Source organism: Takifugu rubripes, chromosome 4 (assembly GCF_901000725.2).
Source record: "Takifugu rubripes chromosome 4, fTakRub1.2, whole genome shotgun sequence".
Taxonomy (NCBI): Eukaryota; Metazoa; Chordata; class Actinopteri; order Tetraodontiformes; family Tetraodontidae; genus Takifugu; species Takifugu rubripes.
In genome coordinates, this window is record NC_042288.1 from 8,714,157 (window position 1) to 8,851,123 (window position 136,967).

At 44.0% G+C, this 136,967-nt stretch overlaps 14 protein-coding genes, 2 long non-coding RNA genes and 2 other non-coding genes across 32 annotated transcripts in view; 12 read left to right on the forward strand and 6 right to left on the reverse strand.

The window, feature by feature from the left end:
- Positions 1-3,449: 3,449 nt before the first annotated feature.
- cbr1 (carbonyl reductase 1) lies at positions 3,450-6,073 on the reverse strand. Its single transcript, XM_003963920.3, has 7 exons — positions 5,927-6,073; positions 4,929-5,043; positions 4,659-4,828; positions 4,329-4,436; positions 4,013-4,221; positions 3,883-3,936; positions 3,450-3,789 (listed from the first exon to the last, which is right to left on the reverse strand). Exons 2-7 carry the CDS (start codon positions 5,039-5,041, stop codon positions 3,616-3,618), a joined length of 828 nt encoding a protein of 275 aa, XP_003963969.2. The 5' UTR covers positions 5,042-5,043; positions 5,927-6,073; the 3' UTR covers positions 3,450-3,615.
- A 448-nt stretch (positions 6,074-6,521) lies between these two features.
- On the forward strand, positions 6,522-10,907 carry setd4 (SET domain containing 4). Of its 3 annotated transcripts, XM_029835579.1 has the most exons (14): positions 6,522-6,697; positions 7,294-7,376; positions 7,466-7,561; positions 7,761-7,798; positions 7,997-8,085; positions 8,312-8,376; positions 8,449-8,548; positions 8,755-8,814; positions 8,985-9,114; positions 9,198-9,372; positions 9,599-9,677; positions 9,785-9,865; positions 9,946-10,069; positions 10,144-10,907. In XM_029835579.1, exons 1-14 carry the CDS (start codon positions 6,537-6,539, stop codon positions 10,330-10,332), a joined length of 1,470 nt encoding a protein of 489 aa, XP_029691439.1. In that variant the 5' UTR covers positions 6,522-6,536; the 3' UTR covers positions 10,333-10,907. The 3 variants fall into 3 exon arrangements, with proteins under 3 accessions (XP_029691439.1, XP_011601476.2, XP_011601477.2); XM_011603174.2 differs by having other exon boundaries at positions 8,312-8,548; XM_011603175.2 differs by lacking the exon at positions 6,522-6,697 and adding an exon at positions 6,721-6,928 and having other exon boundaries at positions 8,312-8,548.
- On the reverse strand, positions 10,644-14,030 carry cryzl1 (crystallin, zeta (quinone reductase)-like 1). Its single transcript, XM_003963895.3, has 12 exons — positions 13,788-14,030; positions 13,483-13,560; positions 13,085-13,157; positions 12,962-13,006; positions 12,792-12,860; positions 12,545-12,678; positions 12,336-12,447; positions 11,697-11,795; positions 11,505-11,617; positions 11,276-11,381; positions 11,151-11,196; positions 10,644-11,036 (listed from the first exon to the last, which is right to left on the reverse strand). The coding sequence occupies exons 1-12, from the start codon at positions 13,851-13,853 to the stop codon at positions 10,940-10,942; spliced, it is 1,038 nt and encodes a 345-aa protein (XP_003963944.2). The 5' UTR covers positions 13,854-14,030; the 3' UTR covers positions 10,644-10,939.
- Positions 11,895-11,966, forward strand: trnae-uuc (transfer RNA glutamic acid (anticodon UUC)). The gene has a single exon. It is a non-coding gene; the product is annotated as a tRNA-Glu (tRNA).
- Positions 14,031-14,619: 589 nt separating the features above from the next.
- itsn1 (intersectin 1 (SH3 domain protein)) lies at positions 14,620-40,928 on the forward strand. 6 transcript variants are annotated; one of them, XM_011603172.2, is made up of 47 exons: positions 14,620-14,793; positions 16,367-16,553; positions 19,182-19,240; positions 19,727-19,819; positions 19,952-20,015; positions 20,092-20,252; positions 20,476-20,661; positions 20,964-21,039; positions 21,126-21,226; positions 21,337-21,400; positions 21,472-21,609; positions 21,766-21,860; positions 22,051-22,190; positions 22,358-22,480; positions 22,726-22,875; positions 23,050-23,190; positions 23,393-23,480; positions 23,591-23,730; positions 26,739-26,863; positions 27,021-27,298; positions 27,522-27,814; positions 28,164-28,178; positions 29,063-29,307; positions 29,393-29,570; positions 29,649-29,735; positions 29,846-29,994; positions 30,167-30,246; positions 30,325-30,497; positions 30,570-30,615; positions 30,702-30,823; positions 31,057-31,180; positions 31,382-31,576; positions 35,329-35,450; positions 35,578-35,684; positions 35,770-35,871; positions 35,949-36,030; positions 36,307-36,405; positions 36,488-36,571; positions 36,708-36,791; positions 36,886-37,017; positions 37,093-37,173; positions 37,248-37,369; positions 37,442-37,524; positions 37,641-37,724; positions 37,871-37,935; positions 38,466-38,574; positions 38,649-38,797. In XM_011603172.2, the coding sequence occupies exons 3-47, from the start codon at positions 19,213-19,215 to the stop codon at positions 38,795-38,797; spliced, it is 5,403 nt and encodes a 1,800-aa protein (XP_011601474.1). In that variant the 5' UTR covers positions 14,620-14,793; positions 16,367-16,553; positions 19,182-19,212. The 6 variants fall into 6 exon arrangements, with proteins under 6 accessions (XP_011601474.1, XP_029690528.1, XP_029690530.1 ...); XM_029834668.1 differs by lacking the exon at positions 16,367-16,553 and having other exon boundaries at positions 27,525-27,814; XM_029834670.1 differs by lacking the exon at positions 16,367-16,553 and having other exon boundaries at positions 20,503-20,661.
- Positions 40,929-42,443: 1,515 nt separating this feature from the next.
- Positions 42,444-52,470, forward strand: LOC101069818 (pyridoxal kinase-like). Its single transcript, XM_003963917.3, has 11 exons — positions 42,444-42,929; positions 46,135-46,189; positions 48,321-48,425; positions 48,534-48,617; positions 48,982-49,016; positions 49,273-49,358; positions 49,604-49,649; positions 49,725-49,836; positions 49,915-50,051; positions 50,136-50,202; positions 50,321-52,470. Exons 1-11 carry the CDS (start codon positions 42,849-42,851, stop codon positions 50,434-50,436), a joined length of 924 nt encoding a protein of 307 aa, XP_003963966.1. The 5' UTR covers positions 42,444-42,848; the 3' UTR covers positions 50,437-52,470.
- A 434-nt stretch (positions 52,471-52,904) lies between these two features.
- Positions 52,905-56,677, forward strand: plekha3 (pleckstrin homology domain containing, family A (phosphoinositide binding specific) member 3). The gene is made up of 8 exons (XM_003963916.3): positions 52,905-53,219; positions 53,737-53,853; positions 53,929-54,078; positions 54,338-54,459; positions 54,547-54,651; positions 54,803-54,846; positions 55,299-55,393; positions 55,480-56,677. The coding sequence occupies exons 1-8, from the start codon at positions 53,180-53,182 to the stop codon at positions 55,587-55,589; spliced, it is 783 nt and encodes a 260-aa protein (XP_003963965.1). The 5' UTR covers positions 52,905-53,179; the 3' UTR covers positions 55,590-56,677.
- A 172-nt stretch (positions 56,678-56,849) lies between these two features.
- Positions 56,850-59,236, forward strand: LOC105416349 (uncharacterized). The gene is made up of 4 exons (XM_011603185.2): positions 56,850-56,853; positions 57,242-57,300; positions 57,389-57,445; positions 57,544-59,236. Exons 1-4 carry the CDS (start codon positions 56,850-56,852, stop codon positions 58,333-58,335), a joined length of 912 nt encoding a protein of 303 aa, XP_011601487.1. The 3' UTR covers positions 58,336-59,236.
- Positions 59,100-59,172, reverse strand: trnak-cuu (transfer RNA lysine (anticodon CUU)). The gene has a single exon. It is a non-coding gene; the product is annotated as a tRNA-Lys (tRNA).
- A 2,788-nt stretch (positions 59,237-62,024) lies between the features above and the next one.
- LOC115249674 (protein phosphatase 1 regulatory subunit 1C-like) lies at positions 62,025-70,540 on the forward strand. 2 transcript variants are annotated; one of them, XM_029835731.1, is made up of 6 exons: positions 62,025-62,205; positions 63,390-63,447; positions 65,103-65,137; positions 65,365-65,419; positions 67,647-67,850; positions 68,599-68,981. In XM_029835731.1, exons 1-6 carry the CDS (start codon positions 62,125-62,127, stop codon positions 68,652-68,654), a joined length of 489 nt encoding a protein of 162 aa, XP_029691591.1. In that variant the 5' UTR covers positions 62,025-62,124; the 3' UTR covers positions 68,655-68,981. The 2 variants fall into 2 exon arrangements, with proteins under 2 accessions (XP_029691591.1, XP_029691592.1); XM_029835732.1 differs by lacking the exons at positions 67,647-67,850; positions 68,599-68,981 and adding an exon at positions 69,789-70,540 and having other exon boundaries at positions 62,040-62,205.
- LOC115249675 (uncharacterized) lies at positions 62,485-68,662 on the reverse strand. Its single transcript, XR_003888358.1, has 2 exons — positions 68,506-68,662; positions 62,485-62,804 (listed from the first exon to the last, which is right to left on the reverse strand). It is a non-coding gene; the product is annotated as an uncharacterized lncRNA (long non-coding RNA).
- A 1-nt stretch (position 70,541) lies between the features above and the next one.
- Positions 70,542-71,719, reverse strand: LOC115249676 (uncharacterized). The gene is made up of 2 exons (XR_003888359.1): positions 71,202-71,719; positions 70,542-70,988 (listed from the first exon to the last, which is right to left on the reverse strand). It is a non-coding gene; the product is annotated as an uncharacterized lncRNA (long non-coding RNA).
- Positions 71,720-71,906: 187 nt separating this feature from the next.
- LOC101069129 (RING finger protein 122-like) lies at positions 71,907-76,285 on the forward strand. Its single transcript, XM_029835645.1, has 7 exons — positions 71,907-71,916; positions 72,023-72,057; positions 73,650-73,780; positions 74,280-74,322; positions 74,401-74,442; positions 74,837-74,919; positions 75,423-76,285. The coding sequence occupies exons 1-7, from the start codon at positions 71,907-71,909 to the stop codon at positions 75,541-75,543; spliced, it is 465 nt and encodes a 154-aa protein (XP_029691505.1). The 3' UTR covers positions 75,544-76,285.
- A 519-nt stretch (positions 76,286-76,804) lies between these two features.
- pcgf6 (polycomb group ring finger 6) lies at positions 76,805-80,279 on the forward strand. Its single transcript, XM_003963913.3, has 10 exons — positions 76,805-77,039; positions 77,512-77,611; positions 77,718-77,814; positions 78,090-78,145; positions 78,230-78,289; positions 78,626-78,740; positions 78,895-78,922; positions 78,996-79,094; positions 79,669-79,755; positions 79,844-80,279. The coding sequence occupies exons 1-10, from the start codon at positions 76,965-76,967 to the stop codon at positions 79,892-79,894; spliced, it is 768 nt and encodes a 255-aa protein (XP_003963962.1). The 5' UTR covers positions 76,805-76,964; the 3' UTR covers positions 79,895-80,279.
- Positions 80,280-80,437: 158 nt separating this feature from the next.
- LOC101064170 (alpha-internexin-like) lies at positions 80,438-93,865 on the reverse strand. 2 transcript variants are annotated; one of them, XM_003963894.3, is made up of 5 exons: positions 82,834-83,195; positions 82,191-82,421; positions 81,591-82,118; positions 81,013-81,137; positions 80,438-80,935 (listed from the first exon to the last, which is right to left on the reverse strand). In XM_003963894.3, exons 1-5 carry the CDS (start codon positions 83,107-83,109, stop codon positions 80,743-80,745), a joined length of 1,353 nt encoding a protein of 450 aa, XP_003963943.1. In that variant the 5' UTR covers positions 83,110-83,195; the 3' UTR covers positions 80,438-80,742. The 2 variants fall into 2 exon arrangements, with proteins under 2 accessions (XP_003963943.1, XP_029691588.1); XM_029835728.1 differs by lacking the exon at positions 82,834-83,195 and adding an exon at positions 93,572-93,865 and having other exon boundaries at positions 80,729-80,935.
- sertad2b (SERTA domain containing 2b) lies at positions 83,082-106,175 on the forward strand. 4 transcript variants are annotated; one of them, XM_011603170.2, is made up of 3 exons: positions 83,082-83,203; positions 84,775-85,020; positions 102,532-106,174. In XM_011603170.2, exon 3 carries the CDS (start codon positions 102,536-102,538, stop codon positions 103,808-103,810), a length of 1,275 nt encoding a protein of 424 aa, XP_011601472.2. In that variant the 5' UTR covers positions 83,082-83,203; positions 84,775-85,020; positions 102,532-102,535; the 3' UTR covers positions 103,811-106,174. The 4 variants fall into 4 exon arrangements, with proteins under 4 accessions (XP_011601472.2, XP_003963961.2, XP_029691590.1 ...); XM_029835730.1 differs by lacking the exons at positions 83,082-83,203; positions 84,775-85,020 and adding exons at positions 101,655-102,004; positions 102,036-102,131 and having other exon boundaries at positions 102,532-106,175; XM_003963912.3 differs by lacking the exons at positions 83,082-83,203; positions 84,775-85,020 and adding an exon at positions 96,064-96,231.
- Positions 106,176-112,232: 6,057 nt separating this feature from the next.
- Positions 112,233-121,498, forward strand: slc1a4 (solute carrier family 1 member 4). Its single transcript, XM_003963911.3, has 8 exons — positions 112,233-112,845; positions 115,338-115,380; positions 116,334-116,399; positions 117,274-117,440; positions 117,517-117,750; positions 117,860-118,054; positions 118,131-118,265; positions 118,911-121,498. Exons 1-8 carry the CDS (start codon positions 112,331-112,333, stop codon positions 119,143-119,145), a joined length of 1,590 nt encoding a protein of 529 aa, XP_003963960.1. The 5' UTR covers positions 112,233-112,330; the 3' UTR covers positions 119,146-121,498.
- Positions 121,499-122,183: 685 nt separating this feature from the next.
- LOC101068224 (stromal membrane-associated protein 1-like) overlaps positions 122,184-136,967 on the forward strand; it is a 34,570-nt gene continuing 19,786 nt past the window's right edge. Inside the window, exons 1-6 of one of the 3 annotated variants that reach the window (XM_011603166.2) lie at positions 122,184-122,492; positions 127,317-127,450; positions 128,233-128,318; positions 130,193-130,268; positions 133,958-134,029; positions 135,352-135,423. In XM_011603166.2, coding sequence (XP_011601468.2) covers positions 122,375-122,492; positions 127,317-127,450; positions 128,233-128,318; positions 130,193-130,268; positions 133,958-134,029; positions 135,352-135,423 — 558 coding nt within the window. In that variant the 5' untranslated portion in view covers positions 122,184-122,374. Of the gene's footprint in view, positions 122,493-127,316; positions 127,451-128,232; positions 128,319-130,192; positions 130,269-133,957; positions 134,030-135,348; positions 135,424-136,967 lie in introns of all 3 variants that reach the window. The other 2 variants (XM_011603165.2, XM_011603167.2) reach the window with 2 other exon arrangements.

Consider the following 136,967-nt stretch of genomic DNA (forward strand, 5'->3'; position numbering starts at 1 on the left):
ATGTAGAGAGGAAAGGACTGGCCTCATTGAATTCAAATGTCAAAATAATTAGCACAGGGGGATGTTGAAATGTTACATTTTAAAAGCAAATCTTAAAAAAGGAAGTAATACATTCAAATATCTCGAAAGTCCAGGGTCCAGGGGTCAACATTTAAAGGTGGTACTCATCTCATTAGTGTTACCCAGCATCACAATATTAAGCATCCAGGGACCGAATCTTTTCCATTTTCAGCTGTAAAAACGCAACAACCCTCAACCCAGTCAGCAGCTCCGTGGATGTTTTTTGGCATGTAGCTGACGTGCTCTTCCACAGCCAGTAACTCAGCATAATGTTGCTCAAACTGCCGGATTTTCCCCGGCACAGCTGTCAGAGCTTTGCCACAATGATTTACAACAAGGAAGGGGGGGGCTGGTTCACTGAGGAATTAAAAAAGACAGTGTCGGTCCACTTTTTATACGTTGATCTCATCAGTGTTCATTTATCCAGCCCAGGGGCACACAAGCTATTTCAGGGTGCAAACAATTGTGTAATCAACACTTGTGAGCATCAAATAATCAGTCCCTGGAGAATCAAAGCTTGTTATCGCATGAATATTTGCCGTGCAATTATTGACATGACGACCGCGCAACACTTCAGTATCTACAAACAGACTTCCTTCTAATTACAATAGCGTCCGCAAGTCCACAACACGTTTGATCAAAACAATCCATCTTTCTTCTGCCGTGGAGATATTTTTGCATCCATCCTTTAACAGACTTTGATGGTTCGATCATTCAACAGCTCACTTTCGTGCTTGTTGTTCATCCAGCTTACATTTGTACAAATTTTTCTTCCCATGCATCTGGCAGGGTCAGAAATCTTTATTAACATTTTGTCCAGAGGCGACGCTGTTTCCTTGTGACTCCAGCAATTTCCAGACATCCCCCTCCTTCTTTGAGCACCTTAATGTATTCCCCACTGATTTACCCCTGTTTCTCTACATTTCAATCTCTTAAATCCTGTTCAGCTCTATGCGATGTCAGCATAGTGTTCTAAGCCCAAGAAGAAGGAAGATATCTTGTCAGGCCCTGTACCCTTTCCGTAGAGATGACTGATCCTTTCTCTTCATCATTCCCTCTGTGGAACACTTGCACAGGCTGATGTTTATTTCCTCGTTTGAAACTCGAAACTGGCTGTGTGCGCACATTCGCTAGAAAGAAGCAGAACAAAATGGCACACAGGCAGGAGGAGAACTCTATCATCTTGCATTCCAGTTGAATTTCTTTGCTGACATATAAGCATGGCATTTAATATGACATTTAATCACTAACCCTTAACCTCAAACACAACATGAGCTACATTCAACACAAGAGCCAACAACCATAATAACTCTAAATTCTGGCTGAGTTAAAATGGCTCTTAATTCTGACATTTTCCTCCATGGCGGGACACATTCTTGTTATTTAATTTCATACAGCGACTGCACATTGTACATAAAGTCACATAGTCATTAAATCAAACCTCTGCAAAGCCACAGTAGGTGAAGTTCTAAAGATTGGATGCTGAACAGCCAAAGCAGCGCCACGCATCTTTAAAATATGTGAAGCACAACTTTACTGACCTCTAGTGGCAGAATATTTGAACTACAGCCTCTAAAATCTGCGTAAAACAAGGATCACCCTTAGTATTGACCCAATAGAGGTTTAATGATAATAATAATTTAATTTATTTATTTTATTTATGCACCTTTCAGAAAGCTACATTTAGTGAAAAGGACAGTTCATAAAGGAAGCAAGTGAACAGATAAAAGTCAGATAAAGAACAATACACAAGAAAACCCTTAAGAAAGCTTTAAAAAAAGAATGTTGTTACATGTGCAACAGGCCATGACAGTGCATCTAAAAATAAATAGTGTGCTAACAAGAACAGATGTGTTTCAACAGCCCTCTCACAGAACTGCTTAAGATCCACAATCTGCTTGCTAATGTAGGCCAGAGGGCTCGCAGTGTTCACCTGAGGTGAGAGGGGGCATTGGCAGATGAGAAGCTGCTCCAGTCCCTTTCACAGTGGTGGATCTTTATAAATGAACTGACAGTAATCTGGATCAATGCAGCATACGGGGTGAAAGACAATGTACCGTAAAGAAATGAATATGCACTGTTCACTGTTGAGGTGTTTTTGTTGCATTTTGGCAAGTTTATAAAAGTTAAATCGAAAGAAGTTTCTTGATGTGTTTTGTTCAGTTGGTTCTTCCCTTTGGGTCCAGCCTCACATGTCTAATCAGGCCCCACCCCCAGCGTGGGTGCCTTTGTGCTGCTGTCGGCTGTGGTAATTGTTTTGCTGATTTATTCTTCTGTACTGACATTAAATGGTGAGTGAGACTTTTCCGCTGTTCAGCGAGGCTGTTCCATTTGAAAATGGATCTCATGTCATTTTAGCTGGACTTTCTAAGGTAGGTATTAAAAATGATTTGTACTTGTACTTATATAGTTCTACTTTGGTTTGGTTCCAAGAAGACCATTCTAAAGTATCAGGTGGGACATTTTAAGAGATTGCCCAAGAAAGCAGAAACTAAAGATGAACAACCAAGAAGAGTCTCTTTAGAACTGAATTTAAAGTAGCTGTTTAAAATTCTGCATGTGCACACTGTTAGAATTGATCTACTGTATCAGGGTTTCAGCTTTATAGGGAAATCCCGGCTGAAGGAACAATAATGTAATTATCATAGTGACAAATAGCATCAAAAAAACAGCACACGGCATGTGTGGGTTTAAACAGATGTGATTCTGTTCCTTCACTGTACACAGTAAAGACGCCATCTTCAAAAATTCCCCAAACTGGTGGTGGATCTCTTTTAATGTGGCCTCATCCTTGTGTTCTAAATGATATGGATCCCCTCCTCTTTACCCTCCTGAACCTTATCAAAAGTAACCCAGTGAATAAAAGTGTGCAGTTACCACGGGTGAGTGGCAACATCTCTTCCACACCCAATTTGGGCATTAAATTTTTTAATGTTTTTGAATGAAACCCTCTCTAAACTCTGAGAGTATTATTGGAAAATCCATCAGGAGACCAAGCTCCATGTCTGGTTCTCTCAATGCTGCAGTTGAGCAGAATATAACTTCAGAACAATCACAACTGTAATTCTAATTTATCTTGTGATGTCACAAAGTTCAAGCTCTGACAAAAGAAAAATCCACCAATGAATTTCAATTATGTCCAGAGAGAATGTTTCCATCGCCATGGATACATTCAATCTGTTCTATCATTCTTACTTACTATCTTTGTGTTAGTTTGCCTTGTGTTGACCTGACTACAGGAGCACTCCTAATTTTATAACACACACCCACACACACACTCTTACACACACACTTACACACTTAAGGCTATTGCAGTCGTTCACTCTTATAAAAACTCGACATCCAGTCAGGTCAGACACGTTTTACTCATTTTAAAACAGGAACAATACTTTGGATTTTAAGGCTGTTTATTTTTATATGGTATGAAATCATGATAAACAATTTAGTTTCATTTGTTAGTAAAGGCAAATTATCAATTTTCAAAGGCAATTATACAAAAATAATGGTGTATTTTTGGCCAGTTTATGGCCATTTTTTTCACATTTCTTTAGCCTTTCACCATGTCTGAACTTCTTTGTCAGAGACAAATTTCCCATGAGGCTCTGTGGCTCCAGGAGGAAGCAGTGCCAGGTACACAGGAGTCACAGCGCCCTCCTCTGGTGACTTAGGAGCTTTGGGACCAGCCATGTCGGTGCGCACCCATCCAGGACAACAGGCGTTCAGCAAGATCTGCAAAAATAACACACACACACACACACACACACATCAGCAGACACGAAAATCTAAATGTGAATATATTATATTTAATTGATCAGTGATTACCGCATCACTCGGTCTCTCCTTGGACAAACGGCGAGCCAGAATCATTGACAGCGTCTGAAAACACAAACACATAATTGTTGCTCTGCTTTATTTCATTTTCAATGCTCAGGACGTCCACAGACGACGTTACCGTCAGTCCCATCTTTGATACTCCGTAGGCCGTCTCGGGCCATCCGCCCTGCTTGTGTTCGCCCCTCTTGGCTTCGTCGACGAAGCGCTGCATCAGTCCCACCAGCTCCTCCTCGGTGATGTCCTCGCTGCGGAAGCGTTCCTGGAGGGCCGGGCTGCACTGGTTCAAAGTGCGGACTCCAACGAAGCTGGAGACGTTCACCACACGGCCTGGAACACACAGAAACACTTTGTAAATGCTGGAATTCCACTGTGGGACAAACTGATCGAATGGGACTGTGACCATGCTGAACCCTTGTCGTGCTCTGATCATCTACCTCCAGCTTTAATGAGCGGCAGGAACTGTCTCAGCATGTCTCTGGTGGCAAAGAAGTTAGTCTTCAGGGTTTCTTCTGCCTGGACAGGAAAGGGGGTTGTGTCTGCAACTGGAAACACAGAAAGGATTTGTCCCGGCAGATTTTACACATTAGATTCAGATTCAGATTCAGATTCAGATCCTTTAATGTCCCACACGGGGAAATTTACAGTGCAACAACAGCAAGAGCACGCAGAGAAAAATAAGATAAAATCAAATCAAATAGAACAGGATTTGGGATATACAAAGAGGATGTAAGAGGATTACCAAAAATGTAACCACGAAAGCATACCTTTGAATGCTATGGCGGCATTATTGACAAGAACATCCACTCCTCCGTACTTCTCTTTAAAGTACGCAGCAGCGGTGGTGATGCTCTTCCCGTCATTGATGTCCAGCTGTTGAAACATGGCGGTCAGTCCCTCTGAAGCCAGAGACTCCACAGCGTTCCGACCGCGGCCACTGCACAATAAAAGGATGCCCATTTAATCCCAACGGCAAAACACAGCGACTAACAAATACCCCCATCAGCCTGCTCCTGTGTCACAGGAGAAATACCTACACATCTCTGGCAGTGATGTAAACAACACCTTGGAACTGCCGACAGAGCTCTTTGACGATGGCAAGACCAATGCCCTTGTTGCTCCCCGTTACCACGGCAACCCTGGATGTCATGTCTGTGCACACAAAGACAGGTACTTGCTTGCTTATATATTAGCCACATTCCCACAGAAATATAAGAAATAAAATGCCCAAAGGTAGCAATGACACATTCCACCCAGTGATCGAGCTTGACCGTCCAAGTCAGAGGAATGTTACACTTCGCCCAACAACTTAATATGCAATAGTTCACAACCTGAAAGGTGTAGAAATTATAGACGTGAAAAAATAAGGAGAAACGTATGTGCATTTGCATTTCACAAGAATTTAATTTTTGGTTTGTTTGCCTCAGTTTGACGGAGCCACAGGCTGAACAAGACAATTCCAAAGAAAGCGTGACTTTGGCTCAGGCTCTGATCCATCCCTTCTGTCCCATGATCATCATCCCCCAGTCCATAATCACCCTAATCACGACCCCCACCCCAACAATGCCATTTAACACACACACACACACACACACACACACACACACCTATATGTGTGTATATATGTGTGTGCGTGTGTGTGTGTCCCTGCGCAGCCAATACAAAATAAAAGGACATATCCCACCTGTAAGTAAAACGATTATTTAAACAATTTACAAATGACTAGTCTTATTGTATGCGAGATTGTTAAAACCGGGAGACTTTAAACTATAGGAGTTTTGATTTTCTTGAGATTACGTTAAACGGTTTGGAAGAAAAACGAGTTTAAAATGTAGAAGCACGCAGACATAAATGAAGCAGCACTTGTCACACATCCAAGCACTATTTTAGCTGAGTCATGCATTGTGTAACAAAAGCAATCAACACGCATAATTGTCACTGACGCAAACATTGTGTAGGTCGACATAAAAGATGGAGTTTGCCTATGAAAAGTCTGCCTTCTTTTCAATTAAAGTGTGACATGGCGATTTCTTACTTGACGCTTGCTGGAGGATCGTGCAGTTGTTGTGAAGTGGGAAGAGGCGAGAACAACCGAGCCAATCAACGCACTGACAGGAAAAACTGGTTCACTGTGCACCTCTGGGATTGTTCTTCTGTCTTTGTACAGTGGATAGCAAACAACTCACACGGACATTAGCGCCACCATCTGGGCCGGAGCAGACCTTCTATTCCTAAATCCAACTGTTCGATAAACCTTCAAATCGCCCCAGTCGACATCCCCTGAATGTCTCTTCAGCAAAACTGTTAAAACTCTTATTTCTCTTAAATGTTTCTGCTAATGTGATGTAATGTGCCTGTGCCTGATACTTGGACACTAGAAGAGGATATGTTCTACCCATAATGTTTACAGTGCCCTAATTCATATTTCTATATAATGAAAACTGCTAATGAAATCGTATTTGTCTTCTTCCTCCTATGACTTTTTCCTCATTTCTCCAACATTCTTTTGTATACTATAAAACTGTCAGACTTTACTCTCTCTGCTTCTGCCATTTCTTCTTCATCTCTGACTTGACTTTACTTTTAATCTTAGCTTTATATGTTACAGCCATTGACATTTGTTCCTTTGTTGTTGCACTCTTAAAATGCCTATCCGCCAGTTCATTGCCTTCAAATCCTATAGGTCCCAATTAATCCTTTTCACAGACCAAAGCTGTAAATTCACTGCGCAGCCGTACTGCGCATACCCGGAAAATAGCGTTAACACGTGGGTGTGGAAAATAATTCAAAACATCGATGTTACCTGGTGAGTTCGTGGGTATTTTACATCTTTACCACTGCTCTCAATAAACACACTTTGGTGAAATTTCTTCTTTTACTATGTTGTTGACAGCAATAATACACACCGCCCTTTGGTAACTGTGACGTTTATATACGTTAATGTCTAATCAAAAGCTATCCACTATTGGTAAAAACATTGTATTTTATTCTTGCTAGTGATAGTAGCATTACTGGTCCCCATTGTAGCAGTAACTGTGTGAGTACAAGGATTCATCGGACTTGATTTACTTTATAATGTATTTGGAGAAAGTGTCATTTATCGGTGAGCGTTTTTGAGCCAGGGATTCCTGATGATGTTCAGTTTGTTATCCACAAGCACCTGCTTGTTCCAGATTTAAATGCAAATCATATTAACCTGAATAAAATGAAATGCTTTTTTAAAAACACTGTAGATTAGGTAAATTCCCCAATGTCATTTTACCTATAGTTTGTATTTTATTAACTCGTATTTGGGAGCTAAGCATCGAATATATCAAACTGTTTGCTGTAGCATTGTGGTTTGAGTTTTCCTAGTTCAGTAATTAACAATAAAGGGTTGTGAATGCATGTCTGTGTTACAAGTCTATATGTGCCTACAATGGGCCGTTGCCGGGCTGGAAGAGCTGCAAGGAAAAGGAGGCACAAACAAGAAACTATCCAATCAGGTATAAATGATGTTTTCTGAGGTGCTTGCTGCTGACACGGTCCTCTTTTCTCTGACATTTTCCTCTGACATTTTCCTCTTTTTCTTCAGTCTCTCTTTCTCACCAGCAACAGTATGTGAGGCTGATGAGGTTTCTTCACCAGCGGGGATTCAGTACAACACTGTTGCATCCAGCCGCCTTTGCTGGTACAATCACTGTCACAGTATGCTTTAAGACTGAGTAAAAACATCATTTGAAAGATAATTTGCTTGGAGACAGATTATGTGTGGTATGAAATCAGAAATCAACATGAGTTTAAAAATCTTTTTATAGACAAATGTTGCAGTTTCTCAAAATCTGACTCAAGTGCCAACTTTATAATGTATTTGTCTTTTTGTAAACCAGACACAGGCAGAGGGCTGCAGGTTCTCAAAAATGTGAAGGTAATTTCATTTTTGATCACAATTATCTTGAAAACTCTGACACAGATGTTCGAAATGATGTACCAATTGTCAAGTGGACTGATTAATTGGAAATTTTAAATGCTCATGTGAATTTAAATGTATAAAGTTTTCTGAACCACAACTAAGCTTAGATTTGACTCAGAATGATGGAGATGGTATTTGTCCATGTTCTCTCAGCCTGGTGACATGCTCATTTCTCTGCCGGAGTCTTGTCTCCTCACAACCTCAACAGTCCTAAACAGCTACCTGGGGTCATTTATCAAAAGGTATTCACCCAAAAATAATTTTAAATATCAGGACATGCTTTTTTTAAAAATATTTAACTCATATAACACTTATTTTCAGGATTTTAAGTTAACCATTTAACGCTAGTTGGTGCTCATATAGAATTGCATCTTAACTTGTAAAAGAATGTAAATAATAATTTTTTGATATTACATAAGCAGCCAACAGTGGCACTCAAGTCTAAGGCCCCTTTTCCCCCTCTCCTAGCTGGAAACCCCACCTCTCCCCTCTACTGGCACTCTGTGTGTTCCTGGTGTGTGAACGCCACAGAGGTGAAGCCTCTGATTGGTTCCCTTACATTGACGTGCTGCCAAAATCTTACACCTGCCCCGCATACTTCACAGACGAAGTCATGGCTTTACTGCCCCCCAGTGTGCAGAGGAAGGCTCGGGAGCAAAGGGAGGCAGTGCGGGAAATCCACTCATCTAATAAAGCCTTTTTTAGGTGTGTGTGTGTGTGTGTGTGTGTGTGTGTGTGAGTGTGTGTATCACATATAACTGAAGAAATTATAGGTGTGAGTGAGAATCGCACTTAAGACAAGATCATAGACTATTTTACAGCAGGTTTTTTTAAGTTTAAAAAAAAATTACAATCAGCCTTACTTATGATAAATATGATAATTCATGAATTTTAACTATTTCTTAATCCAGATCTCTGCAGCCTGTCCTGACTCAGCCTGCGGAAGACGTGCTGACTTATGAAGCACTGAGGTACAAGAATGGTGTCAAATCTCAAATAACTCTTATTGGTTTTTACAGCCACGTCACAGTATTTCAGTAGCATCATTTCCATGATAAGTTCAAATTTGTATGTGCACTGTACATATTTTATGTCCCACAACCTGCACTTGAACCCAAGTATGATCCTCCTTACCCCCCAGGTGGGCGTGGTGTAGTGTAAACACTCGCTCTGTCTTCATGCTTCACTCCTCCAATGACTTCCTGCGTGGACAGGATGTTTATGCTTTGGCACCCTTTCTGGACCTGCTCAATCACTGCCCTGATGTGCAGGTAAACTGTTGTAAATATGGTTAATTATGCTTTTGTGGGTCTATGACAATTTATAGAAATAGGTCGGTTTTTCTTTCCTCTAGGTAAAAGCAAGTTTCAATGAAGAGACAAAATGTTACGAAATCCGGAGTGTTTCTAGGATGTTACAGTACCAGCAGGCCTTTATAAACTATGGTTCCCATGACAACCAGCGCCTGATGTTAGAGTATGGCTTTGTTGCTCCCTGCAACCCCCACAGCGTGGTGTACGTGGATAAAGGTACAAATTTATATTCCAACATTCTCTATAACATCCTGGTGAATTGTACAGTCAAGTATTCATAGTTTTCTGATTATACTGAAATTCTGAATTTAAATTTGAAAATGTGTTCAAATTCAGCTCTTTTTGTAAACCATCCTAAAACTGCTGTGTCGGACTTGGTGCACACACAACAATATATCCACTGTAATATAGCAGTCTAAAAGAGTTCTGAATGTCTCTCCAGACCTCATCGCTGATGTTTTGAGAGGCGACCAAAGTTTGGAGCAGAAGCTCAAGTTTCTAAGAGAGAATAATTTCCTTCAGTAAGATCTTTCTTTCTTTTTTTTTAACAAAGTATATTATTAACGCCTTGACTTGTAAAATCAGCCCAGCTGTTTTCCTCTTAACCTTTTGTCCTTTTGTGTATCAGTAACCTGACCGTGTCTGGTGACGGTCCCAGCTGGAGGTTGATGACAGCTCTGAGACTGCTGTCACTACCACAAACACTGTAGTAAGGCCAGACACACACTCATACACACGCTACTCCAACTGTATGAGGGTTTTGAAGAATTTATATGTATTAAATTTTAGTCGCCACTGGAAGGCAGTGTTGCTAGGCCAGGCGGTGAGTGAGGACAGAGAATGGTGGAGCATAAAGACAGCGAAGACTCTCTGTCAGAGACTGTTGGGAGACACACACATGGCTCTGGAACAGGTGTGTGTGTTTCTGTGCATGTGTGTCTGAACTCATGATGTAATGCGCAAGTAAAACATTCTCCTGTGTTTCAGATCTCAAACCTTCTCCGGCAGTGTGAGCAGTCCGTCAGGGAGCAGCTCACTGTTGCAACAGCACTGCGGCAGGAAGAAAGGTGCATCCTGGGAAGCTGTCTCAAAGGGCTGGAAGAATCACGGATGAGTGGCCATACTGAACTGACACCTGATTGGTGCTCTGACCTGCCAGTCACTACAGCAAGCTGAGCTATTAGTTTAATAATATCAGAGTTTGTGTTGTTGGTGTTTCTTTTTGCCGAATGTAACCAAGAAAGGATTCAAAAATGAGCTGAATGTGCTCAGAGGTGGGTCCAAACCTTCGGAGGGGTCGTGAGTGAAAATGAAACATGCAGTAAATATTCTGATAATCCAGAATGTCCAGGAACGAAGCTTGAATATACAGAGGAGCTGATGAGTATGAGGAAAGCTTAAAAGTCCTTCTGTTCCCATGGAATCAAGCAGGAAATAGAATATATCTGAGTAAACAGGGTGTGCATGAAAGGACAGACTCAGCAGTCATTTTGATGTTAATTTTATAATGTGAGAATGACACAAACTGTATTACTGCCAAAAATTAACATGCACTTTCCAGCCTGTGTTTGCAGTTGTAGTAGATTTTGTTTACAGACGTGAGTGCTTTGAACAAAAGTGTCTTTTATAGGCACCAGAATCATATCTAGCCATTTGATGTATAAACATGTTGGAAATAAAATGAGATTTATTTTCTCAAAAAACAAATCATCACTTTCTCTACAGCCATGGTTATCTAAGTTAGCTGTGAAGCTAGCCAAGAGTGTTAGTTTAATGAAATGTCTCATATTTGAACCACAGCTTTTGTTTTCTGGTGACTTTGTACAGTTTCCATGGCAACCGTGGCTTCATAGACAGGGACAGGCTCCTCAGGCTGTGGTCTATTAAGAGATTAAAATATCACTTCAGCTGATTAACTCAATGAATTGACAATAAATTCTCTTCTGAAAAAAAATTATTACAGAGATGGGGAAAATCTTACTATTTTGAGTTACCTGAGTACTCCAGCTGACAGTTTCTCCATGATGTCCCTCAGAATGTCTGACAAGTCTGTTAAGTTCAATGTTTGTTTGTTATTGTAAGCATGTGGTTGGAATTGTGCGCTACAAGTTCAGGATACGGAGATATCTTCCTTGCTGTGCCGATGATGCCGTCCACACTTCATGATTGAGGAAGCTAACTGAGGCAGATCTTAAGAACAATAATCTAGAATCTGGGGGATCCAACTGTGAAAATAGAAAAAAAATGTACACAAAAGACTAATAAAACCATCTAAGTCAACAGCCCAACTGAATATATTTTCTACCCTCACAAATGATTTATGCTGTTTTTGTGTTTGACTAACTCACCTGCAGGTCTTTGTGAGATGTGACCCAGTGCCCCCCTACGGCTAGCGCACTGATGATGTCATGTTTGTGTGGGAGTAGCTTCCTCTCTTCCGACTCCTCCCCTTGCAGGCGAACTTTATGCAAACAGTGCAATATGGTGCTGATACACACAGTACTCTGTTGTCATCATAATCATTCTCAATCAATGTCTACCTCCACAGTCTACGACAACATCCACTCCCAATCCTCCGGTCTCCTCCAGAACCACTGACAGCAGATCTGATGCACCATTATACACTGGAATAACTCTGGCTGTACAGACATTGAATAATAATAGATAATATTAATATTGAAACATACAATTCAACACTATATTTTGTAACACACCCAGACTACAGCTTGATTGACAGGTCCCATATGGTCTAGCGGTTAGGATTCCTGGTTTTCACCCAGGCGGCCCGGGTTCGACTCCCGGTATGGGAACGATATTTTTAGTTTAAGTTATCCACCACTGAGGGATGGTAAATGGTTACCAATGGTTAGAAAGAAAGACCAGTCGTAAGAATAATTTTGGTAAACCTGATTTGTGTTCTTTATATTTAAACTAAACTATTTGCTCAGTGTCCATCATACTGACCTATAATAATATAATGTTTCACTACTACTTCCTTTTTATCATCCAAAACTTCCTCAAAAGAAAAGAATATTGATGCTTATGATAATATTTATTCAAATTATAGTCCAAATAATTTTGGACTATATTGTGTTGAATATCCTCAGAAGGCTAACCTGGATATTTCTCAAAGGAGCATTTAAAGTAGAGCTAAGAACAACTGCTGTAAGAATCCATACCAACAGTGGGTCGAAGTTGTTCCAGGAATGTTTGCTTTTGTGCTGAGTGTGATGTGGTCAAAACTTTTGCTCCATGGTAACAAGCCAACTGGATACACATAAGGCCAAAAGGCTGTAAGGAGAGGAAGATATGGGAGCATGATCAATGATACCTTTGTGAAACTTTCCAAAAGAACATATTGCAACAAAGACATGGTCGTTTTACACACACTGGCTCCATCAAAAACCAGGATTGTGTTCCCTGCTGCCACGCGAGCATGTGTGTGTAGAGCAGTGTAAGCGCAGACACCGTCACGTAGTGCTCCAGCAACACACACAGAGCTGAGCTTCTCTGGTTTCTGAACTAGAGACACAACATAATATACAGAAAGTCAGACATTATATATGTAAAGATCTTTACAACTCATGCTATAAAAGAAATATTTGGTTTTGTGTGGTGTTCATGTGTTGCGCTACCTAAATATTGTTCATCTATATCAATGACGTCACAAAGTCCAGAGAAGGGAAATTCCAAAGGCAAAATACCTGAAATGGAAGTACATTTACTTATAAATCTAGTTTGTGTGAAACCCTTTTAAACCCACATTGATTTTTTTTTTTTTTTTAAAGTGTTTCAAAAAACCTACCAACAACTTCATCATCAGGCTGAAAGAAAGAGACTTTGTCACCCACTGTAGAAAAAAAAATACAAATTATAAAAAGGATAAGCTAACAATCCCCCATTATCTTCCTGTTAGTTTGTTTCTGACCTTGCAGGATGACACCAGCTATCTCTCTACCAACAGGAATTAAATCTGTCTGGATTCCCACATCACTGAGCAGCTGGAATAATGCAGAGTCACCAATGAAAAATGCAATTATTTCTCTGGTTTGCACAACAACAAGCTTTGGTGGCAGTTTTCATGCTTTTAACAGTAAGCTTGTGTGCTTACTAGGCAACCAATCTTCCAGTCAGCAGAGGACTGCTAAACAACTTCAACAATAGTGACCAGGTGCATTTAAGTAGAGCTTTATCTGTGTAAAGATTGCACAATTAAATATATTTTTTAATATTTTCTTAAGTTTAATAATAAGAAAACATTAAATGTGGCATCACTTTCTGCAAAATGCATAATTAGATACATTTTCATAAGTAAACTAAAATTACCTCCAAGTCCAATGGGTGAAGTCCACAGGCTTTTACCTGAACCCTGACCAGATGGCTGTTTAAAACCTCTGGAAGACTCTGGAAAAACAGAAAGAAATTCCATTAAACAATGGAATGCATGTGATTGTAGGAAACAATCACACCTACGCTTTTAAAGCAACAATTAATAGTTTGTTTCACATGATGCTGGCATAAAATACACAACAGAAGCAGCAAAATATTAACATTTTTCTTTATAATTTACAAAGTAAGACATGCCAAAGACGAAAAATTGCACACAGCATGTACAGAGCTCAGAATCTCACCGTTTCCTGAATAACGAACTTGGGTTTAGCATCGCTCACGCCAGCTCGGCAGTATAAACCCTTCATACTGTTAAATGTGCACAAAAATGCAAATACTCGATACTAGACGACAACGTTGATAAAGTCCCTTTTGCATGAACACTGTTTGTTTTGAGCCTCTATCGTTACAAAGGAATCATAACCCGCCTGTCAACTGTGGTCATGAATAAGATCAGCTGATTTGCTTCTTCTTCTTCGTTTTTATTTTTCTTTCCATTTTGCGCGAGGTTTTGACCACTTTGCCTCCTATTGGGTGTTCGTGGTAGCTACATCACACAGAAAAACGATACCTAACTGCATGGAGAAGTTACTATAACAACTACAACAAATAAAAAGCACAATTACCAAAAACTACTAAGCCCTGTTTTCACAGAGCCATTTCCCTCACAAGTAATTCGCAGCATGTTGCAAATGACTATTTAACATGCAAAGTATCCGGGCATGTAAGAGTGTTACTATCAAAGATATAGATTACCATGCAAGGTCTTTCAGTTTTAACAATCACCCCTTTTACAGGATACATGATGTTACTTCATAGAGTTATTGTGCCTATTCATTAATGTGTATGTGTGTTTTGGGAAGGGGCGCCGTGGCTATGAAATTGCAAGTCTCAAATAGCTGCCATCCTGATAAGCTCACCTGCCGTATTTACATGGTTTTTATTTATTATTATTAAATCTGTATTTTTACTGTATTTGGATCTTATACCTGCGTTCCACCTAAAGTCTCCTAAGATCTCGCGGGATTGCAGCCATGGCTTTTGGACATCTCGCGATAGGTTGGGAGCGTTACCCCATTTTCCAGCGCTCCCTCAGTCGTCGACTGGGATTTCGGAACCACCGGAGAGTCGCCGGAAAGGGCTTTTGTGCTCAAGCTGCACGTTTGGGAAACGGCCCACATTGCATGGTCACATAAACACAAAGAAGCAACTCTGTTCAACCTATAACAATGGAAAATAAAGTATGAGGTAAGAGCTGAGTGTAGTATGTGTGGTGTGAAAGAATGTCCCCGAGCGGGCTGATGTTAGCTTCCTACTGGATGTTAGCTTGCTTGCTAGCTGCCTTAATATCAACGCAAGTGCCGTTACTTGAGTATTTTTTCTTGTGAACTTTATACGTGTGCCTCAAGTTGTAATTTAGCGTACCATAGAGCTTTATATGGATTTTTTTTTTTATTGTACTAGCAGTCGCTGGACGTGGAGTGTTAAGGCGATGCAAAGCTACTGACAGTTAGCCAGCCTGCTACTATCAAATCACGGCATCTTCCTGCCTGACCTGACGTTCATTCCACATTGTCTGGGACACTTGCGGTCACCTTTAGCGTCAGCAATTATCTGATTGGTTGATGGCGTGGTGGTCGATTTAAGTAGTGTGAAGATAATGAGTCCCAGCGCACGCTCTTAAGCATCTATTTGGTTTGGGGTTATGGAGCAAAACATTTTGCTCTTTTAACCCCAAACCAAATGAGCCAGAGAGCTCGGACAAACATAAGTTTCTAGTTCTTGCACGGGACTGTCAACAGTCATCCTGTGTACGGAGATGTACAACAATCCAAGTGTCATTGACCGAACTATGCACACTGTACCTATCATTCACGACCGTTCCCATGGTAACATTGATGCTTGAGGTCCTCTATGCTTACCCCTCACATGCACTGGGAAATAGAAAATGTTGCTGTTGGTCCATTTCTTACTGGTTCACACAGATGAGATTTGAATTAATTACTATTTGCTTTATTCTAATTGTTAATGAATCAGGAATGAGCAGCCTAAATTGTTCCTAATTGGGTACGAGGTTTGCTTTATTGTTATTGACATTTATCCTTCCTGCAAAAACCCAAGTCTACCATAAAAAAAGTTGCCAGTGATTGTAATTATATCTTGTTGATGACTGGAATTAGAAAATATATATGTAAACATCAAACCTTCATACTTGTATGGTTACGCATTGTTCCTTAGATAATTCACTTGTAAATCTAAATCCCTGTTCAGTCAATGAATGGAGTCAGTCTATTCATGTCACCCACATATTACTTCCTTCATCTGGAATTACATTTATGTCTCAGAAAAAAAACAAAAATGATCATTTAACCAGATGGTGAAAATGTTAGTAATGTTCTGGCTGATTAATCGTGCAGACATAGTTGTGACTTCACATGTACAATTTTAGATTTTTCACCTTGTCTGCACACACCAATACAGATAAAATGATTGTGTATGTCACAAAGAATTGCCTCAAGAATATTGGGCCAGAACATTTTCACACAAGAATAATCAGTAACCTTCATCTAGCACCAATAATTTCCAGTGGTCTGGGTGGATTAAGGGACACTATGTACAGCCCTTTCTCACACTGCAGCTACTGCTGCCACGGCTAATCCCTTTCAGCTTAAGACATGAAGCCACACGGTGTATTAATTTTATGTGACATTCTTTTTGCAATAAGCAAAATAAGAGGCAGGCCCCTTCGGACAGCATTCAGTCGTGTGTTTGATCGGGCACAGTTTTCACGCTTTATCGTTTCTTGTTACGGCGCTAACAGGAGCTGGCTGTGGGAGGAGGGTGGAGTCCTACAAGTGCAGCTCACGGACGGAGCGCAGCCGTAGTTCTGGGTGTGTTCTGACTGGTGTGCTGTCACCTCAAGCCTGACTGTCATCCGTGTGTGATAAGACAGAGACGCAAAGCTTCAGCTCAGAGCGAGTCGTTGTGTAGTGTCAGCTAGAAAGCTGGTGAGTGTATAGAATAAAAATGCTGATGTTAGGATGGTGCAATTATTACTAACTGCAATTGTGTAACTGCATGGAAGTTGCCATGTCTGCTGTTATTACAGGTTTGAGCCGAGACTACAAACCCATTATGTCTTCAACACCAGGAAGCATTTATACTGGGAAATCCTTTATTTGGCAGATAGAAACTCGTGTGTTTCACCCTCACTGCGAGTGAGTGCAGTACAGAAAGATAAAGCACAATTTAATTTTGGTTTTTAGCAGATGGAAATACAGTTTGAATACGAGTGCTAATAATTTCCTGACCGATTCCTGTCAATTATGTACAAAAATTCAGACGTATCTTTAGAAAGCAACGAGTGAGATGGTAAAACGAAAGTAAACAAGTCAACTTTAAGGAGATTATGCACATAAACCAATTTGGATTAAGGAAACACTTGCAAATGTTTAGTCTTTTCTTTTCAAGTATTCTGCACTGTGTCATCAAGAACAGAGGGTCGGTTCAGAAAATAATTCTCTCAAATGAGGGAGGAATGATGTAAAATGTTGGGAAAAATGAGAGAATGGGGGAGAAGAGGCGTCTGAGGCCTCCTCTGAATGATGATATGCAACTGCCCTTCCAGAGCGAGAATGTGTGTATTGGTGCGAGTAAGGGGCTTAAACAGGCATCTGCTCCAAGCCTTAAAAACAGACCACCATTGGAGTGCTCTAATTACAGTCTAATCCTGAAAATACAATACTCGTACAAAAATAATAACATGAGACAAACAGCACAAAGGCCCCACTTACACATTGAGTAAATGCATTAGAAAAATGTAACGATTGGAACAATGACACAATATCCTTCTTGACTCCAACCGACAGTCAAACAGAAGTGACTGAATTAGTGTCAGAGATGTCCGTTAATACTGTAACAATGAAGAGTGTCATCTTAAAGCAGCAACACACACAACAATCAACCATCTGGTATTGTTGTGGGTGCCTTTATGTACCCAGCACTGCACCAAGTACGGTAGCTCTGGTTTCTGAAATAAAATAAAGACCCAATGAAGCTCTGGTAGAGCACAGGTTTGGGTTCATTTATTTATTTACATGTACATTCATTTTCTAACTAATATACACAGTAACTAATATGCACTACTTAATTGCATGGAGCATTTGTGCATGTACAGAACTCACATGTAGATATATTCTGGAGTCCTTATATTCTAATGCACATCGAATAGTCTCATGTAATAAGTTCTCACTAGTGTTGAAAGTAAAGGAGCTGCACACTGCCAGTATTTTGTAGACGCCATGGAAGCATGTGGTTCTAAAGAGTGGGCTTTGTTCCTCTGACCTAGTTAAGATAGTTCCTGTCCTTCTGCTCTGATGGTGAGGCACATGTGCCCTTCATCAGACCCAGGAAGATTTTAATGAGCAAATAGTTGCATAATGTAGTGTGCTTATTGTGTGCACTTTAAGTTTGCTGGTTAAATAAGGACTTGAGCCCCATTTTTCTGTTATTACATTAGTAGGAAATGTATTAAAAGTTTTTTAAGAAAAAAGCACATTGTGATTTTTGTGTGTTTGGCCATTAACAAGGTTGTGTCACACCAAGGAAAAGTCAGAAACCCACTCGAGTTCTTATATTCAGATGTTTGTTATTATCGTTTATCTGCTGGCCAAAGACAAGCAGCAGGGAAGGAGAACTGGATCTGATTAACATACCTCTGTGCACAGACGTATACTCAGATTTGGTGATTGCATTTTTGTCAAAATTTGTCAAAACTTTATCATTTTTAATTACCGTAGCAAAAAGTGTTGCTTTTTTTATTATTACTCTGAAGTGCTGTCAGTCGAGAAAAGGAAAGTTTTACTGGCCTCTTTTGTTGACTCCCATGAGTCTGACGCATCATCTCCTCCTCTTTTGGAATGGCACCGAATGAACAACAAAAAACAGTTGATTATGGCTGTATTTTTTCCATTGTTTTTGATGTATTGAAATAGGTACATTAAATATGAAGGCTCATTTGTCTGGATTAAAAGAAACACCATTAAATAACAGCAATTTAAAACTGTCAAATGTAGAGCTCCAAAATAAAATTACCATGCATTTTATACATCTTGCACAAGCCAATCCATTTAAAAACACCATGCTCCTTTAAGGTGGAGTTATACTAGTGACTCATATACCACCATATATGAGGCTGAAGCTGAAAACATGACACAGACAGAAGGGAGGAGAAGAACCAGTAAAAAGGGGGTGAAAAAACAGGAATATCTGAGGGTAAGTTTTGCTGGAAGGGTTGGGTATTGGTGTAGCTGATTATGGACTGTTATTTCTGTTAGAGAATCATGGTGGCAGGAAAGAGGTCTGAGTTTGTCTGATTACCAGGATGTGGGTGCATTCACGACTGGTTGGGATGAAACCTTTAGTTAAGGTGACAGTATAGTAGTTGCTTCATGAGCAAAGCCCCTCGGGCTTAATCATTGGAAGATCAAGGGCCGAGAGCTCAAAGATCCTTTGGTCGAAATGCACTTCTCTTTCCACCAGTAGGGCTCGCTGGTGGAACTTAACCTGTCAGCCCCGCCATGTATTTGGTTATTAGCCGTTGTTGAGAAATAATGCGTCAAAATGTGTTTTTTCAGGTGCTGCATAGTGCGGAAGACTGAGTGAACCATGGCACAGTTCCCGACCACATTTGCAGGTCAGTATGTGTATTTAACCTGCAGTTCACTTCTTGTCATTAGAGTTGATATTTATGTTTTCCTCTTGACATCAAGAAGTCACATCACTATCAGCGCTATAGTTTTCCAGCTGTACAATATATATATGTACAATAGCTATATATATATATATATATATAAACAAGAATATAACATATGTAAGACCTGGTCAATTTAATTGCAGGTTAATGAAGAGAGTCAGCCTTTATGAAATCCAGTCATGAAATCCAAAACCAGACAGTTGTAGCAGGATTCTTTTGCCATGTAATTGTTCTGCACCTAATAGTAACTCAAATTTACTCAATTCACTGTCATTTCCTTATCCATCCATGTATGTATCCATTGATATCTGAGATGAAACATTTTGCGGGAATCATCTTAAAGGAACTGAATCTCATTACTAATGCGTTTTTGTCATACTTCCCCTTCCGTACACTGTGTGCATGTGCGTGCATGTGCGTTATTAGGTCCAGATGTGTTTCTCATCTCGGTGGATGAAAGAGCCAAACATGATCAGCAATTTCACAGCCTCTCTCCAAATGCAGGGGGATATATCACAGGTAATGGTTCCTGTTTGCTCTCACAATGTGTCTCATAGCTTATTTTTTTCCCTAAACCCACCCAACACATCTTTAGTAACCTTTTATTTGGGATATGATCTGCGGGCTCATACATCTGTTTTTGCCATCAAGGTGATCAAGCCAGGAACTTCTTCCTTCAGTCGGGACTGCCCCCTCCTATCCTGGCACAGATCTGGTGAGTCCACTGCTCAGAAAGGTCACAGGCACAAGTAATCAGTTTCTTTAACCACTTGTCTCTAATCCACTTTTAGGGCTCTGGCCGATATGAATGGTGATGGACGAATGGATATCCACGAGTTCTCAATCGCCATGAAACTGATCAAACTGAAACTCCAAGGTCACCCTCTACCCCCCTCACTTCCTCCTACTATGAAGCAACCTCCACTGGCCATGCCCCCACAGACTGGTTTTGGTATGAGTCTGCATGTTTTAAATTCAGATGGCAATCTGTTCCTTTTACTTTTAAACAAAACCAGCTTTAACGGGTTTAATACCAAGACTGTGTTAATCTCCAAGGTTGTTATACAAACATATGTAGTCCTTCAGCATTTCCTCAATAGCATTGTATATGAGGTCTGAAGTTTTATTGCTCTTCCAGGTTTCTCTGCTTCTTAAAAAATGTATTAATTCACCAGGTTTGCCCCCCATGGCTTCCATTGCAGCTCCTCTACCAGGCGTGCCTCCTCTCCCTTTACCACCACTCCCTGTGGGTGTCTCTCCACCGCTCATCACATCTGGGCCACCTCCTCTCCCCCAGCCTATCGCCAATGGCACCCCACCCACAGGAATAATGCAGACCCTCCCGGGTTTCTCTCACCCAGGTGTTGTTAAAGCATTTGGAACATTCTTGAGAAAATCTGTCTGTTGACATTGAGCGTTGTGAAAAGCTTCTGCTTACATACAATATACTCACTCATATTCAGCTTTCTGGCCATGAGGTTGTGTTTTTTTTGTGCTGCGTTGTTCTCGGGATCATTAGCTCCCACAACAAAGTCTAAATTAAAGCCAACAGAACTGCAGTTGATTACAATACAAATGAACCAGTCAAATTATTAAATGATCTAGATATTGCAGTTGGTTGAACCAGGTATCTGAAAAACTCATAATTTTCTGTGTGTCTCAGTTCCAGCCATCAACAAGCCTTCATTTAATCGATCCAGTACTAAACTACAAAAGGGACCATCCTTGGATGCTGGAATGTACGGAATGCTTTAAATATTGGTCGTTTTGTTGGAACAGGAGAGCTACAAATACAAAACTCTTTTATTTCTGATTCTTGTGACAGTGTGCAGGCGACAATAGATTGGGCTGTTCCTCAATCCTCCAGGCTTAAGTACCGGCAGCTTTTTAACTCCCATGACAAGATGATGAGTGGCCATCTCACAGGTACTCAAACATGAAATTATTTTATTACAATATTTTATATCATCATTTTCAAGATTTAAAGCCATTTCTCTTCTATTCCCCTCGCCTACTTCGCCTGACTTGTATTTCAGGTCCCCAAGCTCGCACAATCCTGATGCAGTCCAGTCTGCCTCAAAGCCAGCTGGCCACAATATGGTCAGTACATTGAAGCCATTCATGCTTTGTTTTAAAATAATGTCACGAACAATGTTTGTTTCTGTCTTAAGGAGCCTCTCAGATATTGACCAGGATGGAAAGCTGACTGCTGAGGAGTTTATCTTAGCTATGCACCTCATCGACATGGCGATGTCAGGACTGCCTCTACCGTCCGTGTTACCACCAGATTACATTCCGCCCACCTTCAGGTGAACGAAATGCACAAATCCCCCACAATAGGAATATCTGTCTTTCATATTTTTACAGAGAAATATTGTAAATACTCTAAGCCAAGCATTTATTGCCAGAAATGTAATGTATTACCTGTAATTCACTTTTTATTGTGTTATAATATGTTTTTAAAGGCGCGTGCGAAGTGACAGTGTTCAGTCAGATCATAAGAGTGTCCAAGAAGAAACTGAGGAGGAGACGGAGAGCAGTACAGAGAAAAAACTCCCAGGTGATTGGATCTGCACATGCAATATGACTGGTCGAACTGGAGCAAAAAGACTGCTGCCCACCGCCTTGTGCTTTCAATGCAAAATCTTCATAGTACTTAAGTAGAAACATGGTGCTAATACATTTATGAAATGTAAAATCATAGCCAGTGGACATTACGTTGTCTATATTGTGTGACTTTGTCTCCACAGTAACATTTGAGGATAAGAAGCGCGAGAATTTTGAAAGAGGAAACCTGGAATTGGAAAAGAGACGCCAGGCTCTTCAGGAGCAGCAGAGGAAGGAGCAAGAGAGGCTAGCGGCAATCGAAAGAGAAGAACAGGAAAGGAAGGTAAGCTTGCTTGTAGTATTTTCTATATTTCATGTCCAAAGGTCAGAAACCTTATCTATTTTCATGTATGAATGTAACTTTTTATCATGCATTTATACTAGGAAGGGAACTAATCGGTGTGACACAACAATCCAAATATGCGTGTGGGTTTTGTTTGCTTGTTTTAGGAGCGTGAACGCTTGGAGCAAGAGAGGAGACGACAGCAGGAACAAGAAAAACAGCTGGAGAAACAAAGAGAACTAGAGAGACAGAGAGAAGAGGAACGTCGCAAAGAGATAGAAAGGAGAGAGGCAAGGATATGACAAAGTAGAAATGATCATTGGTTATCTGCAGTTTAATTGAATTTGCATTTTTGGAGAAAACTTAGGGGCCTTTCTTATCCCATTCCTATTGAATCCCAGTTATTCAGTAATGTTAATTTAGATTTCTCCAAAGCCCTAAACAAAAGGCCACACTGTTGTGGCCACTGCCCCAAAGGACTAGTAGAATATACAATGTCTGTGACTACATCTATCTGTTATATGTATATGGCTAGGCTGCTAAGCGTGAATTGGAGCGTCAGCGTCAGTTGGAATGGGAGCGTCAGCGTCGCCAGGAACTTCTGACTCAAAGAAACCGAGAGCAGGAGAGTATAGTGATGCTCAAAGCAAGAAAGAAGACCTTGGAATTTGAACTGGAGGCCCTGGTAATCAAACATGGAGAACACATACTCACCTGGGAGAGAGAATTATGCTATTGTAACCTGTCAGCAAGGGATTAAATATACTGTATTTTGACTCAAAACAGATCGGCTTAAGACAAAGAAGATATTCTGAAAAATACAAACAGATACTTTACAAGTCTTTGTCCCCATTTCTAGAATGATAAGAAAGCCCAGTTGGAGGGTAAACTGAAGGACGTTAGGTTTCGCCTGGCTGCTCAAAGGAGAGAGGTGGAACAGACCAATCAGACCAGGGAAACGCGCATTGCTGAAATCACACTGCTCCAACAGCAGCTGCAGGTACACACAAACAACATACATATAACTCACTTTAAACTAAACAGGTTTTAAAACAAGGGATGATGGTATGTACAGACAGTTCTGATTTTCAGTCATATTGTAATACTGTTTTGTTTTAGGGTCTAAGCTTGAACTTGTCAAAAAATCTATTAAAACAAATGTAATTATGAATACCGCTTCCCTTCATGTTGACCCTGTGCAGGACTCACAGCAGTGGTTGGGGAGGCTAATTCCCGATAAACAGAACCTCAGCGACCAGCTCAAAAACGTTCAGCAGAACAGTGTTCATCGTGAGTCTAACCTAAGAATAAGTATAATTGCTTAACATTTTTATTCCTAACTAACAAATCAGTACAGATTTCTGTACCTAATCTGCTGTGTTTGCATTTGGCTCATTTAGGTGACAGTCTGTTGTCCCTGCAGAAGGTTGTGGAGCAGAAAGAAACAAGCAGAGAGCAGCTCAGAGAGCAGCTCGATGCTGTGGAGAGAGAAACACGAGCCAAACTCCTGGAAATAGATGCTTTTAATACACAGCTGAAGGTAAACGGTTTACAACAATGTTCACTAGTGCAGAAATACATGATAAAGGTTACTTGTAGTAGTATTATTAGTATTGTTATTACTATTATTACACAATTAGGGACCAGCCACAGAAGTCATTTGAACGGCTACAATATTGGCTGGACGGTATTTGTTCATCTAACATGTTTAAGTAATCACATTTACTAATCTGTTTGACAGCACTAGATTAGTTATGTTGCTTTAATTAATTGAAATAAATAGTTCCATGACTAACTACTGCTGGCTCTTTGTAACAATACACTGCTACTGCTAACTAAAACGGTGGCTTGATTACAAGACTATAGCTTAAAATCCCATCTTGTCATTTTACTCATTACCTCATCCTCACATTAGTTTAATATATCTATAATCTCATCCTGTACTCCTTTATCTGTTCTCTTGCTTATTATGTTTTGTTAATGGTGATTGTTTTCTTGATGAGAGAGTGCGCTTAGCGCACAACACGCGCAACTACGGTTTCTGTTGGCTTTCCCAGCAAGATGAAGGGATTGTAGTCAGGATTGAAGCACCGCTGCTTTTTTCATGTCCAAAGACAAATGTTTGCATCAGTTCAAATTGAGAATAATTAATCCTATTTTCTGTTGCCAGAAGAAAATTCAGATAAAACTAAAAAGGGAGGAAGAGAGAGACGACACAGAACACAATAACTTGATTTTTCTGTTGGCTAACCTAATAAAGTTTCTTTCCTGGGTTTATTCAGTTTACTCTACACGACACATGGATTTGAAAAAGTGACACAAAGACCGCAAATGAAACCAGCAGAACCGGCATTCTGTTTCCTCAGTGAGGTGCAGTTGTGTCTGAGGGAGACAAAGAAGCGCAGGCACTGAAATCTCATTGACTACATGACTTTTCTTCCCAAAATCCACTGTTGGTCCTGTGTCTTACACCTGCTGGGACGTTTAATCCCCATATTACCTCTGTACATTTCCCCCATTGTACTTCTTGTCTTCCTCTTTTGTTTAACCTTGCGGCTTCATCACCACCTGCCTTTGTTTTCTTCCTATTCTGTTGTTTTATCCACGCAATAAACCCTTCCTTCATTATTTTCTACTTTATCTCCTATACTGGCCTTTTACTCCTTTGCCATGCCAGTCTCTGTGTGAGTTCTATGCCAAGCACTGTGCCAGGATAGAAGCCCTGCGACTCCAGCTTCAGGAAGAACAGAGAGGGAGACAGGTAGAGCACACTGCCACTGCTGGACTGGGGTTATATTGTAGCTGGTTTATACTATATTAACAGATTGTAGAGAGAACACACCAGGACCTAATTAACAATGCACCTTTTGCATTTGGATTGGACCTCCATTTGGTTTAGCAGGCTATTTAAAAGCCCAAATGAAGAGAGATCTACTTATCAAATAGAAAAAAAAGCCTTCTCACATTACTAATGTGCCACCACTTCATAGTTATTGAATTAACATGTTAGAGCACTGTCATACCCCCTCAAGGCAGGTAGATGTGTTGATGCCTGTAGATTTTTGGCTAATATTGAGCTGTTTGTGGCTTGATAATGGTAATGCACTGACATTCACCTTTTTGGACTTGGTTCTGGTGTTTCAACCCAATGCTAATTCTAAAAACTAGGAAAATTTTTAAATTATTGATACTATATGATTTCTTTGTGCTTTTCATGTTGAGCTGAAGCTGAAAGAGTACTTTATCTTTGTTATCTGGACCCAGGGATTAAGTTTAATTACAAATTAGTTTAAGAGGGCATGTGTGATTTATTTTTTTGCATGTTATACTGACATGCAGCTGGTTACATGGCATGCATGTTTCATCTAAATAGAGATTAATAAATCTAGCAAAAAGTGCAGTTAGTACAGGATATTGAAGATTCTTAACAAGATGAGCATGAACGTGAGCCTGTGATAGAATGTTTGTATGTTTATTTGTATATGTAACAGGGACCGCTACATGACTGTATGTCAGCAGTCGAGGTGTGTCTGACTTGGCCAAGTTATGTTGTACGGTTTCACATATTATCCTCCTGCCTCCCTTTTCTGTCCTGACGATGCCTCCTGAGAGGGAGTATAACAGGCTTCTTGCTGAGTGTGTGTCTGTGTATGTAGGTGTGTGCTTGGCATGCTGTGTCCCTACACTACTTGTTTCAGGTGATTTGAAGTTGTATTTTTACGATGCTGCTTGTTTCTGGTGGCGTTGGTTGTTTGGCTGGAATGTGGAAACAGATTTGTGGGTTTTATTTTATTTTTTTGTTAGAGAATGTTCTGATGGCACAGGTGGTTGTCATGACTGCACAGAACTCCCTCTCACCTTTCTGCACACCCTTGAACTCCCGTCATCTCATTATCCCCTTTTTTAAAACTATAACCCCTCGTACGAACACACTACCATGTGCAAGCTCCGCCCTCCCAGTGAACAGAGACAAGGAGTGGATTTTTTTGATTGCTGCAACAATAAGTTTTCCAGTTGGCATTAAAATCAACTTCTGTTAAACAGGAGAACATATATGGATGAGGTGTGTTACCAACACGTGAATCAGAGTCACTTTAGTCTACTATTTGGTGGATGGATGCGGCATAATTTAGACTAAAGTGCTTTTAGTTGGTATTGTCCGTCAAGTTGTCTTTTGCTAACTGCTGATTGTCGGTCAAACACTACGAACTGTCACATTTTCTTTTAGATTACACTTGTATACAGCCCTTCCTCTATCTCAGAGATTAAAAGGTTTCAACAACTGAAGATATATTACTAATGTTAATCAAGTTTAAGAGTCTATTGGAGCACAGGTAGAATTGAAAACACTTTTGTCACTTGTATCCCATAACTGCAACTCCTGAGGGCTTTAAGGGGCGGAGCTTGCCTTGCTCACCTGACTAACTCTCACATCGCTGCTGCTGTTCTTAGTTGTTGTTATTGTCAGTGGTAAACCTTAGCAGCCGGCCCTCTGATCCCAATTCCTCCTCATCTCTGTTCCTTCCGATATTTCGTGCTGCTTTGCAGGAGCTGAGGGAAATCCACACTCGGCAGCAGAGGCAGAAACAGAAGGAGCTGGAAGCAGAGCCACATATGCATGTTCACATGCAGACGCCAATTGAGAGGAAGTCTGCTGAACTGCAGGAAAGTCGGTATGAATAACATCTGCTTTTGAATAGCAGTGAACTTCAAGTGATACGATTAATCATACAATAATATTCATATATTTCTATAAGGAACATTTCTAACATTGAAAATGAATGTTTTGTTGAGTCACCTCCGATGTCCTTAACTATTTTATTGCAATAGGTTGTCATCAGAGGAGGGAATCAACTGGAAGGATGAAACAGGAAGCTGTGCGCTCAAGGGACCTAGCCCAGCTTCCATTTCAGCGCCCCATGCCTGGTTAAATAGGGTGACTCAGGAAGAAGAGGGAAGGAAGAGGAGAGGCATGGAAGAGGAAGAAGAAGGCAGGAAGGGATTGGGTTTCACTGAAGAGAAGGAAGATGAGGGGAGAGGAAAGAAGGAAATGCAGCAGAAGCTGAGCAAGCTGTTTTCTCAGTCAGCAGATCCCTGGGCCTCTGCAGGTGAGATTCATATTAAACAAAAACAAAATGCATGAAATATTTTTTTTTTAAACAAAACAGGGTGATTATATTAGTTTATTTTGCAATAAGCCCTTGGTGACTCCCATTACTCACAGTAACATCTGGTATCAGTTGGTATCCGTTTAGGCCTGTTTACTTTATAAATACTATACTTTTAAATGATATTTTAGGCTATGTTTACAACAGTTTTGTTTGTCTACAGTAGAGAAGGCTCCAGGACCAAGTCTGTTTGATCAGAAGGTAACAGTCAGTGGCTTTGGGCAGCTGCCACCACCACAGCAACAGCAGCAGCAGCTGCCACCACCACAGCAGCAGCTGCCACCACCGCAGCAGCAGCTGCCACCACCGCAGCAGCAGCTGCCACCACCGCAGCAGCAGCTGCCAGCACCACAGCAGCAGCAGCAACCAGTCAAGGTGGTTTACTACAGAGCGCTTTATCCATTTGACGCTCGTAGCCATGATGAGATCAGCATCACTCCTGGGGATGTAATAATGGTATGTATTACTATGCGTATAAAGGTATGACAGAACCTATCCTCCGTCCATCTGAATAAGAATGCTGGAGGACTGGCCACCGACCTCCACCCTGTGGAACTTAAAATAAAAGCAGTTTTTCCTAAACCAAACCGTAACCCAAACAATCAACACCAGCATCTTTAGTATAATGGGAGTATAATGTACTCTATAATATACAATCAACATATACCTATGGATGTAAACCTTCGTGCCCATTCATGTTTAAGCATGTACTAGTTTAGAATTCAGTCTCACTGGGGTCTGTGACAGAGAGGTGCATTGTGTGTATATTAACTGTCTTCTCTCTCCTCTGCTCTGCGAACTAAAGGTGAAGGGGGAATGGGTAAGTTCCTGTCCCCCTTTCAGTGTGTCTCCACCAATCATGTGGCTGCATTCATCTAAACCCTCTCTACTGTTGCACGCCATCAAAGTTCTGTAATCATTCATTTGTCATGAATGACTTGAATGCCCACGTTATGTGGCGTAAAGGTTTAATTTAATTTACTGACCATGTCTCGCTGTCATCATACTGCCATGACGACACAGACTGCAAAGAAAGGACATTAATGTTGTTATCACAAGTCCTATTTGTTTCCAGCTGTCAGTTTCCCCAGCATACATCCCTGGTGCATTGTCTTTCTATTCGATTATTTTACTAACGTAATTTTAATTATACCTAATTTACCATGAGTGGATCATTGTGGCCTGTCACATTTGAAACTCGGGTGGTGGTAGCTAAGTCTGTAGGGGGCTGGGCTGATAAGCGGAGGGATATCGGTTTAAGCCCCAGTGCGAACAAAACAAGAAAGGTGTTCTGGTAGCGAGGGAAGGTGCCAGGATACCTTCCGAGCACCATCAGTGGTGTACCCTGCCTTGGGATATGCTCCAGCAAGCTTCCTGTGACCCCGAAAGGGTTATTGCAGTAAAGGAAAAAAAAAACATACACTGGTGAACATACGCCTCTAATTTGAACTCTTATATTGGCAAAAAATGATTTACCGTTTTCGCACGTATGTTTGTGTCTAAATAAGCACTTGTGCGTGCACATAACCACTTGCCTGCAAACAGCCTTTACTTGTGCTCATATAGCTTTATAACTTTTCACAATAGTAAGTCTGAAAATTGAAAGAAACATACAAAAACCCAGTCAAAAAACAGTTCTGCCATGAGTTTAAGCATATGTTTATCGCGTATTCTTATTTTATTTCTACTTATCTGCTCTTACAGGTGGATGAATCTCAAACAGGCGAGCCCGGTTGGTTGGGAGGAGAACTCAGGGGACGCACTGGATGGTTTCCAGCTAATTATGCCGAGAAGATACCTGAGAGTGAAGCCCCAATCAGCTTGCGTGCAGCAGCCTCAGGCACACCCACCTCAGCCCAGCAACCAATTACCACAACACCACCAGCTCCTGGACACACTTCCTCCTCAACCTCTTCCTCCAACAGTAACTGGGCTGATTTTAGTACCACGTAAGTATCTCGTTAATGCCCGTTCTGGTATCCATTTGCGTTTCCTGTTGTTTTGATTGACCTGTCTCTGTTTTTACATTTCTAGTTGGCCCTCTAATGCAACTAATCAGTCAGACAGTGAAGGATGGGATGCGTGGCCCACGTCTTCATCAGCCAGTCAAAATCCTTCACTCGGTGTTCCATCTGCACAGCTACGACAGCGCTCTGCCTTTACACCGGCTGCCATGACAACAGGCTCTTCTCCTTCTCCTGTGTTAGGACAAGTAGGATCCAAGACTGCCTTGCTCTTTGTCATGTTCTCTTCTAAAAAAAATACAGAACTGTAATTTTCTCTCTGCCAGGGTGAGAAAGTTGAGGGTTTACAGGCTCAGGCCTTGTATCCATGGAGGGCAAAGAAGGATAACCACCTCAACTTCAACAAAAACGAAGTACGGTTTTGCTCACTTATTTTTCAACGCATGCAATGAAAGTGTTTTGTGTTGGTCGGATTCCTTTTTGTTTCATTGTGTAAAATGTATTGTTCTTGTTTTAAATGCAGATAATAACGGTTTTGGAGCAGCAGGATATGTGGTGGTTAGGTGAGCTGCAGACTGGACAGAGAGGATGGTTCCCCAAAAGTTACGTCAAGCTCATCTCTACCGCGGTGGCACCTCCTGTTGCTACAGCGACCCGCAGTAAAAACATAAGGTGAGTTAAAATGTCTTTCATAATGCAAATAGACATCCGTGAGCCAAATAAATATTTATAAGACTGTAAAATGTGTCGAAAAATATAGGGGGGGTTGTTAAAGCAGGATTTTCCCTATAAATAATAGTTAATAATCATGAAATACACTAAATCCCAAATGTTTTTCTTTCAGTGATTCTATAGTGTCAGAAAGTCCGCCAAATGGAAAAAGACCTTCCCCTTCCCCAACAAAACCCTCAGAGTCTGGAGAAGGTAACTGACATCAACAAATGTGCATTATTTTGTGAAAAGGAGTCATTTTAACTTGATGCAATCCTCATATCTGCTCAGAATATGTGGCCATGTACACTTACGAGAGCACGGAACAGGGTGACCTCAGTTTTCAGCAAGGAGAAGTTGTTGTGGTAACAAGGAAAGAAGGGGATTGGTGGACGGGCACAACAGGTGGAAGAATAGGAGTCTTCCCTTCTAATTATGTCAAACCACGAGATTCTGCCTCAGAGGTGATGCTTTGTCCTGTTACAGCTCTGATCTATTGGTGGATTTGAAGTAAACATTGTCTTCATTGTTTTTAGGCTTTGGGATCAGCAGGGAAGACGGGCAGTCTGGGAAAGAAACCAGGTGAGCTTTCATTTACTGTAGAACATTGATCCATACAAACTCCATCAAACAGAAATGAACAGTAGAAATTTGTATCTGGCCACCAGAGATCGCTCAGGTCATTGCCCCCTACACTGCTACGGGAGCGGAGCAGTTGACGTTAGCTCCCGGACAGCTCATCCTCATCAGGAAAAAGAATCCGGGTGGCTGGTGGGAGGGTGAGCTCCAGGTGAGCACGTTTCCAGTTATCAGAGAGATAATACTACTTGTTCATGAAAAGAAGTTATAGGATATAATCATTTGTCTATCTAGAGGATTTTTTAAAAAATGTATCGAATATTTAAAATCCAGCCTTTTCATTAAAATACCTCTCTATAAGTATCCAATTATATGTACTTTAAGGCTTTTTGAGTAGCATGCAATCAAATATTGACAATTTTTCTTTTGCTGTGTTTTATTAAGGCCCGGGGGAAGAAGCGTCAGATCGGTTGGTTTCCTGCGAACTATGTGAAGCTGCTCAGTCCCAGCACCAACAAGACAACACCCACAGAACCTACCCCTCCTAAACTGGCACCTGCCTGCCCAGGTACACACAAACATTCCATACACGCCTCACTTTTGCCTCGCTATTTTAGACATATGTAAATTTGTCACCTTTGTGTTAACTTTTCTATAGTCAATTTAGTGTTCATAAACTTGTGTTTCTCTTTAGAAATTCATTCACAAAAGATCCTTAATGTTGGAAAGCCTGCGAAATCTGTGTGACATGCTTTCTGTGTTCTGGAAGCTTTGTGTCAGGTCATCGGCATGTATGATTATGTGGCCCAGAACGATGACGAGCTCGCCTTCCAGAAGGGTCAGGTGATCAACGTGCTCAATAAGGACGACTGTGATTGGTGGAAAGGAGAGCTTAACGGGAGGGAGGGGCTGTTTCCCAGCAACTACGTCAAACTCACTACAGACACGGATCCAAGTGCACAGTGTGAGTATTCCTACACATGCGCTTGCTAATTTCTCACACACAATAATAACACATCACTTCTCAACATTAACATGTAATGTTACACATACACACGGTCACATTTATACAGTTAATCAGTTGCTCTCTCCTATACACACACACCCACCCCAGAGCCAGGTGTGGAGATGCTGTCCCTGTTTTTGACCCTAGATTGGTTTGAACTTGACACTCCTTTGGGCCTCTTTGAAAACCACTCAGCCATTTAACACCTCTGGGTGGTGTTTGTGTGTTTGTATGGCGTGTATGTCCATAAACATGTGTGCGTTTGCCCTCTTCCTGCATGCCTCCCTTCAGCATGATCCGCTCATAGACTTGGAGTTTCTAGAGTGAGTGAACGCATGCCAACCTAAGAGCTGGACTGAGCTCCTTGGAGCTGAAGAGCAGCTTGTTTGGATTTTATTACTGCAGCAAATAACTATAACAATAGTAATATCATGCGATTTCTATTTTATTGACTGTATATGATGATTATTTGTAGTTAATTATATTGGTAGACAACCAGAACTGGCCTGATGTTGGTGATATTCACTCTAGATCCTCTGTTTCTATGCTGCAAAAGACCACACCTCCACACTGTCCTGTTGCATGCTCCACCCACGTAGCACCTGACTGGTTGTTGTTTTGTTTTGTTTTGTTGATGTTGTTGTTGTCGTCCTCTCTCTAGGATCATATCATTACCCAGAACCCCCCTCTCCTCAAAGCCCTCAAAGAGACCCACTAGGCCACTGAACCAATGGGACAGCAGCAAGAGGTCACATGACCCGGATATGGCGACTCTTCAGCAATAGAAGCCAGAGAAACAGACAGACAGGCAAACTGTACATTTTTAAAAGGCGCGGTAGTGGCCAGAACCTTGTCTATGCACAGCTCTGACTGGACTTGACCAAACTCTGTTTATCTAAGGCTCTGGCTCCAAACTGTTCAACGTGGAGGAGATCAATAGTCCCATCATCTCTAGATTTCTTCTTCTCTTCTCCTCCATCTGTTCTTCTTTTCTTTTTGTTTGCTCAGTCAGATAGTGTTTAGATAAGGAGCGAGAGGAGAGGAGGAGATTGCTGGAGAAACTATTGAGTTCCCTCCTCTCAGATTGGACTGATGAACATGCTTTCACTGTACACACACACACACACACGTCATTGTATGAACAATAAATGCATATACACAGCCCTATCCGAGAGTGGTGAAGTGGATAGTGGGTCATTTTGTGGCTTTATGGGAGATTGAACCAGTAGTTTAGCTCCACCCTTCCTTTTTTCCCATTTTATTTTTATAACCTGGTTCCCATCAGCAGCTTCATTCACCTGTCAGCCCAACTTGCTGGCTCCACCCCATCCCCACTAACCCCTCCCCTCCCACAGCTTCACAGAACGACCCACTATCTACAGGAGGACGATCTCAAATCAAAGTCTCCTCCTTCCTTCTCCTTAATGCCAAAGATTTCTTCCCCCTTCTCTTCTCTTTTCTGGTTTGTCCCACCACTTCAGATGGAGATCGGATGGGATGAAAAGAGAGGAGACAGTCTTGAATTAAGTCCTAGCAGCTAAAGTTTTGAAACCCTGGTGCTGCTCCTTTCTGTTGGGCTCCTGTTCGTTAGTCTGCCTTTACATTTGTGTTGCGTTGCTTGTGATTTTTTTTTTCTTTAGCAAAAAAAGGCGCAGCACATTTCAGGTGCCCCAGAAAATTGGCTCGGCCATCTACACGTGGAGAATGTTTTGCGAATCTACTCACATTTGAGGAGAGCAGACGGGAAGTCTTAACGCAAATGGCATCGCAAATACAATCAGTTTGGCGATATAGAGCTCTGTGCAAAATCTGTGGCTATAATAGCATTAAATTATAATATAAGTGTTACTGTAAATATATGATCTCACTAATACAGCGGGAACGGCAAGTAAACTTGGGCTCTTTCTTACTCTCTGCTCCTGAAATGCCATGACGGGATTGGAAGCGTTGTGAAGAGAACAGAGGTCTAGATGGGAGCGAGCAGCTTGAATGGTACTGGGTTGGCTCAGGGCAGACATGGAAAATAATAGCTCGTCAAATGACACACGTACCCCTAAAATGCAAGATGGTACAGTTGAGTTTGGAGCATGCACTGAACATTGAACATTGTGAAAAGACAGTGATGATTTTATCATTAGGTTAACATCATGTAAATGTTTTAGCTTTAAAGAGACTGATTTTTTTTTTTGTGTTTTTTTTTTTTTAATTAGTATTTTTGTTTAATTTTCATCTGTTGCTATGATGATGAGATGCCATAACACTCATCACAGATTTGGTACTCTTATGTTTAGTGGAAGGTGGTCAGATCTTGAAATCATTCTTGTTAATATTTGGGGCAAAACAACATCTTTCTATCCTAACTGGAGGTTCAGTGATGTATCAGAGTGAAGAAATGGGGCCTAGATTTGTTTCATATAGCAGGGTTAGTCTAAAAACATGCATTAGACTGTTCCTCCTTCTTTGGTCTAATTTTGGAAATCGTTTTAATGCCGAATCAGTATTGACACAAAAGAATCATCCTTTTGGTTCCCATAGCAACAGACTTGTATTATTACGGATGCCATATCAAATTTGTATTTTTTTAATGTTATGCAAATGACAGTATTGTGATTTTAATGTTCACCCCCCCCCCCCCCCCCCCCCCCCCCCATTCTAATGAAATTATTATTTCATTACAGTTTTTATGATACGCATTATAGTTATTATAATTATTAACTTTCACCTTCATTGCGCCTGTAGTCGGTGTGAACGTCTGATTGTTTGATGAGCATCAGACTGTTGGCTGTCAAACAAAGCACCCAAATTTGGGACATTTGGGTTGTTAAACAAGTCTTGTTTGACTGACAGTGTCAGAGTATTTTAGGTTAGAATACTGTAAAGATTCCCGTAGACAAGACCTGAGCTTCACATCAGTAAAAAATTGTATTTGTTGCAACCTGCACTTATATGCCGGTATACTTTATATTAAATAACCCTTTTTATGATTTTTTTTAACTCTTGTTTATGTCCATCCTGAAGCATTGCTCTGGTCTGCTCAGGGTTTTTTCTTTAAAAAAAAAAAAGAAATGAAATCTTGGTGACATCCATCCTCAGCCCAATCCATGATGTTCGGTGCTTCATATGAATTAATAAATGCTGGTGAATGGACCAGCATCAGACCAAATGTGGGTGTATTTGGCACTGGTGGGTGCACAGATGAGTGGGAACCATGAACAAGTAAATTTATGGACACAAATGGTGAGATGGATACATAAATGGGATGAAAGAGGAGTGAAAGAATAATCTGTACAGGTTTGCGCGGCATGACTGGCAACGGTGTTGTGAGGTTTTAATGGTGGGGATTGTGTTGAATCTGAGTGGTCTGGATTATTAAAGGCTAAGTGGGACGAGCGCAGGACTGGCCTCATTACTGATCATCACAAACACTGTCACGTGACCTCACGAGGACGTTTGCTGTTCAACTGGCTGATAGAAATAAAACATTGATTTCTTTAGAACTTACTCATCTGTCAGAACCATTTTTAAACCTCTTGATTAGTTGGGAAATGAGTCACACAGACAGTTGAGACTCATGCCCAAGCACCAACACCCCCCACTTCCTCTTTGTCGATATCAGGTACGTATCATGTCAGTAATGGTTTAAAACGGGTTATTTTAAGATGGTGGGTTGACAGCTGTGTTCTTCTCCATGTCTGGTTGTTGTGTTTCAGGGTGCGCTGACCTCCATCTGCTGGACATGCTGAGTCCCATGGAGAGGAAGAGGCAGGGCTACATCCATGAGCTCATCGTCACGGAGGAGAACTACGTCAACGACCTTCAGCTCGTCACAGAGGTGAACACTCCCCCTGATCGTGATACTTATTCCAATAAACGTCTGCAGTAAAGTATAAGTATGCCCAGTTTCTTTATGTGGCTGGTTTCAGCCAGAAGTGATGAGTTACATGTGGGGAAATTTACAGATTTTTCACAAACCCCTGCTGGAGTGCGAACTACTGACAGAGAAGGAAGTGGCCATGATATTTGTCAACTGGAAGGAGCTCATCATGTGCAACATCAAGCTGCTCAAGTAATTGTAGTACTGAATTGCTGTCAGATCATATGAACAGAAGTCATGAATTCTACTCCTAATGGACCCTTGTGTCCCCTCACAGAGCTCTGAGAGTCAGAAAGAAGATGTCAGGTGATCGGATGCCAGTGAAGATGATCGGTGACATCCTGACCAATCAACTGCCTCACATGCAGCCCTACATCAGGTTTCACCTACCGTCTCCTCACACACTGGTGACCTCTCATCATCATCTCTTTGTAAACGTGTTTCTCGTGTGGGCAGATTCTGTTCGTGTCAGCTGAACGGCGCCACACTGATTCAGCAGAAAACTGACGACAATCCCGACATCAAAGACTTCCTGAAGGTAGCAGTCGTACACTAACAGGCACAACAGCGTTTATTTTAAACACGTGATGATTAAATGATTTCCAGATTCTAAAATGACAGATTTAAGTTACTCTGAACAAGAACTGCAGATTTGATTCTGCTCCTTCCCTCATAACTGTTGAGTGACATTTACCTCAGTCTGCCACGAGGTGTCGCTGTTCACACAGAACAGGAATAAAACGTCTGCTGGTGTGCAGCCCATGAATTGCTGCTAATTGGATTTAAGATACATTCTCATCTGTGTGTCCATCAGAGGTTAGCCATGGATCCCAGGTGTAAGGGAATGCCTCTGTCCAGCTTTCTGCTCAAGCCCATGCAGCGAGTCACCCGCTACCCGCTCATCATAAAGAACGTACGCAGGGCGCCAAAAACGCATGGAGCTCAGTACTGAAGGGAGCACACGTATTTCTCACTTTGCTGTCTGTCGACCTCAGATCTTAGAGAACACTCCAGAGTCCCATCCAGACCACAGCCACCTGAAAGCTGCGCTGGAGAAGGCTGAGGAGCTTTGTTCACAGGTGAGAATACAAACCATAATGTTCAATCACTTAAAACACCTTGAACCTCTGTGGCATCCTCCCTCAGCATGTGCTGTCCACAAGTGAATCTCACCCCTGCGCAGGCGACCGGAATCTGATAGATTTGTGTGTTTAGGTGAATGAAGGCGTGAGGGAAAAGGAGAACTCTGATCGTCTAGAGTGGATTCAGGCTCATGTCCAGTGTGAAGGTCTTTCGGAGGTACAGCAGAAAGCTGATCACCTGCCTGTTATTCTCGTTTCTCTCCTGATCTTTCCATCATTTCTCTAATTATCTTTTCTTCTGTGTCCTCCAGCAACTAGTTTTTAACTCTGTCACCAACTGCCTGGGTCCCAGGAAGTTCCTTCACAGCGGGAAGTTGTTCAAAGCCAAAAGCAGCAAAGAGCTCTATGGTTTCCTCTTCAACGACTTCCTGCTGCTGACACAGGTGAGGTGCAACGTGTTCTCAGTTTTAATCTCCATGTCTTGCCAGGCCATCTCCAATATTTGTGACTATTCACAGGTGACCAAACCACTTGGGTCGTCCGGCTTAGACAAAGTCTTCTCCTCGAAAACACACCTGCAGTACCGTATGTACAAGACGGTAAGTACCCGACCTTTGCTGCACTGGCGGCCATGAACCTGCCTCTACAGTTCAGTCCGTCTTGCCTCTCGCAGCCGATCTTCCTCAATGAGGTGTTGGTGAAGCTGCCGACCGACCCGTCGGGAGACGAACCTCTTTTTCACATCTCTCACATTGACAGAGTTTACACTCTGAGGGCGGAGAGCATCAACGAGAGGTAACGGTGACAGGTTAAGGCTGAACTAATGTTCAGAACCAAGAGCATTTCTCCTGATTTTCACGTGTGCAGGACGGCGTGGGTTCAGAAAATAAAGGCAGCTTCGGAACTTTTCATTGAGACGGAGAAGAAGAAGAGAGAGAAGGCATATCTAGGTGTCTATTCCTTCTTCATTCCCAACCTTTGCACTTTAAAGGTTTCCTCATGGCGATTAAATTACGCCGATTCTTATTTATCTGACTTGAATAACTGAAGTTTGTTTTTCCATCAGTGCGTTCTCAGAGGGCCACGGGCATCGGCAGGCTGATGGTCAACATCGTGGAGGGAATTGAACTCAAACCCTGTCGCTCTCATGGTATGATGTCATCACTGAAGCGGTTTATACCATTCAAATAAACAACTTATTGACATTCTAGGACTCATAATTCTATCAACGTATACTATTGTTCTCCCATATTTGTTATCATTATTCAGTGGCTGAATTCTGATGTTTTTTTCCAGGGAAAAGCAACCCATACTGTGAAGTAACCATGGGTTCACAGTGCCATATCACAAAAACATTGCAGGTATGATGTGTCTACTTTTAAAAGCATTGGAACAACGCATGTAGAGCAGGGCTGTGCTAACCCAGTCCTGGAGGACCCTAATCCAGCTGGGATTTCTGTTCTACCAAGTCGACATGTTGAATCCCCTCTTTCTTGGCGAAAGCATTTTCTGCCTAGTCGGACAGAAAACCTAGCAGGCCGTCAAAAAAATGGGACTTTTGCATTTCATTTGTCTGTAGTTCGGGTCTCCGACAGGCAGGTCATTTCCCCACATATTGTGACTTACACGTACCACAGTATGTGCTGTATATAGGCAGTAGTAATGCTAGGTTACATAACATAGTGGTTGCTTTAAGACCAATGCCAAGGTGCTTTGATCTATGGAGGATAAAATGTCCCTTTGGAATCCAGAACATCACCAGATTTATACAGCTCCTCCTTGGCCCACTACCAACATTTCCTGTCACGGAGACTAGTTAACGGAGGTAAAAACACAAATGTCGAGTGTCCGATCATTAACTGTGCAGTTCTTCTTTCTCTTCTTTGTTCAGGACACGCTGAATCCCAAGTGGAATTCCAATTGTCAGTTTTTCATAAAGGACCTGGAACAGGACGTCCTGTGTGTCACTGTGTTTGAGCGGGACCAGTTCTCTCCAGACGGTCGGTAACAGTCTTTCATAAAATGTTGCTGAAGGTAAAAGATGCTCTTTGACTTTCTTCTTTCTGTGTCTCAGATTTCTTGGGCAGGACAGAGATTCGTTTGGCTGAAATAAAGAAGGACCAGGGTTCCAAAGGGCCGATCACAAAACGGTTGCTGCTCCACGAGGTTCCCACGGGAGAGATCGTGGTCAGGCTGGACCTTCAGCTGTTTGAGGAACCCTGAAATTCTGAACTGGTAGACTGGATTGGGCGCAAACAGATGTGATGTGAGAGGTGGGCTGGATTAGACCGGGCTGGACCGCACCACTACTCTGGTCAAATTCAGGTTCTTTTATGTGTAGGTACTGCTTTTTATTCTTTATTTATATGTTAGGAGGCGGGAAGAAGGTTGTAATATTAAAGTAATATTCCACTCCTGTCATTAAGTCAAATAGGCTCAATAATACTCTTAAATACTTCTAGAGGTTTGAAGGAGAAATTAAGGCAGAGAGCTGTTGTGACTTTGTCCAGTTCCGTCTACTTCTGTCCACCTCTGCTGAGTCCTCAGAGATCAGCCGGGTTGGTACTGTTTTCCTTTCCTGTGCTAGATCGGTCTTCTAGACACACCAGTGACAATCCCAGTCCTTCTTCTTAGTCCCAGCAAACCCAAACCTGTGAGTGTGTGTGTGTGTGTGTGTGTGTGTGCGCGTGTGAGAGAGTGTGTTTGTAAGATAATGATTGACTGTACAAGTGTTAAGATGGGCAGGGTAATTGAAGGTCTGATTAGTTGTCAGTTTTATTGTTTACGTTATGTTTTATTACACTCCCTCTGAGTCTTATGGTCATCTGTTCATCTTTTTTCCCCGTTCCTTGTTCTGACTTCCTGAACACCTGCCCTTTTATCTCAGTGCTAAATCTGTACAGGTCTAATCAGACTTATTAATGCTAAATAAACTGGAGAAAGGCAGGGTGCGTGATAAGTGTCCAGTGGGGTTACAGACATGCATCTTTACTAAAGGTAATATAATGTGGACAGATGGGGAGAGGTGGGAAACTAATGGAGCTGCTGTGAAGAGAAAAAAGAATGTCTAGAATAATGTTCAAAACACATCACTGAAATATCCAATCACTCATTTAATTTTTTTGACTAATATGCATTCCAGGGACCGAGGTGTGGAAATTATATTACTGATACTAGCACTTTTAAAGGGACGGATAGTTCCTTCCCCCTAATCCAGACAAAAAGATGGATGTGTTATTATTATTGCAAGAGATAACAACTGGGCTAACACCTCTAAATAACCATCAGCATTTGGGCAAAGCTCATTAGCAGGTGATGCTTTAGCATCTCTTGAGGCCCCCTTGTACACTGTGGCCAGTTGTTGTTTTTGATATGATCTTGTAAATGTTGGTGTGAAACATGAGCGGTGGAATTTTCATTTTAAAATACTTATTAACAGATAGAACAACTTGGAAACACATTTCCAGCTCATCAGAAAAGTCTTATTACAATAACACGAGCTAGTTAGCTTTAGACTAAACTGCAGCGCCATACTCTAAATCCAGATATTTCATCAAAATGATTATATCTTAAAGTAAATAACTTCCATTAGTTTGTCATTGCTGTGGGAGTAATTCAGAAAGCAAATGTGTTTTTTTAGCTTCCATTTTCTCCCAGTTGCTCTTTTATTAGATTGTGTTAGCTTGTGCATGAGAAGGTGCCAAACAAAAGCGGGCAAGGTTCACATTTCATTTGGTTTGTCATCCCAAGTTTAATAACATGCTTTGTGCGTACAAAAATGTACTCAGGAGTCACTTTTAGAGGCAACAGGAAAACTTTCGTACAATATGCGAGTATTCAAAATGGCTGCCACATTAGTGAGTTGGACCAGATAACAATACTTGGGCCCCCAGTTTAGCCCACAGGACAAAAGAGGTGTTATTTTAAAAGTTACTTCACTGTTCAGTAAATGTAGTAAATCCATTTGTTTTAATGCCATCGTTGCAGAATTATCCGTGATATAACCAACAGTTACCTTAGTGACCAGCCACTGTCCAATCAGAAGTCTGAGCAGCTTGAGGAGAAAAGTGTGTGTGGTTGTTTTCATCTCTTGCCTGAAGCTGATGGTGATGAGTTTGTCCAATGTCCCCATACATGCCCATTTGCCCTCTTTACCACATTGTACTGAATCTAACCTAATCCAGTTTGAACCTGAGCTGTCCACCTTTCAGGATGTGTATAATACTACTGCTGTCTGAGAGTTAATATATGAGCGTTACGGGATAATAGAGACAGCCGCTGTTAATTATTAATGTAGAGGATGATGTCTGTTGTTGTCTTTCAATGTTCTGAATAAACTTCAGTTGGACCAAGACCAGAGCTGTCTTTCTTTTCTGACTGAGTGTGCTAAATATCACCAGAGACCAACACATGCACACACAAAGCTGGTGTGTGCATGTGTTGGTTGCCCCTGGTGGCGGGCTGTGGTAAGAGAATAAACCCCTCCGCTAGCTTGCATTTTAGGTGGCAACTAAACTTTAATCCTTGGGTTTGGGGGCTTTTTTTCCCACAAAGCTTTTTTTCTGTTCTCTCTGCTTTGACGACTTGGAAATGTTTCTCGGAGAGCTCTTTCATCCAGATTTGTAGGTTTGGGGGGGATGCAGGTTGAATGAAGGACTTCTGGAGGCAGCGCCAGATGACTAACAATACCTGGCCGATAAGCTCCAGAGACTTTATGGAGGAGCAGCATCCTTGAGCTCACCTTCGTCAGGGAAAGACAGGACAAGGACAGCAAAAATAACCTGCTTTTATCAGAGCTTCCGTCTGATTTTCTGCAGCTGGGTGATATTGTCACTTTTAATAGCCACGACTGACCTAAGGTGCAGATGCAACAACCCAGCTGTAGTTTGAAAACAACATTTTCAAGCCTATAAATAGAGCAGGATCCCCAGTGATCCATGGCAGTCTGCTCCTTCTTTAAATGTCTTTCGTTAATCTTTCCTCCTTAGGCCTGTTCGTTCCCCTCCATTACCGCCTCCTTCTGCTACTCGAGATTCCACGAGGGAAGAGCAGAAGCTGCAGAAGACAGCATTGATTTTATGAAAACAGACTTTTCAAAACCTCATATTACAACGTTCAGGCTGTCACAGCAGGTGGCTCGGTGCATCTCTCCCCACCTCACCATGTCTACTGACTCCTCACAATCCCCTTTTTTCTCTCCATATTTTCATATATATATCTGTTTGAGATGGAAAGCTCTTCGTGTCGTTCCATCACTGCTGAGGGGCGACGCTGGAGGTCGTTGCCAAGTCGCATCTCTCCTCAGTCACGACGCAGTGTCATGCGTGTGAGTCACAGACACTGGGGGGGTGCTCTAAAACATTGCAATATCTTGTAAAAATACATCATCTGCGAACTTTCATGCCCTGGCAATACATAATCTCATATATTTATGAAATGTAGTTAAGATAACGGGATGACAGCAGAGGGGGAAAAAGGAGTCAAGAAACAGCGTTCGATTGGCTGCTTGGTGACGTCACTGGATTTAGGCGGTCACGTAATTGCCTGCGCATAATGTACGTGAGCTCGTGCGTGGAAGTGCGTGTACCGTGAGATGAGGATATACATGTGATGTCAGTTTTTGTAGGCATGTTCCAAACTATGGGTTCATGCATTTTCGGTCGAGGGGAAAGCGGACATCAATGAATGTCAACACAAAGTTAAACCTAAAAGTGCTTGTCTGCCTTTGCCGCGCGACCTACTGCGTGTCACGCACGCTGTGGAAGCAGAGCATCTTTATATTTCAGTGCCAACAGTTGCGTTTAAGTGGCGTCGCAACTGGTAAATGAATAAATCACAAGTACCCACAACCATAGCTGCTGAAGCGTGTGCGTGTGTGTGTGTCACGTCGTCCTTCATCAAAGTGGCACGCGACGCTCGGGGTGCTCAACTCGTGACTGTCCCCCCACGTCGTAATTTAGCTAAACCCCCGCACTGCTACCAGTCGGGTTCCCACGCTCTTTTCCCTGTTGCCGGTTCGTGTTCGTGGATTTCACGCGTGTCTGCCCTTCCACGCCACACTCGCTGCACATCCCCATTACAACCACAACACGCGCTCGCGCACATCGCCATCCTCCTTGTGACACACGGTTGATAGCTAGCAGGCTAACGTCGCTTACCACTAGCCGTGACTTTGTTTTATCATTAGTTGCTTTATCAGATTGTTATGCGTTTACGTGAATATTGCTGAAGTACTGGATTATCTGCATCCCTGCTCGGCTGACCGGGAGCCGCCATGGAATGCCGTGTTCTCTCCATACAGAGCCATGTAGTCCGGGGATACGTGGGCAACAAGAGCGCCTCTTTCCCACTACAGGTAAATACAAACACCTTGCATCCATTATCGGTCATCGACGGACGAGCCGTAGGATGCCGTCTGACACACGTTCTTCTCTTTTACCTGCAACATGACTAAGGTTTAGCGCAAACATTAAACATGCAATCATCAATCTTCTGACTGTGCACGCTCATGGCATTAAAGTTCTTGCCGTTTTTGCCCGCAGAATCCAGGGTCCGTCATATACCCCCCTGTATAATTAAATTTTGATTGTTTGTTTTGTGGCTGTTGACTCTTTCGTTGTTAGTGCCGCTTTTTCGTGCTACACTTTTACCAAACCACCTGGAGATTGTTAATCATTGACATTCATCAGGGTACCACAGCAGCTCTTTAATATGGAACTATGTATTTATCGATGTCCAACGCCCAGATGTGTATTCAGAGGAAGTGATCAGTCCGATAATTGGCCCTTCGCCAATTTTCGGATAGAAACAGCCTCACTGTTAAGGTCCTACGTGATCCTTGTTTGCAGGAGCTTGTTAATGATCTTCACAGGAATGTATGGCACAGAAACTTTTTACCAGGGCGAAGTTTAGGGTTTGAGGCATCATCTGCATGCAGTACCATCGATGAATAATCAGTCTGATTTTTAAGGTGCATGACATATGTAGTACATTAATTGTGGGGTCTGTTCTCGGTTTCAGTACAGAGGATCATTTGTGTTGAATAAAATTCAAAACATACACTGGCAACAGTTGATAAGTAGAAATTGCACTTGTTTAAATGAAGACACAGGAAAAAAAATAAGATTTTTAAATGACACTTTTAAAGATGTGCTTTATATTGCAATTTAAAGGTCCACTGAACATGCGGTCATTAACTAGTTCTGGTGAAGAAGCGTGACCATTTAGACATGAACTCGTCTGTAGAGTTCCTGCCTGTATCCGTACAGCTGACCGTCCGCACGGGTGATGACGCTCGAACCACGTGCATCTCACCATCCTGCAATACAGTCTCTTGCCGTGAGACGTAGTCGGTCCATTTTTAGTGTCTGACACCCCAGGGTGTATTTTTGCCATTGTCCTGATAGCTGCTGGTCTTTGATGCATGTCTCCAGCATTCAGTGCAGCCATTTGTTTGACTGCTCCAGCTGATTAGGTCTGTTTGTACCAGCTACTCTTAAAGTGTTTATGCGTAAACGCAGTGCAACCAATCACAATTGGCAACAAGAACTCCAACCTACACTTCAAGATTGAGATCTGGACGGAGTCTGGTCAGAGCAGAAAAGCGGAGGCTGACGGATGAAATGTGACAGTATAGTAAGTGTTTCAGGCTGGTCCCCCTCCTCGTCAGGTTGTGAATGAATCCCTGCTGACGCTGGTGGACATGACCAACGGCAACAAGCAAAAAAAAAAAAAAAAAGAGAGATCGTGAGTCAGGGAGTCAGTGAATGAGCTGCTCTTTCTTTTTGTGGCCAAGATTCACTTGGTGATTAAGGAAATTATAACGGAGATGATGTCAGCACATGTGCAGGGCATCCCTCTTGCTCCATCATTTCAGGCTCATCGGGGGGCAGCAGAGGAAACAGGGCTCTGATTGGCTGCTGCAGGATCCCTCCTGATGATGTCACTCAGCATGGAGACGAGCTGCTGAGTGTGAAACTGGCAAAACATCCGAGCTTAATGTCCTTTACATGTCACTGCTGAGCAGCATTCATGCATCTGAGGGAAAGCTCTTTTAGCACCAGATATCTGTCAGGTAAAACATGTTTTAAGGAAGCAAACCTTAATGATAACCTCAGTCTTTGGAGTTGTCTCACCTCGGTGACCTTGAGCATGGGCTTTCCATGCGTATGGAATATGTGGCTGCATTTTGCATTAACTGAATTTTGCTTGAGGTGTGCATGCTAAATAATAAAACCTATAATTGACCACAGATATAATCTGTTTGATTCTCATACCAACCCATAGGTGTGCAACATTTAGCCCCTAGGTTTAGATGAGAAAGAGAGTTGGCCCAAGGGTAGAGCCATGGGGGACTCCACGGGCCAGAGAAAGGCAGAAGAAAACAGTGAAACGTGTGACAGTGACGACCTCACCTTGTCTATGAATTATAAATGTACACCAGTAACATCCCCAGAATGGGAATAATTCCTAAACATACACGTGACATGTCCATATGAACTCTTCCGAATGGATGCAGGTATATTTTTAGACTTGCAAAATCAAATCCGGAGAACTCGAGCTCATTCACTTTGGGTCCTGTGAGGCCGGGTGGTCATCAGATGTGTCCGTAGCTATTTCTGAGATGAAAAAGCTTTCTTTCATCCTTTTCTATCCTTGCCTTTATTTATACTGAGCTTTGTAAATAGTCTGTGTCACTGACTTGAGGCTTATGAATAGAATGTGGAGGGATTTGACCTAAATAACAGGGTAGTCTTCCTCCCGTCTCCTCCAGGAAGCTGGAAATACAGTTTAACATGGTTAACAGATGATGGGCTATGCTGACATTTACAGACCGTTGACTTCAAACATGATCACATTCGTATTCAGGGATTTGAAACTGAAATGCAAATATTGGCGTTAAAAATGCCACATGCAGGCTCTGCAAAGGTTAGAAAGTGTGTTGTTGTCGAGAAAAAGGTCGCGGTCATGGCTGCAGCTGATGCCATCGGGTGATGGAGTTCTAGTCTCACAGCAGAAAAGTGATGCTTCACAGTCGAGACTTGAATCCTGTCCAGCTTAAGTGCTTTTGGACTAACAACTTTGGGTCGTTAGCTTGGTTACAGTAAAAAAGGAACTGAGGAGAAGGCACTTTTACAGGCCGGGGACACATTTGTAGTTCACTAACTTTTCAAGGTCAGGTCAAATGTTTAGTCTCCTCGTGTGTTGCATATAAAGAAATAAGGGCTCCTTCTCTCACAATGAGGAGGATTATTCCAGTTAAATCAGATCAGGTAAGGAAAGGATGGATCACGTGGTTCTGTCATAACTGGGTCCGGACCATCACAGGCCACAGCCAAGGATTTGCTTTCATACTGTTGCAGATACCAGCTGGATTTAGGCTGGTTTCACTAGTAGGAGATTTGATCAATATTTGTGTGTGTGTGTGTGTGTGTGTGTGTGTGTGTGTGTGTGTGTGTGTGTGTGTGTGTGTGTGTGTGTGTGTGCGTGTGTCTGCGCGTGTGTGTCTGCGCGCGCGTGTGTGTGTGTGTGTGTGTGTGTGTGTGCGTGTTGTTTTTCAGGTCCTGGGGTTTGAAGTCGACTCCATCAACTCTGTCCAGTTCTCCAACCACACAGGTAGGACGTTCCAGACGTTTTTGTGACCTTTCCTTTTATTTGATGAGCATTTTGAGCGGCCCGAGCGTTATTAATGGTGATTACCAGGATAAGGATCCAGCACATTAGTGGAAAACAGGACACAGGAGACAGGACAGATGGATGTTTTTGAACTTTCTTTTCATAGATTATTGAAAATAAGCATCACTTATAAAATTGCTTCTATGCAAGATCCTAGTGTGTGCGAGGGGTGGGTTGTTTTGCTGCTGTTTGTGGGGGTGTGTGTGAGTCAGATTCTTTGGTGTCACGATGAGGGGACGGTTGAGAGACGATTATGGCTGAGTGAGTCAGTTTGGTTCTCGCCGGTGACATTAAAACTACAGCAGCTCGGCTGGGACAAACTTCATCCACATTTGAATCTGTACATTTATACTCTGGTGTGTTTGGAGCTCAATGCTTTTCGTATTAATCTGCACCGTCTTCCTGCTCTTTTGGTCTAATTTATTCCACTCTAAACCTTGAAAATGTGGCTGGGCTGGGAAGCTTTACATGTGTGACCAGCTGTTGCTTCGTTGCTATAATAATACACTTTTGGCCATTTTATGCCTTCGGGAGGCCACACACTCGTGGCTGGGAAGTGGCTCCACATTATCCACTCCGGGTTAGCAGCACCGATCAGGGCAGGACTCGAGTATCGGTTCCGACATCTCCTCCTATCTGTTTGTGTTGCAGCGCTGCAGTCGCGGTGTCAGTGGCCATTAGCATGTTAGCACATTCACGATGCTGTGAGCTACTTGCTTTTGCCCAATAACGTTCAGCCTTTCCATAAGCAGACCTTAAACACAGTGTATGTGTGCCTGCATATGCACCAGAGTATTTTGAATTCTTATTTTACGCAGGTGTCACTTTTGGCAATTCCACCCACCAAACACTTGAATACAGCTCTCAGTTCCGTCTGCTCCGTGTGGAAAAAACAGTTTTTCCTCATCCTTTGGATTTGTATTAAATCTGCATCACATTGAGGCAAAAGCATTTCCAGAGTTTAATTAGGTTCCTGTTATGAGTTCAAAAAACCATTCATAACCTGCTGCGGATAATTCCAGCTGACCTTCAGTCCAGGAAAGGTCAGGCCTCTTTGCAGTAACCAGTGAAGACATGATGTTCAAGCTCATTAATGACGCATAATAATGAATGATGTGTAATTTGTGTGAACACATAACTTTGCAGCATTGTCTTGTTGCTTCCTGTTAGAATAGAAGTGAAGACCGCTGGAGATGATGTCAAAACAGGCAGTTTAATCTCGGCAAGTTTCTTTTATTCAGATTTCTAATAAGGGAATAAGAGATTATATATTTCAGAGGTGGAGGATGTGATTTACCTTGATTTGTTGAAGACTGCGGGCTGATAATGGGGACAGTGAAGGTGAATGGAGGGGGGCAGGAAGTTTTTTTTGTGAACGGAGGATGAAGCAGCAAATGATGACGTCAGAGCTCTGATCTGTAGGCTTCACACACACACACACACACAGATGCACAAAAATTGCTCTCACTGCACATCTAGCTTTGTAAGCCCCTTTGGCTTTCTCTCTGCTTGTTGCTTAGCAACCAGAACCCCCACCACGTGACTTGGCTGTGACTCACCTGGAGCTGCGACATCATGGGCCTGCAGCACACATGTCATACGTTTGCAGACACATGCGTGCTCATGTAGCATACAACTGCATCTGTGCGCTGCTTCTGCACACGGAACACACAAATAGGTGTTTCTGCTTGTGCCTGATGGGAAACCTGCAGCCCGTGCTCATTTTAGCTGTTATTGTATGACAAGAACGCTCCCAAAGGTTCTGTCGATGATGATGGGCATGTTAGTGGGCAAGAGTATTTGTAATCAAGTGGAAAATGGGTCCCTGTCGTCCATGTTGCAGTTTAAAATGTCTCCTCTGAACTAAATTGATATGCACAGAAGGAAAATCTAGTATTTCACCACGAGCACGCAGAACCAGTTATCACATTAGATGTCGCATCAGGACCGCAGGCATTTGATGCTCGTTACACGTGTGATGGGCTCATTTGCACCTCAGTTAGAGCAAGCATTGACGGTTCTATTAGAACATAAACACCATTTCTCATCTTCCCTTTCCCCACACCTGCAGGTTACTCTCATTGGAAAGGTCAGGTGTTGACTGCAGATGAGCTCCACGTGCTTTATGAAGGAATCCGGCTCAATAACGTGCACCAGTACGACTATGTTTTAACAGGTGAATTTACAGTGTTGAGTGTTTTAGCTTAATCAGGGCAATGATCACAGTTTAGTCTGTGTGTGTGCTGACACGTGTTTGAATGTGTGCTTGCTTGTGTGTGTCCAGGATATACGAGAGACACATCCTTCCTGGAGATGGTCGTCGACATTGTGCAGGAGCTGAAGCGAGACAACCCCAACCTAGTGTATGGTAGGTACAGCCGTCCTATTAAATGATGCCTAGTCAAAGTAATCCATGATTCAAAAACCCTGTTTCAAAGTAGAGGTGACGGGATGTTCACAAGTGCTACTTGAGGTTTTAATTATAGCGCCCCCGCTTGGCAGAGGTGCGTCATTCTTTATTTCTGAGGGGACGATGAAGATAGATTTTTTTATCTGGAGGACAGATGATCAGTAACGTAAACGGGCGCCTTTTCCAGATGCTACTGAGTGTAAACTCGTCACTTATGTCGACATAAGTCGTCCAGCTCTGGCCAGTAAATTCTCTTTGACAGGTTTGATGCCTCCCTTCCCTTTACAGCTGTTTGACACGAGATGTGTGTTTGTCATTTCAGTGTGTGACCCCGTTCTGGGAGATCATGGATCTATGGTGAGATTCATTCAGTGTGGTGCTTTTGTGTATTAGGGGGATTTGTATTGTTTATTGCTGCATTATCACTGCTGCTGTATTCTGGGGTGTGTTTTCAGTGCTGGGTGGATTATTTGTGATCTGTCTAAAGAGTGACTCACGCTGCGTCTGCATATCACACACTGACATGGCTTTTTTTAAGGGATTTGCATCGCCTTCTGCTATGGAGATGTTCGGCTTATGTTTTGTGATTCCAAGCCGTCTTGTCGTTCCACAGTACGTTCCTCAGAATCTTTATCCGGTCTATAAGAACAAGGTGGTTCCTGTTGCTGACATTATCACTCCGAACCAGTTTGAGGCTGAGTGAGTACAATGTTTTTTCATTTTATTGATTTTGTTCTTGGAGTAATGTGCAACACGTTACCATAAATGATCTCTATTCCATTAAAACGGTTTTTATGTCGGGACGGTTGGCTCCTTGGCTTTTGTGTCACGCTGCGCCCCCTAGTGGTTCTATCTTCCGAATGCAGCAGACTTAACTGGCTTGTCGGTGCATGTTATTTTAATTTCTTTTTTACATAAATCTTGTTGTTGTGCATCTGTTTTAGATTGCTGACAGGAAAAACCATCAGCACAGAGAAGGATGCCGTAGAGGTAACGGATGACTTTGAACAGAACAAATCGCTGGTGACACACATGCTAAATATCTCACTTCACGACTGATCGCAGGTTATGGATCTTCTCCACGCTATGGGCCCAGACACAGTGGTCATCACCTCCTCTGACCTTCCCGCCAGACTGGGAGACCGCTTCCTTGTGTCGCTGGGGAGCCAGCGTCATGGTAACGCTCTGTTAAACGATGGAATGTGTATATCTGCGGCATGGCCACACTTAAACCTTTGCTCCATCTCGCAACCAGTTCGTCCCGACGGCAGCAGGACAACAGAGCGAGTTCGATTAGAAGTCCCTAAAGTGGACGCCGTCTTTGTAGGAACGGGAGATTTGTTTGCTGCGATGCTGCTAGCGTGGACGCACCACTACCCCAATGACCTAAAGGTACCAACACCCTGGAAACAACACACAATAGAACTCATACATGAAATACAAACCTCTGATTTGTCTTCAAAAATCCCCTCTCAGATGGCCTGTGAGAAGACATTTTCAGTGATGCACCATGTTATTCAGAGGACCATTTCCTATGCCCATGGTAAGAAAAAGTAGCTGCAAATTACCTGGACAAGCAGCCTGACACGTGTAAAGCAACATTAGCCTTCAGGACTGAGCGCGTCTCTCTGTCTTTCTGTCTGCTTCGACCTCCCTCTCAGAATTAGCCGGTCCTGGTCGGAGGCCCAGTCCACCCCAGCTGGAGCTGAGGATGGTTCAAAGTAAAGCTGACATAGAAGACCCTGCCATAGTTACGGAGGCCACGCTCATATCCTAACATTACTCACCCACCAGATTCGTACTAACACATAATGACTCTCATCCTTAAATCGCTCCGGTCCTGTATCTCAGTGAATATGTCATCACTGTAAACCATGACTGTCATCCAAAATCCTGAAAAAAAGAAAATCCTTGAGTGTTGTAACCCCCTTTAGTCCCCCCCCACCCTGAGCCCTTTAACCTGTTGTGCCCTTAAACTGAACCTTTAGCCTGTATCGGTGTCTTTTATTCCCCAAAGTCTGTTTGGAAACCAGAGCCACAGATCAACAGTTTGGTCCGCTCATCTCACCTGTAATGAATGGTGAATGTTACCATTTTTAATTATTTACTGTCATTTAATAAGGAAGAAAAATCATAAATACTGTTATACTATATATAGTAAATGAGAACGCACTCAAAGATTACAATGTGTAGCACAAAGCCAACAAAGCTCTGCGAGTTAAATGTCATGAGACGTTTAAGGTGTCAGATGAAGAAAATCACGTCTTCCTCCATTAAGTCGGAACCTGAAATTTCGAAAAGCATAAAACCAAAGGTGGCGCTGCTTTTGGTCCACTCCTTCATGCTCGTCCAGTACGGCCACCAAACGCCGCTCATCTCTGGCTCTGCCCACCACTGTTTCCTCCCCCTCCGTGTCTTACAGCAGTGACGTAATGGTGACCAAGTCTAACCCCCGAGACCCGTTAAAATATATAACAAAGAAAAAAAATCGCACAATGTATAGTTGATGTATAGATGTTGTACTATAACTGTAATGGACCATCTGTATGATATCTCTGATCAGTGTTGGGTCATTGTGTTGATGCTACTGTACTAAAGACCACACACATCACTTTATCAACAAATAGCGAGATGTTTGGGCTGGTTCTGGTACTGCTGGACCGGTTACATGTATATTTAATGATTTCATAAATTCTAAACGGAGAGCCGGGGCTGGCGGCGGCATCACCTGCGCATGCTGGAAAGTTCAAATCCCAGTGCCAGAACCAGCAAACATCAGGCCGGGTCGTACCCGGCTGAACTCTGGCCCAGAACCTTGCATCTTAGAGATGAGACACGGAAGTTCTGGAGCCCTCCAGATGTTAACAGCAGCTTTTTATTTTTTTAACTGGACCTAAAGATGACAAACACATCAAAAGGATCATTTTAAACAATTTTAATCAACAGTTGATTATGAAATTGGATGTGGATTTGATCTATATGTTAGAGGTCAGTGTCCCAGCTGATGGATGTGAGGTTCTGGTCAGACTGGTGTTCTACTGTACTGCTGTTGTTTCTCCATGGACTGTACTGTGATACTGCCTTAGCAACACCATTTACATCACAAATACTGAGGAGGAGGAAGGAGGGAAGCATGAGACGACTAAAACAGCAACTTATTTCTGTTCCCGCAGGGAAAAGTTTTCTTAGGTTTCCTTTTGAAATCTAGAATCACAGTAAAAATGTTCCAAAATGTGGGGGAAAAAAGTACAAAGGCAATAGTTTTTTGTACCGGTGTTGTCGGGTTTCCATATCACAAACCGGCCGCGGCTGCATCTGCTCCGGCTGGTGTCAGTCAGGCCGATTGCTCGGGTCTGCGTCTGTCATGTCCCTGTGCCAGAGTGTGTGTAAGTGTGTGTTTAAACGTCCTTTATGGTGACAGGGTTGTGTGTGTGAGTCCCCGAAGAGAGGAGGAAGGTAGAGGTGGTGTGTTCAAGTGGACAATCATTCTGTAGTTTTTTCCAGTGTTAAAAATAAAAGCTCTCTTTCTCATCGTCCCTTGAACCTGTCGCTCTTTTTAAAGCATCGGTGTGTGTTGAAATTCCATCGTGCCTCTGCTCGACTGTCCTCCATCTCCCACAGTTAAGACTGGAACCGGTTGGTCTTGTTGTCACGGATACCGTACCCAAACAAGCTACACAGTTCATCTGTATCTCTTCATCGGCTTTTTTGTACATTGTTGAAGTGCTTACTTGCTGCATTTTTAGGCTGGTTTGTAAACAGTGTCTTAATTTATCAGATTTTATAAAACTGATATCTTTGGTCAGTGTGACAGGAATTGTCAAGCACAGTTGGAAATTGACCTGAGCATCTTTCTCAAAGAAGATTTTGATGATTTTAGAGTAAAGCTACTAAGATAGCAGGATCCCCCCCACCCCCCAAAAATATCAATGATGGTCCCCTCCTCTCCTGATCCACAGGTTCATTGTCACCATCTTGGTTTATTTTTCTGTTCAAAACAAAGAAATGTAATAATCGTTGTTTGGTAACTGTTTTTAGTGCTATGTTTTTGAAGCTTTACAAGTATTTTCTAACATGTTACAATAAAAGATTGTAGTGTAAAAAAAAATCACATTTATAAAATATATATATATATATAGATATATGAGAAATGTATGTTCTAATGCAATAAAGAGATTAATAATTATGAATTTGGCTAAATGTAATATTTCTTTGCCTGTCGAGTATTCATCATACGGATATACTAATTGTCCCTCGCGGTCCTCCGTAGTGTTGACATTTTTAACGTCACTTAAGTGTCTGAGAATTTTATTTTTGTAAACAACTGGCACAAAATAACCGTCAATATGACATCGTGGCGTGCAGACGTCTTGTCGGTCCCGATTAAGCACAAAGAGTTGGTACATTTTTAGAGAGTCCGGAGGAGCTTCGTCATTGTTCCGTCCCACCGTGACAAACAGCTGAGCTAACGTTAGCCAGCAACGACAAAAGGGCCAAAATAGACTATGTGAAGAGAAACCATGGAAGGAATTCTGTACAAGTGGACGAATTACATGACGGGTGAGTTTTTATGGCATGTTTGATCTTACAATCTCTCAAATGAGAAAGGTTGTTGGTAAGCAGTGATGGTAGCCAAACACTGGTAATTAGCTGGACTGTGGAAGCTAACGGGCTACGTTCATAACGATACATGACATCTGCCTAATCTGGCATATAACTGCTGATTTAATTAATCAGCGACAACAATGTCACCATGTCAAACCTGATTACCTAGCATGTACATAAACCTACTCTTTGAGCGCGTTCAAATGCACCATTCATCTTGTTTGCATTACATTCTGTAGATTTTGTCTTGGTCTGCAGACGCCTTAAATTTATTGTGAAATATTTGTCTTCCAGTTCTGCCTTTTTTCTGCCTTATCGCCAATAAGGTTCACCTTTTTCATCGTGTAGATGAACCTTATTGGCGATAACATGCTGTCACTGATCACAACAAAGCAAGATCATTTTAAGTTTCTCTTAAATTCGCTGCAGCTTCTTTTGGGGAAATTAACTTGTCTTGTGCTTCATTCCTCAGGGTGGCAGCCACGCTGGTTTGTGTTAGAGAATGGGGTTATTTCCTACTATGACAGCGAGGACGATGTCGGTAAAGGAAGCAAAGGCTCCATCAAGATGTCAGTGTGCGACATTAAAGGTGGGCTTTCGTTCAGCCGATGACCTCACGATTCCTCCTTTACTTTTTAGCATTAACGTGGTATTTATGTTTCAGTTCACCCAACAGATCCAACCCGTCTGGAGTTGATCATCCCCGGCGAGCAGCATTTTTACGTCCGAGCTGTGAACGCTGCAGAGAGACAGCGGTGGCTGGTGGCATTAGGTTCTTCCAAAGCTGGAACGCTGGACGGCCACAAACATAAAGGTACACCGTAGGTGCATTATTGACTTGAAATGAAACACTTAGTTGCACACTAGGTTGAGGGTTTTTCCAGTTTGTGTCCATTTTCTGGGCCACTGTTGTAATCCTACGACTGGCCCACGGGCCCGAGATGTTGGTGGAATAGCACAGAAAGACTAGGTGGTGTTTTCAAGTCAATCTATCCCGACTGACATTGAAGAAAAAACAGAAACGACAGCTTTGACCTTTGAAACACCCAAAGTGATTCTGCATCTCTCTGCAGGTCCTGACGGTCTGAAGACAAAGATGTCTGAACTCCGTCTGTACTGCGACCTCCTAGTCCAGCAGGTCCAAACCATCCAAACACAGTACACTGCTGACACGGAAGCCCCTCCCACCGTCGAGGTAGCGCATCTCCTCTTTAGCCCAAACAAGGTTACATCTGCATCCTTAAAAGATTTTCGGCAACATCTGTGCTCATCTGCTCTGCAGGCGTCCCTCCTCAGTGCCACCTGTTCAACTTTCATCAGGACTTTGGAGGAGTGCATGACCCTCGCCAACCAGAGTTTGACCTCTGACCTCAGACCTACTGAAAGGGTAACTACGCCTCTTTTATCAGGAAGTTCAATTCTGCAGCCATGATCTTTGAGTTTATTAAAATAAAATCATCTGCGATCAAAAGCAGTAAAAATAACAGATGGGAGGCGAGTTTAATAAAAATGTCTTTGGCCTGTTATTGTTTGCTCAGATGAAGAGGTCAATCAGTCACCCTGGAACTTACAGTTTCGACAGGTATGTTTTTAAAAGGAACACAAGGATTTCTTTTTTTATCTTCATGTAAAAAAAACTTTTATAATCCACATAAAAAATAATCCAAGCATTTCTTTTAGAGAAAAAACCTATTAAAGTCAAAATTAGTCATGTACTCTTGTTTCAAATTAGAGTAGATATCAATGTTTAAAGGGTATTTTATTTGAATACCGGTTTTTCATACATTAACAAGTTTGACCACAAGGGGGCATCATTGAAACACTTCTAACACGACACTGAATTTATTTATTTTCATCTGGATTAAAGGAAATAAAAATGGAATTTCTTTCTGTTGGCAGAAATTAATAAGCAGCTTCAGATCACAACTGAACTTAAAAAGACCAATTTAATTTAATTTAACATGACCTGTTGAATGATAGCCACATTTTTCCACTTATCTAACGTATTGAATTCAGGACTATCATTTTTTTCAGGTCTGGTGTGCTGAAGGAGTATTTGAGTGCAGGTCAAAGGTCAGCTCAGCGGCGGAACCGGACCTGTTCCGACAGCTTTGTTTATGACGCTGAATGTAGGCGAACCTTTACATTTCATGTATACGTCGCCTGCGTTCCTTCTTCCTTGTTCACGCTTGTTTCATGCGTGTGTGTTTTCCAGGTGCCAGTCCAGGTTTCAGCGGCGACCCTGCCATCATCCCTGAAGAGAGGGGGCTCAGCGTGAGCCCGAAGACCACTCCTACTGACACAGACACCGACCTGTCCATCTGAGGATCTGCCCAGGGTGAAACCGGTCAGAACCACCGGCAGGAACCCGAGGAGCAACGCTTTCCCTCCTCGCTGGATGTTGTGTCAGCTGATCGAATGAACTGTTCTCCCAGGAGGGACGGACACAGAGCATCCGTGGAGCTCTGGGGAGCATGAAGCGGAAACTGCTGCACACGTGTTGAGCAAAAGAGCCGCGTTATTTAACCTCCTCTGCCTTATGAAGAACCTGCCTGATGTTTTCCTTCCTTACCTGTCGAGCAGCTTCTACCGTCCTCTTGAGGGCCAGAATAGTTACGCTGTCCTGCTAAAAAAGCAAAAGTTTAGACGGCGTCCTGTCCCTCCTGCCACATTTCTGTTTCCAAGGTTTTTGGTGGGTTGACAACAGCCTGCACTCAGTTTGCAGGTTCCTCAAGCTTCTCCTCACTACACCTTCATGTATCAAAAGCCAAAGTTGCACACTCCTGCACATCCTCACTCCCCCATTTCAGCCTGTTGTGCTTCAGAGCAGAGTAATGTAGGACCAAAGACTCCATCCGCAGACCTGAATGTGCTTCTGCGTCGCAGTGTTTGTATTTCTCTTGTCTTGGGGGGGATTCGTTGTGGCTCCCAGGTGTAGCTACCACAGATCCTGCTCAGTCAGACGGGTTCAGGCAGAGATTTCAGCTTAAAACTAAAAGCTGGCCGCTACTGTTGGCCGATACGTTGCTCAGAACAGTTCTGTCAGTTCAAGAGTTTGTTTCAGCCGAGCTCATGACAATCCTGACGCGATGCCTGACGTCCAACCTGTGAAGTATTTTCCACGGATTTCGTCACTCCCGACCCGTTTGTGGAAGCAGCTGCCTTCCCATCAACTTTCGAATGCTGATGGATTATTTTTACCCGCTGACCTTTCGTGTCTTTTTGTTTGTGGCCATATTTATCTGTATGTGCGTGTGCACGTCGACACGCGCACATCTGTGTTAACGTACAGTATGTTTTCACGTGCATCACTGCTGCTGCATGTGATTTCTCCTCTGTATTTTTAGATCTTTGTACTGTACAGCTTATAAGAATACCTGAAGAAATAAATATGCAACAGCTTGCTGCTGGAATACCTGCACGCGTCATTTCAATCATTTAATAGGTAATGAGGACACATTACTGGAGTCATCGCTGTATTTGCTCGGGGCGTGTGTGAGCGGTGAGATCCGGCAAATGTTGACGTAAGGAATATTTGAGGACAATCAGCTCATAGCCTGGTGACCAGACTATCCCGGACACAGTATGGGTACGTACGTTTGCACTATTCTTATGAATATCAGGTGTTTAGTGGGTTTTTTAGTGTTCAGGTGTTTTGGTAATTCCATCATACGCCTTTCTTGAGAAAACTATTGAGCTAAGCCAGATGTGATTTGGAAATCAGCAACAATGCCCTGTATAAAATGCTGTATGATTAAACGTCACTTTTGACAACGTGGGATCTTTACCTGTAAAAGTTGAGGTGTTTTCCTAAAGTGTGCAAAGTACAGATGGAAATCCATCATTGAGAGAGGGATTACTGTGAATACTGTCTTCAAGGGAGGGGGTTTCAACAACCAGAGTAACTTCCTGGGAAACTGTGATGTAGTGACAGATTTCCAGAGTAAAAGCACCTCCGCTGTTTTCTGCCCCACCAGACCTGCAACCAGCTGAGAGGATCAGTGAGGATGAAGGCCAACATCCAGAAATACTCGGGGTACTGCATCTATATGCTTCCTCGTCCAATCTCATCGCAGCTCAATTTGTTTTAAAATCCATTATGACTTAATTATTCTGGCCAACAGGACGGCGTGGACCCGAACGCAGACGGCGGGAATGTCGACAGTCCAAGCCACACGCAGGTAGCATTTCCATACTGAGTCAAATAAAAGTAAAGAGATGATGTGCTCTGATTTAATTGGGTTATGAAAGAACCGACTGTTTCTTCCTCTCCCTCCAGTCCAGCCCACCCCCCGGATTACCTAATCTGTCCCGCTGTGCTGCCTGCTACAATCACAAAAAGAACTTCTTGTACGGAGGCGACGGTGAGTCCAGCTCTTCCGCCGGAGATTCTGGACCAGAGGTGGACTGGGATTCAGAGCCGGAGTCCCTCTCCAGCAGCAGCAGCAGCAGCAGCAGCAGCAGCTCTGTTGAGGAGGACGAGCAGCAGAAGCGCTCTTCTCCTGCTGCGTCTGAAGGTGGAGGGAAAGACGAGGAACGAGAGGACGGGGGACAGGTCGCTGAAGGAACGCTGCAGACCGAATCTCAGGATGCCCCCGCCTCCTCCATTCTGCAGTCGAGGCCCACACCACGTCCGCATACTGTGGTCTCCACCCTCCACCTGCGGGTGTTACCTCAGGAACACGCCGGGGACGCCGTCTGTATCATCCAACTGCACGAGGAGAAAACAGAGGAACGCGATGGAGAACAAGGAATCTACCATCTGCCTCCACAGACGGGCTGGTCACACGCTCCGTCACAGCAGCACCAGCTGTCATACCCCCAACAACAGCATCTCCAAGCATACCAGATGTTTCCCCAGCACCTCCCCCCCTTCCTAGCTCAGGGTCAAAGGTCACCACTGACTCTCCACAGCCCTCCCGTGCGGCACCGGCCAGCGCAGCACGTTTGGCCTCAGCCTCCATATGCAGCTCAGACACATCTGGGCCCGCAGGTTCCACAGCAGTGCTGGTGCTGCTACAACAGGGTCTTGCCTCCTTTTGGGTACCAGAACCAAAACAGTAACGGTTAGTAACAGTTCAGCAGCGTTGCGGTGGCGAACACAGCTTTTAAACAGGGGGAACACGCCAGGATGTCCGTGTTGTGTTGAGTTTACTCCTTTAAGCCCCCAGCGAGCAGCGCTCAGAACACATCTTCTAGAAAGAGAACGTAAATAATCATCCATCATCATTAAAACTGGAGGAAAAACACTTTCTCTCAACCTCAACCGTTCCCCACAAATGGGAGGTAAAAAGGGCTTCTTGAAGAACCCAGAGTGGTGGAGCACACTTGCACCGTCAGCCTGATTTGAGCTGCGATGGAAACACGAACTCAGATCACTTGATTTTTCTTTTTTTTTTAAACCCAGATAAATAAATTTCTGGAAAGTTTGGTAGGAAATGGTCTATTCCTGTTCTTGGATTTAACTTTTGATTACAAACAAAAACATTTGGGGTTTTAAAGAGGTACATCTACACTCTGTGCCAGTGTTGTAGCACCATCTCCATAGCAACAAGGAATAAAGGCTCAAGTGTCAGTAAAGAGGGGATGGACATTTAGGTTACTGCATCATTTCTTAGCCACTAATTTCCATTTTTTTCCTGTAACCCTTTACAGCTCCATGGAAGAATGTTTTTCCGTGATAAAAGATGTAAGCGGTAATTCTTTGGCCTTGAACAAGACGCGGCAGCTCAAGCCTTCCCTTCAAATTTCAGGGCTTACAAGGTTCCCTGTCCTCCACCAGGTCAACCTGTTGAGATGATGGTTGTGGTATTCTGCCCTGTTACAAAAGGCTCCGCCCAACGTGGGGCTCGAACCCACGACCCTGAGATTAAGAGTCTCATGCTCTACCGACTGCGCCAAAGCTGGGGAACAATAGTCTGTATAAGATGGGGAAGAAGGGGAAAAAAGGGGGAAGAAGAGAAGGAAAGACAGAAGTTCGAATCCCACCCGACCCAAAAATGATAGAATTATTTTTGTAGGAATGGTTTGTAAAACTTTTAATTTATAACAAAGAGAATATGTATGTACAATTGTGATCAAAATGACATTCACATTTAAGCATTTATAAAGCTGAAATTGTCAAAGAAACAAATGAAACCTTGATACAACTATGAAATAAGATGTAAAACTTGCAGTGGAACTCAAAGGGCAGAACAGCCCACAGGGATAAGCATATTAAAAGTAACAATATTGCATTACTGTCTCATCTGCTTCAGCCACTGTTCCTTGGTGAGAACCTCAGTCTTTGGACAGTATATTTTTCCTTTGTACTGAAGAGGGTGGCTGATGGTCCACTGGAGGCAACTGCAGGATCAGTTCGGCGCACCCTTGGTTTTGCCTGTCCAGCTGTATTTGCTGGCATATTGTATGTGTGCAGCTGGTAACTGGGGGCTGCTGTTGGTACTGTGGCAGAGAGATGGGTTTTGTTTTTGCAAAGGGCAATGGGTCAGCTGGCCGTTGCACACCTTGCAAAAGAACAGACGCCTCCCGACCCTTCAGCCGTTGGTTATACCACTGCATGAGGGTGGTCTGGTTCACTACAACACGTTGAAGGGTTGTCTGCTGCATTAGTGTCCCATTGCACAGAACCAGCTGCCGGATCTTTTTGTAGTCCTGTAAAATTAGAGACCATCGAGATCGCTGTGTTGTCCTCTTTCTTTGGGGCTCGTGTGAATGTTGCAGCCTCACGAAGATGGTCTCAATCAGGCGACAGCAGTTTGGCCACTGAGCTGGTGAACACACCGTTTTGTGCTTTCTACCCCAGGAGTGAGCACAGCCTTCTTTTTAGGAGACCTGAAGCGTCCAGTTAGCAACCGGTCCTGATGTCTTGCAGCATACACAATCCTGTCTTTGTCAAATTTGCCAAGACTCTGCCACAAACCCAGAATGGTGCTAACTTGTTGATTGTTCAGGGTCAATCCTGTCTGCTCTCGTAGCTCCACCAAGTATTCAGCCAGTTCATCTACACGGTCCGTTCCAGGAATGCTGCGGTTGTCTCCAGCCTGGAAAATAAAAACTGATATTTAGCTTCTGTGGCATCACAATTTCCTTGTCACTACTTAAATTCTTGCAGACAGACAGATGTCAGGGACCCGACGAGAACCCAAATGTGACACCAGAGTTCGATGGAACACAGCTTTATTATCAGGAATAGACAGCAGACAGGATTCACCGGGGAGCAGGCAGGATAGAATAGTTGGGGAAGGTGGAAGGTGATCTATAGATCGACTGAGAATTTATTTATTTATCACTTACATCCTGTTGTGAAGAGGACATGGAAGAAGGAAGCTGGGGCTGAAGCAAAACTGTAGATGACTGAAGAGGAGGCACTGCTGGAGGTGGAGGAGGCACGGCTGGAGGTTTTTTTGGTAGACATTTTCTGTCATGTTATAACATAACATAACTCAGCTGCAGAGGGCACTTTTCTATCTGTAACAACAAAAAAAATCTTACTCTTGTTTCACATAACATAATAGCTGACTAATAAATGTGTAAACACCCTGCTGAATGTAACAGTTCACCGTGTTAAGTTCTTCAGAGGTATTTTTATCCTGCTAATAGTTATAAATCTAGATAGATTATATCCTTTCTGTCTATACCTGAGGGAAAAATGTAGTCTGCTATCTGAAATGATTAATGTAAGTCGTTTTAGGTTGGTCGTTTCACCTGAGTGTAAAGGTCATGCCATTTCTTTGGTCTGTCATAACATAAGATAATGTTATAACATAACAAGTAATCAGAAACGACGCAGTCCAGCGTACAACTGCCAAAGAAAACAAGCAATTTCATCGGCAGAAAAAAAAATACAACCAGCTAAAGCTCCGGCAGCAACTGCACAAACTTTATTGCAAAACTCCCGATGATCAAGTTACATTAGCGTTACAAATGCCTGACATGACTTGGACATATTGCATTAAGCATTTACGGTGATATTTTATGTGAAATGAAAAAAAAAACGTAACGAATAACAGACCGCAATTTGCGCACGTACCTTGTCAAAATCCACGGAGACGTCCGGAATAAACAGCGGGCAGATTTTTAAATAATAAATCAACTCGAGGATCGATTGACTTTTCCAAAGATTGAGACCGCAGTTCGCAGTTTAATTTAAGGCGGGACGTCGAAAGATTGAATCGCGCATATGATTGGCTGTTGAAAGATTGAATGGCGCATATGATTGGCTGTTGAAAGATTGAAAAGCGCATATGATTGGCTGTTGAAAGATTGAATGGCGCATATGACTGGCTGTCGAAAGATTGGATCGGCGACGCGACTGGCTGTCGAAAGATTGAATGGCGCATATGACTGGCCGGGCTTATACAGCTTTTCGCTCGTCGGGTAGCGCCAGCCGGGCTTGACTGGAGGTCACAAAGGTCATGTTGATCAGTGACAGTTGGCCCAGATTTGGCAACGTCAACTTTCTCTTTAGAACCTGTTTGAACCTCAGGAGGACGTGTGCTTTTTCTTTCCTGGAGGCCACCAACAGGGGGTGATCGGGCTACTTTGGTGCCTTTCTTTGCTTTGTATTTGTCCATCTTTATATCCAGTTCAGAGTTTTTGTTACATCAGAAGATTTTTAAAAAGAAAGAATATTATTATCCTTAGTTGGTCCCGCTGGTCGGTTCTGCATTGCAGCAGATGTTCCAGTGACTCTTAAGTCAGTAAATTGCTGATAATGGACCTGACAGCTGAGACAAGACCACTCCCTCCCTCGCTACTCCCGCCCTCTTTCACACACACAAACACGCACACACACTTCCTCTCTCTCTCTCTCTCTCTCGTTCTATCTGTCTTTCTGTCTATCTCTCAGTCAGTAATAATGGAGCCCAGCAGTCCAAAGAAGATCCAGTTTGCTGTACCTCCACTTCAGGCACAGTTGGACCCACAGGCTGCCGAACATGTGAGTGTGTGTGTGTGTGTGTGTGAGTGCCTGCGCGTGTGTTACAGGCTGAGGTGGACACGGTGGGTCCATGTGGGGGCTGAATGGGGTTTCTGTCTGATGTTGCGAGTCCCGTCTGGAATTTTCTCCGTGTGGGAGCAAAACATGTTCAGTCAATCACAGCGTTTGTGTCGCACTCAGACTCAGAGCGCAAAATTAAAATTAAAATCAAAATCAGGGTGTTTGTTTTGTGCAGAAACCAGCAAAAAAGATGCAAAAGACCACAACAAGCTCAGAAAATGCAGCTTTGCCAAACATTTATGAAGATGAACAGAAGCTATAGTAATAAATAATTAAGGGAGCCTCTCTTACACAATCTTATTATGAACAAACAGGTTTCTTCTGACATGAAGTGATTTTTCCACTTCAGGTTTTCACTCTCAGGCTATTTGAAATGTTCCTTTTTTCCTCCAGAGTTCCAGTAAAGGTTTTATTTTACAGTGTCTGACGATGCCAACGTGCAGATTATTAGAGTCTGGTCATGGACTGGCTGACCTTTCACACCCGCAGCCCCGGAAAAAATAGTCGTTCTGGTAAACATGATGAAAATGTTCTGGCTCCTGGAAGAAAGAAAGAGAACGTTGCATCAGAGTTAATAAACAGCTGTCTTTATGAAGGAGCACGCAGACGCTTCTGATAAACACGTCCCGATGACGACTCTTCTGCGGACTATTTGGAAAAAGATCCATTTGTAACTTTGGTTTACAACCTTTTCATTCGTCCAGTTGTCTTTAATTTTATGAGAATGTGGCAGAACAGTAAAAAACAGTTTGTGTTTAATGCGACCGTCAATGTTTCCAAGCCGTGTGGCGCTGCAGGATGCTGTCTGAGGAGGTTCTTTCAGCAACTACCTGGTTGCACAGTTGGAATTTTGGACAACTTAAGTCTCTTGTTGACAAAAATGATTAATTCTAGTCACAACAGCCTGCTCTGATGTCACTTATATTATTAACTCTATTATTATAGCAGCAAGAAACCAAGCCCTCAAACAAAAACCACTTGTGTGTAATAATACTAATACTAGAGAATATCCCCAAAAAGGAAATGCAATAACGTGTTGCCGTGGAGATATAACATGGTGTGCTAACACAGTGTAGCTCAGCAAGGAAGGATGATGATTGTGAATTTTGTGGTTTTTACAACAGATCCGCCGCAGAAGACCAACTCCTGCAACCCTGCAGATCTACAGACAACCTGGCACAGGTGAGGAGGGGGAGAGGAGAGTGGCGGGTGGGGTGGGGTGGGGTGGGGGAGGCAGATGGATGGAAAGAGAGAGAGAGGGAGAGAGACAGAGAGAGAGAGAGAGAGAGAGAGAGAGAGAGCTGAAAACGCAGCAGCATAATGGAGCCTTTATTAGGTTTGTGCTGCTGCTTTTGGTAAGTGATCTCAGCATTTAGCCTGGACTGATGGGTGTTTGTAGCGCTGTGCCACGCGCGCGTGTGTGTGTGTGTGTGTGTTGGCTTTCAGCTCTACACAGGAACTCGCTCGCAGAATAATCGCAGTCCCTCCAGGAGCTCAGGTCCTTGTCCCGTTTTGTGAAGCTCTCCAGGCCCATTTACATGGAAGCACAAACACATATGCTCCAAATTCATACAATTATTAACAGCAATTTCTCCAACTATCAAAAGTAGAAGTACATACTGACACAGATGCAGTAGTGTAGCTATTTATGGTGTTTGTGACAACATTGAAAAATGAATTAGTCATGTCTGTGATGACAATGAAGTTTTCTTTTCTCTGATTTTTTTCAACCCCAGAAATCTGAGAAGGTCATGGGATTTATTTTCTTACAATCACAAGTATTGTAAATATTACAGTACAACACTTGTTTTTAGCAACATATGACTGACATCTGTGAGAATTTTTATGCAATTGAGGCTCCCTGACGGAGTTACATCAGCAGTTTGTACCTCCTGAGTAAAAGTATTTAGTTACTCCAACACCAGGACAACTTTAGCTGGGATTCTCTGACAGCTGGGAATCCTGTCTGGTCCCACAGAGAAAGTTTGAGCTGAAATGGGAGGTGCTGTCCCACAAAAACTGTACGCTTTCTCATATAATTCCACAGGAGACGCCAGAGATGTTCGCGTTGGAGGCCTTTATTGTGACACGGGCTAAATTTTGTCCACATTGTGATTCTGGCAGAAAGCCTTCGTGCATCAGTTCTGCTGCAGAGAACTTCCTGAGGAGAACACGTGGCTGTGGAATACACATGCAACAGGATTATGATGTTCCAGCCCTCAGGCTCACCCAAGCGCTGGTGCCATGCAGCCCCACTGCCTCTTTAGCATTTCTAAAGCTCTCATTTTTGTAACTGAAACCGTGTGTTGCGCACCTCAGGGCAGACAGAGCAGGGCCTGTGTAGGCCAGCGAGCGCTGCGAGGAGACGCCCCCTTTCCTGAAAAAGCAGCAGAGCTGAAACTTTTAAAAGTCCGATGACAGTTAAAACACAGAGGCCCTGAGATTTGCCCCCAAAATATTGAAGCCAGGATCAAATGACCGCACGAGCGGCTTTCTTTAGACGCCATGCTAAGCTAAGTGCTGCCGGACTCATTTGCTGGTCTGTGAAGTAATTTGTGTCGAGTTACTGGTCATAAATCACCAACCAGAATCTGGTTTACTGGTGACTGACCAGCGGGGGCTGGAAAGAACCTGATTCTGGTGTCAACACATAATAACCTCAACCCCGCACACAATACTGGGACATGTTCTTACCCCGACCTTTCAGAAGAGTAGAAATAATATCTCACTTCTTTTTGAGCTTACGTTGAAAAAACTGTTTTAAATTCTCTCAGTGCAGCGTTCGGTGACTTTGACTGTGAGCTATTGATGCTAATGTTGTCTTATTTCATCTGCAGATGTTGGAGAACAACACGCCAGCGAGGATGCACAGGTTGGTATCAATGCTGAATGTGGATGTGGGGAATTAAAGACGAGACAGAATCTGCAGGATGAATGTGATTTTATTTCTGGATATCCTTCCCTCCTCCACTTTCTCCCAGAGCGAATGTATCAGCCACATTTAGCCTGGAATGATGGAGCGATAAAATGAGACACAACAGCTGAAGAATGATATTGATTTTTGATCCATAAATATTTGATTTTCATTCTCCTCTCCAGCCTTCAGATGCTTCTCAGAGGAACCAGAGCTCCTACACCCAACCGTCTATGAAAGGTAAACAAATACCACCATCCATCCATCCATCCATCCATCCAACCATCCATCCATCCATCCATCCAACCATCCATCCATCCATCCACCATCCATCCATCCATCCATCCATCCATCCATCCATCCAACTATCCATCCATCCATCAACCATCCATCCAACCATCCATCCATCCATCCATCCATCCAACCATCCATCCATCCAACCAACCATCCATCCATCCATCCATCCATCCATCCAACCATCCACCATCCATCCATCCATCCAACCATCCATCCATCCAACCATCCATCCATCCATCCATCCATCCATCCATCCATCCATCCATCCAACCATCCATCCATCCATCCATTCATCCAACCATCCATCCATCCATCCATCCAACCATCCACCATCCATCCATCCATCCATCCATCCATCCATCCATCCATCCATTTAAAGGAACAATGGATCCCAAACCAGCAGGGAGTAAATAATTGGACCTGGATCAGAGCATTAACATGTTTGACCCAGTGTTTACTCAGTCAACGGTTGACTATGATAACATTTATTTCTATGACGCAGTTGATACTTTCATTAACGAACATGCAAAGCAGGCAATTAACTTGTATTTGTTTTAAAATTGCTCACCAATGATCCCATGAATATCCATGCTGCCCTGTGTGTAGAATAAGAGCTAGATCCTGTTTTAGCATATTTAGTTTGAACTCTGGATCATTCTGGGTTGATACTGGGAGGTCTGGAGAAAGAGTGCTTTGATCTTTATGTTCTGGTCAAACCTCGAACTGGAGAACCTTAAATGGGTCGAAGCTATTTACTCTTTCGAGGGATCTAATCGGAACTCCAGCTTTGTCCTAATCTGATTTAAGAATATTCTGTTTTATTTGAAGCTTTGCTTGCTCTAAACAATGACAGAATGACCCGATTGGACTGAAACCATCTGGGAGGTGTTATTATATATATCTGCATCATCTGCAGGACTGTGATCGAGTTCTGCAGAAGCAGGCCTGAAGTATGGACCCTTTATGTCTAATGTGTCTCCTCAACACCTCTGAAATGTCCCAGTGGGACATGAAATTGCCCTGTTAAAGGCATCGGCCTCTGAACTGTGTGATGCGGTGCAGCTGTGCAGCCGAGTCCTAAGTCCTTGTCCTTGTGCTGTGCGCACAGCATGTTTGCGTTCTGTAAATAGACTTTTGTTTGTCTTCCTCTGTGTTCAGTGATATTATTCTCAATCCTTAATGTTTCTCAGCCCTGTAGCTTCAGCTGGGTGGGTGTTAGAAAATCCTCATGCCTTTCAAGACACCCCCCACCGCCCCGCCCACACATAAACACACACAGCTCACGTTAAGACACCTTTTGATAGGCTTTTTTAAAGCTTCGATGATAATTGTGTTCACACAAAAATCTGCTTTTCCACCATATGAACTGTCACCTGGCAACAGGGACCTTTAGAGGTGCTTTGCTGCCACAGCAGCTTTGGTCTAAATTCTATAACGAAGTTGGTGGGTGAGCAGTAGTTTCAGAGTGTCCCAGCTTTCTTTTGCAAGGCCGCTCTGTTGCCTTTAGTTTCCTAAACACTTTTACTGTTACTGTTTGCATCGTCTGCGCTGAATAATTTATAAAACTGGAGGAGTTTCAGAGCAGCGCCCGTGTCTCTGTTCTGTGCCGTTCCCTTCACGCTCCCCGCTGTCCATGTTTAACTATTAACACAAACCCAAGAACTTTGACATTTGGGTGTTTCTATGGGGAAATAAATTGTGTAGGTTTACAGGCAGATGTGAGAACATGGAGTTAAAACAGAGTGTGAGAACAGAGCTTGTTCAAACACTTAGTGCAGCTCCGAAGTGGTTCCCGGATGTGGAGACAGTAAAAGCTTTGCTTATATTGATCTACGTGCATCTGCATGTGTGGCTCAGTTGCTCATGTAACTGCTTATGCGTCATATGTTTTTGTAAAATATTTTTTTTAAGACCATTTCATGAAACCTGTGTTTCAACACATGCAACATGCAGAAATCTATTCACGTGTCCAGGGTGCTCAATATTTTATGTCTTCATGCTAGGATTTATTTCTTATTTTACTTTTTAAAGCAATTTGTTTAGCTTTCCCTTAACGCGCTTGATTCAGTTTAAAATTTTACAAATTCAGTTTTCCTCCTTTGGACAGCTTCCAGTATAATGTGGTTGCAGTTTACACGTGTGTCCACTAGAGGTGCTCTTCTCTCCTCAGAAATTCAGGAGGGGGTGGAGCAACAGCTTCTGGGGGCGGGGGTCTGTGAGGCTGACAGTCAGCAAAGCCCAATCACAGCACAGCTCTATGCTACCTCTTCTCTGTGGGCCAATCACAATGGACCAGAGGAACCCAATGGGAATGAGGCCAGTCTGATGTTAGCCAATCAGGAGAGAGGAGTAGAAGAGAGCAACAGTTCAGGGGGTAAACCTTTTTCACTTATGAGGTCTTTTACCCACAATTATAACTAATTATGACTATTAATGTAACATACACAACCAAAACAGCCCAACTTTATTAAAGGATTAATTATATGCAAATCATCACACTTTTCCTCGCAGAAACTCTGCAAGAATTTAAACAAGTTTGACGCAAGGTTTGTCAGGTTTTTCCTTTTTATCTTTTAGAATTAATCTTAATAAGTCTTTTTTATTATTATTATTGTGTTCAAAGAATCATTCTTTAAAACCAAAGTATTAAGAACTTTTCAGAAACAGTATTTTGTAGGTTCAGGTTTACTTTGGAAGTGGAAACACAGAAATCCAGTTAGAACTGAGTATTTCTGACCCCGGCTTTAACACTTCTGGGTTGACAGTTTAGTTTAGACTCAACTTTGATTTTCCACAGCGTCCCAACTTATTTGAAGTCACGGCATTAAATCTGCCAGTGAACCAGAATCAAAGCAATAATGGGCTGTAACATACACGATCCTGTCAACACACCTCAACGCAGATGGAACTTTTATTCATCCGGCAGGTGTGTTTCTTTAAAACCTGACAGAATCCACCCTCACACTCTGCATGTCACTCATAATTCACTCTGTATTTACCTTTCTGTAACACTGTTCTGCTTAACTTACCACTAACTCTTCTTCTCTCTTTCTTTCTTTCCCTCTTTTGGCTTTGCATGTTCTTTTCTCTTCATATACTCTCCACATCTTTGTCTTTCCCAGATTTATCATGTGACCATAAAATGGACGCGTCCAGCCCCGGCTCCGTCTCCCGATAGCCACCTCCGCTCATGTCCGTCTTTGTCTCTCAGTAACCAGCTGCTTCTCCTAAATCATTGCTAACCCTCATGCTGCTAATACACACCTTCCTGCTGCGCCCCCTCCACCACGCATGCACACACACACACACGCACACACACACGCACACACACACACACACACACACACACACACACACACACACACATCTCAGTTAATCTTAGGGAACAGGTCTACATTTAAGAGGTGAATAAAGTGCATAAATTCGGATTTTTGCCGGTTTCATATTTATTCAGTTCTGATTAAAGTTGACTGTCAAACTTAAATAAATCAATATGTTCGTGATTACACATGTGAAGGGGTTTATTTAACAGAAGGAGGTTTAGAAGATGTGACACACCAAAAACTAAAGCGACAGAGAGACTGGTGGAGAGGCGAGGAGTCTCGTTGCTATGGTGAGGTACAGACTGATGGATGACCTGGAGAGGCAGAGATTTGTGTTGGGACAAAGAGGAACGTAAAGATGGTAAAAGGATGATAAAGATGAAGCAATCAGACAGAGAAGAAGAAAGGGAAAATGAAGCCCTGCAGTGTGTGTGTGTGTGTGCGTGTGTGCGTGTGTGTGCGTGTGTGTGTGTGTCCTAGTTGCTACATACTGACAAACAAATTGTGCATTCTAATAGCTAATTGAGTCTTTTTGGGATTTAAGACATTCGCTGGTCCTCACTGTTAAGACATGGTTTTAAGGTTAAGATCGGGGTCAGGGCTCAGGTTTGGGGGTTAGTTGGGAGGGTTAGAGGTGGGGAATGCATTAGGTCTACAAAAAGTACTCACAAAAATGAAGTACAAGGGTGAGTGTGTGTCTTGTTCTACATGCTACATAATGAGGACCACCTACAGAATGAGGACCTTTTTGGGAAGAAAAGATATTGACTGGTCCTTGAAGGGTCAAAGGTCATTTTTGGGGTTAGGACTTGGTTTTAAGGTTAGAATTGGGTTTAGGTTAGGCTTAGGCAAGGAACTGGCGAATGTCCTATGTCTATTAAAGTCCCTACAAAAATAAGACAAAAAGAATAGAAAGTCCAATCTCCATGTCCAGACACAGGACTCAATCAGACCTCGATATCTGACCAGAGGGGCTGTTACATTTGTAGGTAAGCTGGCTGGTTCAGTGCCTGAGGAGGAAGAGGAGGAACCAAACCAGAGTGACTGATCCGAAGCAGGTGTCTCTGCAAACAAACGGCAGCTGGTTGGTGTCTTGGCCAAAAGAAGCGACTCTGGTGCCCATTTTGGGTGTGGAACATCAGGAGGAGGTGTGGATAATTAGGAGAAACCGTGCAGGTCTGATAACAGACCACAGTTTGATTACACAATGACTCATCTCAATCATCTCTCTGTATGTTATCCATATTCCTGGTTGTCCTGATTTTGATATGAAAAATAAACTTAGAAATGCTGTCAGATTTCTACTGGAAAATTAAACAAAGAGTCCGTTCATTTAAGTCCTAATTTTAAGTTACAAATTGTATTTACTCACAATACTGCAACGTTTTTATACACATATTAGTGCTTTGTAGAGTAGTTTTACAGCAGTTTAGTGATTTGTTTAAAGTTAAATCACTTTTTCGCAATTTAGAATCACGTGACCACCGTGAGTGTTTTTTTCATTGTTCAGTGCCGTTGTGGGCGTGGCCTGACAGCAATACATTTCATTATTAAAAAGCCTTAGTTATTAAAGGATGATCATTTTTGTCGCTGTACTGTTTTCTGATGATTTCCTGAAATTATGTCATATTAATTTTCCACCACGCAACATTTGTTAATCATGCTTTTCATCTTTCAGGTTACATTTCTGTCATCATACAGTTGTGATGCATGTTTGAATTAAAGGTTATTCTACAACGCTGAACTTTTTAGATGAATCTTTATCACAGAGAAAGGAAATCTGCCGTCACACAGACACCCGCAAAAACAAGTTCATCGTCATTGGGGTGCGGCTAAAATATAAAATAAAAATTGAACGAAGATGTGCGGTTATGCAACATTTTTCAAGAACACGTTTTGAACTTTTTGGGTTTTGGAGGTTTGCTTCCATCTTCTGGTCGTTCAGTTGTATTGCATGAAGGCGCCGTGGCCGATAAATATTTGTTGCTAATTTGGGGGAAGGAGTCATTGTAACTTGATACATTATATGTTATGGATCCATGTTGCCACATTTCTTTTGTAGCCTCCAAAACAGGCAAATTGGTCCTTGGTCCAGACCTCTCACCCGGCGGATGTTTTGAATTTTCTTGCTGTTTTTGATGCCATAGTTGCCTTAGATGATCAATCTAGCGGTTGATCTTTTTCACATCCTGCAGAAAATAAAAGGTTCTGTCATTTATTGCTCCGGAGCTTGGCAACAGCTCACCGTGGCAAAGATAGGCGTGATGACGTCGGTGCCGGCGTCACCCGGGCTTTGCGGATGTTGAAAGGATAATTAGCTGGGGGCTGAAAAGAGGCTGTTGTGGTTGGAATGAATTTATGCTGCTTTTACTGCCACCAATAAACGTCGAGCTAGGACACACCTGTGGAGCCGAGGCCAATGCGCCGGCGCGGCGAGTGTCCTGATGAGGAGGTTCCACGGAAAAAGATGAGAAAACAAATGCAGTAAACACAATTTAAAGATTCCATGTCGTCAGTAAGTTTCTGAAGCAGCACATCTGGCTCCGTCTTCAGCTCCTCCTTTTTTACCAACAGATGTAAAAGGAAAGGAAGGAGGGGAAGCGAGGTGAAGGAGAAGCCCAGAAATGGGGGGAAGATTAAGGGGGCGGTGAAAGTTAATCCGCGACGCGGCCAACGAATCACAAGAGCCGGGGTCTGTTTACCAGCTGAACCCTGGAGCAGCCGAGCGGAGCGCGCATTCTGCCCCGGCTGCGCTGCGCATTCTACTCCGGCTGCGCTCCCCATGCGCTCGTCGTGCGCTCTTTGTTCCGAGCAGGAAGAGAAGAAATGGAGCTCTGCCCTCCACGGGAACTCTGAGGCCGCCGGGTAAAAACTCACCCGTGCCAGGGAGGAGGAAAGTCGACGTGGACTGGAGCTCCAAGCGCAAAGCGAAGAGAAGGAAGGAGAGGAAACAGGAAGGAGGGACTCGTGACAATGTTTTGAAAGGGACGCTGTTTAAAAATAATAAGGAAAGGCTGACCGAGTCCTCAGTCCTGCCACATACTTGATGTGACTCAAGTTATAAAAGTGGACGTTTACAGCCGGCCCAGCTGTTAAATCTTGTTTAAATGTCAGCACGTCAACAACCTGATTTCTACTCGCTCCAGCTCTCGCCACGCATCCTCCATCCTCTGAAAACTGAGCAGAAGTAGCAGAAGATCTGGACTTCATTCTATCCTGAAAGGCTTTCCTGGATCTTTCCTGCCCGATGCTGAAACGGTGAGTTTCAAGGAAGCAGATGCATCAGGCAAGTTTGACCTGAGCGCAGCAATGAGGGAAAAGGTGATGTGGTGACACGGAGACGTCCTGTTCAGTGACATTTGAGCCTCAAGTTCTCGCTTGAAAACATGGGAAATGATACGTTTGGAGGAGAGCGGAGATGGGCTCAGGCTGTCTGTCTGTTGGGCTCCGCAGTAACAGCTGCTTCTGGGCTCCTGCTGACCTTTTAAACCTCTATGTGGTTGTCTCTTTGGAAATAAGTTATATTTTCCTCGGGGGCGTGTGGTAGAAATTGCATAACCGCTGCAGTTTATGCACGTCCAAATGGTGTCGCCTGTTGTTGGCAGATTTTTCATTGTTTTTGTTGTTCTCTCCCTATAGGTTGTTAATAATTCCAATCAGTACCAGTTTAATTCCAGGGGTTGACGCCCCTTTTACACTGTTGTCAGTAGGGGTTCAGACTTGTGCACTGGTGAGTCAGAATCTTAGTTGGCATTCCCTGGATTTCTTCTAGTTCCTACAAATTGGGATTTCTTAGTTTTTTGGGGGTTTTTTTTTTCATCAAACGTGGAAGAAAGGAGAGATGTCAATTCACAGACGTGCGGCAATTTGGAGTCAGTTTTCCCAGAGTGTGGTTCAGAAAATGAAGGCTGAAAAACAAAACCACCAAATTGTAGGTACCCGGCGGTGGAGTGTTGACTATACAGGTCATTGCCACCGTTTAGCGCACGACCCTTGACCTTAAGAAATCGCACTTTGTTGTGGGTCAGGGTCAGACACTCACTTAAGGTGTGACAAACGTCTGGGCACCTTCAGGCAGAAAAACAAAAACACGTCTTTGCACCAACAGCAACGTCTGGGCCACAGCGTCATTCCTGCGGGTGCTGTAAAAGTCCACATCAAGGCGTTTTTCAGCTCTTTACAAATGAGATTTGTCCCTGAAGCCACTCTAAATGTCCTGAGGACAACAGGAGGGATTACAAGAGTTTATGTGGAGGCTGGAGAGGCGGAGGCTCGTCTTCTGTGGCCTACAGCCGGGAGAACGACTCCGCAAGATGGCAAATCAAACCAGAAAGACAAGAAGAATGACGCATTTGGATTTCTACGCACTGTAAACATTCACATTAGCATTCAATCTAGCACCATTCCAAGCAAAAACTAGCATTGCTAATCGCAATCTTTAAATGCCATGTGTTGAACCGTCTGTGTTCCCTTTGTGTGCAATCATTAGTAACCCAGCAGGCTACATATCATGAGTCAGGGTAACAGTCTGCAGCTTTGTTTGCACGGTGCAGAAAGTTAAGTTTTAAGTGCTCATCAGAACACGAATTCCTGAGCCCCTTATCCTTTGTGCAAGGATGACGATGCTTCAAACGCTCGTTCTTTGTTGCGGAACAGTGACGATGTGAAATGCAAAATACTAATGAAAGAATGTGATGATTCTCAGTGAACCTCATCGCAAATCTGGAATTTGAATTGATTTCTTTTGCATTTATAAAGCTTTGGGAGAGAAACGTCAGCCTTCGAGGGTGAGGCCTGTGTTTCTGTCTGTTGTCCAGCTCTGATGTACACGACTGTGCTTTGTCCTTCAGGTCGTCCGCCTTTACTGCAACATGACATCGGAGGAGCTCTTCCACCTGCCCCTCAACGTCTACATCATCATCCTGGGCATCGGCCTCTTCATCCTCATGCTCAGCCTCTTGTTCTGCTGCTACATGTCCAGGTATGAACTCACATGTGGTCCGACACTGCCTTCTGCACGGGCTTTCCATCAACGCCGTCATTTTAAGCAATCAGAAACTGACTTCAAACATCAGTGATGAGCAAAAAGGAGGCCACAACGTCGGGTAGAACAGGAAGAGGAAGAACTGTTTTGAACTTTTCTTCACTCAGCGGTCGGTTTTGTCGGCTAAACCAACAACGGAACCTCACAAGGGTCTGTAGCTGATGTAGGCCAAAGCTGCTTCAGAATGAGATCCCAGTATTCTATCTGAACGCGCGACCTCGAGCGGGTGGCTCGGCGATGATGCACGGCGATGTGCAGATGTTTACAAGAACCTGGCGCAGTCTGAATTCCAGGACTGCTGACAGCATGGCGGCTGCTGAATCAGGCAGCGTGAAGAGACATGTCCATCTCTGGAAGACAGATACCGGGTTACCAGACTGTGGGAATTTCCATGACTCAAAATGACAACAAATCTGTCATTCTTTGTGCTTCACAGACACAGACAACAAAGAACGAGAGAGAAATACGGTTATAATGAGGTAACCTTTAAATATGAAGTTTAAATGACGGGCTTTATATTACTGAGGTTACAGATCTGCATGTTTTTTTCCCAATAGGTCGTTTTGAAGGGAGCAGGGAAGAAGCTGAGCCTTCTCGGCGTAAGTAGACGCAGCTTTTACTGGATAATGAGATAAACGGAATGAGGAAAATGTTCTGCGGTGGTTTAGTGATTTAATGAAGTGTTTAAAAAGGAGGAAAAATAAGTCATGGCTGCAGTCTAACACATTTAAGGCTGGAATGACCTCCAGTAAATCTGCAGTTTCCTGGAACATGAGGTGTTTTTTTCTGATAATTACATTTTCACCGAACACCAATTATAGCAGGAAATGTTGCATGTTTAATCCGCGTCTGGGTTCAAAGCGCGACCACATGACCGAGCCCGACTTCTGGGCTCAGAGCGGAAGAAACCCCTGGGGACAGTAAAATATATATGTATCTGCCTGTGTCTATATTTACTGCAGCATTTGACCTGGCTTCATTTTCTCATTTCAGCAAACATGCGCGGTGTGTTTAGAAGAGTTCTGCAGCCGAGACGAGCTGGGCGTGTGTCCATGCTCACATGCCTTTCATAAGAAGTAAGTCTTCCAGAATGACAATAAGGCGTTTTGCTGCTCTGAGGAAAACGGGTCTGGTGATGTTTTGTCTTTAGAGGTAACAGCTGTTGCGTTGGCAAACACACATGGACTAACCAGTTTGAAGACCCAGAAATTCCATTTTGAGCAGAATGTCTGTTTGGTCTAGCAGCTGAAATTGTTCTGGTGGATAGGAACGATGGCAGAAGTAAGATAGCGTCCAGCATCCTGAAGAGCAGATTCTTAACTTTTGGATGTGGGAACCTGCTCTTACAGGTCTAAAATCTGCAGGTTTGTATCATGACAGTAGATGGATACTGAAATCATCAGGTGTCTGATGGAAGTAGGCACCTGCGCAACATATTAAAAGTATTTAAAGCGCTAGCAGCTTGCATAGCCCCTAGCCTGGAGCTAAACTAGCCTCTAAAATGCTTTGAGCAAATTGTCTGTTTATTGGTGACCAAATTGTCCTAAAATTACCACCTCTGCCCCTCTGCCTTTCGCAGGTGTCTTTTAAAATGGTTAGAGATCCGCAGCGTCTGTCCCATGTGCAACAAACCGATATGTCGTCTCCGATCTGAACCTCCACAAGCATCTGAACGACCACAGACTCTCCTGGAGATCTGAGAAGAGAACTCGTGTCCAGCAGCACCTCTCAACACCCTCACACACCAGTTTAATCACACAATTCACTGTGTAACGTCCTGTGGTTTTAGTAAACAAAGTGTTTATTTACCGTTTATTTAAGGTGTTTTTCTCAGTTCAACAGTGCAGAGCCAAAGATGTTTTCTTTACTTGGTGCACTAAATTCAATGCAGTAGGTCAAGAGAAACAACACCAGGTACACCACGTCTTGCCTTAAAGCTGGAAATGCAGAAAAAAACAGGAGCAGGTCTGAAGATTTATTCTCAGCTCTCCATTTTTTTCAACATATAGATGTAGTGCACTTAGAGAAGGTTGGAATTGAGCTGTGTTAGCCCATATAACAACTTCTGGTAACTTGTTTTGTTTGTTTTGTATGGTCCACTTCCAAAGAAAACACATTTTCATCTGTCTCATATGCTATTGTAAAGGAAAGAAGCTGCCATTAAGAGTTAGTCTCAAAAAGGCAAAATGAAGCCAAGCTACATGGTATACTGAGTCAGTGGTACCAATCCCAGAAAGGTCCTTAAAAAATATTGCCAAAGGTGAACTATATAAACTGTACAACATAAGTCAAAGTATGTCGCTATGGCAACTCATATCATCAATACAGCGAATCATGAAGAAATACGCTGGTGTGCGTTGATCGCCCCCTGGTGGACCATACAAAAAACCCCTAGATCCGGAAAAGTCGTCTTCATGTTTTCAAAATAAACGTCTCATTCATATCATGTTTGGAACTTTCGAAAATTACACGTCCTTTTGTGTTAATTTTATGTTATACAGTTGATATGATTCCAGTTCATGATTTTAACATTTTGATTCATGCAAATGAAGACGGACAGAAAATTGCATGGAATAACTTGTAGTTTCTTGCTTTGTCTCATCGGACTGTTGGACTTCTCGGGACCAAAGTCTGTTGTATTTTTTTTTTTTAAATTTCAGTTTATTCTATTATGTTAGATGGAACTTTGACGAAAGGTATGCACCAGATGTGGGTTTAGGATGGCTGTATAAAATAAAGCGTCGAGGAAGCGTAACGCTTCGAGTAGAACGTTTTATTTTGAAGGTCCCGGACCGGAAATGTATGTTGTTGTTATAGCGCGAGCGATGGAAATGAAGTGGACCGGTGTCGAAGTGTGAAAGTTTCAAACGAGTTCTTGTTATGTCCCCTTACGTATTTTTGTAAAAGTATCAAAAGGCATTCTTGTGCATGTCCCGTAAAATTGTCGTTTAAGCTGCAAACCAACACACACCCGATTCCTGTTTTATTTTTATAAAAGTAACTAAGCTGGTATTAGCCTGTTAGCTAAGCTCGGCTACGTCAGCGCAAGTCCACCTGTTAAGGTGCAAAATAGTTTTGAGGCGATTAAAGAGTCTGTTTGAGGCCAACACTCTGTCGCAGAATGTCAATTGTTCCAGAAAAACGCAAGAGTCAACAAAGGTCGACAAGTTTATCCGACTGCGACTCGGACGATGAGGTGGGTTTTCGTTTATTTCTCACATGGACGCTAAAGTTGACCTCTTAAGGGAAAAGTTTAGAGTTAGATTTCAAGTGCCACAAATAAAAGACAATTTGAAATGAAGCACGTCGGTGTTTTTACCAAATCCAGCCTAATCTTGCACCAAACTGATGAAAGATTTGACAGAAAACGCTGATCTTCGAGGGTCATATGACGTCATCTCTAACAGTGATGAACTAAGTGTATGTATAGTTACATTTGCAAGAAACATACGTCAATATTTACATGCATGCATATTCCTTTCTTATGCTTCACATTTGGCACTGATTTGATTTGAAGAATTGGTAAAAATATTAATGCACATCCATGATTAAAATCCTTTCAAACCTACCTGGATCATAGCATCATGTTGCCTTTTTTTTGAAGAAAAAACTTTGTAAAGTGAAACCTGCACAACTCTTTCCTCTGACTACACTCTGCCTTCCTGCAGCCGAAGATCCCCCTCAATCAGTTCTATCCCTACATTCGTTGTGGTCTTTGCTGTGGCTTCCTCATCGATGCCTCCACCATCACAGAATGCCTACACACATGTGAGTAATGAAAGATGTCTGTTAGGACAATTATCTGGCTCGTCCAGCTGCCTTCCCGCTAAAAGTGCCTAATGAGCTCCTGGAATTGTGTTGATCTCTCTGCCAGTTTGTAAAAGCTGCATCGTGAAGCACTTTTTCTACAGCAACAGATGCCCTACGTGCAGCATCGTGGTCCACGAGACACAACCCCTTTACAACATCAGGTATGTTTTGTTTTCTGATCTACATCATCCTCCCTGTTTGTTCTGTGCAGCCACATCGACAGGTTAATTCCTACAAAAGCAGAAAAACACGATACACACTTAAAGCAATTGAAGGTGTTTACTCGCGGCGGCACAGATTAAGGCCATTTGTCAGGCTCCTCGGCACCTTTCTGAATCCAAACCCTGGCACGATTTTCTTCAAGCGTAAATCCCGAAATCGCGAAGCACGGGTGTGTTGAGTTGACGTGAAGTCAATGTTTTTTTCCCCCCTGCAGGCCAGATCGGCAGCTCCAAGATATTGTTTACAAAATGGTCCCCTTCCTTGAAGAATGTGAGCGTTCCGATGCAGTTCACACACATTACATATAAGTTCATGAAAAACTTGTCATCTGATAATTTCTTTTGTCCGGTGCAGTTGAACGAGAACAAATGAGGAACTTTTATAAATCAAGAGGATTGGAGGTACCAAACCCAGGTAAACCAGTTCAACCTTGAAGATCTTCTTTTGGGGGAAGAAAAATACAAAACTAGCATCCTGTTTTAATTGATGTGAGGTTTGTATGGAACATTTGCATGTAATAAGTATTCCGGAGGTGTTTGACAGGGTTTAAGGTCCTGTTCTTCCTCTGCAGAGATGTGTTGTTGCAGGACAAACCAGTTCAGTCTGTTTAGACTAACCTCATTAGACTAAAGTTCCACAAGAAGGAGGAAAACTCACCAACTCCAACTGTCTTTTCCTCTCGTTGAGGTCAGGGCCAAATGTGAAAAGTCAATAACAGGTCGCCTTCCTTCTCCTCTTCGTGATTTGCAGTGATTTGTTCCCCGAGTCCTGTCGTGTCCAAAAAGCAGAGGAAGGAACCTCTCCCCCAGTCGATATTCACCATCCCTCCCGAACTGAATGTGTCTCTGCTGCTTGAATTTGCCGGGTAAGAGTCCGAACGGGCCGGTTCTCTGTGTAAATATACTGAGCATGATGTGTTTTCGCCCCAGGCGGGACCATTTTACACACACTCGGCACAGTGACAGGCGTTATATTAGTTATTGTTGGCCACATTATTCACTTCTGTGCTTTTCATTCAGGGCTGAACACGGCATCAACAACTACAAGGTACAATTTTTCGGTTGTAACTGTTTCATTAATGACTACTGTACACTCTCCACATTTAACTTTTCCTCTTAAGCCATTAGAGAGGCCGTATCTACGTGTGTCTGGCGAGGCCACCGTCCGCCACGTGGCGCTCTTCATCAGGAGGAAGATGGAGCTTAGCTCCACCTGCCAGGTGAGCGCGGCGACTGATGCCGCAGGCCAGAAGGGTCCCGATTCAGGACAGCATAATAATTTTTAGTTAGATTCCTGTGACCCGGACCCCTCCCAAGAATAGAAAGGCAGGGGAGATTTTCAGACACGCCACCTACACCTGTGCAGCAGTGAAGCCAACTGCTCAGGTCAAACCTCAGCAGGTACCAGACTCTACTGCAGGACTCTCCTAATCTGATTACTCCAGAATAATGAGCGGCGTGGTGCCACAGCTCTGTCTGGGAGGTGCAGACATGTCGGAAGGGAAGATTACAAATACGAGCCGCCGGAGACAGACGTGTCCTCCAAGCACAGACCAACAGCCGAACTTTGTGCTTTCAGCCTTCAGCTTGGGTTAGGATCAGCAGCTTATGTGTGTGACTAAACCTGGAGTGGACAGAGAGACAAACTGACCTCATCACCAATTTTTATAGATGAAGGCTTCACAGCACTAGGCGGCTCTGAGGGCTGCCCTCATGCTAGACATTCACCATTTCTCCACGCTTTTGGGGGTTTCTGTTCTACCACCTGACCGTGCGTCTCCGTCTGGTCTCCAGGTGGACATGGCCTGTGGAGAGCACCTCCTGGATCACTGCCAGTCTCTCAAAGACATAAAGAAAATTGCGGGGAAAGAGGCGTATCAGGTGAGCAGCACGGAATGCTTTCACACCAAAGGGCTGTTTTACCACCCGGAGGAGTCTTGATTCTTTCCTTCTGTCCGTGCCGCTGCAGGACGGACTGCTGGTGCTGCACTTTGCCCTGGTCCTGCCCTCCGAGACATGAGCAGAGGCCGCTCAGATTCAAAGGGGAATTTGTCTTTTCACACTGGAGCTTCCCTACTTCACTTTTCATAACTGGACACAGCTGAAACATTGAGGAATGAGTTATATCTGATTCATTTTTGATCGTTATTTTATTCTGTCCCAACTGTGATTTTAGGGAGTTTAAAGTTCTTCCAAATGTGTGTTCTACTGAGTCTTTTTTTCTTTTTTTACATGTTTAATTTAACCGTTTTATTTTTTTTTGTGCCTACTGACTATGAATGTATATGTCCTTGATCAAAAACCAGCAAAATTATTTAAAATGTGATTTGTATATGTTTGATAAGTTTGTTTAAAAAAAGTGCTTTCCAACTTTGTTGGTTTTTTAATAAAAGTTTCCTGCTACATCTGTATTTGTTTTGTTTGTTTTTTTAATGCATTACATGCTATTTTCTCAGAGTTGCTGTATAAATCCAAATATTTCTCAGTTTTTTTGATGGGATCGTGTTATAATGGAAACTCTTGTTGCAAACTTGACTCTAAAAGGACGAGGAAGGCAGTTTGATTTAAACTTTTATTGGGTGCAGGTGAAATGGCAGTTACCATGGAGACTGCAGTCAGGTGAAGCGACTACCGTTTGATTCATAGACTCTTCACAGCTAATAAAAAAGAGCTACACGTTTAAGCACTGTTGTACAGCGCGTGTCTTTCTACTAAAGTGCTAGAATTAATTAATGGTAGCGGCAAACGGTTTAAAAGAGGAGATTTAGGGGGTTTCGATGTTTTCCAGCTCAAACTGTGTGATGGTTGATTGTTACAGCCTTGGTTGGTGTCTGTGCTCGTCTATCCTGCTGACGTTGCTGCCTCGGTTCAGTTGGAGTTGATGTCCGCTTCATCCTTGTCCTCGCCGCTCTCCTTCAAGCTCTCTTTGGTGGCACCGTCTTTCTCCCTCTGGCTGCTCCTGGATGGCCCGGCTGAGGCTCGGGGGGGCTGGTAGGCGTAGCTGGCTGTGCCGAATGACATCCCCGAGTTGAAGTGGGTCTCTTCCCCCTCCAGGAGTTTCCTGCAGGCGTCCAAAGAAAGGTCAGGCGGGCTCAGGAAGGCTGCTGAAATGAGCGAGGGGGGAGTTTAGCTTGGCACCTGTAGGCGGCGATCTCGATGTCCAGGGCCATCTTGACGTTGAGCAGGTCCTGGTACTCTCTCAGGTGCTGCGCCATCTCGCCCTTCATGCTCCGCAGTTCGGCGTCCAGCTGGCTGATGGTGTCCTGCAGGAAGAAGGTTTTAGGACAAAGGCATGACGATAGTCCATATTTCAACCGGCCTCAGAGGGCGCCGTCCTCTCGGCCACGAGGTGTGATTCTATCCTTTACTTAACCTTTGGGGCTTAACTTGACTTTCCCTAAAAAGCCAATGAAAGCCTTCCTGGGTCTGATTTAGCAACTCACTGCTTAATCTGATAAACATGCAAGGAGCAATTTGCTAAGAGCTGTTTCAGTCCCGCAGAGGCTTAATCTAAAGGACTCAGGCCGACTGAAGGTCACGTTTGCTCTAATGTGAAGAACGTGGTGGATTTTGGTAAAGCCAGAAACAAGTGTGGCACAAGAGTTTTGCTCTGGGAGACATCAGCATGAATTAACATTGTCAACAGTGGGTGATGATGGAGAGAAGAACAAACTTCCCACTTCTCCTGCACAATAATCAATAATCGAACCGCTTACCTGCAGGGTTGTGACTTCAGCATTGTGGGCATCTTCCATCTCTGAGATCTGCCTCTCCAGAGACTCGTTGGCCCCCCTCAGGGTCTCTATCTCGATGGTCTTGGACTGTAGCTGCCTCCTGAACTCGCTGAGCTCCTCGCGGCTGGCCCTCATGGCCTCGTTGCTCCGGCTGGCCTGTTCACTGAGGCTGGCAAACTTGCCCTTGTACCACTCTTCGGCGGACTGCAGGTTCTTGGAGGCGATGGACTCGTACTGGTTGCGGATCTCCTTCAGCGCCGAGGTGAGATCTGGCTTGGAGTGCTCCAGCTCCACGGACACCTGCTGCGCGTCCATCATGCTGCTCAGCTCCTGGATCTCCTCATCGTGCACCTTTCTCATGAAGGAGATCTCGTCCATCAAGGACTCCACACGGCGCTCCAGGTCCAGGCGAACAGAGGTGGCGTCGTCCACATCCTTCCTGAAGGATCTCAAGGTCTGCTCCACCTCCTCCCGCGCCCTCATCTCTTCTTCGTACTTTACACTGAGCCTCTGCAGTTACACAAGTGATAATGCTGAAAATGAATTCCGAATCTTGATCCAACCCCCCCTCACCGGTTTTACCTGAAACTCGTCCTCCAGGTTGTTCCGTTCGATCAGGTAGCGGTTCTTATCCCTGCTCAGCTCCTCAACCTGCGACCGCAGGTCCCTCAACTCCTGCTGGTACAGCTGAGCGACGCGCGACGGTTCACTCTGCTTCTGCCGCAGACTCGCCAGCTCCATTTCCAGCCCCTTGTTCTGCTGCTCCAGGTGCCGGACTTTATCGATGAACATGGCAAAGCGGTCATTCAGGCCCTAAACGACACAAGAGTAAACACAATCATGCACCTGTAACGGAGGAAAATGCGCTTTCATAATTACTGTACAGTGCATCTTCAATGAAAACACGTGTGGTGCTGTTAATATTAATATCTTCTCTGTAATGACATTTGTCAATTCATCACAGAATAAGAATAAAGTTTGATGGGATAATGGGAAAGAGGCAAAATATGAGTAAGATCCACATTTCCTTTTTAAAAAAAAATCAAAAAAAAATCAGACAGACAAGGATTTCTTATGATATTTATGTTTGGTGTTAGGAAGTAATGACATCCGGAGGGAGTTGTGTGAATTCATCAAAGATGATGAAACTTCCTTTAATGTGCTAAAATCATCTAATTCATACACACAGTCCAAAACCAAACCTGCCAGAAACACGTGTCCCCACCTGCAGCTGCTCCTTCTCGTTAGTTCGAATGACTTTGAATTCATTGTTCACCACGGAGGTCTGGGTCAGGTCCAGGGACTCAGCGGGCATCAGGCTGAAGGACCCGGAGGGCCGGCCCACCTTCCGGTACATGTTGACGGTGCTGTTGTGGGACGGGGGCATGGCACGGAGCCCCGAAGTGGCGCGGCTCATTCGGTTGGAGGACACGGACATCCGCAGAGAGTCCCCGAAAATCTTCCGGTAGGAAGACTGCGTGTAGCGGTCTCCGAGGCTCATGCTGGCTCCGAGTCTCAGATAAAAACTGAGGCGCTTAAAGGGCTTTACCCGAGCTTATAGACCGCAGGTGGAGCGAACCATTCACGCACAACAGGTAAACTGCGTTTGTAATTTTTACACAGTGAAGTAAAACTACAAAAATAGGTTTAATGTCAACACTCATTAAACCAAAAAGTGGAAGACATTGTAAAGTTCAGATATTTTCGCCTACTTTTGTGAGGAAGGATGATGGATTTGTCCGAATAGCATCACCTGGTGCGTCACCTGTTTCTCCTGCCACACCAGCAGGGGGCGCATTGTTACTATAACCGAAGCGCTGACGTTTGAATGTGAAGAGAAGAGATTATTATACATATATGAGTCGGCAAAAAGGCCTTTTTCAATCTCTGGTCAGATAATAGTGACAAATTATTTTTCTTAAAAGCTTTCTGATAGATAATTTAGTATATATGCAGAATTTTTTTTAAGATCGAGTACCTGAATGCACAAACCATATAAAATAACTGCCAGCGTAGGTTGGATTTTTTTTTGTTGCATCTTGCAATACGTTTAAGAAAATTTGATTATGCAATCATGCCTTCGGTAATTAGCCTGCAGTGACGTCATATTCCCACGAGGGGTCAGTCAATGTCCCTGATTCTTCCTCCACTTCTTACCCTCAAAAATGAAGATAAGATGAAGAGACTTCAGAAATATAAGTAACATTTGTATATCGAGAAAGTCTACACTTTTTACGCGATGTTATATATATGTATTCGTATATTATATTAGATGTAGATAGTTTTACTCTATCAAACATTTTGAAAATATATAGAATATCAGCATCACGACTCTCGTCACTTCCTTCTATGAAGCTAAAATATAGAGGATAACCACGCTGTCAAATTTGAATTTATGAGGTCACCTACTGTCCCATTTCCTGTTTAATTTTAAGAGATCATAGAGGAACTTATAGGTTATTCTTCCTCTCTCGGACAATGATGGTAGAAGTTACTGACTTCAACCTGTAAACGGTCAACAAAGACCTCAATTTTAGTGTGATTTAGTATATTTTTAAAGCACGCATTTCGGATAAATCTGAATTTTATGCTGGCCTGTGCAGCATACGTCCTAGTCACACTGATCTGTGCGTAACTCTGATTAATAACTTTATCAATATTGCCTATTCTCATCTGTACACATCTCGGTGGGGTCATTATCGGGGTTATTTGTAGACTCGGTGCGTTTATCTGAAAACTAGAAAGTCACATGACTCAGTCGGTCAATTATTCATGACGGCGCCTCGCTGACCACGCCCACTTGTCTTTTAATGGTCAATAAGAACCGGCACTCGGTGCCCTTTAAAACGCACACCCAGTCGGCATGTGTGCGTTTTCCGTGCGTGGACCGAATCTGTGCGGGTCCCATTGGCCGCCGCCGCGACAGTGGGCGGAACACGACGTCCTGACTCAGCCGTGAGTCACCGCATAACCCGTCTGTCACACGCTGTCCGCTGGTTGCCTTCACGGACCGTTGTAATCAATAAACTCACCTGTCCTCCAATACATATAGGCGGTGAATGCTTGAAGTCAAAGAGTCTAATCAGTGATTATCAAATGAAAACAAAGGAAGATGATTTTAGTTGTATCGTTGATCGAATCTTTGTTTAATCTTTCCCGTCCGTAGGGGTGGATTCTCATTATTCCTACGCTGACTGAAGGCAGCACGGCTCTGCCTGCTCTTGACTTCGCTTTGGCAGCGGCTGTGACTGTGGAGACGGTGGACCCATCCCGTCCGCACTCCGTCGGATGTAATCACAAAGTCTCAGATTTAATCAGAAACATCACGAATCTCTGACAGAAGAACAGGTCCAAACCATTCGTCGGTGTATTTTCTTGCTCTACACCGTGCTGGACAGATCTGCCATACAGGGTGAGTGACCAAACTGATGCTCCGCCAGTCAGTCTGACTTCTTATTTGTTTTACACACGCGCATGTTGGCACCTTCTGAATCTCCTCAAACGTGTCTCGCAAAGCAGCATCCACATGATGTTTACGTGTGTGACGACATCATTAGGAGGTTTCACAACTGGAAAAGCGCCGAATGGAATTCCCGTTACGCAGCGCCTGAACAGGGCAGAACCATGGTTCTCTGGCAAAATAGTGGCTTATTAAAGTTCTATTGCTGTTTATGGCTGCTGTGGATTAAAGGCAAACCCCGATAGCACCCACGTGTGTAACTGCATGTGTTCTTTTTATGTAAATAACGGGTACAGTTAGAGCGCCCTTGCGTTGAATGAGTCGTGGAAGATGAAGCAGGTGTTGTCGCCGTATTGATCACATGTAGGATTCAGGGATTGGTTGATTAATCACTTTATTTTATGGGATTGGAAGTTTATTTGAAAGGCAACAACTTTCTGTTTGTCTAGACAGTCACGAACCTGACGGTGTGGACTGGCACACCGCTCCTGGGCGCGTGTACTCTGCTGCTGGCCAGATTACATAAGCACACACACACATACACACACACACACATACACACACACACACACACACACACATTGACTGACATGATCTGCGGCTGCTCCATTGCTGCTCTTTGGATCTGACATTCGCCCGAGATTGTCCCTGATATGAAGGCAATTTTATTATTTTCACTCTCTAAAAACAGATTTACTTAAACTTTGCTGCTTCAAATATGTTATTGTCTTTGATAGAGGGTGCAATTATTTCAAAGCGCTATTGCTTCTTTGTTTGACCTCATCTCTTTTCCCTTCGTCAACAGGCCGTGACGGCCCTCAGAACTTTGTCCGACAGATTACGCAAACAACCAGGTTTCTAATTTAGCCGCTAATCCAGATTAAGGTGTTGTGGTTGGTCTGTGCTCCTGGCCCAGCACTCAGATGCCACAACCCATCTGGCTGACTTAAACTCTGCTGCTGGCCCCTGCTGACCCTATCAGACACCCACAAAAGTGACATTCGGCAGTATCAACCCTGGTGGCCACCTCCATCTGCAGGGCTCGCAGCCTTCAGGCTTGGAAACACCTGTCAGCTCCTTTGTTTACTCTCCTGACCTGTTGAGCAGGTGCTATTTTTTTTCTGCTTACTGCCATATAATGTGTCTGACGACCTCCTGTTTTTTAATGCATTTGGCACTCAGCGTGGAGAATCTGACGGAGACTGAGAGACAGAGAGGGAGCGCTCTGTGGACTATAAATAGACAGTGGGAGAGGGGTTGCGACGATAGCATCACCGCGCAATAATCTCCCAGGAGGACTAGCGTTGGTTCGCATGCATGTTGCTATCTGCTCCCAGAGAGCAGGTATCCGCTGAAGCTTCACCTGTCAGCGGGGTGATCTGTCGATCCGGAGGCTCGGTTTTTGTGCACGCATAAACCACCTCTTGTTGTCTTGTTCATCTGCTGCCCAAGGATAAAGAGGACAACCCCAAAAGGTCTGTTAGAAGGTTTGGACTTTGCTCTAAGGTTAAGGTAAAAGTTAGGCTTAGGCTGGGGGATGCATGCTGTCGATGACAGTCCTCACAAAGATAGAAATGTGTGTGTGTGTGTGTGTGTGTGTGTGTGTGTGTGTGTGTGTGTGTGTGTGCGTGTACCGAGTCCCAAGGGTTCACCACATCCTTGGCCCTTCAGACGTTGACCTCCTTTTCATTACTTGCACAGGCAGCAGCTTTTTGCCTTCCCTTCTTTCTCTCTCCCAAAAAATGAGTGTGTGTATGTGTTTATGTTTCTGGTGCCTGTTGGGGACCAAGTCTAACATTAAGCTTGTGGAGACCAGTTTGATGTGGCAAAGTGTTGTTTGTGAGACCCTAGTTGGGAGAGGTTGGGGTCCTTTAAAAGCACATAGAGTAAAATGAGCGAAACGTCCCAACAAGTACAGTAATTCCTGCCTCTGGAGACTGTAGAATTACCCTGGAGTACTTGTAGACTTCAATCAGCATTACTGCAACAATTAGACTCAACAGAACTATATATTAATAAATATTTTTTATAGAAACAACTTTGCTTTATTGTTATTTTAAACATGATTCATTTTTTAAAGTACAATTTTAAGTTTATTTATGATACCTATCACAGTGCATTTAGTTTTAAATGACTTATAATTAAAAGATGTGAGCTGCTCACATAAACCTGAGGAGGATCTCAGGTTGATTGGTCAAGGATTTGATTCCATTTTCACCATTCCACTGATTTTCTTTTGTAAAAAGGTTTTCTACACTACATCGACCCTTTTCATTTTTCCTCTTTTCAAGTCTTATTATTTCACACTGTCTCAGGTGAAGAAGAAATGAACTCTTTTCTCTGATTTACTGCTCAGTTTACATGACTGCAGAGTTGCTACCAACAATAAGTTCAACATTTTAAATATAAATATATATAATTATAGTTCAGAAGTGAAATATATTTGAGAATCATAAAAAACATTGAACTGAAACAAGTCACAAGGGGGTCAGCACCGAGCCAAATAAAACCCCACCTCTTCTCTTCAGGTGCAGATTTGGACAAAGGATTTGTCCAAAGGTGGATCAACAGAGACGTTCTCCTTCACGTGTTCTCCTCCATTTGGTTGAATTTGATAAAAGGACTAAAGTTTAACATTCCACAGCCCCAAAAACATAAAAAATATAGGTATATGTCCTGTTGCCATCCTGCTCTTCAACTCACTTTTTAAAATTAATTACATTATTTGTTAAATACAACTGCCTTTTGCTGTTTCATGGACAGTGGTGATGTCTCTTTGTAATTGGTGCGATTCCTGATGGGAATATCTGCCTGCTCACCAATATGCACGATATGTAGCTGTAGCGTGTTAAAGACAACACGGGGGCAGCAGTTATCACACAACTGAACATGATAACATAAAATACTTTGTACCAATACGACAATCCTGTGTGTAGATGTGTTTCGATGTTTCATCTCCTTCTCTACGTATTTAGCAGCTTCTCTGCAAGTCCACTTTGAATAAACGCTGCTGTTTTACACGTCCACCAAACAAGATAAACTGGCTTGTCTGCTTCATCTACTAGCCGTGCTAAGCCCAGCGGTGTGTTTATCAGCGATAGAAGTTTGAATTTAAAGTCCCTCTGCACCAGATCTGCTTCTATTGCAGTTCTTGGTGGCAAATCTTCACCTTATCTAGGCAGATTAACCAGGCAGGTTAACCAGATAGGAAATGCCAGGTTTCAAGGTAGCACAGCTGCGATGTCGCTACATTTAATCGCTGCTATTAAATGAATCGATCAGATCTAGTTCTAGATCCGACCTGGCCGTTGTTCTAGTCCAGAATACATTTAAAAAGGTTACAATGCAGAACCTGGACATGGTTGCTGGACAGATACTTGTAGACCACTAAAAGGCAATAGACATATATATTTTTGCTTCAAAATGTAAATATTTCATAGTTTATTTGCTTTGAAGACAAGTAGAATTATGGACAAAGAAAAATGTTTCGTAATTTTTACAATTTTCTGACATTTTATGAGTCCAAATGCTTCTGTGCTCAACTTTTGTGGTGCAAACAGCAACAGAATTAAAGTCAATAGAGTAGTTGTTAGTTGCAGTCCTGGAATATGACTTTAAATCCATTTATCGGTCCCAAATGGTGAATCTGATGATACATTTACTATCTGTTACATTTTGGAGCCCAGTTAGCTGTTGTTTACCCACATTGAAACCTTTTTATTCCAATAGTCATTCAGATTGAGAGTACACACAGTAATCTGTCACTTCTCCCCCTGTTGCTGCTGCCCTCCTACACCCGGACGACAGGCTGAGTAAGCTCTGCTGCTCTATCACGATTCAGCCTGACAACCCCATGCACGCTCGCACACACACCTCCATTGATGAATCCCTTCATTCACTCTCTACCAACACTCGTGCACCGCTGCCTTTTTTACCAAATTTTGTTCTTTCTGTCTGTGCCATCCCTCCTTCACCCCACCCCCCCCCCCCACCCCACCCCACTCTCTCTGCTGGCTGCCTTCAGGGTAGCAGAAGGGAAGTGAATGGCTTCAGCCCTCCCAGCTGGTCCCATCACCCGGCAACCCAGAACAAAACAAAAGAACACACACAAACGCGCACACACACACGCACGGTCACACCGGTTAACTAACCGATGAGAACATGCGTGTTCTTAGACACATGCAGAGAAATATGTAGATGAATGTGCGCGCACACACACACACACACACACACATACACACACACAAACTCACATTCGTAAACAGACTCCCACCCGTAACCCTTCAGACCCTTCTCCCCTCCCCAACACCCCCCTCCAGAACAGACACCCAGTCCTTTGTCCACACTCTGCTCTGCTAAAAAAATATTTTGGGGGGAAAAACAGAGGAACATATGTGTTAAAAAAATAAGGGCAAACAGAACTTGTTGTGGTTGTGTTGGTGCATAAAAAGTAACACAACAGATCTCATTAAAGTTCAATTCTGTGTGTAAGTAGCCCGAAAAAGGGTCTGGGAATTTCAGGACTGGTTTGTGAAGACAGCTTAAACCTCACAGGAACAGTTTTTTGGGGGAAAAGGAGAAAAGAGAAGAGAAAGCTCAAAAACTTTAAGGTAACACAAAAGTTCTGAAGGACATTTAAACCTTGATTCTTAATGGATGATGGAGGAGTTCCTCGGAGGTGAAGCCAAAGATTCCCAAAACATCTTCTCAGCATATGTGTGTCAGATTTGTGATGAATTGGTGACCTGCATTTACCATCTGCGAGGACCATCCTCTCCCCAACATCTTCCTTCTGGAAGAACGCCGCAGTGTTCGAGGGGTTTTATGGGAAATATAAACCTTCCAGGGTGTCCTGGTTCTGTTTCAGGGTCTTCTCCCAGTCCAGGAGACATCCTGACCAAATGCTCGGACGTTCTCCGCTGGTTCCTCTGTACTCAGCGGAGCAGCAGCTGTACTCTGCTCTCAGTTGTTTAAGCCCCTCCCACTCTCTCCAAGGCCACGCCCAGGCAGAGGAAACCCATTTCAGCTGTTTGTATTTGTGACTTCATTCCTTTGGTTACTACATAAAGCTCATGACCATAGGTGAGGATGGGAATGTAGATCGATTAGGGCTGTCTACACCTGAATGTTCTCTCTTTTTGTGTTAATTGCTTGATCAGTTTTTTTTTTTGATTGTCCACAACTTCCCACTGTTTTACACATAATTATAAACACACCCCAGAGTTTAAACCCTGTGTGTACGGCGTGGTCGAATCTGCCTAAAGGCTGGAAAAACTGAGAAGGCTGCTTCTTTAAAGCCTGCTGGCTCTCTGTGGAAGATTAATGACCTTCCTGTTTTCAACTACAGGATCTCCCTCTACAGAGTTTACACTGCGGTTCAGTTTGACTGCAGAATTCATTGTTAGAGGGGAGACGGCCAAAAAACCACGTGAAAGTGGAAGCACACTACGCGCACACCAGCAAAGCAGCTGTTATTTTGCCAAGATAGCTACCACCGTACTTACAGTGTGAATGAACACTCGCACTCCTCAGAATGGCGCTAAATCTGAGGCCCACGAACGTAGATCTCAGATTATGGGAATTCTCCACCATCAGTGTCTTTTTTCCCCCCCAGTTTTTCCCCCAGTGGACACAGTAGTATCTCTGTCTCATCTGGACTATTGGTGAGTTGTCTCACTGGAATGTGGCAAAGGAGTTTTTCTATGGATGGATACACACAGACACACACACACACACACACGCAGAGGAAGGTTGGAGTAAACCTTTTCACATAGCTCTGAGCCAAAAACCATTAAAGCACACAACGGCGTATTGTGTTCTATGTCTAATGTGGTTATTACAGTGTCTCTTAATGTCTTGGCCGGTTTAACTGATTTGCATCATGTGCTCCACGTTGGAACTTTAGCATTTTTCAGCAAGCAAATTTCAACCTCGATCATCTGCTACAAGCGCTTTTACCTGCTTTTCTGTTGATTTGTATTTCACAATTAGCTGTAATTTAAGGAGCAGCTTGGCAGCACAAACCCAGTTCGTCTCAGAAATGGTGAAAAAAAAAGAAGAGCGGAATGACCAAGAGAGTCAGTGCAAAAGAGAAAGAGAGAACAACAACTTCTTTCCTGTAAGTCACCTGACACTGGAGGCGTCACACAGCCATGAGTAAACACACCTCCTTCCAGCTCCCTCGCTCTCATTCTCATCTATGTCTCTCGCCCCTGTTCTTAGTCCGTGCTGAAGGCGCCAGGCCTGCTCCTATATGAAAAGTTTCATTTGGAGCACTCTTAATAGTTTCCATTTAGATGGCTAAGGTCTTCCATTTGTGCACAGAAGGTGTTGTTTTGACAGGGAAAATCCAGTTTAATCAAACAGCTGCATCCGAAAGGCTCCAGAATGTGAATCATCAAATTAAGGAGGCCCCTTCTTGAAAATAGAGGCTAATGAGGTTTCTTTCAGCGGGTTCAATCTGGAGAATTAAACCTGCTCTTAGTCACTAACAAAAAGCATTGTTGCAGATACCACCCAGCAGGAATGATAAATGATTCCTCCAACTCATGTTTCCCGTTGTCTCTCTTTGACTCACCCAGTTGGATGGCATTGCTTTCAATAAACTTTGCTCTTGTTGCAACATGCATTTTTGTGCAAGGGGCCTAAATTGGTGTCATTAAAGGAATTGTGAAGTTTGAGTTCCAACGCTTCACTAGCTCCAATTAAACCAGCTGTTTGATGCGTCTTTGCTGTGTTCATGTTACCATAAGATTTTGATTTTGTCAAACTTTTTATGCCGTACTTGTTTCGCTGGATTGCCTCCCCCATCATTGACATGACCCCCAATGGCATTATTAATATGTGACTGTGAGGTTTTGGTTTTACCGTCTGGAAATGTCAGGATCATGTCCCTCCCAATCTGTTTGAGCCCTGGTTAGTTTGATCGGGGGAGGTGCTTAAGCTGTGATTCCAGTTTGGACCAAACAGGTAGATCAGCACCACATAAAAACCCAAAATTCAACTCTGCACGCTGTCCTGAGACGTGTCTGCACGGCCTTCCCGGTATTTGTGCACTCCAATGACCTCTTCCTATTAAACTTGCTCTTTTCATGAGCAAAGATTGTTTCATTTCTCTCAGCGTACTCGAGAAATTCAAATTAACACCTGAATGATGATTTATGTTAAATACACACCAGTAGTAGCTAGTAACTACCACTAGTGGCTAGCAAACCAAACTGTTGCACTGAGGAGACAAAAAAGCTCCGATGTGTCGTCATTTTCCAGAGTTCCAAGACTAAAATGATCAAAGTCTTGCTTAACTTGCAGGGTGCTTGTGTGCGCGTGAGCAGAGGAGCTGCGATACCGATCATGGATCCATCACTTTATTGATAGCAAACCTGACCGTGTGTGTGATGGAGCCTGGGAGGATGGCGGATGCTCCGAACAATGGGACAAAGAGAGAGAGAAGGAGGAGGTAGAGACAAAACAGGGGGAGAGAGAGAGAATGGGAGAGAAAGCAGATGGGTGTTTTTGGTGTGGACCCCCTCCCCATCCTCCCCTTTATCTCCACGCTGAACCACGCCCATGTCTAATAGTATTAATAATATTCCGGTGGCCCTTTCACACAAAAATCGGCCAGCGCCCTCACATTTGTCTGCCCTTTATGCACCTTTTTTTATTGGTTTTTAACATGTCTGATTAAATGCTCAAATGCTTTAACTGCTTTATTATTTATACCAAAGAAGAAGTAAGAAAACTTGAACATTTCCTTCCACTCTTATCTTAAAACAGACCTGAGATTATTTATTTAAGTATTATTTCAGTACATTCTGTCAAGTGTGAGATATTTAAATATTTCCAACCCTTGAATACTGTTGAAATGGGCATTTATACTCAAGGAATTGTGCACGTATGTGTAAGTCAAAAATACATTTAAGGACTAGTATACCTTCCAAATTACTGGGAAACAATAAATATATACTGTGTATGTGTCTCAGCCTATGTTTTTCTCTCTGTGTTCTTCTCTTTGGCTATTTTTACCTAAACCTAAGTGAAAAAGTTACAAATTACTCTGCATGATTAAAAATGACTATATTAATTCTGCTGATTACTGTACAGAAAGTGCAGAACTATGAAATATAGAAGCCAAACTTAATCCTGGGTCTAGTGTTACGTTGTCTTTAAGGAAACTTGTAAGTCCCGATGCCTCAACAAACGTTCCCGCTGTGGAGTTTAATTCGCAAAAGCAACTTTGACCGTTAATATTTCTTATTTAGCACTGGGCGGTTAAACTGTTCTGCTAATTGACACGTAAAAGGTTAATGTGACGCTTTCGCAGGTTCGGTTTTATTAACAGATGACAGAATCATTTGCTCCTTTTGTGTGGGTTTTGGGTGAATTTGGACAGCAAACTCCCCTGAATATTAGATGACAGGCGACGACAAATACAGGGGTTTTTGTGCCATGTGGGGCTTCAAAGGTGTAACTTGCTGTGTGTGGTTGGAGTGACGAGTGAACTCACCATGAGTCAGGCTTACGTCCTTTCTGTGACACGCACACAACTCAACAATGGAGTTCATCTCCTGTTCGCATCACTGTGGATTCTGATGCCTTTGGTTGATTCACCGTCATGTCGTCCCAGAAAATCCAGCAAACCTTCAGAATCAATTAAATGTTTGGGCAAGCTGGGGAAAGAACTGCAGAGTGAGAGACAAAGACTGGAGGACGGAGCAACAGCGAGGCACGGAACAAGCAGATTCTACACAGGGAGAGGGAAAATAAAAGAGCCAGGATGAAATAAATAAAGATAGATGAAGGAGGGAGGGAGGGAGAGATGTGGGTGCAGCTCTCTCCAGTTGGTGTTGCTATGGCCCTGCCCTCCCTGCTCACTGAGCCATTTCCTGTTTTTGACCTGAAATCTTTATTTAGAGCCATCCCTCCTCTCTGCTCTGCATTCATGACTCAACTCAGACTCCAGAGAGATGAACACAGAACTAAAATCAGACCTCCATTCAATGCTGAAGCTAGCGTCGCTGCCAGGCTCAGAGCTAGGCTAACCCCTGCTGCCAGTTCATTCTGATGTTAACGTGGTTTATGTGGCATCACCAGAAACGAGGGTCCAGAAGATTAATAGTCATTATTTTAATGGCGGCCATCTTGCTCCTGCCTCACACTCAGCGTAGGAAGCTCGAAAAATGCCTCACTGCTACGTTTCTATGCTGAAATTAAATCTAAAAATAGCTCCTCAGCCCTGATGGATTCTAAGTGCTGACAGTAACATTAGGTAAATTAGCTACGGTAGGATTAATCTGTATACTTTTGGCTAAACTGGCTAACTCTGAAACACCTCCTTTTTTCCTGTTGCATTTAACTTTGTACAGGCAAAATTTGTGCGTCGCTGTCACTATAGCAACAGTGTTTTCCTATGTTTACAACTTGATTGCAGAGCTTTTCCAATGCACAAGTTCACAACATACTTTGACTCCAAATGAACACCAGTGGAAGAGGGAAGTGTTCGCTAATCTAATTTAATGCAGGGTTTTAAAACTATTTTATTACCGTTTGAGTTCCTTGTGCAATGAAAACCTTTTCCAGTTTTGGGTGCCGTATTGGCTTTAATGCTGCTTTCCTGCACAATGATAGAATAAACTGATTCTTAAGAGAATGGTATCCTACCAAGATTAAGACATTTTAATGAAAAGGTGGGAATGAAAATGTTCACGCTGCAGATTTTTCAGACCCTCTCAGAGCAAGAACCAGGAAAAATTCAGACCACTGCATACTACACTAAAGGTGGATTTTACTTGCATCACAAAAAGTGTTTAAATTCATGCATGGGTGATAAAAACCTGGAGCAACTCTGCTAACCTAAAATATACCACGACATATTGTTCTCCCTTACCCAATTTCCGCTTACGTCTTCTTAAAAATGTGAACTCTGCACATTGACAGCAACCTTCTCTAATGGCCTTTTCCCCCCAACCTGCCCCTAAAGCCCCTTCTGGTCTCTTTCCATCCATCTTCACTGACGCTTATCGTTTCACTACACTTGGAAAAGATGGGCTATATGGAACCAACCAAGTGTCACAGTTTCATGGGGGTGATCCCACCCAGATGGTGTGTCCCATTCAATTTCTTGTTTTGTGACATAAACTACAGAAAATTTATTTTAAAATAAATAAACTGGACAATACCTTATGGCAAAAAAAAACTTGCCACAATCAGAAGTGGCCCATTGGCGAATCCCTCAATTAAAGAGTAGACTCTTGGATATTAGATCCAAACAGTAAACAGTAACAGTACTAAAATCTTGCACCTCCCAACTTCTATACCAGCCAAAATAACCCATGTTAAGGACAAAAAAATGACTGGGGCCATATTGAAGTGTGAATTTGTTAAAGTTGGGTTAAGTTTGGATCAAGGTTTGGATTGGACTGACACAAATGAATAGAAGTAGACTGTAAAGGCTCCACTAATGTACTGTATTTGTTCAAGTCTCTCTCTGTGTGTGTGTGTGTGTGTGTGTGTGTGTGTGTGTGTGTGTGTGTGTGTGTGTGTGTGTGTGTGTGTGTAGGCGGGGCAAACCTTACGACGCCACTTCTCGAGACGCAGCTGCTCAATTTCAGTTTCACCCGCTGCCTTCAAGTACAGCTCGCAATATTAAACACTCAAACACCATCGAGCCTCCCATGCCAGTAGTTACAGCATTGTAACACAATTAAGAGTACATAATCGTTCCTTTAAGATAATGAACCTTGAAAAACAAACGCATACACCCAAAATTATTCAGATTAATTTAACGGGTAGCATTAAGACTACGCGCCTGGCTTTCCAATCAAATACATCACCTTCCGGAAAATTTCTGTTAGACATGGAAGGAAGCGCAAGGGGTTTTCTGTGCACACTGTTGTGTCACTCTCATAATATAGTTTGTGTCTGTAATTTTACACCGAAATGTGCATGGGTGTAAAACGGACGCGCACGTGTAGTCCGCGGCGAAGGTATGTCCGACAGCCCGTGAAGGCGGCGCAGCTCCTGTGAGCGGAGGCAGTTTTCTCCTCCTCTCAGCGCCATTGTGTGACAGAGTCTCCGGGAGTCAGGACGGCCCGTTCCTCTGTACACGTCGGGACTGTTTAAATACCCTCCATGTTTCTGTTTCGAGCTGCGGTGGACCTGGATGTGGTAAGACCCCGTTTCTCTCCTCCACGCTGGAGCGATAGACTGAATAACGAGGCAAAGACGGAGCTAACTCGGCGTTAGACGGGGCGAAGGCTGCGGTTTTAGCGGTGTGGGCAGCGGCGTCCGGATGAAAAAGTTTTGGCGTTTAATGGGTAATATCTGGCCTCACCGCCGCTCGTTCTGGTTCTACTTGAGTCCGTATCGACTCCAATTAATATTTAAGGCAGGATGACCAGCTTTCTGAGTTAACACAACAAAGAAAAGTCTGATAAACTTACTTCTTTCCCTTTTGGTAACCTGCAATACTTCACATTCCGCTATAATGAACACGGTCGGTGTCGATAACGCCACTCACCATCACGATTTCCTCTGCAAAAAGTAATTTGACCCCGTTTAAATTTACGACCTACTTCGTGTTGTTGACGGTGGGAGCTTAAGACGTGATACTTGTCGGACCTTCCGATTCTAAAGAGACGCACAAAACACATTTATTTTGTCTTTCTCGGGGGTGACACTGGCTGTTTGACCCTGCTGAGAGACATTTTCCGGGGGGAAATTGGACGTGATTGTGTGTTAAGACTGCAGTTGTATGACCAGTAGTGGGCCTCCTGTTTCATAACACCTCATCAGGCTCCTGGAGCGACGGACAGCGCTTCTTCCTGACTTTTGCCACTTTGGTGCTGCTCTGCACCGCCTGCAGAAGTTTCTTTGCTGTATAGATGGGAAACCCACAACGTCGGATCAGACCAGATGAGCATGCAGATGTGATGCTGGGCTACACGATTGGCTGCAGTGGGTGAGCAGATGATGGCAGTGGCTGGTGGAAAAGCCAAAGAGAAGAGTCCAGGAGATGAAACAGGGTAGTAATGAGTAACAGTGCTTTGCAGGGGTCTTGAAGACACGCTGACTCGTGTGTCGCCGTCGGATGGGTGGTGCTGGAGACAGTACAGGTGCATTTATGGTTGCTGGTGGGGTGCGCAGAGCCGAAAAGGTGTTAAAATGTGGAGATTTAAGTTGGTCAGTGCTTATAAAACAGGTCGTAGGAACTCAAATATGCATGAATGATAAAGACAAAGCATAAAGACTAATTGCAGCTTTTAAAAAGTCGTGTGATGTCACACTTTTAGGGAGGTGCGCCCTGTCTGTTCTACGCTTTGCAGGCCTTTAACCAAACATACGGTGATACACGGTGGCTGAGAATTTAGTTTTTCTGGATAAAGTCAGAATATAGAAACACGTGCAAAAACGTGGAGACACGCACCCGGAGGATTGGGATGGATCGGCGCTCTGACGGTGGCCTCGGTGCAAGTGTCTGGGTTCCACTGTCATCGTCCGCGCTACCGCTCTACCGTCGTTTTATAGGTTCGTTTGCAGAAACATTTGACTTTCTTCTGGGGTGTTTTTTAGGCCCTCCTGCGATCGCATCGCTCAATGTCCACCGGAGTTAAATCGTATAAAATGTCCATCAGCGTAAATAAATCCTAATGCTCGCCTGAAATGGAAAGATCATACTTTTGACGTTACTTGGATTTTTTTTTTTTTTTTTTTTAATTTGCAGCATCATGTATAAGCAGGTTTTTCATGGTGTAATTACACAGCTGTAACTGCTTAATTACCCAGTCAGGGCTGAATGCACAGGCTGCTTTGCATCAGGCGGATGAGCTGTAGTAGCAGCGCGGCTAACGGTGGGTGCAGCGGCCATGCTGCCCTCACCAGGATCATGCTGGAGTAATAATGGTGCCGCTGCCTGCAGTAAAGATGATGACACTGGTGAACGAGGTGGGCGCTGTGGTAATTCAGCTGAATTTGCTGCAGTAAGAGCACGGTGCACGGATACCGCAGTAATAAGGTGGACTCCCCCACGACACCCAGGTGACCGGACGGGGATGCCGGGGTCTTCATCTGGGCCGGTGTCGGGCTGGAGGAGGCGGCGTACCGGTGGACAGAGCAGCAACATGTCAACACGTCTGCTGACCTTAATCTGCTCACTTCTTTTGACTTTTATTTATTGGCTTAAGTGTGTGTGTGTGTGTGTGCGTGTGTGAGTGTGAGAGAGGGAGGCATGTTTTAGTATGATACCGATGACAAGAAATTTGAGACTGGCACACGCCCACATACTTTGTGCGTGTTTGTCATTGACGTTCCTGCGTAGGTCTGCTGATATGAAATGATACTTTTTATTCAAGGAGGAAAAGCACAACTTCCTGTCCCTCCTGCTTTTGGTGTTTTATTCACATTTCTGAGCCGTGCAAGAGCTTCTTGCTGAGCTCAGCCTGAGCTTTACAGTCCTTCTGGCTGTTGTCTTGATATTTATCTTCTTGTTTCTTATTTTTTATTGCTAGGGAAAAATATAATTTTTTGCCGAACAAACAAGTTGGAACATAATAATTCAGTTAGAAAAATATTCAACAATTGTTCCGAGTTGTTTTTGTCAGAATTAAGACTCATTCTTGCAGAAAGAAATAGGAAAGCCTTCTAAATCTTTAAGCTTTTAGGTACACTACCTTGTGCGACACTACTTTTTATGCATTTTTGATGTATTTTTACAAAATTTTGCAGCTGTTGGTGAAGAAAAAAGCTGTTCTACTTGAGTGAAGCTAAAGGGTTAAACAGTGGCGACACCGTTGCGTTCCTCTGACCTTCGCACTGCTCTTTGCACACTGTGTGTAATGTCACTTTAACTTGTTACTACCATAAAGGCAGTGCAAAAACCAACATGAACTCAGGGGCTTTTGGTTTTAAACAATCAGGAAACACTGTAGGTTTCACCTTCAGCTCAAATTATAATTAAAAACAGAGTAAATCCTGCACCAGTCTGTCATTACGCAAGGAAACGGTAGTGGATTCTCCTTCTGATACTCAGCTGATTGGTCATGTGAGCATTGTAAGATCTGTCACACACACACACACACGCACACGCACACACACACACACACACACACACACACACACACACACACACTGCAACTCCATGTTGAAAGTGCTAATCAGTGTTTAAATAGAAGCTCAAACTTGATTTATTCCTAATATTGCCATAAACACCAGTTTAATGGAAGGGTTTGGAATTTTGTGTCTATTTTATTTATTCAGTAAAGGTTGGTAACCACAGAGTTGGTCTAAATTCTTCTGATTTTGTTGTCAAGTGAACACTTTTTCCCCCCGAGTTCATTGCAGAACAAGCCCAAGTAGAAGTAGCATTAGCACAATTTGCATAGTAGTATACTCTAAGTGCTAAGTGTTGCTTTCCTAAATATAAGGCACACACACACACACACACACACACACACACACAGACACACACACATAGAGTATCATCCGTGGATGCAGAGCTTTTTGCATTGCACACAGAAGCTGCAGAGAAGGTGGGATAAGCAATCCGCATGCACGCAAGTGTTTAATGCTGACACTTTGATATGGTGCCAGGCTAGCAGTGCCTTCATCTACCTGCAGTGTGCAGCGTGCATCCAGAGAACCTGAAATAGCCCAACGAAGAGTCGAGGGGGAGGGGTAGATGTGCAGCTCAGGCATGGAAACCCGCGTATCCTGTTACAGGATCATAATATCACTGCAGAGTCCATCCACCAGTGCTGCACTACGGCAGACGACACACTCCTGCTAGCTCCTGGACTACACCGCTTAACCCCGATCTGTGTGTGGGCACGACGGGCTGTTTACACCTGTTTTTATTTGTTAGACCACCAGAAAACACATTTCCTGATGCCATGGAGACGAGATCGCCACCTGATACAAACGTTTGAGTTTGGAGTTCTTTGCCGTGTTTTGGTGTATGTTGCAGACTCGTGAAAGTCTGTTTTCTATAAGTCAGTTTGCATCTGATTTATAGATAGAAGCTAATGGTTTCTAAAGCTTCTAAACGTCTGATGAACGTCCAAAAAACGTACGTTTAACAACAGCTTTTCCCAACATGATGACAAACATTGTGGAAAATGGAAAGAAAGCTGTCAGGTATTCCCTTTTCGGCAGAGCGGGAGCATTTACTTTAATTTTGACACCCAGATTTGCATCTTATTGTGCTGCAGATGTTTGTTTTTTGTTCAGCAAAAGCAAATTTTAATCTAATTTCATTAGATTTTTATTTGGAATCATTTCTAAAGTGTTGATGAACATGGTAATAATTAATCTGGGCCATTATAAGTGTTTGTTTTTTTAAATACAAACTGCAAATCAGGGATTGTCCGTCTGTCGTGGCTTTAAAAAACAGTTTAGGCTCAGTTTATGACGCACCGGCGAGGAATGTCAGGAATCTGATGGCGACATTTCTGCTGCAGCGTTTAAATGGTTAAATTCTGGAATCCAAGAATATCATTTACAGCACCGACTTTCAAAACAGAAAGAAAACTTCTGGACCTGTGAACTTTGATGGAGGAGGGGACTTTAAAAAGGTGGCTGAAGGAGAGGAGAGGTGGAGAAGGGAAGGGAAGAGAAGGATAATGAAGTGGAATGTTAGGGGTGGGGCCGTTTTGGTATGTCAGCCCTTTACTGTGTGTGTGTGTGTGTGTGTGTGTGTGTGGAGGGGGGGCAGAGAGAGGGAGAGACATGTGCAGCTGCTTTGCCTCTCAATCACAAACCCACAAACTGCTTTGAAACGAGCTGCTGCTCTGCTTCTCTTTGGCACGACTCGCCATTTTCCTCGAAGTTCCACCAACAGCTGCAACCAAACGCACAGAAACGCTGCGACGATGCCTTTTGAAGCCCCCCCGTTCCCCTCTGAAAGCAGCTTTTCATTTTATCTGAGCGGTCTCTCGGTGCTGCCGGTGACAGAAAGACCAAAAATACCTTTCAGGATTTTTAAATCCCATAATCGGCGTCAAAGAATTTCATTGATTGATCACCACATTTAATCAGGGCCCAAAATTTGAGCAGACAAATTAAATCAGTCACATATTTTCCTGTCCTGAAAATCTAAATGGAATATTTATTAAAAACGCAAGAGCCCTCCCCCCTGGTTAAAGCTAAATTATAAAAATCTAAGGCTCAGAACGTCTTAATGTGCATAATATAGATTAAAGTGTGCTAAACCGGTGATGAAGATCAGCCTTGCTCAGAGGCACCACAGCAGTTGTGGAGGGAGGAGGCAAAGTTGCTGCTTTACCTCCCACCATTTTTTTTAAACCAGCCTCTCTCCCACCCTGCTTCTGCCTCCTCCTCCTCCTCCTTTTCATCTTCCTTCCTGCTCGCCATCAGCCCCCCCCCCCCCCCACCCCCCCACCCCTCCACCCCTCCACCCCCATCCCCTCCTCTCCTCCTGTTCCGCCATCCAATTCTTTGTCATCTCCGTGGGTGAATTCCCAGCTGATTCTGTTTGTCATGGCAACCAACCAGTCCTGGTGACTGGGCCTGCAGCTTACACTTCCTCTGTGTGTGTGTGTGTGTGTGTGTGTGTGTGTGTGTGTGTGCGTGTGTGTGTGTGTGTGTGTGTGTGTGTGTGTGTGAGAGACCAGGAGAGAGAATGTGTGCAAAGAGATGCATGTGCTGTGCGTGCGCGCATGCGCGTCTGTGTTTTTGCGTGCACCACTGGCTTCACGAGCCTGTCAGCCTGGATTACAGTCAGCAGCCATTCCTCTCCTTTGCTTTCTTTACATTCTTTTTCCTTCTCCGTCTCTCGCTTCTTTCGCCGCCGGCTCAGCTCCTCCCGCGTTTTCTCCATCTCCGGTTGGTTCCCCCGCCGCTGAGAACTTTGCGTAGATCCGGCCCGCAAACGCCCAACTCGAGCCCCTGTGAGAAGTGACCCGCTCGTACCTACGAGCGCTGCGCCACGGCTGTGAGAGGCGGAGATGAAGTGGCGGGTTGAGTTTGATGGGGCAGAATGGCATTTGAATCTATAGCAGTGACACAGGACGGTGGCAGCCGGTTCATATGGACGTTCATGCCGTCTGAAGAGTGTAAGTAATTCAGTCAGAATGGGGGTGGGGGGGGGGGGGTATATCTGCCCTACGATCCTGTGGCACAACATGGAACGCTGCTATTACGTAACTGCGCCAGGGCCTGTGCGCGTGCACGTGTGTGTGTTCAGTATGCAGCACCGAGCCTCCAACTCCAGATGCCGTTAGTTTCAATGTATGTTTTCTTTTTTAATCCCTGTTGCAGTCGGCTTGTTGTGTTTAAGCTGCTTTTTGAATCCTCCCAGTTAAGCTGCCGCTCTTGAGACCTACAGCTGCCAGCAGAGCCACACGACGTCAAATCATTAGTCCAAATAAAGTGGAGACAAAGCCGAATCCTCTTGTTTCTCGGTTCCGGTCCATCCTTAACCTCCTGGTTTTGTGTCTGTGTTTTTCTTTCCAGATATATGTTTGGTAAAGGCGCGAAGCGGAAGTTGGACGAGGATGAAGAGGGGCTGGAAGGCAAAACGTTGGCGGTGCCGGTGGAAGGAGGGGGGCTAGGCCTGTGCCCGGACGGCCTGTCCAAGGTGTCGTACACCTTGCAGCGGCAGACCATCTTCAACATCTCCTTGATGAAGCTGTACAGCCAGCGTCCGCTCGGCGAGCCCAGACTGGAGCGCCGCGTCCTCATCAACAACATGCTGCGACGCATCCAGGACGAGCTCAAGCAGGAGGGCTCCCTGCGCCCGCTGCTCTTCCCGCCCTCGCCCCCGCCTGACGATCCCATGGACGAGGGCTTCCGCGAGGCCCCGCCCTCGTTTGGCGTGATGACGGGGACGGGGCAGGTGTCCCAGCCTTCTGCACTGCTGATGCCCATGATTGCCCCTCCACCCTCTCCCCACCCGATGGTGCCTCCTAACTGCCAGGCAGCCCAGGCCTGTCCCGTCCGCGTGGAGGCCTGCCCCGCCCCTCTGGATGCATGCCTGACTCCAGCCTCTTTACTGGAAGAGGACGGTGGTGATTCAGCCTTTTGCGCTCCGTCTCCACCCACCCCTCCTCTTTCTCCTCCCCCGGCTCAGGCTCCACAGTTACCACTGGCACTTCTGCCCTCGAGAGCCCCCCCGCACGCCTCGTCCAACGGTTTCCCCTCTGCTCTGAGTGACATGGAGGTGGGCCCTCCGACAGCCATAACAAGGACAGCAGCATCTAATTGTACGACCGCGACTACCTCCTCAGCTCTGACGCCACTCGCCCAGTCCTCCCACTTAACAGCCCCCTGCTCACCCTCGCCCACAGGCCTGCCCAGAGACTGCAGGTCCACGGGCGCTAAACCAGAGCCCGCCGGCGTCTCGTTAGCAGAGAGCCGTTGCGCTGAAATCCGAATGATGGACGCTCTGCCCGCGCTGCCTCCCGGCGGCTTAATAGACGGTTCCTCCACTCCTTCCTCGCCATCTTCTTCCTCCCCCTCCGGGTTCCTCTCAGACTTGGCTCTGGACGATGTCCTGTTTGCGGACATCGACACGTCCATGTATGACTTTGACCCCTGTACAACAGGCGGCGCCGTGGGCGCGGCGGCGGGCGGCGGCCTCACTAAGCTCACGCCGCTGGTCACAGCAGACGATCTCCTGAAATCGCTGGCGTCGCCGTACAGCGGCAGCACCCCCCAGGTTTCAGCCAGTCAGCCTTTCAAAATGGATCTGACAGAACTGGACCACATCATGGAGGTGTTGGTGGGCTCGTGACTCGCCCACCTCAGAGAGCAGACTGGAATGAAAGATTCGGGAACAATTTGACTGTTCTCATTTTTGGGGGGGGGTTTTATAGATATTTTAAATCCTCTTAACGAATCGATAATTGTAAACATCAGTGGTGATGTCAGTCAGTACTACTATGACAACTACTAAACAACACTGTGCATGCACTGTGCTCGCTTTTCCACCTATGGAAACGAAGTAACCGGGAAACACACCTTTGTATTTCTTTACCTGTTGGACCTCCACCGACTCCGTTCATTCCCTAATCCCAGTTGAAAACTTTAACCCAAACCTAAGCCTTAACCCTAAAAAGAAACTGTAGATAGACAAAACAAATTAGGGCCTGTAGATTGTCCTCATTCTGGAGGACTTTACAGTCCTTCTGTTGTATCTCGCCGGGATACAGCTTTAGAAATACAACTGAAAACACGTGCACACTGAATTCATAGCTTTTTACAGATGAGTGCCTTTCAAAAAATGACCACTTACTCAATTCCATTTTTTTTTTACAGTATTTTTTTAAAGTTCATTTTACATCAGAAGCCCACAGAGGTCGCTCCTTCATGTATTTTATAATTTATTGTTCTAAAGTTATTGAGGTAATTTCTCACGATCAAATGATAATTATTTAATCTTATTACAGATGATACTTTTTATTCTTTAGGCGAGTGATGTAGGTTTTTACGAGAAACGCGTTGTTTTACTAGTGTGCTGCGTTAGCTTGGCTCTATAATTATGCTTTGGTATTAGCTGCAAATTACATCCCCTTTGTTTGATGAAGACGTCTGTTCTTCTGCACGTTGTCTTTGAGTTCACTTCAACGCCCCCCCCCCCCCCCACATCGACACAGACACGGGCCGGTTATCGCGCTTCACTTCAGTTAAATGCAAATGAGCGCCGCTGCGCCACCCAACTAAAACCATTAATGCAGCCATCTCACAAAGTATTATTTTCCAAAGGACAACGGAGACAAATTACAGCACAGATTCAGTATTACAGAGATCTCAGGGTTCATTACACATGCTTCCTTTGTCCCGAGGTGGGACCGAACCACACCCTCCCACCTTTGGCAGCTCTACGTTAGGACACCATGAACACACCGCGTCATCTGGGTGGAACTGACAACGCTCAGCGTCCGGATTTCCTCTCAGTCACATTCTCCATTATCAGTTTTATTAAGGGGCAGTTTCTGCGGCGTCATAGCCGACGCCGCTAATGCTATCCCTCCCGCTCGGACACCAGTTTAATCAACTTTTTCTCCCCGATTTAAATAACCACCAGGCTCCACCAGCCATGAAGCTCATCACAGCGCTGAACAGTCCTTTTTTCCCCTAGTTTCGTTGTTCCTTCCCAGCAAAACATTGGAAAATGTCTCCTTTTGTATTCAGGGAGACAGCAGTGAGTCAGCAAAAGCGAGACTTGGCAACCCGCCTTTTGCTGTGTGTTGGTGTGAGACTCAAACTATGAAAATGTCACTGAGAAAACGGCAACTTTCTTACAAAGCCCTTCTTCACCCTTTCCTCAGCTCACGGAGGGAAAACGCCTCGAAGTGAATCCAAAGCAGAACGTGTGAACAGACAGAAACACCAACTAATACTTTTTATAGACGACCGTTTTTTTGTTTTTTTTCTGTCATCACGTTTGAGTTGGAGTGCTTGTTCTTGCTCTGGTCAATGAAGTTATTTATTCGTATTTTTCCTTTTCTGTGTAAATATATTTATTTTGATGTGAAGTGAACCTTTGGATTGTAAATGTGTACAGGCGTGCGTGGAATGTACCTCGGATAGAAATGTGTCTGAGCGGAATTATGGGTGGAAGCCATTTTTATATACATAGATAGTTATTTTGTTTATCTATTTTTTTTTCTTGCTTTGTCATGGAATTTGGTGGCGTTACAGCCACAGCTTTATATGTTTTGTACTATTTTTTTTCTTCTTTCTGTCTGTCATGTTCCAGTTGAAGGCTAGCAGTTCACGCAGCAATACACAAATACTCGTCACCAACAACCTTCAGATGTCAAAGACTCCAAAGCCTCTCACAGATTCTGCAATGCCAAATGCCATGTACATAGTATGAACAACATCAAGCCCCAGAGACTTTTTTTCTTTGGATCAGTGTTCGTTACGGAGTCTGTTTTTGGCGCTGTCCGAGTGTTCGGCAGCTCAAAGTCGTCAAGATGGTCAAAATCAAGACTAAAAGGCTGTATTTTACACAGAACTCAGAGTTGTGCCTTTTTCTATGCAATAGAACACAGAAAATGATTACTGAATTGGGAGAATATATATATATATATATATCTATATATATCTATCTATCTATATCTATATATCTATATAGATATAGATAGATATATATAGATATCTTTTGTAAGTTTTTTATATATGTGGAATATATATACATGCAAATGTTGTGTGTGTATATATATATACAAATGTGTGTGTATATATACATATATATACATACAATAAAATATAGAAAATATATTGCTTGCCTGTGTCTTTACTATGAGTTTATGGGTGACCCTTTGGCTGTTGCCGCCCTTTTGCCTTGATTGACAAGTGCTTGGGCCAATCGGTGACAGAGCTAAAGAGAGAACGAGCCAATCAGGAAGTGCTGTAGCATAATGTTTGATTTTCGAATATCTGCCATCTGCAGCAGTTACAGCGGCTTTTGAAGCTGCCAACAAAGTGAGTTGGAGATCAGACATTTGTGATAGAACAACAGATTCTTGTAACCAAGCCCACTCTGCCTCTTAAATGCATTTGCATTTGTTATTCTGATGCTCCAGTTTTAGTTCTAAGGTGGCTTCTTTTTTTCACAATGGAACATACTTGAATCTGATTTCATAAAACAAGACTATATAAGCCAAGAGTCTGTAAAATGGTTAGTGTCTGATACATTGGCTCCTTGTTGCTGGGTTTTTTGCTTCTCTGTTCACCAGGCACCACTGTGGCCTCTGCAGCCTGCAGCTTTCTCTGTTTTTGGCCTTTTTGCTTCTTGTTGACAGCGGCGTGGGGCCAACATTTGCCACTGTTACGCAGCCAAGGCTCCTGATCCGCAGGCCGGTGGTTATTTCCAGCATTCAGGCCACACAGCTGTGAGGGGAAGGGGGACAATCTGTCTCTATTGGTGGAGGGAGGGAAAGTTTTGCTCAACTTAGCAACAGCGGCGCTAAGGTCAGCGAGGACAAAAGACCACCACAGTGAGACAGAAGGCTGCTTCTCTGTCAGTTAGCACAGCTTTTGTTGCAACACTCTTGTTTTAAAATTCAAGTTTAAAATTCCTTCACAACCTTTCGGGGTTACAAAATACGTTAGTCTTTTTTTTCCCTTTCTATTTTTTTCCCCCTTCAATATCCCAAAACATCTGAAAAACAAATCGTCTTATTTTCGCAAGAGTGATACGTAGACCGAGTCAACAACAGACCAAGACACATTACAAATAGACTGTGTGGCAGTTTCAAATGAAATAAAGCAACATGTGCAGTGATTTTGGAGCAATTTTTCCTCATGAAAAGATGGGCATGTGGATGGATTGTTTACTCGTAGGTACTCGTGAGTACCATCGCATATTTTCCTGAAACCACTTTGTCATTCAAACAGAACTTTATTTTTATCGCAATTTAATATTTTGTTAAATATTAACAAAATGACTTTAAATTCTATACTGAAGAACCATCATTTTTATCTACGTGCACTGCGGCTTTTATACACTAGATGGCAGCAAATATCCTGTAGCGATTCATTTTATTACAAAAAATGCAATTTCTATTGATCTCTTTTTAAATTATACAACTAGTCTATCATCCCATCGATACATCTTATCCGTAAAATTGGTTGAATTACTAGTTACAATTAAATAACCTTTATTTCTTCCAGGACTTTATATTTTTGTTGTTATTTCGTCTTTAATCATCATGGACTTGAAGGAAAGAATGCAAAAAAATATATATAGCTGAATGAGCATCTTAAAGGTTCTTATCCCTAAGAATATCTTCAGCTGAGAATGAAAATCAAATCAAATTTAAATGAAATCCCAAGGGTCCTTATAGCATTTGCGCCATCTGCTGGTTGAATTTTAGACGTGCAACTGTGGCGGACGCATCTCGTAGACAATATTTTCCCTAAAAGTAACACTCCATATGAATTATTCAGTTGGGTTTTTATATTCTGAAAAGGCAAGATTCTTTGAAATAATTAATTTTTTGTTTCATTCAGCGCTGATGAAGAGGAGCAAACAACAGCGCCCCCTAGGATGCGCAGAGCGCTGACCATGGTGCTGACAGAGGCTTTGAAAAACTTACATAAAAATACGAGATCCATTTTGTCACGAACCTGTGTGTTCATTAAATAAAGCTGTACCTTAAAACAATCAATATCTACACATATAGAGAAAAAAAGATGGAGAGTGTGTCAGTTTTGTCTTTTCAGGTAGACTTTTAGGTTAACCGCAAACTCTTTTGGTAGGTAGGTAGATACTTTTATTGTCAATTCACTCCATGTTTTGAACATACAGATGAACCGAAATACTGTTTCTCTTCTCTCTAGCTTATTGTGCTTTAAAACTGAAATAAAAAAACCCATAAAATAAACATATAAATAACGCAAAAAAACAAAAACGGGGTAAATAAGGTGCCAAAGACATGAATGTGCATACAGTGCAATACAATGAAGTGAGGTAGGTTGATAGAATAACACAGCCAGGATGTGTGTTCACCTTAGTTTGCGGAGGAAGTGTAGGCGTGTCTGAGCTTTCCTGGCCAGCTGTTTTGTGTTAGTTGTCTAGGTGAGGTCTTCAGATATTCCTATATCAGATATAGGAACTTGGTGCTGCTCACCCTCTTCACAGCAGCACCGTTGATGGTCAGCGGGGGGCACTGTGGTGGCCCTCTCCTGAAGTCAATAACCATCTCTTTGTTCTTCTCTGTCAAGGAAGAGATTGTTATCTTTGCACCACTGGACCAGTTGGCTCACCTCACACCTGTAGGCTCCCTCATTGTTGATGACGTCATTGGTGATGACGCCCACCCGCACACTTGATGATGCGATTGGAGTTGTAGCTGGGTACACAGTCGTGGGTCAGCAGGGTGAAGAGCAGTGGGCGGAGCACACATCCTTGTGGTGCGCGTGACTTAATTAATAAAATGTTTAGAAATCTTATTTTTACTCTCCATATACATAAAGTCCATCCATCCATCCATTCTCTACCGCTTATCCGGGTCGGGTCGCGGGGGCAGCAGCCTAAGGAGAGAAGCCCAGACTTCCCTCTCCCCAGCTACCTCCTCCAGCTCATCCGGAGGGATCCCCAGGCGTTCCCAGGCCAGCCGAGAGACATAGTCTCTCCAACGTGTCCTGGGTCTCCCCGGGGGTCTCCTACCGGAGGGACATGCCCTGAACACCTCACCAGGGAGGCGTCCAGGGGGCATCCTGACTAGATGCCCAAGCCACCCCATCTGGCTCCTCTCAACGCGGAGGAGCAGCGACTCTACTCCGAGCTCCTCCCGGATGGCAGAGCTTCTCACCCTATCTCTAAGGGAGAGCCCAGCCACCCTACGGAGGAAGCTCATTTCAGCCGCTTGTACCCGTGATCTTGTTCTTTCGGTCATTACCCAAAGCTCATGACCATAGGTGAGGGTAGGAACGAAGATCGACCGGTAAATCGAGAGCTTCGCCTTTCGGCTCAGCTCTCTCTTCACCACAACGGACCGGTGCAGAGTCCGCATTACTGTGGACGCCGCACCGATCCGCCTGCCGATCTCCCGCTCCATTCTTCCCTCACTCGTGAACAAGACCCCGAGGTACTTAAACTCCTCCACTTGGGGCAGGATCTCCTCCTTTACCCGGAGAAGGCACTCCACCTTTTTCCGGTCGAGAACCATGGCCTCGGATTTGGAGGTGCTGATTCTCATCCCAGCCGCTTCACATGCGGCGGCGAACCGATCCAGTGATAGTTGGAGGTCACGGGCCGATGAAGCCAACAGGACCACATCATCCGCAAAAAGCAGAGACGCGATCCTGAGGTCACCAAACCGGATCCCCTCAACACCATGACTGCACCTAGAAATTCTGTCCATAAAAATTATGAACAGAATCGGTGACAAAGGGCAGCCCTGGCGGAGGCCAACCCTCACCGGAAACGAGTTCGACTTACTGCCAGCAATTCGGACCAAACTCTGGCACCGATCGTACAGGGAGCGGACGGCCCGTATCAGCGGGCCCGACACCCCATACTCTCGGAGGACCCCCCACAGGACCCCCCGAGGGACATGGTCGAATGCCTTCTCCAAGTCCACAAAACATATGTGGACTGGTTGGGCAAACTCCCATGCACCCTCGAAGACCCTGCGGAGGGTGTAGAGCTGGTCCACTGTTCCACGCCCAGGACGAAAACCACATTGCTCCTCCTGAATCCGAGGTTCGACTATCCGGCGGACCCTCCTCTCCAGTACCCCTGAATAGACCTTACCAGGGAGGCTGAGGAGTGTGATCCCCCTATAGTTGGAACACACCCTCCGGTCCCCCTTCTTAAAAAGAGGGACTACCACCCCGGTCTGCCAATCCAGCGGCACTGCCCCCGATGTCCACGCGATGTTGCAGAGTCGAGTCAACCACGACAGCCCTACAACATCCAGAGCCTTAAGGGACTCTGGGCGGATCTCATCCACCCCCGGGGCCTTGCCACCGAGGAGTTTTTTAACTACCTCGGCAACTTCAGCCCCAGAGATACGAGAGCCCATCTCCAGGTCCCCAGGCCCTACTTCCTCACTGGAAGGCGTGTTGGTGGGATTGAGGAGGTCCTCGAAGTATTCCTTCCACCGATCCACAACATCCCGAGTTGAGGTCAGCAGCACACCATCACCACTATACACAGTGTTGACAGTGCACTGCTTCCCCCTCCTCAGACGCCGGATGGTGGTCCAGAACCTTTTCGAGGCCGTCCGAAGGTCGTTCTCCATGGCCTCACCGAACTCTTCCCATGCCCGAGTCTTTGCCTCGGCAACCGCCGTAGCTGCACTCCGCTTGGCACGCCGGTACCCATCTGCTGCCTCAGGAGTCCCACAGGCCAGTAAGGCCCGATACGACTCCTTCTTCAGCTTGACGGCATCCCTCACCGCTGGTGTCCACCAGCGGGTTCGGGCATTGCCGCCACGACAGGCACCAACCACCTTGCGGCCACAGCACCGGTCAGCTGCCTCAACAATGGAGGCACGGAACACGGTCCACTCGGACTCAATGTCCCCCGCCTCCCCCGGGACATGGTCAAAGCTCTCCCGGAGGCGTGAGTTGAAGCTCCTTCTGACAGGGGACTCTGCCAGGCGTTCCCAGCAGACCCTCACAACACGTTTGGGCCTGCCAGGTCTGTCCGGCATCCTTCCCCACCATCGGAGCCAACTCACCACCAGGTGGTGATCAGTTGACAGCTCCGCCCCTCTCTTCACCCGAGTGTCCAGAACATGCGGCCGCAAATCCGATGACACAACCACAAAGTCGATCATCGATCTGCGGCCTAAGGCGTCCTGGTGCCAAGTGCACATGTGGACGCCCTTATGTCTGAACAAGGTGTTCGTTATGGACAATCTGAGACGAGCACAGAAGTCCAATAACAAAACACCACTCGGGTTCAGATCAGGGGGGCCGTTCTTCCCAATCACACCTCTCCAGGTCACACTGTCATTGCCAACGTGAGCATTGAAGTCACCCAGGAGGACGAGGGAGCCCCCAGAAGGAGCGCTCTCCAGCACTCCCTCTAAGGACTCCAAAAAGGGTGGATACGCTGAACTGCTGTTTGGACCATAGGCACAAACAACAGTCAGGATCCGTCCCCCCACCCGAAGGCGAAGGGAGGCTACCCTCTCATCCACCGGGGTAAACTCCAATACACAGGCACTGAGCTGGGGAGCAACCAGAATTGCCACCCCTGCTCGTCGCCTCTCACCATCGGCAACTCCATATAACTCCTCGGTGATAGTTACAGAATATCTATGGACTGTGCATATAAGATGCATTTAAATTTAAATTCCCTTCTGTTCAGACATAAAGCAACAAAAACGAATCATAGTGAGTCAAAGCTCCTTTAAGCACTTAAATAAGTTTCGCAGTTATTTGGGAACAATGATTTATTGTAATTTTGTGCAGAGCCTCGGGGGACAGAACTGATGTGGTCGTGAGTCTGTCGCTGTGTCTTTACAGCGCTTCAATATAACGTCCGCTCTTTTCTGCACATGTGAAAAAAAATTATTCAAATATTTTTGCGGTCACATCATATTGGCAGCTCCTTGGGCAATCTTCTCCGCTCTTGCATCATTTGATCTCAAACTAAATCCCAGTCCTTGGTGCGCATGTGCGCAGTCCGGTTGTACCGTTTCTCTCCGTCCATTGGCTGCGCGCTGAATAATCACGCCTTCCTAAGCCTTCGCGCAGCACAGTGCGTGTGCCAACCTCCTCAGAGTTCCCATCCCACGCTGTCTAAAGCCGGATCCAGACTCCCAACCTACCCGGACCCACAAAGATGGAGAAAAAGAGCGAAATCAACGGGCACACGGTGCCCAGCTCCAGCTCCACCGACCGGATCATTGAGAAGAGCGCGCAGCGGAGTTGCGGGGAGAAGGTTTTGGAGTTCTTGAAGAGGAACCTGCTGGTGATCATGACTGTGTCCGGCGTGCTGGTGGGCGTCGGGCTGGGGATGGTGGTCCGCAGCATGAAGCTCACCAAGGCGCAGATGATCTACTTCGCCTTCCCCGGAGAGATGCTGCTGCGCATGCTGAAGATGATCATCCTGCCGCTGGTGGTCTGCAGCCTCATCTCCGGCGCCGCCAGCCTCGACACCCGCTCCCTGGGAAAGCTGGGGGGCATCGCCGTCGCCTACTTCTTGGGGACCACGCTGATCGCGTCGGGGATCGGGGTGACGCTGGCCTTCATAATCAAGCCCGGCGTGGGCGCAGGAGCCCTGAACACCAACAGCCTCGGTCTGGAGAGCGTCACCCCCAACAAGGAGACTGCCGACTCTTTTCTGGACCTGGCCAGGTAGGACGATGCACCCATCTGTCACACCGGGAGGACTAGTTAATGCCACCTGGCACCTGGAGAACGCACTAGTAGTATATTAGTGGCATTTAACAGCTCAAATCAGGAGTCTCCAAATTCCAACTAGTGTCTCAGTAATTCAGATTTTAATGTGATGAACATATAGTGTGTTTGTGCGTGTGTGCGTGCGTGCGTCAGTCCATCCTGATGGACATGTGACGAACTCCCCCCCCCCCCCCCCCCACACACACACACACATGTGACCTGTCCTGAAGCAGGCCCCCATTATACCCAAGTGTCTGTTTAACATTTATAATCTGCTTCGTTTCTCGCCATCAGTTCCTTTTAGTAACTTTTGGGTTGCTGCCACTTTTCCCTAAAACTTTTGTGATGCATTCTGGGCCTTTTGAAACAAACATTCCAGGACCAGCCTTTATGTTAAACTCAAACTGGGAGTTGAACTTTGGCCCCTCTTCAGAGTTTAAAACTATTCATCATCACGAAAAACGAATCCCAGCTCAGATTCAGCCCATAACATCAACACCAGCACCGTTACTGAGGTGAACCCTCGCTGTGGTAACAGCGATGTCAACAGGCCCAGCAAGATGATCAAATCATGACACATCAAAGTATCCAGTAACTCAGGAAAATTCCCGCATTCCCATGGCGAGGGAAAGTACACCTGCTGGACGGGTGGACAGTCTGGATGTGTGTATGTGTGTGTGTGTGTGTGTGTGTGTGTGGGGGGGGGGGGGGGGTGTTTCCCAGCATTACCGCAGGTGGACACCTGATTTATCTCCCAGGGTCGGTTTGTTGTGAGTAAGCAGACATTTCCCCAGAGTTCAGAGGTCATTCAGGGAGTTACACTTTAGTTTTATTCAGATTTCCTTGTTTTTTCCATTTTTGAAAATCCGTCCCGTTCACTATAAAGTCTGACAGCCTGCTGGAGGCTCCCCCCTGCACCAGGGTTGAATTGAATTTTAATCAATGGAACCATTTGAATTATTTGTGACTCGGTTGTGATTAAACTTCTAACTAAAAGGGTTGTGAGTCTGACCACTGTAACGTTACTGGTCATACTGGAAACGTTTGGATGAAATTGCAAATGTAAATATTATCCTGTGGTACCCTCCTCCCTCTGGGGGGGGGGGGGCATTGTTAGTGAGGCTCCTCTATTCACACGCTCACATTGCAAAGATAAACTTATCTCCGCTCTGCTGAGCTTCCAGCAGGAAAGATCACAATTTAAATTCCATAAGAATTTAAAAAACATAATTAACAACATCAACTGTTAATTGTCAAACCACTGAGTCAGTAATCTGAAATAGGAAAGCCTTTAAATCTGGATTTAAGAGGGATCAAATATGATTGGGGCAATATAATGCACAGTTTTTCTTCAATTTGAGCCTTTGTTTTGTTGTTTTTACGGTGTCTGCTGTGATAAACTGGAGGCAACAGAGCAATAACAGAAGTCAGTGCAGAGAAGTACTAAAAAATCAGCATAGGAAATTACCACAACATGAATTTTAGAGTTATTTATGAAGTGCTGTCACCCCACAGCCTTTAACAATCATCAATCAGTGTAATTAAAATGTCCAGATCTGAAACAATATTTGGACAAGGCCTGGAGTGACCTTGACTTCTGACCTGTGCCCTCTAAAGACTCTTCTTTGACTCAAGTCAGAACAAAGGCAATCATAGCACGAGGATGCAGTGACCTTTCACCTCCAGACTTTAAAGCCATGTTTTGAGACATCTTAATCCCGATTAAATCCTAAACTGATATAAAATGTTTATACTCTCTAAAACATGCCTGTCTTCTTCTTGTGAGAGATTTTTGCCTTTACCTGTGAGCGCAGGAGCCCCCCCACTCTGTAAAAACATCACACTCAGCAGATCCCTGTTTGACCCGGCTTTTATTTCATGTCAGATTTATTTGTTTTTAAAAATGATTATATATGTTGATTCACCCGGGGGTGTCGATTCTATAGGTGATACTTGAGATGTAAGCTAGCAGCAGCGCGCCGCGGTTTGATCTCATATATTTGAGATGTATGAGGGGACAACAGAGCCTTTACATCCCACACCAACGTTAACTCTAATACTGAATACCTGGAGGCTCACATTGTATTTGTGTCGGGCTTCAAGCCAAGATGAGTAAATTCAGGGATTGTGCGGTTACACACCGATCAGGTGTCTGAAGTGAAACAGGAAGTTTGCAAATTTTTCTGCTAGAACTCAGACGACCTTCCAGACAGTGGCTCCTGAGCTTAACGAGGCTTCTTGTGAAATGAAACTTTCTATTTCGGTCTTCTTTTTCACAGGCACTTGATGGCAAGTAGCAAGTGTTTAGCCGTGTGATAAATGTGTTCATCAGCGTTGGCAGTGGCTGACCCCTTCATTTTGAGCCTGTTTTCTATAACCTCTGAGTTCTTTGCTCTTCAAAAAGATCCTTTTTTTAAAAAGAAAACTGTGTTCTTTTCTTTTCTCAGGAATTTGTTCCCATCAAACTTGGTTGCTGCGGCGTTCCGCTCTGTGAGTATCACATTTCTTTTTCTTTCCACTTGTGTCTAGTCTCAAGTTGTTCCCAGAATTTATGCCGTCAAACACGTGGCCGCCGCTCCACATTCATCAGATGTGGCCGTAAAAATGCAGCACCCAGAGCCTCAGGAGGCTGAGAACATGTTCAGAAGCGGCTCTTCGCCAAATCGCCTCTTCCTCTGGTCTTTTACCAACCGTTTCCATGGTGAAACCATTCCATTCTCGCCAACCTAGCAACCCACCTTGCCTGGCTGCTCTTGAACACAGCTCGCTCCACTTCCTAGAATCAGGGTCGGGTCTATTAGGGCTAAAATAAAACTGCAGGACCTCCAATATTTGGTTACGTGCAGCTAAAACCGTATATATGTAAACAAACGCGTGACACCGTATGTGCACAGCAGATCATGTGTGCAAACGTGCCTTAAACCTGCACGAAATCAAGCCGGTGAACTCTAAACATAAACTAAATGGCGTTTCAAAGTGCAGCTGGGTCATCGAGTTCAGCGTTTGTCCCCCCCCCCCCCATGGCCCAGCTTTTTCAGTGGAAAAAGTGGAATGAGTCCAACAGTGGATTAAACCAAGAAAGCATGGCGGAGGGGGGATTTACACAGCCGCTAAACTCTTAAACATACATTTACACAAATAAGAAGATGGAGATAATGAAGCAGATACGTTCCCTTTAGTTTTGGGACTACAGCCACAGGGACAGTGTCTCCATGTGCACAAATATCTCCCTGTTTCAGGGGGCTAATACCTCTGCAGGTTGTTGGAAAACTTAATCCCATACAGAGAGAACTCCCCAGCAGATATTAATCTGATCTGTTAATCAGGTTATCGTTCCCTTAAAAACCATGAAAACCTGTCTATGAGTGTGTCCGTTTTAGCTAGTGTTTCTATGGGGTTGCTGTACATGTCAAGCAAACCTCTGGTTCCCTCTTGTTTTGCAGTACGCCACCGACTACAAGATGGTCGCCTCCGGAAACGACTCCAACGGGACGATCCTTTATCAAAAGGTGGGAGCGAACACAACCAACACAGTCACATGATTTAATCGGACAACGGGGAAACGTTGCAGCTAGTTTTAGGGGTTATAGTAAGAAAACGCTCACGTCGGCCATATTGTGTGAACGTCTTTGATGAGAAGGTTGAGGGTGGGGACAGGTCGGAGTGACCCAGCAGACACCTGCCGGGCCTGTTGGGACGGCGGCGCACACGGATGAACAGAACAATCACACCGATTGTTTGATCGCTGCTCTGGAGAACACCTCTGTGGTTGACCTCTAAACAACCACAGTATTGGACGCTGGTTCCCATGACTCGGAGCTGGTGGCCCAGTGCACAGGCACGGTTGGTGGGTCTGGCCCCGCCGTTTGTGTGTCCGGGGCCACTGTGGACAGTTTTCCCCGGTGCCAGGAGTTGAAGCCTGGTGGTGCTGTGGGAGAGTTTGGAACAATGAAGAGGGGGATTGGGTCAGGATTTGTCCCTGTCCTTCCTCATTACCCATCATTCAGTTCACTGGACCCCTCAGATGGAAGCATCCACGCGTGCAGCCTCTACTGCCAGGGACAGTCTGCTGCTGCTGTCTGTTTGCGTTTGAAAACAGGACAATGCTAACTAAATGCTAACAACAAGTTCCCGTTGTGTTTCGGTTATGTGCTCCCTGGCCTGTCTTGAAAAGGCCTTGTGGACTCTGGAATCATGGTTACTCAACTCTCTGTGGTCCCAACAATACCGATGAGGAACAGACACCTCGGTTGACACATGATCAACCTCAGCATCTGATCAACCCGGTTCTGTAACGTAGCCGGCACAGGTTTAGACTTTTCCTTGGGCTTGGCTGATTTTATCGTTGCGCAGGTATGAGAAGAATTTTGTTTACTGTTTTAGGTGCCAATCGCGACAGAAACGGATGGCATGAACATCCTGGGGCTGGTGCTGTTCGCCATGGTTTTTGGCGTGGCGCTGAAGAAACTGGGGGCGGAGGGGGAGGAGCTGATCCGCTTCTTCAACGCCTTTAACGAGGCCACCATGGTGCTAGTGTCCTGGATCATGTGGTGAGTGGATCGTGGTGGTGGATGGGGTCATATTTGGATTTAAGTCTGCTCAGAACCTCTCACCTCGGCTTCCCAGGTACATCCCGTTTGGCATCATATTCCTGGTGGGCAGTAAAATCGTAGAGATGGAGGATGTGGTTCTTCTGGTCACCAGTCTGGGGAAGTACATCATCGCTTCGATCCTGGGCCATATTATTCACGGAGGCATTGTCCTGCCGCTCATCTACTTCGCCTTCACACGCAAGAACCCTTTCAGTTTCCTGTCGGGCCTCATCACGCCCTTCACCACCGCCTTCGCCACCTGCTCAAGGTAACCAGGACAGTTGGCGCCTGTTCACATTTTCTTCACCTGTCAGCATTTGCGGTTGGCACCTGAATGCCTCACGAAGACGAAGCTCTGTCTCTCTTTCTGTCACCAGCTCCGCAACGCTTCCCTCCATGATAAAGTGCGTCGAGGAGAACAACGGCGTGGACAAGCGCATCAGCCGCTTCATCCTCCCCATCGGGGCCACGGTGAACATGGACGGCGCGGCCATATTCCAGTGCATCGCCGCCGTCTTCATCGCTCAGCTCAACAACATCGAGCTGAACGGCGGGCAGATCTTCACCATCCTGTGAGTTCAGCTGGCGGTCCGCCCTTCTGTGCGCAGGTTCTTCCTGTCGTAGTGATGATCTCGACATCGTTTCCAGGGTGACGGCCACGGCCTCGAGCGTGGGCGCAGCGGGCATCCCAGCCGGAGGCATCATCACCATCGCCATCATCCTGGAGGCCATCGGCCTGCCCACCAACGATCTGTCCCTCATGCTGGCCGTCGACTGGATAGTGTGAGTAAAACCCATCAAACATCTGACCTGAGCCTGTTCTCCAGTCTGCACCCTTTATCCATCTCTCTTTCGGTCCAGATCAGAGGCAGCAGCAGCGCTTCCCAATCCACAGCACTCTACTGGGAAACTACCATGGTCTAATGGCCACTCCCAGTTTAGCTGTTAGCCTTACTGGGGCATTCAGGAACACTGCTAAAGCCCCACATACATGATCCCCAGATCCTCCTCAGTCCTCCAGTCACAGTCAGCCATGCACTTTGGTTAGAATTCACAAGAGAACGGCAGCATTTTCCATTATTTTCCCACCTCCTGGCCTGTTCTCAGAGCAGATCTGAGAGGCGTGAGAGTCTGGAGAAGCTGTCACATGTGTTCTCTGCTCAGGTTAGCGAGGGCAAACAGCTGAAGGCTTGTTCCAAAATGTTCCGTTAAGAGCAACAGCAGGTGTTGGAATTCTAACCCACCCAAAAGATTCCAGGAATCAGGGATAATTTATATCGCTTTTAAGATTCCAGCTCCTTCAAAAAAGAAATCCGTCCATTCGTTTCAACGTCAGCTTCTAAATAGGCTTCATGCTGTCAAACTCAGACACGCTAAAACCTCAGCAGGCAATAAGCTAATGCGATGGGTTGTCCACTCCGCTAACAGGGACCGGACCACCACAGTGGTGAACGTGGAGGGTGATGCCCTTGGGGCCGGAATCCTGCACCACATCAACCAGCTTGAGATGAAGAAGAAGCAGGAGAAGGAGCAGCAGGAGCTGGACGAAGTCCACGTGGAGGCGGTGGCCAACGTTCAGGCCGAGGGGGAGACCTCGCCGCTCGTCACGCACCAAAGCAAGGACTCGGGGGCCACGGCGGAGGCCGTCGAGTCAGTCCTGTGAACTCTGCCACATTTCTACCCCGACTTCACTTTTCTTTCTGACATTGCCGCTCTGCCTCGGCGTCGCGCTCTTTAAAATGGCGGCCGATGGTTTCGGTGGGCGAAACGGTCCAGGTTGTGGACGGTATCGCCCGAATCCGCCGGTTTCCGATAACACCAGTTAGTTTTACTCAAAGTACACGCTGAAAAGTTATTTTTTAATATCGTTTTAGGTTTTTTTTCTTTGCAAAACTGTGTAAAATATTCCCATAAAAGCTCCAGTTTTTGACCAGCTGGTTCAAATCCCAACGCTGACATAAGCTGCTCTCAAAAACTGATCCTGTCAGCCTTTGTTTCCACCTCGGCTGCTTTATTTGTTGAGCACGATGCAAATGGCAAACTATCCCTCTGGTCAGGTCAAGCCAAGGAAACCTGGTCCTGTGATCTGTGTTTGTTGACTGTCAACAGACGGCGTCAAACATTAACACTTGAAATGACAATTTGGAATTCGGTGTGCAGTCTCTGGTTGTAGACAAATCCGTTGGCCTGATTCTCCATATGGAAACAAACAAGATAGGATCTGCGAAAATTTCCAGGCTCATATCAGAATTAACTAAAAGCTCGCCACGTTTGTCAGTCAGCTGTTCGATATCTGCAAGTTTGGTGGCCTTTCCTTTAATATTCGGTCAAAAAACAGTACAAATAAGACTTAACTGCGATTTATGGAGCAGATTTTTCTGCTGATTTGATCTTGTGTCATGTTAACCCAGAATCTTATTTGCTCGTTAATCAGCCTGTTAAAGAACTGTTAATGTTTAGCTGCTTTAATTATTTATTAGCTTTTATTCTTTAGCCAGCCTGTCCAGTCATGTCATGAGAGTGCCAAACTATTTCATATTTTTGCGAGAACAAAATCAGAAGGTGTCAAACATTATTTTAAAGTACTGTAACACCCCCCATCATTAGACACTCCAGACAGATAATCCTCTCCTCCATTAATGAGAAGTGGTTTGGTATTTGACAAAACTAAATTAAATCAGTATCAAAACAATAAAACTAAAACTACAAACACATCAGGCCATTTTAAGAAACACTGGGTATCTTCTTAACTACAAAATGTGCTCTCATCCGATGATACTAATCGAAAGGATTAGTTGTTCTGGCTCCACTAAGTTTAAGGGGAATTTTGCTCTTGGACATTTAGGTGTCAATGAATTATTATTTTTAAAACTGTAAATATCACATCGCTTTCCCTGTAAAATCTAAATTACCAATTCAAGTACATTTGCCTGATACGGGCTGGATACAGTCGGGTAAGTGCCAAATGTTATGTGATTTAAACTGAGCCTGTACTGCCCTCTAGTGGTGACTCCCTGTCAGAGGACACTAGTTCGTGTCCCAGAAACGAGTGTTGCCCGTCAGATCATTTTGTTTGAAGGATGCATGCAAAAAACATTCATTGGATTTATTAACAATCATGGATGGAAAAGACAGCTCCCACATTTTGTGCAATTTGTAAAATCGGTAAAGTTCAAAGGTTATGTTGTTGATTTCTAGCTCCAGCTACCATCTAGCTAATCACTGTTGTACGACAATATTTCTTATATATATTTTTTGACAATTTCTTTCTTGAAACATTTCAGTGTAAGTTCCGAGGAAAGTACATTACTGCAAATTTAGGCAGGTTTTTTGTGTGTGTGTGGGTGTGTGGGTGTGGTGGTGGGGTGCTCCTATCCAGCTGCACGGCTAGCTAACGGTTGTCATAGCAACAGCCGAGGCTAAATTACAGCTTATTGGCAGCAGGGGGCGCTGTGTTGACTTACTGCCAGGGTTATTTTACCAATTTCACCTTTTTGAGAAGACTCCTTTGAACCTAACGCGTGTTGCTGGTGCACTATTGCCTGTGTTTGTTATGGTGGTGTGTAAAATTGCTGCTTAGTGCAACATGACTGAACGGTTTTAGTTAGCATTGTGAGTTTTATATGCTAATACATGCTGTGCTAACCTGAGACCAGAATTGTAACGTTCCTCTCTTTGGTACAATCACATTATGTGTGAAACTGCTGTACTATCTGTATTTGATATTAATTTATTTGTAATTGTTTGAACTGATTATTTGTACTTTCTCTTTTTAACAAAGTTTTTCCTTTTTTTTTAACAAAAAAGAATTTAACAAATTCTCCTGCTCACATTTCTGATAGCTGGATGTGAGAAATGATGTCTGTGGTCTGCTCAAGAAAAGCTGCTACTTTGCTTGTGACGTGTCTGTTTTACGATTAACAGTGCACAGCTGTCTGCCTGATGTTGGTCCTGCTGTCTGTCCACATTAAATCCAGTAAAATTTTCAATCTTTAAGCATCAAAAAGATAATCTTATGTCAACAATGCTGAGTGTGCTGTTTTTTGCTTTATCAGTGTTCATTCTTAGGTGAAGGCTCTTTCATATTTAGGCTATAAATATTGCAAAATTCACTGTAATTAGTATTATTGTAGTAGAGTATATGAAGGAAAATGGAAAAGGCTCCTAAAGTAGAGCCTTGAGGAACACTGTTTTGCTACTGCAGATTTCTTTTAAGATACAAAGATTTAAAATGAAGAGGCCAAATTGTATCCAACTATGAGAATGATGCTTAATAATACTGGGCTAAAACAGAACATCAATATATCAGTGAAGTAAATGAAGAAAAGAAATGAAAAGAAATGACGACATCTGTCCAGCAGATGTCAGGCCTTCATTCAATTAGAACTATGATTAGACGTTATCACTTTCTTCTTACTTTACTTCAAAATATATACTCCCGTAAAATATTAAATGGGAAATTTAGGAAGGATAAAGGCAGAAGGATAAATAAATGTCACAAAATGGTATTTCAATTTCCACCCTGAACAATTTCAGACCAAACTGCTTTGTATTTATACATGAACAAGCCTCTTGAGTCCTAGAATTTAAACATGCAAACATACAGCAATAACTACATCGAAGGGATTACACAATAATTGTGGCTTTTGGAAGGCTTTTTTTTTTTTTACAGTGAACGTGAAGCGGCTGCTGTCGCAAGAATTCCGACAGACGTGAAGGCAGCAGGGTGATGCTGCCTTGTATCCATGCTACCTTGCTAGCAGCTTGGATGCTAACAGGCGGTGCAGCGCGACAGCAGGAGGGATGTGCGAGCAGATTTAACAGAAGCTGAGCTCGCTGTGTTTTTACCAAACCTGCACAGACAGGAACGTCTCTCTCGAAAGTTTGGCGACATGACGACTCGCTCGGAAAGAGAAAAAGCCCAGAAACTGAACGAGCAGCATCAGGCCATCCTGTCTAAACTGCTGAGAGAGGACGACAACAAGTACTGCGCTGACTGCCAGGCGAAAGGTGAGCGAAACACACTCTCACTTAAAAGAGGTTAGCGACACACGCTTTGACTTAAAACCGTGGGCTCGAAATGTGCGTGGAAATAATAAAGTTTGCAGGCACCGATTTGCCTCAGCCAATCACGGTTTTGTCGTGTGAAGCGATGCTGACATCCCGCTAGCCTTTTTGCTCACTAAGGGCCGTGTCATCCCGATAAAAATAATTTAATCACAACAGAAATTTACGTCGTTCAACTCGAATACTGTTGTCGCTGGTCCGTTATGATGAAACAGACAAAAATCGTATGTATTGATCGACAGTTGCCAAAGTAGCTACAGAGGTTAATCGACTTCCGTTTGATTTCAAAGTTTAGGTTTCAGTAGCAACCTATTCGTGACTCCACACAATTCTCAAGGTGACTCAATTATTTAGTGATAAAACATGTTTTTACCTGAAATGTTAACTAATTAGACACTTAGAAACTTGCTGTCTTTGAGATATTTCATAATGTAGAACTGGTACCTCGTAAGTGCACATTATGAAGTTGTTTAATCGGACGTTAAACTAGTGAGATACTTTCAACTAAAAGACCAGTTTTAGAATGTTGATCTTAAAAGGAATCTTGCAGAATCCGAGGAGCATGCCCGATTACTAAGGGAAAAAAGTTAAAAGTGAAAAGTATAATTCGGGGTAGTCAGAATTCATTTTAATTGTGCCTGGTGAAAAAGGAGTTAGGGATCCAGCCCTAGCGGTTTACGCCGATGCTTTTAAACTGAAATTAGAAGGCGTGTACTTCCGGTGTCGCTCCCCGGCGGCTTGTCGGACGGTATCGATGTCATGTCCTTGACTGGATTATTTATGAGCGGAAAACGCGCGTGTTCCATCAGGAAACACTTAAATTATTCCTTAAACATTTGTCCAACAGAACCCACGCCCTGATATTCGGATATGGATCCGATCAATCAGTTTTAGCTGCGGACACCTTGCATGTCAAAGAGCACATTTAATTTTAAAACATAGTCAGTCAGCGTTATTCTTACAAAAGAAATACACTTTGAACGAATAGCTTTCTTAAATCTAAGCATATCAGCCAGCCATCCATACATTCTAATCACAGTTACCTCATTTAATTTACACTTCTCCTATAAATTCAATGACACGCTCTGTAGATGTTGGGAGGTTTTCTCAGGAAAATGGCGTTAATTGTGAATTTGCGTGTCTTTTGAGCCTGCAGGGCTCCTCATGACTGAGATTAAAGGCCTTGGTTGCGTCATCGGTTGTAATACGCGCACATCTGACGATCATGATGCTGCACATTTAATATAAACCCTGACTCCTGATGTTAGACTTACACTTACATATTTAAAAAAATATATTTAATTGCTTTTTTAGAGGTAGATGGATCCATGGACATTTTTAGATTTAGAATTTCTTTAAGTTATCACTCGAGGCCAAAGCATTTTGCTGAGTTCTAAGGAGCTTAATTGAAAATGACAAACTTCAGAGCTGTCTTATCGTTTAACCTACACTGGATTTCCTGAGTTCCAAGAGAATTTCACTCGTGCTAATGCATTTTCCAACCTGTGTAGCTTCTGCTGGCTTTCTTCCGAGAGCCGGTCAGATACACGGTGCTCCGCACAGGGCGGACACAGTGTATTAACTCTGATCGATTTCTTTTAAATAAGCTTTCAGTCTGCGGCTGATGGAGACCACGTTTACGAGCTCTACTCTGATCGATCCATTTGCTTCAGGATAGTCTGTCTGTGAACTCTAGAGCCTGCTGCAGTCAGATCGTCTGGGTGTGTCTCCCGCGACAGCCTCTGCAGTGTCTCACCTTGGATAGACAGACAGTCCTTATTGATTCCACTCTCATTTCCCTTCCCTCCCGGACTTCAGGCCAGCTCCAGACTATAATTTTCACTTTTGTGTTTATCATAGTCTTTAAACACAAGCACACAGAGACACCAGCGCGCACACACACAGGCACACGCACATGGACACAGGTACAGGCTTGGCAGCGTGTCACTGTTATGATTTCTAGCTGGCACAGCTGATCTTGGCCAGCAGCCGCAGGGGCATTTGGCGCCATGACAGTCGCCCCCTCTCACTCTCTGCTGTCAGTCTGTCCCCACACACACTTGAGATGCCAGCGCGTGGCCAGACGCTCGTGCCAACTGAAAGCCAGAAACTCACCTGTGCACCTGCAGCCCGCAGCTCTGCGCATTATGAAAGTGTGAAGGACAGGTTGAGCTCGCAGTGTTCACAGGAGCAAACGGCGTCACTCTGCCCGCTGGGGACGTCCCGGTATCACGCTGGTCGACGCAACGATACAGAATTTTCCAGCTGAATACCGAAAAAGCGTTAAATTGCAGCGCAGTTGGAACGGAGGCATGCTGTAGAGGGGGCTTGCATTATCTCTGATAAGGTCTTTTCTCATTTTTTCATATTTGTTGTCATGACAATAAAATAGATGTTTGAGAGAATAAACCTCCATTCATATGGGTTTTGTCTGGCTGTAATAATGGAGGATAAACCACCGATGCTAAATCCCAGTAACAGACCAGCAGGGAGCAGCACAGCACTTCTTCATATATTCCCCTCAGCATCCTGCTGGTCTCCGGGATTCTCTTCTGGCCTGTGCTGAAGGCTTTAGCAGGCCGCTGCTCTCACTCACGTTTAATAATATGGGATTATGTGCTGTCTAATGTTCAGATGTGGATTTCAGCACAGGACTCCATGGCGTTTGCCTCACAGGCTTTCCATAGGCTAAGTCCTTCTCCTTTAAAGCCAATAAATGATCAAATATCTCATGCAGGAGTCATATTTGTAACTCTCAGATAATGCTAGCTCCCTATGCTAACACAACAAGCTCATAAAAGGCTGTTCCATTGGTGCCTGAGAGAAAACTCATTGGTCTTTAATCAGTACAGCTATCCAGAAATCAGCATTAGGGTGCTTTTATTCTGTGTGTGTGTGTGTGTGTGTGTGTGTGTGTGTGTGTGTGTGTGTGTGTGTGTGTGTGTGTGTGTGTGTGTGTGTGTGTGGTGTGTGTGTGTGTGTGTGTGTGTGTGTGTGTGTGTGTGTGTGTGTGTGTGTGTGTGTGTGTGTGTGTGTGTGTGTGAGTGCACTGGGACTGCAGGGCTCTTGTCTGCTCAGAAAACAGGATTCAGCTGTCTATTTTTGTCCAAAAACGCAGCACGCAGAAACTGTTGGAGTGACTCGCAGTGACTTTCATGTTGTTAAGTGCTGCTGAATCAAAAAGGCCTGTAAGTGGTTGTATGCTTTCCACGCTGTTTCATTCACACAGACATCTCAGGGAAGGTCGTTTAAAGGTTGGTGAATATTATTTTGGGGACCACGTAAAACCACAGTTATTGATGCGGGAGACTAAGCAGCTTTTGCATCTGCGCCGTTTTTAAACCACCGAGCATCGTGCATCATCCGCGGCTGCTTTATTAAGGGTTGTGACAGGCTGAGCCATCGCACCCGGGGACAGTTGTGGTCTTACATCAACCTAACAGGCAAATGTGTTTTGGAGAATGTGCCGAAAGAGGTTATCTAAGATCACACCAATGTGCTTTTCCATTCACACGTGCTGTAGTCCAGCTTACGACGGCTGAGCTGCTTGATTCAGGCTTACCGCGCAGTCATCCCTGCCTTAATGCTCCTTTAGGCCATCCAGCACATTAGTGCCACCGCATTAACACGCTGATGCTCTTACCCAAGAACTGGTGAACCAGGCTGCCGTCGCCGCCGTCCAGCCTTCCCTGGCGCAGCGCCGCCGTGTAGCCTGGATCTCTAAAAGTTGATCCCTCTGAACCTGCTGTGTTCAAAGTCGCTCTCGATTGTCAAATTGACAGATAGTAAGCTTCATCATCTTCAGAGGAATGGAGCCAACTCCAGCGCCGAGGGACAGAAGCCGCCGGCCTATTAAAGCGATTTGTCTGCTCATCCCAAAGGAGGTTTGGACGGAGCTTTTGGATCACACACATTTATGGAAAGCTTTAAATTCTCTTTATTATGATCATTTAAATATTCTCTGCACTCATTTTCCTGCTGTGCCCGGTTAACCTGAGGATACTTAAAGATTCTTCATTATAGCTGCACACAGGTGACTTTACAAGCTCTCATTTAAACTTATCAAGTCTTCACCCAGAACTCATCATCCAGTCAGTTTATTTCAGATTAATGCAAAAATTACTGGAGGGATTTCAGTAAAAGTCCATGAGGAGAAGAGGACAAAAGAAAAAAAAATTACAAGGTCCAACAGTTTTATTTTAGTGGAATTCTGATGTGGGGGGAAAAATCTGACTTTTTTATGTTATGTATCAAATGATAACCTGCTGAATTTAAAAAAAAAAAAAATCAGATCTCGGTTGATTGACCCCTCGTTGGTTCAGAATGTCCGTCCCTGCTCTCTGCAGACAGGACACGATTGTGATGTCAACAAGAATCAGAGTCCGGTTTGCGTCTGCCCAGAGGTTCCTCGTGTCCCCGGGGTCTGTGCAGCGAGCTGACGGCCTCGCTCCCCTTCTCTGCCAGAACTTTACGTAACCCTTCACAGCAGCCTCTGTCTGGCTAACAAGGCGCTCCGCAACACAACACACGCATTTCTGCTTCAGCATTTCATCCTGTTTGTGACGAAGTGACGTAATACAAAGCTGTGTTGGAACTCTGGGCCATAGAGCACGACTTTACGCCTTCCATTCAGTGAAAGAGTTTGGACGCACTGAGCGTTCTGTTGTGCCCGGCTGACAGACGCGCCGTGCGGAAATTCTTTCGGCGTCACACGTTCAGGAAGCGAAGCGAAACTTCGAAGGCGTAAACATCTCTGCTCTGTTTCAGGTCCTCGATGGGCTTCCTGGAACCTCGGGGTGTTCATGTGTATCCGCTGCGCCGGGATCCACCGTAACCTCGGCGTGCACATCTCCAGAGTCAAATCTGTCAATCTGGACCAGTGGACACCCGAGCAGATCCAGGTAAAAGCAGACCAAAGAAAGAGGAGACGCCGCCAAAAGCCGTCTCTTTGTCTCTTTCTGAGTGTTTGTTACAACACGGAGTTATATCAAGATGGGGGAGACAGCTTCTAATTAATTTAAGGTGCAGAAAAATAGCTTAATATACAAATGAGCCACAGAATGTTGAAAAACAAGCAAAACAAGTCATTTTCAAATTGAAACGAGGTTTGTGGGAGTTTAATCACTTACTGGAGCCTGACTTTAATTAACAGCTTATTCGTATTTATTTGTTTTCTTCGTGTCTGAGCAAAACATCCTATAATAGCCGGCTTATTCCATAAATGCTGGCTAAACTCTCTGTTACATAATTTATTTTCTCCATGTGTTTTCAGGAGGAATAACGTGTCACGTTGGTTCAGTTACACACAATAAATCACGAAGACTTTACGTACCTGAGCAAACTCGTCGTGTGTTTAATCTGGCGGTACAGTGAGTGAGTGTGTGTTTATCCATCAGCCAAGTGTGACTGGAAAAGGGTCTCGCACAGAATGTTAATCACTATCTTCAATTTCTAGTTAATTCCAGATGGCTGATTATTCCGACTCTTTCTCCTCCACTACTACTATCATCACTACTATCAGCCGTTTATCACCCTCCTCACAATTTAGCCAACATGTTCGGCTTGTGTGTCTGTGTAGGCGTTCCAAACCGAGCTGAATGCAAATGTAATGAATTTAGGAAGCCGTTGTAGTTGTAGGAATCGCCCGGCTTGAATGGTCTGGGCTTTCTTTTCTGCATTTCAGAGCATGGTGGACATGGGGAACCACCAGGCCAGGCGGCTGTATGAAGCCCACCTACCAGACAGCTTCCAGCGGCCACAGACTGACCAGTATCCTCCTCTCTCAGCGTCTTCCCCACCGGCTCTCTTCTAATGTGTTGTCTTTTTTTATTCTCTGCAAGGTTGCTTAATCCTGTTTCATATTCATGGTCACATGATCACATGGTGTAGCCGGGGGAGGATAAAGATTCTGGGCCGGAGGTCTCAGAACGACTGTAATGTGTGCGGATCTTATGGTTCTGCTGACTTTAAAGTTTTACCTTTTTGTTTTTCTTGCCCGTTACACCCCTTTCAGGGTCACGGGGCGGGTGCTGGAGTCCATCCCAGCTACAGATGGGCGAAGGCAGGGTGCACCCCTGAATGTGAGCATTCGGGGGTTCTTCACCTTGCTCAAAGATACCTCGGCAGTCCTTTCCCCTTGCTACCACAACACCTCAGATGCTTTGTCCGCAACAAGGATTGAACCAAGACCCCTCCGCTTCTCAACCCAGTCCCCTACTGACAGCTTGCACCGTTTTTATTGTTATTAACTGGTATCCAGTAAAGCCCATCGAAACCATCAAGCTTCGTTTGTTTACACTTCAAGAGACACCATGTGCGTCCTTCCACACCTCCGTGTCCCCGCAGGGCTTTACAGTTTGCCCTTTTCCGTAGTAGGAGACAGCTGTGTAGTCACTGCGATGGAGTGTGTTCATGTTTCCACAGACGGAGCGGAAAAATGTTCTCATCTGTCCAATTCAGCTGAGATGAGAAGAGAGCGGATATATGAGGGACAGTATAATTATAATGATTACTACGTCCGGGGTCCAGTCTCATTTAATTCTTTGGAATCAGAACATTCACTTCCTTGGTGCGTCGGGGGTTAATCTACGGCTCAATCCCAACATCCACCATGACAGATTCAGACTTGTCCTGGAAGTATTCCTGTTGAGCCTAAAGAGGTTTTCAGTGGTCCAGCGATTGAAGGCTCATCTCGTCTTTTATGGACACTGTCCATGAGTGCAGATTTTCCCCCAAGCAATTACTCCCGATTCATAGTCTCGGTTCAGTTAGGAGGTCACATGAGAGAAGGAGCAACCAGCGCTATGAGTAAGGAGATGCTAAACAGTATTCTGCTGTTTTTCTGGACGTTGAGTAAACAAGAGCTCGGCAGGTGCCACATGTTCTGATTTACTGTCAGATGAACAGCCTGACAGTAAATCTCAGAGCACAGCACAAAAGCTGCTATCAAACTGGAAATAATTTATTCCAAAGGTCAGGGATGGGCCCGTAGATATCATCCTCTCTGGTCTGCGTTGTTGGGGAGGCATCCATTTTAGCCCCCCCCCCTCATGATTTGGCGCCCTTTTGTGCACTCCGTTGGAGTGTTGCGGCGCAGCACCTGACGATTGTAGTCAGCAGTAATAAATCAGATGGGGAGACGGGCTCCTTAAGCTGCATCTCAAACACAGCACTATCTCATGGCTCGCCTTGTGCGGCCGGTCATCATTTTTCAATCTTTTGAAGGCTATTACCCGACACAACAGAGGCGTCGCTGCTGAAATACGGAGATAAGAGAGTTTGGATTAACGACGGAGAACTGTTTTTGTGTAGCAGCGCTCGAGCCCCACAGTGTGTCTTTGGGATGTCCCTGGGGTGAAGTCGTTCTCTTTGATGGATTTAACGGGTTAAGTCTTAATGGTCCATCAGTGAGCGTCATTCATTTGAACCAAAAGATCATTAGGACATTCAATTCTCATTTTGTAATTTGTCGAGCACATTTTGAGCTTTTCTTCTTAAACTATGCTAAATCTGGCAGCCTCATAACTGTTGTTAGGGGTGGTCACCAATTTTTTTTTTTTTTTTACTTTGTGTTTTTGGCATGCAGTACAAAATGGATGACTATGTTTATGTGCAGTATTTACACCCTTAACTCTAGTCCTCAGAGCAGTGGAAGTGTTCATCCGGGACAAGTACGAGAGGAAGAGGTACTATAACAAGGAGGCCCTGGCTGCAGCTCCTGTGAGTATCATTTAGTTTTCAAGTCTTCCCATCTTTTGTCATCATTAGAACTGCATACAGTACCGTGTTTTATTCACAGGGTTGTGGTGATTTTCTTTTTCGTATATTTGGTGCAAAGGTCAAAGTAATCTTTTTTTAAAAAGGCTGGGAGTGAAATTGGAGTTGTTGAAGTCGTATTGCCCTTGAAAGTCTTGTAACTGCAGTTTTAGCGCACCCCAGGTTGTGTTAAGGAGTGATGTTTTACTTAAAAAAACAAACTCTCGTTTCGCTTCTGATGCTGGTTTTGTGCGCCTGTCTTGAGAGTCTTCCTGAGAGCCTTCTTTTGTGTTGATGGATGAAATGAAGTGATAATGTAGGTGTTGGTGTGGGCGGGTGCAAATTTCCTTGTCTTGTTTATAGAGAGATTAACAGTATGTGGTGTGGGTGTTTCTTTTTAGAGTGGTCCAGGGAGTGGGTTGGTGCTTCAGTTATGCAGAACAGCGTGAGCGGCCAATGTGCTTGTGTGTGTCCACATATAATCACGGATGGTCACAAGAGAACAGATTAATGACACTCCCTAGCACTCCGACACTGTGGTGCTTTCTCCGCGGTGCTGTAGACCAGCCAGGTGGTGCACATTTTGTCTACCATTGACAGAAGTTCTCAGAAACTAGTACATACTACTGCTGCTGACATATCCTGTCACCATATACTGCTGCTGCACCATTATGGCATCATAAGTCCAATGGTATTCACTAGAGTGCATCTAATTACAACAAATACAAATATTTTGACATGATTTGTGGCTCCTGAGGCAACTTCCACTTCCAACGTGAGGTCTTTGGTAAACTACAGCTGTTGCTTACCTGGTGTGTTCCCAGATTATTTAATGTTGCTTATAAATATTGGTTTTATTAGCATAAAAATGGACCAGACCTGATGCTTCTGTGATGGTGTCAAAGCTGAACAGTTGGGTTCATGGTCACAGTTAACCTGAATTTAGACTTACAGAGTTAAGAACTACTCAAGGTTAAGGTTGAAGTTTAAAAATCTTTTTCTGTCTCTATTGTTGTTGCTGATTTTTGCTGCTATTTCACTGTGAAGATGTTCCATCTCAATTCAATATTCTATATTTGTATTGAGATGCATCATCTTCCTCATTGTTTACCTCATATTCTGCCTATTGCTGATCTACCGTTTGTCCCCCCCCCCCCGACCTCAGTGTCTCTCTGTTTTTCTGGAATTCTCTGAAGCGTTGCCAGCAGCCACACTCTGATCCAGGATCTGTTTCTGCAGCCCACACAGACGGCCCAGCTTTTATATGCAAATTAATTATTAAAAACAACTCATTATCACTTTAAGAACTGAGAAGGGCTGCGTACCATAAATTGGTGTGTGTGTGTGTGTGTGTGTGTGTGTGTGTGTGTGTGTGTGTGTGTGTGTGTATAGGGATGTGGAGTTTTTTTGTTGGTTTGTATTGTGTGGTTTGTTGATGAGCCGTGTGTCTTCAGCGTTACATCATCACACTGTCACATGATCGCAGAATCATGGCTGGTTAAACCTGAATATGGTCATTGTTCATTTTACAATATGACAAGAGCTGTTAGCACCTTTAGTCAGATTAATCTGTGAGTAAATAGTGATTAATCACAGTTCATCATGTGTACCATTAAATTTTTGGAACCAAAAATTCAAGGCCTTGTTTGTGGGGGCCTTGAAGGGTTTTGTTTAAACTACTAAATCATTATCGTTCGGTCTCTCCTCAGTCTTCTCGGGCTGGTCGTGACCACAGCTGCCACAGCTGTCCGTCATAACTCTGTGATAAGCTTTCTTGTTACTAAATCTCACATTATTTAAACTTGGTATTCCTCCCTCTGCTTTAAAGGTCTCTTAAGATTTTGGCCCAAAGCTGAAAAGTCCTGATGTGTTCATCATCTTTTGAAGTATTGGTCTTTTATCACTCAGTGGAAAAATGTGAAATATACTCTGAAAAGCGTCTTTTTATTGGTTCAGACATGGCGAAGCCGACATTAATTTTGCAAAGACAGCATTGTCCTCAGTTTGTGAGTGCGTCCACTTCAACTGCATTTCTAAATATAGTATGACCAAGTGAGTCTCACTATACGTATGGGCCACATATTATTTCAATGATACTGGAATCACATTAGTCGCGTTCATCTTGTTGACCTTGTGTGGGGAACCCAGTGATGGTCTGAATTGTGACAAGGGAGCAGCACAGTTACCCTGGAGGGAGACTGCTGATTTCATCCCATTTTCTTGCGTTAGTCACTGGCCTGTCTGTTCTGTCAAGTGGGGACAGATGTACAGATGTTTCAGCCAAGGTCTTTTTTTTTTCCTTTCTCATTAGGGAACATTAGATGTGTCACATTTTCAGCTATTTTAAAAATACTACGTGGAAAAAAAACACCAAAAGACTAATTTTTGGTTTTATATCATGGTTAAAACAACTTTTTCAAACCTATAAATGGTTCTGTGGTGGGGAAAAATAGATGTGGAGGTTTTTATTAGGCTCAATACCTTTTGAATCATTTAAACAACAACCAGTGACCTTCATTGAGTGATTTTTTTTTTTTTTAATGAACCTGTTCAAGGGCTACATGGAGGGCATCCAGTTAAGATGCATTTGGTTTCTCTGGAGTAGTCGTAGCCACAGTAGATAGCCTGACACCTCTATCCCCATGTCCTGATAACTATTCAACCTCTATCCACCCTTTTTCATCCAGCTCTCACCACCCTTGTTATCTTGCCACTCTCGTTCCACCCCCTCTCCCTCGGCATTCGTTTCACTCCTCCCTCTTAGCCTCCAGTCGCTTCTCTCTTTATCATCATCATCAGCCCATCTGTGCCGGTTTAATGCTGTGTCGACATCTCAGGCAGCATCAAAGTCAGAAGATGAGCGAGGTTTTTTTTTTTTTTTTTAGAGGAAGGCAGAATGAAAAAACATCAGAATAAATGTGTGATCGAAATTGCTCAGAATGTTTCTCCACCACAGGCAACAACAGCGAGTCTTTTAATGCCCTAACAGTTGTGGAGAGATGGAAATGGAGGAAGCATTCTTGCCGTGTCCCCAGGAGGACAGGCCGAGTGTTCTGTTTCGACCCTGACGTGCAGAGAGCAGAGGAGGCGGACAGGGGAAGTGAGTCAGTTCATGCCTGGCATCAACGTGGCGTCCAGATTGATCTGAACGCGGGTGGACAGCTCCAAATTTAGGCACCCAAGAGGTGTATTTTAAGATCTCATCAGTCTTTGATTGGTTTCACCATGTCGAACCTATAAACCTCCTTCCTTTCTTGCATTTTAACTGTTTTAAAGAGCTACCGCTACTTGCCAGCCCCGGGTGGGATCACTTCCCCGGTGAGACACTGATATGAGAAACTGGCTGCTGTTTCAGGCAGACCACAGTTTAGTTCAGCTCTGCTCTCAGTGCAGTCCAGTTCAATGGCAGGTTAATAGGGGTCAACCCAACACGAGAAGTGTGTTCTAGTGTTGCTGGCTACCTGAATGTCTTCTTTCTGAATGTAAAAATCAGTTCCAACTAAGTCAAAGCTTCCTGTGCTGTAGTCAGGGTATTTTCTTAAGCCTTATTTTGAGTTGAGTTGCATTTCCGGTTGTCTCTGAGCATTTCCCTGTTTCTTTCTGCAGGCTTTCCCCCTCGCCTAACCTTGTTTCCAATTTCTGTTTTTCTGCAGAAGTCGTCTGAAGCTGCTCTTCCCTCCTCCTCCTCCTCACCACCCTCACAGGCTGACAGTAGCAGACAGGAGGTGCAGATCTTCTCTATATTCTTTGTTGTGCAGCCGTTCTTACTGTGGTCATGTTCTCTTCTTGTTTCACATTCCACCAGTCGTTAAACGTCACACTGCTCAACTCTCCATCTCGATTTTTTCCAACTCCTGTATGACTATTTCTAGGCTCATACCACAATACTTTCTTTGCTTGTCTTGACTGGTTATAAACCTTCAGGGGTTATTGTAGGGGCGAACAGATTACCGTAGCTCCATCTGAACTGCTGGACTGTTTCCTTCTATACGAGCTATTTACAAGCTATGATTTGGATACACACCAGAAAAACTTTGAGGCGGCATAACTGTGCAGACATGATCTAATAATCGAAGCTAGAAATGTGCGTGGGAGGGTTGCGGCTCTAATTTGCTGTGTTCGAAATCAGATGAGAGCATAATAGCCGGGTAATATGGATGCAAATTGGCTCGTCCTGGCCTCATTAGTTTTTGAGCCAGAAATCTGATAGAATGAAATAATCAAATCCACAAAAGCTACTTGCCCCCCTTCTGTGAGCGGACGGGATGTTTGACCCTTCCTGGCTTCATGTGATGTTGAACTACATGCTGTTTTTCCAGAAATCAGTCATATCTGAAGGAATCCATGGGCCTTAAAAGCTAATACTCCGTTACAGAGGAGCAGGAGCGACTCCAGAGGAATGTCTGAGTGCTTGTTTCCTATAATTTTTCAAATATTGTTCATTATTCTCAAGACAAAAAAACAACCTTAAAATAAATAAATAAATGCTTAAGCAGCAGTGAAGGAATTGCGGGGATGACCCACAGAGAGATAAACAGGCTATTATTGTTACTGTAATGGTGAGATTGTCGGCTTCACCCACTAAGCTTGAGCTTTTCTCTCTGGCGTCCTGACAGTCATTAGCTAAAGCCTGTTGGCGGCTGGCATCAGCAAGGACCCATTTACATGTAACAAAGCAAGAGAGAACCATTAACCAGACCATGCTGCATCAACCGTTCACACATTAATAATGGCTGCGCATTAAAAGTGCATTGTAAGTGCATTAAAATCACATTAAGGAATGAGATCTAATTGTTTAGAGATGCAGCAAGTCTGCCATCGGGCTATGAAATGGTTTACTGTACGTAATGGCTGTCGAAGGGGAATTTCAAGAAGCGGATTTGATGGAATATTTTAGGCTAGTCATCGTATTGTGAGCCAAGACTGTTTGCAAGTATGAATTGTGTTCAACTGATGGGCACAAGAATGTTAACCATCATTCATCAACACACTAGTGCATGTTTATATTTCAGTGTATTTACTGTCTTTTTTGTTGTTGTCGCAGAAGGAGGGTGAAAAGAAAAAGGAGGAGAAGAAGAAGGATAAGGAGTCTGACAAAGTGGAGAGGCAGAGCACAAAGGTAACAATGGGCAATAGTTGTCAACCGCACAAAATGGATATTTTCTATGTGTTTATAGTCGTGTTGATTGTGCAGCTTTAGGTTCTCAGCTGTGGCATCCATGGTGCATTTTTAATAACAGCAGCCAAGAAAGATGTGAGCGCTGATGCTGACTGCGTTTTGTACCCATGGCTGTTTATCCGTGGCAAGGGCTAGAATGGGGTCGCATAGAAGCGCTGCTCACTTCATGTGTGCCAGCCTAGCGTTAACAGACACATGAGATGTGCCTGCAGAGTGGATGAGGCCAGGAATAAATCCACCAGGGAAACTCCTCATGAACATTTATGTCGTCGTTCACTGAGTCTTCAGTTAGTGTGGTCCAGTTCTCCTCCGTGCAACCACGCTGCATAAAAGCAATATTTGCTTTGTCTGAGAAATGTTTGCGAAAGTTTTGTTTTTTTGATAATATGTTTGACTTGGTTCAAAATGACATATGCCAGTTGAGAATAGGAAAGATGGTAGCACTTAGTCTCAGCTACAGTCATGTCTGGAATGGAGGTCATTGCGTGCGCGTGTGTGTGTGTGTGTGTGTGTGTGTGTGTGTGTGTGTGTGTGTGTGTGTGTGTGTGTGTGTGTGTGTGTGTGTGTGTGTGTGTGTGTGTGTGTGTGTGTGTGTGTGTGTGTGGTAGCGTTGAAGGAGTCAATGTGTGTGTTTCTAGGTCATGGTTAGTAAATTCAAGTGTTTCCATGGGCTGGGAGGCGATGGGAGAATAATGTAGCTCTCAGTGGTGTGTGTGTGTGTGTGTGTGTGTGTGTGTGTGTGTGTGTGTGTGTGTGTGTGTGTGTGTGTGTGTGTGTGTGTGTGTGTGTGAGAGCAATAGAGTGTGTGCATGCACTTGTATAAATGGAATGAGGGCTATGGTAAACGACACCAACCTAGAGTGAAATGTACTGTAGTATTAACATTTCTCATCTGCGTAACATTTTATCACCTAATAAAATATATTTATTGCCGTGTTTCCCACCGAATTATTTTTTGTTACTCTTTAGCTTCCATTTTTACACCCAAGGTGAAATTGCACCAATTTTGAGTTTGTGGCACTTGACAGAAGAGTGAGGGTCCCAAATCTGCACATCCTCATTTGACATCTCTGGTGTAGGATCAGAGCTTGCACTGGTTTAATTTCATTTTTTTCCTGCGAAATGTAACGATTTTTGCTTTTTAGGACCCCTACAGCCCCTATTCTTATGTCGTAAGGCGACAGCTGATAAATGAATATAGATTACCTCGTCTTTGCTTTTATTGTTTTGCCATCGTTGTCCACTTTGGACGCCTTCATAATCAGAGGCTCTTTATTTTAATGGCTGTTGGTCGTCCATAGACTCGGGCTACTGCCGTGTTAATGTTCCCATCACTGGTGTGGAGAGCCATCTAAAGTAATCAGCATGTGATTATTACCAATCGATGAAGATGCATTCACTTCCACAGCATTTCAGGGCTATTTGCTGCTGACACTTTTGTCTGTACCTCTGCATTAAAGTGGCTCAGATTGGATATTTCAGCC

Bases quoted from the DNA above. Each gene is read 5' to 3' on its own strand.
- LOC101064170 (XM_003963894.3), bottom strand. From the start codon at position 83,109: ATGAGCCTCGGAGACCGCTACACGCAGTCTTCCTACCGGAAGATTTTC. The intron at 82,422-82,833 runs GTGGGGACACGT...TGTGTCGTTTAG, and splicing joins ACGAGAAGGAGCAGCTGCAG to GGCCTGAATGACCGCTTTGC. The intron at 81,138-81,590 runs GTAAGCGGTTCG...TTCTTCCTGCAG, and splicing joins CTGAAGTCACAACCCTGCAG to GACACCATCAGCCAGCTGGA.
- cryzl1 (XM_003963895.3), bottom strand. From the start codon at position 13,853: ATGAAGGGTTTATACTGCCGAGCTGGCGTGAGCGATGCTAAACCCAAG. The intron at 13,561-13,787 runs GTGAGATTCTGA...CTGTTTTTCCAG, and splicing joins AGTTCGTTATTCAGGAAACG to AGTCTTCCAGAGGTTTTAAA. The intron at 11,618-11,696 runs GTAGACATTGAT...GTTTGCATAAAG, and splicing joins TGTTGTCGTAGACTGTGGAG to TTCGCCTGCAAGGGGAGGAG.
- setd4 (XM_011603174.2), top strand. From the start codon at position 6,537: ATGCCTATCCGCCAGTTCATTGCCTTCAAATCCTATAGGTCCCAATTA. The intron at 9,115-9,197 runs GTAAACTGTTGT...TCTTTCCTCTAG, and splicing joins ATCACTGCCCTGATGTGCAG to GTAAAAGCAAGTTTCAATGA. The intron at 10,070-10,143 runs GTGTGTGTGTTT...CCTGTGTTTCAG, and splicing joins CACACATGGCTCTGGAACAG to ATCTCAAACCTTCTCCGGCA.
- sertad2b (XM_011603170.2), top strand. From the start codon at position 102,536: ATGTTTGGTAAAGGCGCGAAGCGGAAGTTGGACGAGGATGAAGAGGGG.
- pcgf6 (XM_003963913.3), top strand. From the start codon at position 76,965: ATGTCAATTGTTCCAGAAAAACGCAAGAGTCAACAAAGGTCGACAAGT. The intron at 77,815-78,089 runs GTATGTTTTGTT...TCCCCCCTGCAG, and splicing joins CAACCCCTTTACAACATCAG to GCCAGATCGGCAGCTCCAAG. The intron at 78,923-78,995 runs GTACAATTTTTC...TTTCCTCTTAAG, and splicing joins ACGGCATCAACAACTACAAG to CCATTAGAGAGGCCGTATCT.
- itsn1 (XM_011603172.2), top strand. From the start codon at position 19,213: ATGGCACAGTTCCCGACCACATTTGCAG. The intron at 23,191-23,392 runs GTACACACAAAC...GACCCTGTGCAG, and splicing joins TGCTCCAACAGCAGCTGCAG to GACTCACAGCAGTGGTTGGG. The intron at 29,995-30,166 runs GTGAGTTAAAAT...TTTTTCTTTCAG, and splicing joins ACCCGCAGTAAAAACATAAG to TGATTCTATAGTGTCAGAAA.
- LOC105416349 (XM_011603185.2), top strand. The intron at 57,301-57,388 runs GTACTGCATCTA...TCTGGCCAACAG, and splicing joins AACATCCAGAAATACTCGGG to GACGGCGTGGACCCGAACGC. The intron at 57,446-57,543 runs GTAGCATTTCCA...CTCTCCCTCCAG, and splicing joins ACAGTCCAAGCCACACGCAG to TCCAGCCCACCCCCCGGATT.
- LOC101069818 (XM_003963917.3), top strand. From the start codon at position 42,849: ATGGAATGCCGTGTTCTCTCCATACAGAGCCATGTAGTCCGGGGATAC. The intron at 48,426-48,533 runs GTGAATTTACAG...GTGTGTGTCCAG, and splicing joins GTACGACTATGTTTTAACAG to GATATACGAGAGACACATCC. The intron at 49,017-49,272 runs GTGAGATTCATT...GTCGTTCCACAG, and splicing joins TGGGAGATCATGGATCTATG to TACGTTCCTCAGAATCTTTA.
- LOC115249674 (XM_029835731.1), top strand. From the start codon at position 62,125: ATGGAGCCCAGCAGTCCAAAGAAGATCCAGTTTGCTGTACCTCCACTT. The intron at 65,420-67,646 runs GTAAACAAATAC...TTCTCTCCTCAG, and splicing joins CACCCAACCGTCTATGAAAG to AAATTCAGGAGGGGGTGGAG. The intron at 67,851-68,598 runs GTAAACCTTTTT...TGTCTTTCCCAG, and splicing joins AGAGAGCAACAGTTCAGGGG to ATTTATCATGTGACCATAAA.
- slc1a4 (XM_003963911.3), top strand. From the start codon at position 112,331: ATGGAGAAAAAGAGCGAAATCAACGGGCACACGGTGCCCAGCTCCAGC. The intron at 112,846-115,337 runs GTAGGACGATGC...TTCTTTTCTCAG, and splicing joins TCTTTTCTGGACCTGGCCAG to GAATTTGTTCCCATCAAACT. The intron at 118,055-118,130 runs GTGAGTTCAGCT...CATCGTTTCCAG, and splicing joins GGGCAGATCTTCACCATCCT to GGTGACGGCCACGGCCTCGA.
- cbr1 (XM_003963920.3), bottom strand. From the start codon at position 5,041: ATGACATCCAGGGTTGCCGTGGTAACGGGGAGCAACAAGGGCATTGGT. The intron at 4,829-4,928 runs GTAGGTATTTCT...TTTATTGTGCAG, and splicing joins TACATCACTGCCAGAGATGT to TGGCCGCGGTCGGAACGCTG. The intron at 3,937-4,012 runs GTAACGTCGTCT...TTGTGTTTTCAG, and splicing joins TATCAAAGATGGGACTGACG to ACGCTGTCAATGATTCTGGC.
- plekha3 (XM_003963916.3), top strand. From the start codon at position 53,180: ATGGAAGGAATTCTGTACAAGTGGACGAATTACATGACGG. The intron at 54,079-54,337 runs GTACACCGTAGG...ATCTCTCTGCAG, and splicing joins GGACGGCCACAAACATAAAG to GTCCTGACGGTCTGAAGACA. The intron at 54,652-54,802 runs GTAACTACGCCT...TTGTTTGCTCAG, and splicing joins ACCTCAGACCTACTGAAAGG to ATGAAGAGGTCAATCAGTCA.
- LOC101069129 (XM_029835645.1), top strand. The intron at 74,323-74,400 runs GTAACCTTTAAA...TTTTCCCAATAG, and splicing joins AGAAATACGGTTATAATGAG to GTCGTTTTGAAGGGAGCAGG. The intron at 74,920-75,422 runs GTAAGTCTTCCA...TGCCTTTCGCAG, and splicing joins TCACATGCCTTTCATAAGAA to GTGTCTTTTAAAATGGTTAG.